At 40.7% G+C, this 121,328-nt stretch overlaps 2 protein-coding genes across 4 annotated transcripts; both read right to left on the reverse strand.

Moving 5' to 3' along the window:
• Window positions 1-974: 974 nt before the first annotated feature.
• FAM124B (family with sequence similarity 124 member B) lies at window positions 975-12,316 on the reverse strand. 2 transcript variants are annotated; one of them, XM_063440990.1, is made up of 3 exons: window positions 12,294-12,316; window positions 3,923-4,663; window positions 975-1,685 (listed from the first exon to the last, which is right to left on the reverse strand). In XM_063440990.1, the coding sequence occupies exons 2-3, from the start codon at window positions 4,649-4,651 to the stop codon at window positions 1,149-1,151; spliced, it is 1,266 nt and encodes a 421-aa protein (XP_063297060.1). In that variant the 5' UTR covers window positions 4,652-4,663; window positions 12,294-12,316; the 3' UTR covers window positions 975-1,148. The 2 variants fall into 2 exon arrangements, with proteins under 2 accessions (XP_063297060.1, XP_063297059.1); XM_063440989.1 differs by lacking the exon at window positions 12,294-12,316 and adding an exon at window positions 7,427-7,715.
• Window positions 12,317-42,542: 30,226 nt separating this feature from the next.
• On the reverse strand, window positions 42,543-118,271 carry CUL3 (cullin 3). 2 transcript variants are annotated; one of them, XM_063442463.1, is made up of 16 exons: window positions 117,897-118,271; window positions 85,891-86,088; window positions 69,115-69,228; window positions 66,534-66,694; window positions 63,898-64,012; window positions 62,569-62,797; window positions 56,230-56,375; window positions 53,865-54,041; window positions 52,497-52,667; window positions 49,610-49,717; window positions 49,342-49,466; window positions 48,880-48,976; window positions 47,046-47,180; window positions 46,528-46,714; window positions 43,616-43,761; window positions 42,543-43,034 (listed from the first exon to the last, which is right to left on the reverse strand). In XM_063442463.1, exons 1-16 carry the CDS (start codon window positions 117,957-117,959, stop codon window positions 42,903-42,905), a joined length of 2,304 nt encoding a protein of 767 aa, XP_063298533.1. In that variant the 5' UTR covers window positions 117,960-118,271; the 3' UTR covers window positions 42,543-42,902. The 2 variants fall into 2 exon arrangements, with proteins under 2 accessions (XP_063298533.1, XP_063298532.1); XM_063442462.1 differs by having other exon boundaries at window positions 47,046-47,186.
• Between the last annotated feature and the right edge of the window lie 3,057 nt (window positions 118,272-121,328).

The following is a 121,328-nucleotide window of genomic DNA, read 5'->3' on the forward strand; positions in this document are numbered from 1 at the left end:
TCAGTGCCCCCATGTGTCTCAGTGTCCCCGGGTCTCTGTGTCCCCATGTCTCATTGTGTCCACTAATATCTAGTGACACGAGACACACTGAGACATGGGGACACTGGGAGAAATGGGGACACTGAGACACCGGAAGACTAGGGGACTTGGCGACATGGGGACACTGACACTGTGATACATAGGGACACTGATGCCAGGCTGGCCTTCCAATTCTTTGGACAGACATGCCCCCTTTTAGGGAATGTTCACTCCTTTTGGCAGTTCTGGTCACGTGATTCACGTCAGTGACCCACCCTTTGACTTCCTGCTTCACTGGACACTGCTATTAGGGCGTATGGATTTACTTGAAAGATCCTTTGAGTTTCCCTCCAACACCATCTCCATCAGATACATGACGCTTGAGAGGTATGATTGTTTCAGTGTTTTTGGTCTATACGATTCTGTAATTAGGCCCCATCATAATTGTCAGCACCAGACCCACTGGGCTCTTAATCTGGCCCTGGCTACAGTGTCACACAGAGCAATATCAGCAGCAATGCTAAATTGAGCAATTTTCCTTTAAAAAAAATACAATCAATATACATTAATAAAAAATCTAATCAAGTTTCATTAAATGTAATACACTTTTAAAAAACTAAAAGTGAAAAATTGATGACAGTTGTCTATTAAATGCTCTAAAATTCCTAAAAAAGTGCAGTGTAAGCACATTTAAGCATACACTCTCTATCTGGTGGTCAGAAGGACAGTGTGAAAATTGTGTGACTTGACTGGTCTGTCTTTTTGAACTCCATTACTATAGTGGTCCCTAAAAGCACAACTTCAAAAAGGGGGACATTAGGACTGTGCTGCAACATTTGGGACTGTTGGATCATACATTGCAGGGGTAGGCAACCTTCGGCACTCCAGATCTGCAGGGACAGGGTCTTGGCACCCTAACTACCAGTGACCTTTTAACCACTATTTTGCGTTTTTCCCCAGTTTATTCTACAACTCTCTCTAGAACTCCAGACATATACAGAAAATCAGATTTATTTAAAAAGCGAAGCAATAAAGGATAGCTCTCCTAAATGATAAACCTGTCCAATACATGCAATTACCAGTACATACTATAAATATTTATTAAACGACTAGTGCTCCACTGGCACATTTTAAATGAAAAATTCTTCTTCTTGTTCTTTGGAGTTGCTATGGAGTTCTTGTGACTTTTCCAAATTAAAAAATGACTTCCCTTTGTCCAAGCATATTTTTCTGGTGAGAACTTCAGGACATCCAGCTTCTACTTTTTGAGATACTATCTTTTGACAGTCAGTTCGAACAAGCGTGTTAATATCACAATCCTCAGAAATTGTTAGTTTGGTAAAACTTCTAGAAAATCCAGGGACCAAAGACTGATGACCTCTCCGTTTTATAACTGTATATCCAGTGTCCACATTGGTCTCTGTTTCTCTCATGTATAGACTCTGTTTTGGGTAATTTTTCTTTCTGCACCCACAGCTATTTTCAATATGCTCTAAAGATTTTGATTGGGTAAAACATGTTTCGAGTTTGGCTTTATCTGTGTGTGTTTCACTCTCCAGTCTTTTGTTAGGTGTCTTGAATTCTGACAAATTTGAAGTACAAGAAGTCACTACTTGGCCCTTCATGCAATCGTACTGGCCTTCTGTAAACTTGGTATTTTCTGTAACCTGGGCACAAGACAAATGATTTTAAAATTACGGTAAATCAGCTTCAAAAATGGCCACTTATTTCTCACCTCAATTCAAAAGAAAAAGCAGTTATAAATAATTTAAAAGGGCGGCAATAATGTGAATAATTTAATATGTCGCAAGATAAAAAAAGGGTTACACACACACACACACTTTAGGGAACTCTAAATCCTGTTTTTAAAACCCTGTCCCAACCTTCATCTGTTCAATAATGCTGTAAAATTCAATCAATTTCATGATTTAAATTAAGACTTACAGTTTTTCAACAGTAAAAAAAATACATAGCGCTGATATAGTGCTTTATCAGTTTCAATAAAGGAGCAGAATGTCTGTGCACATGAGATAACAGACCTAACTTTCCTGTTCCCACTCACATAGAAACATAGAATGTGACGGCAGATAAGAACCATTCGGCCCATCTAGTCTGCCCAATATTTTTAAATACTTTTTAATTAGTCCCTGGCCTTATCCTAACCCCTTAAGTACACAACTTGTGGAATAAAAGGAAATTTTGAAGTAATATTTCCGTTGTGTGTCATTAAGGGGTTAAGTCTAGGATAGCCTTATGCCTATCCCACGCATGCTTAAACTCAATCACTGTGTTAACCTCTGCCACTTCAGATGGCAGGCTATTCCATGCATCCACTACCCTCTCAATAAAGTAATACTTCCTGAAATTCTTTTTAAACCTTTGCCCCTCTAATTTAAGTCTATGTCCTCTTGTTGTGTTAGTTTTTCTTCTTTTAAATATAGTCTCCTCCTTTACTGTGTTGATTCCCTTTATGTATTTAAATGTTTCTATCATATCCCCACTGTAGTGTCTTTCCTCCAAGCTATACATGTTAAGATCATTTAACCTTTCCTGGTAAGTTTTATCCTGCAATCCATGAACCAGTCTAGTAGCCTCTCTCTAAAGTATCAATATCCTTCTGAAGATACGGTCTCCAGTACTGCGTACAATACTCCAAGTGAGGTCTCACCGTGTTCTGTACAATGGCATGAGCACTTCTCTCTTTCTACTGCTAATACCTGTCCCTATACAACCAAGTATTCTGCTAGCATTTCCTGCTGCTCTATTACATTGTCTTCCTACCTTTAAGTCATCTGAAATAATTACTTCTTAATACCTTTCCTCAGATGTTGAGGTTAGGACTCTATCAAATATTCTGTACTCTGCCCTTGGGTTTTTATGTCCAAGATGCATTATCTTGCACTTATCCACATTAAATGTCAGTTGCCACAGCTCTGACCATTTTTCTAGTTTACCTTAATCATTTGCCATTTGGCTTATCCCTCCTGGAACATCAACCCTGTTACATATTTTAGTATCATCAGCAAAAAGACATACCTTACCATCAAGACCTTCTGCAATATCACTAATAAAATTATTAAAGAGAATGGGTCCAAGTACAGATCCCTGAGGTACCCCACTGGTAACAATACCTTGCTTCGAATATACTCCATTGACTACAACCCTCTGTTGCCTGTCACTCAGCCACTGCCTTACCTATTCAACAATATTAGAATCCAAACTTAAAGATTGCAGTTTATTGATAAGCCTTCTATGTGGAACAGTGTCAAAAGCCTTACTGAAATCTAGGTACGCAATGCCTACTGCACTACCCTGATCTATTATTCTAGTTACCCAATCCAAAAAAATCAAGATTAGTTTGGCATGATCTCCCTGACGTAAACCCATGTTGTCTCAGATCTTGAAATCCATGTGGTTTTAGATGTTCAACAATCCTATCTTTTTACATGGTTTCCATCACTTTCCCCACTACTGAAGTAAGGCTTACTGGCCTATAGTTGCCCAACTCCTCCCTACTACCTTTCTTGTGAATAGGTAAAACATTCGCTAACTTCCAATCTTCTGGGACTACTCCTGTTTACAATGATTGGTTAAATAAATTCATTAATGGTTTTGCTACTTCACTATTACATACAGGAGTTGTTCTAAAACGTCATGTACTGAGAAGTAGAATAAAGTAGACATTAGTGCTGCCTGTTGCACAGATCTCTTGCCCCTCACTCATGGAAGTGTGGAACTCAGGCGACTGGTTACAGTTGCTGTAAACTGGATGGTTTTGATCTACTGCCAGTAATATACTCTTCCCAGGCCTGGTCTATAGTGTTCTTTACCTTTGTGCACATATAACTTAATGAGCTTTATCTGTTTTTGAGATATCCCATATTTTATAAACACAATTCATTACCAGAAGTAAGATTTTGTTTCCATCATAATCTTGGGTTTGCCATCTCGTATCACTAATTGGCATGCAAGGATAGGGGAGTAAAGGAACCAATTGTCCTATTGCTTCCACCACGAACTGAAGTGCACATGCTTCTTTCACCTGCACAAATACCCCAGGGGGTAGCTGCTTTAACGAGAGCTGAATGGATGCATACTTTGCACCATGCAGTGCAAAGAAACAGAATCCAGGTTTCTGGGCAATTGCCTCCATTTGTAGGATCAGTTCGTAAAGTTTCACAGCATCCTCATAATTATCAAAGTTACAATACAGGGTGAGTCTTACAATCTCCATTCCATAGTGCACCTGTCTTATCCCCCACACCGGCATGTCCACATCCAGACAGTAATAATCGCATGTCGATTGGCTAATGGGACAGGATCTTACATGCTTAAGTTCTGTGTTAACTTCATTCCATGGTGGCAACTGAAAGAAGCCATGCAGTAGTGATATCCTTTCTTCGCCTAGGTCCTCACGTAGAAAGATTGTGACAGAGATGCCGGGGAAGGCCAACCTTTTCCTATGGGACTCATTTTGATTGTTTGGAGCCATTCTTTCGGATACCAGGAAGAGTCTCACATCTGGACATATTCTGCACAGGAATTTGTCTACAGCTTGTTGTAATATTGATGATTGGTCGGAGCTGGCGAGTAGATGAACAGTGAGAGGCAAAACCGTTGTATTTTCATCCATTTAAAAAAATACCTGGAAATAATAGAACATATATGTGTTTAGAATTGTTAACCCTGACTGCTCACCTTATTACATCTGCTTTCACTAGTTTATGTGCTGTGTATTCTATTAGCTTACGTAGCAGTTTAATTCATGTCTTTTCATGCTAATCTGCTTTTTTTTCCCCGAGCTTCTTTTTCTTGAAGTTTTTAACTATTTATTAAGGGATTAGGTCAGGTTTAGGCAACCTTTGGCACTCCAGATGTTAATGGCTACATCTCCCCTGATTCTCTACCAGCATAATTGCAATTAGAGCATTATGGGAGATGGAGTGCACCATATCTGGAGTTCCAAAGGTTGCCTACCCCTGGAGTAGGAAGACAGAAAAGTAAAAGATTATATTTAAAAGAATAGTAAAATGTTATCATACAAACCTTCTTTGTCAGAGATGATTCACAAAAATATGGAACTGTGCAAGACTGACATCACTGTGTGAATTAAGTATGTAGCAATACAGAGCACATTGGTAATTGAAGGGGCACTTAAGGCACCTTAGCCACTGCAGTGTTTAAGAATTAATTTACATATAGCCACCTGTTGTCCTTCCAGTCTGTGCTTGCCAAATGATCATACTAACGCATATCAGGTTTAAATAGTATTCACTGGCAGAGATACATGGTAGTTTTGCATGTTTGGAGTGTAAAACGTTCAGTAACTACAGTAAATGCCATGCCCCCCATACACGCCATAAAAGAAAGCTTACTCACCTTTTTATCCAGTAGCAAGTCCTTTCTCATCACAGGGAGTTTGTTATTGACAATAGTTTCCTTTTTCTCTTTAAATTAAATTGGTGCATGCATGACTCTTGCTGCAAATGTGCCACACACAATGCTTCCTATAAGGTATCACTAGAGAGTGAACCAGAAAGCACTCCTCACTGTCAGCTCAACTGGCTGGAGGTGTTCTTAACCCTTTGTGGTCCTATGTCAAAATATATCCAACAAAATATTTTCACTTTTGCGGTCCAATGTCAGAATTTCCCTGGAGAGTACCGCCGATCCTCCATGCCCTGACACTTACCCGATTCCAGCACTGAACTCCCTCGGCGCCGATCCTCCATGCCGTGACACTTAACCTACTCCAGCCCTGAACTACCTCGGCGCCGGGTTGCCGCTTCACCTCCTCTGGCATCATCCTACGTTGTGAGGAGGCTAATGCGCACGTGCAGGCTCTCCCCATATGAAAGCATTGCTTCAATGTTTTCTATGGGGATTCACTGACGCTGGATGTCCTCATGCAGAGCGTGAGGACGTCTAGCATCAGTTAGGCGACCAAAAGTCAACTAGCCACTGATTGACAGGCTAGAGAGGCAGTCTTAGTTCTGCAATGTAATTATTGAAGTTTCTAAAAAACTGCAATGATTTACATTGCAGGACTAAGTGGGACTGGGACACTGCACCCAGACCACTTCAATGAGCTTAAGTGATCTGGGTTACTATAGTGTCCCTTTATGTCTGAAGGGGTAGGTCCATGTAGAGATCACTGTATTACGTGTGAGAGAAGGGAGGCATTAAAGAGATCTTGCAATCTTAATACAGTGATCAAATATCTAAAAACAGTTTACAAAAGCTGCAGACCAGACTGTTTGTGACTGTCCAATCACAGACTTCCAAATGCAACTCAGTGAGAACTCTTTGCAAGGCAGGTGCTCTGAGCAATTGATGCCTCTTGAGTTTAGCCCCACTGAGCTAAATAACCAGGAAGTAATAGAACCTGTGACTTACTGGCAGCCAGGGAGTTGAACATGGCTCATTCATAAATGTGCCAATTTCTACTGACATCTGCACTTTTTGTAAAATCAAAAAAGAGGACACAGTCTTCACACATAAAGCATTTCAGCGAGCACACCCGTTAGTGGTCCGGAGTGTCCATATAACTTTATTTTCCTCCTGTAACAGCTTTGTTAATATGGAGACACATGGGTCTTCATGCACTAAGCATCCAATTGCTGTGAGATGAAAACTAACTGGGTTATTTACTAAACTGGAAATTGTAGAGAATTGTTAATAAAACTGCAAATTGTAGCCAAAATAACCAGACTAAATATAAATGCCTGTGTTGGTAAATGGTCGCAATTTGCCTATTTTAGTCTGAAATGTACAATTCTCTGATACGTTTTTCACAATTTCCAGATTAGTGACGAACCTAGTCAATTTAGTCATTTAAATCAAAGCAGCCAAGGTGGAGTTGCAGATTCATTCAGTCACAGCTATTGTGGCCTGAAGCATTAGTGTCACTTATATGGAAATTACCACAAAAAATAAAACACACACACACACACACACTATTTTCATGTGTTGCTCTGTTTTCTTCTGAAATGTATACTATTGATTTAGCAAAATATTCCACGATGCAGTTCAGGCACAGCTAGAGCACAACAAACAAATGAAGAGAACAGACACATTGCTTAGGTTCCTCGTCTTCTATCTACAATGGCCGAAAAGGGCACCATTTATGACAATGATTGACAGGGAGCCAAAATGGAGGCGCCCAGTTCTAGGACAGATGTGTGGATTTCTACATGTAATTTTATTTTTTTCAGACCTCACAAACACATATTTGCTAAATATAGAGATAAACATATATATAACATTAAAAAAATTATGTTAAATGACAGTTCCCCTTTAAATTTTAAAATTGGGATTTTTTTTCAGTTCCCCACAATTCAGTACTGAGTGAATAAACCCCCCGCCCCCCCCCCCCCCCCCCCCAAGGCAGAATAAATAAGTTACTAACTTGCTCTCATGTCTCAAGCATTGCCAGCTGATCACTTTTCACAAGAGCTGCACTGGTAAGATCTTTTCGAATTGCTACGCTGTGCTGCTACTCTCCTTGTCGCAGTCTTTTTCCTTCCATGTCCAGAGCTGGATAAAGGGTGGTCTCGTCCACTCCTCTGTAGTGCTTCTCTGCAGGGAGAGCCTGTATTTGCTGCCACAGGAAGAGTGGCGTCTGAGCCTCCTTTGTCAGACAGTAATTAATACCCCAAGCTGCCAGTTTCCAGCCCTCCTGCTGATATACATAATAGAAAGTTGTGTAAAATGACATTTAAATACAATGCTTACCGTTTACAAACTGTTGCTGTCTTAGCAACATTTAATATTTAAGAGGCAAAAAAATTACATTTACTGAAATAATGAATAAATAAAATAATCTACCAAAAACAACGTGCAAAATGTTTCATAATAGCATTCAACAAGAAGCAGAAAAACTGTCACATTCTCAGCTCCCAACAAACTTAGCATTTTATCTGTCTATTGCGTCGCATTGTGTTAATGAATGATCTGCCAGATATAAAATATTAATCTAAAAAGACAAACAACTGTGTGTTTATTTTTCTGGAATACTGGAGATGGAGGGGAACAGGCTGGACATGACATCACCCATTGACTTTGCCCTTGGCCACCAGACCCTGTACGTCCTAAAAGACATCTGTGTATTGTCCTGTCTTCTAATGCTGTCAGTGTTTCTCGCGTATATGTATATATAGGCTTATGGTGTTGAACAGGGCATGATGTCTCATTAGGTCATAAGGTGGATACATGTGGTTAAGTTGCCAGAGATCAACAAGTCAGGGGCAGAGACAAATTCTAAGGGTAAAGTCTCATTATCCTGCAACGTCCCCGGCCCCTTCTGCAAATTAGCTCTGTTTGCCTTAATTTTGCAATCTGGTGTTTAGTAAATAAATCCCTACAATTTGTGCAACACCCATCTTTGATGAAAATCCTAGGATTTACCAGTGGTGAAAATATTTCAAATGAAAAGCAGAGATGCAATTTTTTCCCAATTCACATATTTTGACCTAAAATTTTAAATTTCCTGATGAAATCCCAACAATTAAAGGAACACCCCGGGCATGATAACAGCTTCATCAAATTAAGTTGTTATGGTGCCAGGAGTCCCTCGTACTGGCTTTAACGAACAGTTTAATCCTAAAATGTTCAATCCAGCACCGGTTAGCGCTGCCCTTCTCCTTCCACTTTTGTCCGAAGCTGGAATCAGGAATCCTCAGACAGCTTCGAACAGGAATTCTGCGAATCGCTAGATGCCCATTAACAATAGGGCTTGAGAAACATACATATTTTTCTTAAACCGTGAGCTACTGATTTGCTTAGTGTCAGTTGATGCTCTTTAAAGGAAAGCTGGTGCCATGGACCTCATGGCACCATAACTCATTCTGATAAAGTTGTCATTGTGCCCGGAGTGTCCATTTAACCGTTTAGTCAATAGCACTGCCATTTCTTTGACTTTTGCAGTTTCTCTTTTTTTCAAAAATATTTTTGATACATATACAGTCAGGTCCATAAATATTGGGACATCAACACAATTCTAATCTTTTTGGCTCTACACACCACCACAATGGATTTCAAATGAAATTAACAAGATGTGCTTTAACTGCAGACTTTCAGCTTTAAAAACTGTTGTAATTCCTACACCATTCACCTTATTTGGATGTTAATACCCTCAAAATAAAGTTGAAAGTCTGCAGTTAAAGCACATATTGTTTGTTTCATTTCAAACCCATTGTGTTGGTGTATAGAGCCAAAAAGATTAGAATTGTGTCGATGTGCCAATATTTATGGACCTGACTGTATTAACCCCTAAAGGACACAACTTCAGAAATAAAAGGGAACCATGATGGAATATTTCCGTCATGTGTACCTTATTTTCTATCTTCTCCTTGCTAGCAAATATATTGAATAAGAATAAAATCCTATTATATTGTATACTTATGTATACTTATGCTAGTGTTATATTATGTTAGTATTTATTTGTCAGACAGACTCTGGATCTCTGAACACTATGGTGTGTGTTAAACAAGACATCTCATAATAGTTGTTGCTGTGAAACATTTAACTTTGTATCTGTCAGCTCACAGAAAGGTTTATTAGATCAGCTAACCCCCCACTAAAAAATTCCAACGGGCAGTATAACATCACCATGGGAGACGTGTTTCTCTTCAAGACAGGAGGGCAGAAAAAAAACGATACTTTCTCTGTCTGTAATATATCTCTTTCGCACAATGACTGTCACACGGAGAGTGCAAGGAGAGACCAGGTTCATGGAACTGAAATAGTCACTACTTTAACAATGATTATCAGTTATTCAATAAACTCAGATATACCACAAATTAAATCACATGCAAAAATAGCTGATGTAAAAAAAAAAGTTATCCGGCTCAGCTATAATCACAACATGGCTATTTTTACCTCAATTTTGCCATTTGGATTAAGAAGTTGAATAATATGATGTTTAGTAAATAGCCCTTGTATGACCGAAGGACTTTAGGAGATGTATATATTTATATACCTCTCGTCTGTGTTAATATTTTCTAGGTCAACTACCTGTTGTCAGTTATCCCCATTCTACGACTGTAAATTGCTGCTGAAGTTTTTGGCATTATATAAATAATAATAATAATATATAAATAAAAGTGTAAAAGTGGTTTTATATATATACTACCAACTACTAAGAAACACAAACATGTTTCAACTAGCTTTGCAACAAGACTCCAAAGGTGTCTGTAATCCTTAAACCCCTATACCCCCATGGGTATGTCCAACCCACCCCATTCCGCTTCTGCTGTCCTCTTTTTTTAAGTTTTTTTTTAAAACAATTCATATTTTCAAAGTTATACATCGGGAGAAGTAGGGACTATTTTTTCCTTGTCATAATCTACTATTAAAGAAACACTAACAAGCCCCTTTGCTATGCCCCCTCTCTGCATAAAATAACCATTTATTCATTTACCTGATTCCGGTGCTAATGTCTTGCTGCTGGTTCGCAGCCTGGCTCCTCCAACATCATCCAAATGAGGAGGCCTAATGCACATAAGTGGGGAGCCTCCATGCTTTCGTATGGGGTTTTCCCTGATACTGGACATCCTCATGCAGAACATGAAAACGTCCAGCGTCGTTTCACGCAGCCTTAGTACTGCAATGCAAACATTTACATTGCCAGGTTAAGGGGACAGGGACACTGCAACCAATGAAATGAAGTGGTCTGGGTGTCAATAGTGTCTCTTTAACAAAAGTTGACAAAGGGTGGAGCTTTAGTCAAGTTTCATGGTCTTTGTCAACATTGCCACTGACTGGTCAGACTGTACTCACTTCCTTCCAGCCTAGCTTCACATCTGGCGGGTCCCACGTCACATGGGAGTGTGCATAATGGATCTTCTGTGATGACTCTTGCGCACTCCCAAGAGTCATCAGAGGTTCATTGGAAGCCTGGGCGAGCACATAATTTGGCACACAAGTCCAAAGAAGGGCAGAACATGGTGGCACTGTGAAAGAAGACCCAGCGGGACTGGCACAACTGGAAATTGTAAGTTGCACTGCTCACAGATCCTTAAATGGTTGTAGGGAATAGGCAGGGTATAGGGAGGGATCCATTGGCTAGTGGAAGGGCTGCTATGTGAATGACAGAGCTGTTTTAATAAATACCTCCTTAAAGAGGCACTTTTAGCACCACAGAAATTTTACAAAAATCTCTCCAGCTATAATTCACCCCACACCACCGTGCCCCTTAAATCTAAAAAAACAGAGAGCAGAGCTGCAGACAGCATTCCAGCGCCCATTAGTGCACATAGCCCAGTTTAGTAAACAGTGAATCAGGCTGTGTATAAGTCAATAACATGAGTTTAGAGAACAGTTCCACTCATCCTGTGTGATAACTGGAACTGCTACTGAAGATTTATTTATTTCATAAAATATTTTACCACATTGAGATTTCTCTCATTTTCAAGTGTCCTGGGTCTACACTAATTAGCTTGTAGGATAAGTTTCTTTGGGCAGCTGTAATGAAGCTTTGCCCTGTCTTGAAATAAAAGTAATATAAAAATTTACTTTTTCCTAACACTATTGAGCAAGTTAAGTACCGTAATTTAACATTTCTCCAGGTTATATCTATATAATGCAATATAAAATAGGTGGTAATTTTCCCTTTAGATTCACTTTATGGTGCTTTGTGATAAAAAAGGGAACAGGTCTTAACGATGATTAATGTGACAGGTTTTAGGAAATGTTAAAGAATATTCACATAGGTGAATTTGAAATGTTAGGCCTAAATAGACAATCTGCTAGCAAGGTTGGCAGGGATTTTTTTTTCCAGTTAGTTAATTGCAGCGTTTATATTGAAATGCACTTTGAATTCTCACTTTAGTGCATAACTTTGAAAGAAGTATAGGAAGCAGTGAAAAGGGAAAACATGAAGTTTAAAAGTTTAAGGAGATCTTGTAGCAAGCAATATTTTTTTTTTTTATATTTTTCTTCCAAACTCATATAACAAACCTTAGCTTGGTCAGTGGAGACTCGTTATATATATCTATTATTATTATTATTATTATTATTGCCATTTATATAGCGTCAACAGATTCCGTAGCGCCTTACAATATTATGAGAGGGGAGATGTACAAGAAAACTTACAGGAACAATAGGTTGAAGAGGACCCTGCTCAAAGGAGCTTACAGTCTATATATATATATATATGGCTTGTGAAGATGTTCTTATCTGTCTGTCCCTAATCTAAGCAGTGTAATAATGTGAGATGAGACCCAGGAGGGTGGCAGGGAGGGGTGGCACACTACCCCCAGGGATTCAGTAATTACCTACTTATGTGCTCACACTGCTCATGTGTCCTGCAGTCAGGCAGTTCCTAGTCTGTGCAGTGAGGGTTCCACCATCTCTCTCCCAGGAGCATGCTGTGCAGTAGGAAGTTAACAGGGAGAGGAAACGTAAGAAGAAGAGGCTTCCCTGGTCGGGCAGTGACGTCATTGCTGTGGGTATTGCCTAGCAACGAGAGGTCTGTGCTGGGTGAGATAAGAGCAGGTTGGTGCCAGGCTATCAGGCTGCTCTCACCATTCACTGTCTGGTATAGTGCTCACAGAATGGGCTCTGGCACTGGCTAAAGTGCAGGACAAAGCAACAAACACTGTGAAGTGATTTAACTCCTTGTCTCCTGGAGTTCTGCTGGGTAGAGCAGTGTTTTTCTCTCTCTCCCCACCCTCCCAAACACAAACAAGATTTTCCAGCCATGTAATTCAAATATTTATATATGACTCTGTAGATATTTTGTGGATGGAATTTTAAGTTTAACATCCTTGTGTTTTTTTTTTATATTTATATATTTATTTATTTGCCAATAAAGATGCTTTCACGTTTTTATTCTCAATTTATCAGATATTTCAAATGTTTGGACAAGATGAGACTGGAGAGGTGGGATGTGTTTACATTTGTTGTTTTGCCACAGAAGGGATATTATAGCAGCACTATACGTATTAACCCCTTGATGCAAAGTTCACTGTGTCTTGAAAGGTAGCACTCAAGAAAACACAGTTTTCATATATTTTAGACCAGACATGGCCAAACGGCGGCTCGCAAGCCATAGGCGGCTTGAGAAAAATTTCAGGGCCAGCGCTACCATAAGTGGCACAGGCCGACCTCTTAAGGTGCATCGGCCCGGAGAGCAGGATCCGATTGACCCGCAGGAGGGGAGCGCCGAGCCACAGACCGCGGTAGAGGAGCTTATTTGTTTGCCTTTACCCAGGCCTAACAAAGTGCACACACTGACAGCGTCAAACTGCTTCCGGTCAGACTGGATGGAAGGAAACAAGATCCTCTATCGCAGTCAGGCCACGCTGAGACACATGTGGGAGGCTGGGGGAATAAGACACATGGTGGGGAGGGGAGGAAACACATGAATAGAGGTGCTGGGGGAACGAGACACATGAGGAGCTGGGGGAGTAAAACACATGCATGGAGGTGCTGGGGGTGTGTGACACATGCGCGGTTGGGGGAACAAGACACATGAGGAGCTGAGGGAATGAGACGCATTAATGGATGGGCTCCAAGAAAAACATGGCGGGGCTGGGGGAATGAGACACATGGGTCAATTGTAGGCATGAGACAATATTTGGTTCTGTCGAATATTCCAATAAATGTAATTGCGGCTCTTCAGTATTTCTAAATTTAAACATGAGGCCCTTACAGACATGAAGTCTGTTGGCTATCCCTGTTATAGACTGGGAATGTTACGGTCATGTTATTAGGTAGCCCTGCTTTTTGCAATCAGCAAATCATAAGGCATCAAGTCATTACATAAAAGCATGCAGTCATGGTGAAGAGGTTCAGCTGTCAAACTTAATATCAGAATGGGAAAACACATAACTGTGAAATGATTGTTGGTTTGAATATCTCAGAAACTGATGATTTTCTGGGACTTTAATGGAAAAAGTTTCTAGAATTAAAGCGGCACTAGCTACTTTGCATAATTTGCAAATATCCCAGATGGTGACATGGTCACTGTGATCCGGTGGCCTTGGGGGGTGTGGCAGGGCAGGGCAGGCAAAGGTGAGTTCTACTTACCTGGATCTGTCCCTTGCAGGAATCCCAAATTCATTTCCAGCTGGTCCTCTTCTGCTCCCAGCACTTCAGCTGCCAGGAGTCAACGTCACTGCTATAGTCTCGCGCATGTACAGCAGAGTTGTATGGAGGATCCCATGAGACTGTGGGATCCTCCATAGATAGATCTAACTTACTTGCAGCTTTCACTGGTGACGTTTGAGAGATTGACAATTCTTAAAGGGACACTATAGTCAACTGAACAACTTTAGCTTAATGAAGCAGTTTTGGTGTATAGAACATGCCCCTGCAGCCTCACTGCTCAATCCTCTGCCATTTAGGAGTTAAATCCCTTTGTTTATGAACCCTAGTCACACCTCCCTGCATGTGACTTGCACAGCCTTCCATAAACACTTCCTGTAAAGAGAGCCCTATTTAGGCTTTCTTTATTGCAAGTTCTGTTTAATTACGATCTTCTTATCCCCTGCTATGTTAATAGCTTGCTAGACCCTGCAAGAGCCTCCTGTATGTGATTAAAGTTCAATTTAGAGATTGAGATACAATTATTTAAGGTAAATTACATCTGTTTGAAAGTGAAAGCAGTTTTTTTTTTCATGCAGGCTCTGTCAATCATAGCCAGGGGAGGTGTGGCTAGGGCTGCATAAACAGAAACAAAGTGATTTAACTCCTAAATGACAGTGAACTGAGCAGTGACATTGCAGGGGAATGATCTATACACTAAAACTGCTTTATTTAGCTAAAGTAATTTAGGTGACTATAGTGTTCCTTTAATGGCTCCAGCCAGTGTCGAGGTGTGTCAGCCGTAGAAAATTTACTGCGACAAAGTAGTCCCTACATTTCAGTGAAATCCCAACACCGTCAATTTGAGTATTTCATACAAATTCTGTCTTTATGAAATATTAATTTTACTAAGGGGCAGGGGGAAATATTAATTTTACTATGTCTTCTATCTGACTCAATGCTTTCTATTTTGTAACACTGTCTGGGTTATTTACTAAACACAGATTTTCCTCCAGATGAACCGAATGGCAATATTTTTCACAAATGGTCAAAATTCGGTCTCCCCAACAAATCTGCAGCAATCACATAGATGCATTCAGTAACCGGATTAAAATCTGTATTTTCACATTAGAATCCGACACAAATAGGGGCCGAATGCACCCAGCAAGCAAACCTTCATTTTAAGTACTATTTTCCTACTTACATGGCTAGCAGCCAAATAAACCTTGGTATGTTAAATAACCCTTGGCAATACAAGTAAATAAATAAATACAAATTATTAAGGGAGGTTTAACAACTCCCTATGCTACTAGCGGCCATGCAGCAGGTTGGGGTATATCTACTTCAAGCATGTCAAACTCGCGGCCCACAATGGACATCTTTGCGGCCCAGCGAGCCGTGAGTACATGCCTAGTGTTCCAAGCAGAGTAGGCACCTGCTTTTCCCACATTGCAGGTGCCTGCTCTGCTATAACTTACCCGTCCAGGAAGGAGGGGAAGGTGGATGCAGCGAGGGAGCTCAGTGTTCCTGCTCCTCACTCACTGAAGGCATATTCCAGCGCCCGGCATCACTAAACTGTGCGTGAGGGAGCAGTGAGGAGCAGGAAGGAGATCTCCAGACAGATGATCCCCACTGAACCCCAGGAAAATTTACAATAATGGGAGTGTGTGCAAGTGTGTGTTTGTGTGTGTGTGTGTCTGTGAATGAGACTGTCAGTGAGTGTGTGTCTGTCAGTAAGTGTGTCCGTCAGTGTTGTGATGGCCACGGCTGGACAGTGGAGGACCTGGAGGTGCACAGAGACACGCAACGCCATGTCACATTCCAACGTGTTGTCGACGTGCTCCACCTTCACAGGGTGTCAAGAAGTAGCGGGAGGATCCGCTTTGGCACAGGGTGCGGATGGCGCCATTTGGGATATACCAGAGGTCAGGCTCCGGAGTCGCATACTGGCAGCGGCAATGTGAGTGGAGTCTGCTTGTTGGCTAGAGGGGGGTGCTGGGATTTAGTAGAGGGGGGGTCTGGGATTTAGTATATGGGGGGTGCTGTGGTTTAGTAGAGGGGGATGCTGTTTTTTTTTTTTAATTTTTTTTTTTATTGCAGCCCACATAAACTTAAACCTTGTTAATTTGGCCCTTGCTAGACTTTGAGTTTGACATGCTTGATCTACTAGACATGTGCAATTCGTTTCGGTCAGAATTTAATTGCTTCCGAATTGCCGAACCGAATTGCTGAAGTGCCGAAGTGCTTCGGATTTCTGAAAAGTGGCAAAACAGGAAAGAGGGGGAAAATTAATGGAATGATGACAGGAAACTAACCCTACTCCTAACCCTTACCCCAACCTTCCTCTAACCCTACTCCTAACCCTTACCCCAACCTTCCTCTAATCCTACCCCTAACCCTTACCCCAACCTTCCTCTAATCCTACCCCTAACCCTTACCCCAACCTTCCTCTAATCCTACCCCTAACCCTTACCCCAACCTTCCTCTAATCCTACCCCTAACCCTTACCCCAACCTTCCTCTAATCCTACCCCTAACCCTTACACCAACCTTCCTTTAACCCTAGTAGGGGTAGGGTTTGGGAAGTGCCGAGCCAAAGTTTTTGCCCATGCACATCTCTAATATCTACAAATGTTTAAAACTAAAGACTGGGCAGCCACTGGCCAGCAGATGGGGCTGTTGTAGAATTATTAAATTACCTATTATTGATTGACTATTATTCATTTTCCTAACAGTATTTAGAATATTAGAAGGAAATGCTTTTCTAGAAGGTTATGAGCAGCACCGGAACAGTCAAGTTCCTGTAGTATGAAACATTGTATGCCATAGTTAGATCATGTACTAATAAAATGTCTATTCACTAAAGCCTGAGAAACTAACCTTGAAGCAAAATGGTGCCAAGTACTCAAAATGGCTGGCTGCCAGATCCCCCCTCCCATCGAGCGAGCCTCGTGCTAAACAACAATGGCGCTTGTATCTTATGTCCACTCCCGTGTCAAAGATGACGACATCCCATGATGGGAGGATGCCCAACTAACCACTTAACACCTAGACCAATTAATAATATTGATGGGAGGGTATTGACTTAACCACTTAACACCTAATCCAATTAATAATGTTTATTTGTTGTTATCTTGATATTCTATGATGATGTAATATTGCTTTTATAAGGGTCTGCGAGCCCGCTTTTAAACCAGATGCCATTAAATTTTCTCGAAGTTCTTTTAACCTGAACCCCGTGTGTCAGTGTGAATTTACTTCTGCGTATACGCAATTTTAATCATCTCTAATTTGGACAGGAACAGATAGTCATTCAAACTTATTGGTTTGCTTAAAAGAATCTATATCAATTTGGCGCGCCAACGTGGGGATCTGGGTTATGACCTATCTGGCAGCCGTCCAAGAAGACGCTGGGTGGATGAATCCTGGGGGAAGGAAGGAGATTGATCACCTCTGAATAGTGATGTACCGAACTGTCCGCCGGCGAACAGTTCCCGGCGAACTTAGCGTGTTCGCGTTCGCCGCGGCGGGCGGACACATGCGCAGTTCGATCCGCCCCCTATTCGTCATCATTGGGCAAACTTTGACCCTGTGCCACTCGGTCAGCAGACACATTCCAGCCAATCAGCAGCACTCCCTCCCTTCCACACCCTCCAACCTCCCTCCCAGCATCCATTTTCGATTCATTCTGAAGCTGCATGCTTAGTGAGAGGAGGGAAAGTTTAGCTGCTGCTGATTAGATAGGGAAATTGATAGCTAGGCTAGGGTATTCAGTGTCCACTACAATCCTGAAGGACTCATCTGATCTCTGCTGTAAGGACAACACCCCAAAAAGCCCTTTTTAGGGCTATAACATCAGGCTGCTTTTTTTTTTTTTTCCTGTGTAATGTAATTGCAGGTGCCTGCCTGCCAGCTTCTGTGTGAGGTTCACATTGGATACTGTGCCTACTTGCCCAGTGCCACCACTCATATCTGTTTTAACAATTGGTTAAGCTTTAGATTTTAAATAAATAATTTGTTTTCACTGTAATAGAAGAGCAGTTGCCTGCCTGCCAGCTTCTGTGTCAGGTTGGATGCCTTGCCCATTTGCACAGTCAGTGCCACCACTCATATCTGTTTTAACAATTGGTTAAGCTTTAGATTTTAAATAAATAATTTTTTTCACTGTAATAGAAGAGCAGTTGCCTGCCTGCTTCTGTGTCAGGTTGGATGCCTTGCCCATTTGCACAGTCAGTGCCACCACTCATATCTGTTTTAACAATAGCTTAAGCTTTAGATTTTAAAGAAATCATTTTTTTTTTCACTGTAATAGAAGAGCAGTTGCCTGCCTGCCAGCTTCTGTGTCAGGTTGGATGCCTTGCCCATTTGCACAGTCAGTGCCACCACTCATATCTGTTTTAACAATAGCTTAAGCTTTAGATTTTAAAGAAATCATTTTTTTTCACTGTAATAGAAGATCAGTTAGTTGTCTGCAAGCGTCTGGGTGTTAGGCCTACTTCAGCGTGTGCTCTGCAGACCTGTGCCAGCGTGCTTTGACAGTTGCCAATCATATCTGGTGTCTCTTTAGCGTGCTTTTACAAAGAAAAAAGGTTTCCAGTGTAAGCTAATAGCAGCCAGTCAGTGTCCTTCAAGCGGCTCTGTCAGGCCTTCCTTCAGCGTGTGCCCTGCACAACCCTGCCAGCGTACTTTGACAGTTGCCACTCATATCTGGTGTCTCTATAGCGTGCTTTTACAACCAAAATTTTGTTTCCACTGTAATAGAAGAGCAGTTGCCTGCCTGCCAGCTTCTGTGTGAGGTTCACATTGGATACTGTGCCTATTTGCCCAGTGCCACCACTCATATCTGTTTTAACAATTGGTTAAGCTTTCGATTTAAAAGAAATAATTTTTTTTCACTGTAATAGAAGAGCAGTTAGTTGTCTGCAAGCGTCTGTGTTTCAGGCCTACTTCAGCGTGTGCTCTGCAGACCTGTGCCAGCGTGCTTTGACAGTTGCCAATCATATCTGGTGTCTCTTTAGCGTGCTTTTACAAAGAAAAAAGGTTTCCAGTGTAAGCTAATAGCAGCCAGTCAGTGTCCTTCAAGCGGCTCTGTCAGGCCTTCCTTCAGCGTGTGCCCTGCACAACCCTGCCAGCGTACTTTGACAGTTGCCACTCATATCTGGTGTCTCTATAGCGTGCTTTTACAACCAAAATTTTGTTTCCACTGTAATAGAAGAGCAGTTGCCTGCCTGCCAGCTTCTGTGTGAGGTTCACATTGGATACTGTGCCTACTTGCCCAGTGCCACCACTCATATCTGTTTTAACAATTGGTTAAGCTTTAGATTTAAAATAAATAATTTGTTTTCACTGTAATAGAAGAGCAGTTGCCTGCCTGCCAGCTTCTGTGTCAGGTTGGATGCCTTGCCCATTTGCACAGTCAGTGCCACCACTCATATCTGTTTTAACAATTGGTTAAGCTTTAGATTTTAAATAAATAATTAGTTTTCATTGTAATAGAAGAGCAGTTGCCTGCCTGCCAGCTTCTGTGTGAGGTTCACATTGGATACTGTGCCTACTTGCCCAGTGCCACCACTCATATCTGTTTTAACAATAGCTTAAGCTTTAGATTTTAAAGAAATCATTTTTTTTCACTGTAATAGAAGATCAGTTAGTTGTCTGCAAGCGTCTGGGTGTCAGGCCTACTTCAGCGTGTGCTCTGCTTTGAGGACAGGTGTCAATCCATACCTGCCAAGTGACCCTATGTAGGGGGGACAGTCTCTATTCTGCTCTGTGTCAGTGTGTATCATGGTCTCTGTGGACGGGGAACAGTCTCTATTCTGCTCTGTGTCAGTGTGTATCATGGTCTCTGTGGACGGTGAACAGTCTCTATTCTGCTCTGTGTCAGTGTGTATCATGGTCTCTGTGGACAGGGAACAGTCTCTATTCTGCTCTGTGTCAGTGTGTATCAGGGGTTTTGAGGACAGGTGTCAATCCATATCTGCCAAGTGACCCTATGTAGGGGGAACAGTCTCTATTCTGCTCTGTGTCAGTGTGTATCAGGGATCATTAGGATAGGTGTCAATCCATATCTGCCAAGTGACCCTATGTAGGGGGAACAGTCCCTATTCTGCTCTGTGTCAGTGTGTATCAGGGGTTTTGAGGACAGGTGTCAATCCATATCTGCCAAGTGACCCTATGTAGGAGGAACAGTCCCTATTCTGCTCTGTGTCAGTGTGTATCAGGGGTTTTGAGGACAGGTGTCAATCCATATCTGCCAAGTGACCCTATGTAGGGGGAACAGTCCCTATTCTGCTCTGTGTCAGTGTGTATCATGGTCTCTGTGGACGGTGAACAGTCTCTATTCTGCTCTGTGTCAGTGTGTATCATGGTCTCTGTGGACAGGGAACAGTCTCTATTCTGCTCTGTGTCAGTGTGTATCAGGGGTTTTGAGGACAGGTGTCAATCCATATCTGCCAAGTGACCCTATGTAGGGGGAACAGTCTCTATTCTGCTCTGTGTCAGTGTGTATCAGGGATCATTAGGATAGGTGTCAATCCATATCTTGCAAGTGACCCTATGTAGGGGGAACAGTCCCTATTCTGCTCTGTGTCAGTGTGTATCAGGGGTTTTGAGGACAGGTGTCAATCCATATCTGCCAAGTGACCCTATGTAGGAGGAACAGTCCCTATTCTGCTCTGTGTCAGTGTGTATCAGGGGTTTTGAGGACAGGTGTCAATCCATATCTGCCAAGTGACCCTATGTAGGAGGAACAGTCCCTATTCTGCTCTGTGTCAGTGTGTATCAGGGGTTTTGAGGACAGGTGTCAATCCATATCTGCCAAGTGACCCTATGTAGGGGGAACAGTCCCTATTCTGCTCTGTGTCAGTGTGTATCATGGTCTCTGTGGACGGTGAACAGTCTCTATTCTGCTCTGTGTCAGTGTGTATCATGGTCTCTGTGGACAGGGAACAGTCTCTATTCTGCTCTGTGTCAGTGTGTATCAGGGGTTTTGAGGACAGGTGTCAATCCATATCTGCCAAGTGACCCTATGTAGGGGGAACAGTCTCTATTCTGCTCTGTGTCAGTGTGTATCAGGGATCATTAGGATAGGTGTCAATCCATATCTGCCAAGTGACCCTATGTAGGGGGAACAGTCCCTATTCTGCTCTGTGTCAGTGTGTATCAGGGATTTGACTATCTTTATTCAGATTGAATTACAATTCCAGGAAAAATTTAACAAACATTTACAAGAACATGTTATGCACATCATAGAAACAACGTAAACCTCTTTAAAGCCACAAACTTAAGACAAAAAATACGTACACACAATGTGTAAGGGTTTGAAAGAATATTCTGAATCCTTACACGTTTACTTTATCGTTTGTTTGATTTTTGTGAACCATATATAAACTACAAGCAGCGTGAAAACTATAAAAACTCAAGTGGCCATGCTGATCAAATTAAATAGTATGCTTTACACAGCGTATAAGGGTGATGTCACAGCACAACGGGAATCTAACAGGGGAAGAGGTGAAAGTCATCCTCCCCCTCCCACGACCCCGCCATATCTGCCAAGTGACCCTATGTAGGGGTAACAGTCTCTATTCTGCTCTGTGTCAGTGTGTTTCATGGTCTCTGAGGACGGGGAACAGTCTCTATTCTGCTCTGTGTCAGTGTGTATCAGGGCAGGGCTTTGAGGACAGGTGTCAATGTTAGGTGATTTCTGCCCTTTATGGATTAAAAGCAGACTCTGCATCAACTGTGCAATTTTCCATGGGAGTTTTGCCATGGATCCCCCTCCGGCATGCCACAGTCCAGGTGTTAGTCCCCTTGAAACAACTTTTCCATCACTTTTGTGGCCAGAAAGAGTCCCTGTTGGTTTTAAAATTCGCCTGCCCATTGAAGTCAATGGCGGTTCGCGCGGTTTGCCGGTTCGCGAACATTTGCGGAAGTTCGCGTTCGCCGTTCGCGAACCGAAAATTTCGGGTTCGCGACAACACTACCTCTGAATACACGGTAGAGTTTGCTGCAGCACCTGGCCGGTATGTTCCTTTTCCCTGTGATTTACCTGTCCCAGTGTCTGTGACTGCTACCGAGAGGACATCAAAGTTAGGTAATAACTTGCCCAGAGTCCTTGTATTGTTACTGTTACCCACTTTTTACCTGCATTTTTTTGACTATCTGTTGCCTGGGTGTGTTTGCATTGTTTTGTTTTTAGCTTAGTGCCTGGGTAGAGTGCGTGCCTGTTTACCCCTTTTAGGAGCCATGTGGCTGTGGCTGTAAGGAAAGAGGGGGGTGGACCTGTGGAAGTTTTCCTGGGGGTCTTCTTTTGCCTGTTTACCTCTTTTAGGTGCCGGGTAGCTACGGCAGTAAGGAAAAAGAGGGGGGGATCTGTGGAGGTCGGTGTAGACTCTCTGCTTCCTGGGGATTCCCCTTAGTGTCGCTTTGACAGCTTAGCTAGCCTCATTGGGCACTTATTTTCTCTGCTTGCAGAGGACAGGACACTTCAGTCTCGAGCGCTTTATTTTTGTGGCGGGTGGATTCAAGCAGGCATTGCTGTCTCCAGCACCACGTGGTAGTGGGACTTACGGGTGGGTCCGTAGGGGCACTATGGGAGTGAGGGAAGAGGTGGTTGCGGACCACTGTACCTAGGGAGGCTACACAGGATTCGGGTCGGAGTTGGTTGCTGTTTCCTGTGGCCGCTGGTGAGTGAGATTTACAAAAATCGTTCTCCGAGCAGGGACACTACGAGGTTGAGGGAGGTGGCTTTGGCCACATGAGTAAAGGAAAGGGATTACTGTTGAATTTCATTTGAACTGTGATGCATGCACTGTATTTACACTGAAATGTTGTCTTAATTGTCTGTCACACAGATTTCTGTGTTTACCTTTATCTTACTCTCTGTACTATTTGCACTTTCCCCTCCTATTTCTCTTTTTCTGTTGAGAGAAGTGATTGGTCACACACTTCTCACCACGCTCCAATCCGCGGCTACCTCGGGTAGGCGGAATCAGTGACTAGTCTACGTTTTGGGAAGACGTACGTAGGGACCCACCCCTACGTAGCAGTCGAGCATTGTAGACATTCTGTTCCTTTTTTTTTTCTCTATATTTGGGACGCCTTATATAGGGGATATGGGACAGAAGTTAGAAAAACCCAGTAAGGGTTGGATAGCGTATGATTTGGTAGAAGATAGAGAGGGTGAAGAAATTATTAAGAAAGTTGAAAAGATTGCTAAGGTATGCGGAATTGCCGTGTCTTCATGTGGCAGATTGCAGCCAGAGAGCTGGCGTAGATTGTTGACAGAAAAGAAGGGCAAGCTGTTAGACCATGATTTACTTCGTACAGCAGAAGCCTGGTACAGAGTAGCAAGAGCTATTCAGCAGGAAGGTTGGGTTGAGGAAGATATTGATCACAAAGGTTTAAGATTGTATGTTTATCATAATAATTGTGTTAATGGGAAGTTCTCCCAGCCAGCGCCCTGTCATGGCGTCCAGGAGGTGACCACTCCCATCATCCCGTCAGTAATGACCGAAATGTAGCTGACCACGGTCACCATCCCAGGTCCCCACCCTACCCCAATCTTAAATGCTGTGGGTTTTTTGTATTTTGTGTTAGCCATTAGATGGCAGAGGACAACCCTAGTAGAGGGTTGGGGTTTTGTATTGAGTTTCACTGAGATTATTACTGTGTTATGATTGACCTGACTGGATCAGGAGTTATTTGCTGTGTTTTACTGTTTATATGCGCATTATTCTAATGTGTACATGGCCATATTACTTTCTGCTATAGTATGGGTAAATGTTGTGTTTTTGTGTCTCTTTGCTTGCAATAACTGTAACGTAACTGTCCTTCCAGCGCTGACATGGTTAAAAATTCTTGCTTGCAGTCTCTCTCTTGTTCCTCCCCCCCTTTTCCCCCCACCCCTCCCCCCTATTCTAATTGTGTATTTTGTTATTTACATAGGAGTTGATAGGATGGTTAAGGAGTGATGTGTCGTATAAGAGGTTTCTAGGGTTTGTATATTGTTATTGTTGTTGCCATTTATATGACGCCAACAGATTCCGTAGCGCTTTATATATATATATTGTGTTTTGTGATAAGGCAGTGAGGATCGTGGGGGAGACTAGCTCACAAGAATGCATTCCACCTTTCTGAGGCTGTATTTTCTTTCGCGATGCAAAGTAAAGACTGGTGTATATGATTACGGAGGTTAGGAAAATTAATCTGCTACAAGGATAGAGGGAATATGCAGAAGTTGTTAAGTTAGTATGTGAAGTGATTAATGGCTGGTGAATGATGGGGAAGATTGGTTGCATTCCGTGAGTTTATTTTGCATCATGTTATTTTAAAGTATAGAGACAGCTTTACGGGCTGTTAGATGCATGTTGTTTTCAACTGTCTTATTTAACCTGCCAGGTTTGTTTATAGTTTAGTATTCCATTTTTGCAGAACAGAATGTTGCTTCTCTGATTTATTTTATTAGCCTAGTACAAAAGGAGGTTGGCACAGCCAGTCCCGTGACTTCCACCTAATTACCATACCACTGATGTCACTTCTGCCCTTACCATATCAGTGATGTCATTTCCGCCTTTATATCCTGTCACTTCCTTCCCTGCCCCTGTCATGGCTGCCTCGATCATAAGACCTACTCCTATCATGCTCATCCTATCTTAAGACATGCTGTTCTCCTTGAATCCCACATATTATGGACAGGAAAGTTATAATTACTAATGGTAATACAATTAAAGATTGGTCTCAAAATGTTTTGATCTAATTGAAAAGGAACCAGAAAACATTATAAGCCTAACTATTAACAAATGGAATAAGGACTTAGATACTAGCATACACTATGGAGGTGGGAGTGTGCTCCAATCTGTCTTTATTGGAAAATGATAGCCTCCAAGATTCAATAACTGACTAACATAATTTTTGATGTAAGCCCAGATATTTTATTATTGCATATACATATAAGTCGAGACTTTGGGCATTATAATGTATTGATTCCAGATCTGTTACTAACAGCAAGTACATTAGCAGCCAGAAACTGGAAACCAAAAAGGATAAATTAATGTATAGCTAAATGTAAAGCTTAACAAAATCTCCATTATCTTTTTAATTTATCTCGCAGAAAAACAATGTTATTTGTCTATTTTGTAGGTTTTAATACGTTATCAGTGAGGAGTAAAATAAATTTTATCCCTTTTGCGAGACATAAAATTGTGATAATGTATATTTGTGATGTATGTAAGAATTATATTTTGTGATAGGTTATTAAAAAAAAAAAAAAAAGAAAGAAGGAAAGAGTCAGGGATAGCGTCTGTCTCTACGGGCAAAAGTCTGGTGTGGGAGAAGTAGTGGATTAGCCACTGCGGGATACCCACGGAGTGAAGCGTTCGAGGCCTGTTCAGACAGATGTGCTTGTTAGCCTTTTATTATTTTTCTCTAGGGAAAGCATAGGGTCAGTTAATAGTTGTTGTACATGGGCTATTTGCGGCCTCCATAGCGGAAGAGAATCCTACCTGCCTCCTCATTTCTACCTGGTCTTGAATGCTGATGTATCCTTATTCTCCCCCCCCCCCATCCGTCCTATAGATCTCGTCACCCTCATCCTCTCCTTTACCACCCTCCCCCTCCAATCCATTTCTCCCGTCTGCTCTTCCTCCCTTCAAACCCATCCACAACCCTGCTCACCTCCACTGCTACATCACCTGTCTGCTCCCTTACCTGCCCACCTCCTCTTACTCCTTCCACCGATCCCTCCCCTTCATCTGCCGTCCTTCCTACTCCACCTTCTCCTCCTTCTGCTCCACCTTCTCCTCTTCTCCTCCTCCTACTCCTCTCTCTACTCCACCTTCTCCTCCTCCTACTCCACCTTCTCCTCTTCCTACTCCTCCCTACTCCACCTTCTCCTCCTCCTCCCTCATCTCCTGTCCTTCCTACTCCACCTTCTCCTCTTCCTACTTCTCCTGTCCTTCCTACTCCACCTTCTCCCCCTCCCACTCCATCCGCTACTCATTACTCCATCTCCCCACCACCATATCTATATCCTTTATATGCTTCCTCCCTTCTTAATCCTTACCCATCTCCTCCGCCCTACCCGCGCCCCGCCCTGGCACCTGCCCCACCCGCGACCTTGGTGTTATCAGCACCAATGGCCTGACCATTCTCCTACCCTTACCTGCCCTATTCAGCCACTTCCCATGCACCTCCCATTGCCACACCCCCTACCCCGATCATGCCTACCCTGCCTCAACCTGCTCAAGTCGTGCCCACATCCAATATGGCAGCCCCCAGTGGTGTGGCACCTCTAGTGCCGGTCCTAATAATTCTTGCTCCTCATGATATTAATTATATTCTCTATTGTATCCAGCCAAAGCACCTTACTTCTCTAAGACATTTCCGTCCACAGACTACCCTGCCTCTACCTGACAACATCATATTTTGAAGAAGAGTTGCTCCGGCCACTCTTCTGCCACTTCCCAGGGGGGAATACCACACTACGAATAAATCAGACTGGTGGAGGTACACTTCATCATGAAAGACCTGTTTTGGGCACTCTCAAGGAAATAGTGCGGTCCTGATCCAGATACCCATGGAAGTAAGACACATGCATCATCACTGGGAGGTGGCTGTCCCTCATGTTTCCTTCACTAAGTCCCCAGAAATCTCATGAAAGGAACCTGGCTCATTAGAAACATGAAACACTAAAAACCGATATCAGCTCTCTACAGAGGGAGGGGGGGGGGGGGGGGTCAGCAAGAGAACGGTAAATAGAAAGACAAATACCCCCAATCTCACACAGAAATAGGTGAGGATACCTCTTCTACTGCTCCTCATGGTTGCTTTGAACAGATGAAAGAAGAAACAAGACACCTCTCAACAGGGCATGCAGTAGCTTTGCCAGATCCTGACTCCACTCTGTTTGCGGATGAAGAGGAAAGGTACCATACTGGATTTGCTGTTGCCACAGAAGATCAGGTACGTCAAACATCTTCACTTTCCTCACCCACATCTGCTCAAGACGCTGAATTGACAGCCTTCTCAGTGGCATGCAAAATGTCTGAAGGAAGACGTGCTAATACCTACACTGACTCAAGACATGCCCTGGGTGTGGCACATGATTTTGGATCAATCTGGAAGACAAGAAGATTTCACACAGCGACTGGCACGCCAGTTAAGCATAGCACGGCTATTAAGAAGTTGGTGGATGCCCTACTCCTGCTGAAGAAGTGGCCATACTGAAGGTGAAGGCCCACGGAAAACTGAATTTAGAAGAAACACCACTCAGCTGACCAAGCTGCCAACCAAGCCACAAGTGCACCAAGGGAAGTGGACAGAAGAATATCCGCTGAAGAAACTTCTATACTCACCATGTAGATCCTATCCACAGATCTCAAGCTCCTGAAAGAATGACAAGCAGCTGCTGACCCTGAAGAAATACAAAGCTGGAAAACAGAAAGGGGCAACCCTTGAAGACGGGCTGTACTCCAACACTCTCAAGTTCTGTTTACCCAAAAACATGTACTGGGCAGTGGGCCCATGGAGTTTTATACCTATCCAAGACCCTCATGAACTCTTTGATCTCTAAATACTCTGAAGCACCTAGAATTACTCCTCTAATCAACAGTTACTGCCGATCCTGTGTCATTTGTGCCAAGGACAGCTCAGGCAGAAGAGGAGGAGAATCCTAAGCATCTAGCTAACTCTCACTATCCCTTTCAAGAATCCAAGTGACTATATCCAGGTGCCAGAGAGTTGCCGGTTCAAATATGCTATATTTATAATAGACATTTTGTCAGGATGACCAGAGGCCTAGCCGGTCATCAATGTGACAACCAAGACCATATACCCAGTAATGCATCGTGAAAGTTGCAGAGATCACTCAGTGGATCCACCATTCCAGATTCAAGACTCTCTCTCTGCAACATGGGAAGTAACATTTGTTGATCTTGACAAACCTTTGACTCTAAAGGAAAAATTACTTGTTAGAAGACAAAAAGATATCAACAAGTAGGTGTTTGATGGCCATAATAATGCCTGACCACCTGCCATCGATGGAAAGCCGAGGACCCCAAAAGGAGACCTCGTGAAGCTAAAGAGATTCAAACGCCAAGCTTCTTCAGGATTATCTGCCCATCCTGAGTTTGTGGTGATATTAATATTAACTAAATGATCCGAGTCCACCTACACTGATGTAGCGTGGGACAGGTTTAATACTATGATGAATAAGTAAATGTGCCCTAGCCAAGGTTATTATGTCCATACACATAATACATGACAAGGTACTCTTGACACACCACATTCATGCTTCAGAACAAAAAAACAAAACAAAAAAAAAGGAGCACCCCTCTAAAGGGAAGTTTGACACATATATACATATATATTGATGCCATAGGTGTGCCAAGGGGGGTACCAGATGATTTTGCAGTTAAAGAAAAGTTTGAGTCCATTTTCCCAACCGTCACTGCTAATAATATTTTGATTTGCATTTATTATATCTATTGCAACCAACAACGTTTTGTTAACTACACCAGAGATGCCCTCCAGGGCTTGGCCGAACAGTTGCAGGCCACATCCCAGATGACCTTCCAGAACAGAATGGCCTTAGACATGATTCTAGCTGAGAAGGGGGGTGTATGTAAAATACTACCTGTCACCATGACTTGTTGTGCCTATATTCCAGTTAACACAGGTCCATATGGTAATGTAAGCTTGCCTATTTTATGATGTCCCTCTGAAGAACTAAAAAGACTTTAGGAACCGTTACTTCATAGGGTTTTGTGCCTTTGGGCTAACATGTCTTCTGGAACTAACATATATAGTTTATCTTTTAGTGACTAACATTTTATAGGGGGGACTGTTGTAGAATTATTAAATTACCTATTATTGATTGACTATTATTCATTTTCCTAACAGTATTTAGAATATTAGAAGGAAATGCTTTTCTAGAAGGTTATGAGCAGCACCGGAACAGTCAAGTTCCTGTAGTATGAAACATTGTATGCCATAGTTAGATCATGAGAACTGTACTAATAAAATGTCTATTCACTAAAGCCTGAGAAACTAACCTTGAAGCAAAATGGTGCCAAGTACTCAAAATGGCTGGCTGCCAGATCCCCCCTCCCATCGAGCGAGCCTCGTGCTAAACAACAATGGCGCTTGTATCTTATGTCCACTCCCGTGTCAAAGATGACGACATCCCATGATGGGAGGATGCCCAACTAACCACTTAACACCTAGACCAATTAATAATATTGATGGGAGGGTATTGACTTAACCACTTAACACCTAATCCAATTAATAATGTTTATTTGTTGTTATCTTGATATTCTATGATGATGTAATATTGCTTTTATAAGGGTCTGCGAGCCCGCTTTTTAACCAGATGCCATTACATTTTCTCGAAGTTCTTTTAACCTGAACCCCGTGTGTCAGTGTGAATTTACTTCTGCGTATACGCAATTTTAATCATCTCTAATTTGGACAGGAACAGATAGTCATTCAAACTTTTGCTTAAAAGAATCTATATCAATTTGGCGCGCCAAAGTGGGGATCTGGGTTATGACCTATCTGGCAGCCGTCCAAGAAGACGCTGGGTGGATGAATCCTGGGGGAAGGAAGGAGATTGATCACCTCTGAATAGTGATGTACCGAACTGTCCGCCGGCGAACAGTTCCCGGCGAACTTAGCATGTTCGCGTTCGCCACGGCGGGCGGACACATGCGCAGTTCGATCCGCCCCCTATTCGTCATCATTGGGCAAACTTTGACCCTGTGCCACTCGGTCAGCAGACACATTCCAGCCAATCAGCAGCACTCCCTCCCTTCCACACCCTCCAACCTCCCTCCCAGCATCCATTTTCAATTCATTCTGAAGCTGCATGCTTAGTGAGAGGAGGGAAAGTTTAGCTGCTGCTGATTAGATAGGGAAATTAATAGCTAGGCTAGGGTATTCAGTGTCCACTACAATCCTGAAGGACTCATCTGATCTCTGCTGTAAGGACAACACCCCAAAAAGCCCTTTTTAGGGCTATAACATCAGGCTGCTTTTTTTTTTTTTTTCCTGTGAAATGTAATTGCAGGTGCCTGCCTGCCAGCTTCTGTGTGAGGTTCACATTGGATACTGTGCCTACTTGCCCAGTGCCACCACTCATATCTGTTTTAACAATAGGTTAAGCTTTACATTTAAAATAAATTTTTTTTTTTCACTATGATGATGTAATATTGCTTTTATAAGGGTCTGCGAGCCCGCTTTTTAACCAGATGCCATTAAATTTTCTCGAAGTTCTTTTAACCTGAACCCCGTGTGTCAGTGTGAATTTACTTCTGCGTATGCGCAATTTTAATCATCTCTAATTTGGACAGGAACAGATAGTCATTCAAACTTATTGGTTTGCTTAAAAGAATCTTTATCAGGGCTGTTTATAAAAACTAAATAAGGTCAGCGGGTGGGGCTTTTAAAATATTTAGTAGGATGGTGGGGCCATAATAAGGCCCAAATTTGAAGCATTCAGTCCAGCTTTCAATGGGAAAGGTAGGCAATTATTGAAAGAAAAAGAGTAATATTGTACTTAGAAAATATATGTATATTTTTTTTACGGCAATGGTCCAGAGAATGGCGTGAAAAAACATCCAGTGAGCAGTAGTTCTGTGGATGAAAATGCCTTGTATACACCGGTTACCAACAACATTAAAACTACCTGCTTAATATCGGGTAAATCCCCCCTCATAACAAAACCGCTCTGAAGCATCGAGGCATGGATTCCACAAGACCTCTGGATGTGTCCGGTAGCATCTGGCACCAAGACATTAGCAACAGCTCCTTTAAGTTCAGAAAATTGTAAGACAGGACCTCCATGGATCGGTTTTGTTGTGCAGCACATCCCACAGATTATTAAGTGGATTGAGGTCTGACGAATTTAAAGGCCAAGGCAACACCTTGAAGGCTTTGTCGTGCTCTTCAAACCATTCCTGAACATTTTTTGCAGTGTGGCAGAGTGCATTATCCTGCTGAAAGGGGCCACTGTCATCAGGGAATAACATTGCCATGAAGGTGTGTATGTGGTCTGCAACTATCTTTAGATAAGTGGTATGTGTAAAAGTAACATTCACATGAATTCCAGGACCCAATATTTCCCAGCAGAACATTGCCAGAGCATAACACTGACTTTGCTGATCTGCTGTCTTCCCATAGTTTACCTTGCTCCCATTTCTTCCCTATGTAAACAACACACACGCATGTGACCGCACACTGGTTCTAAAATAAAACGTGATTTATTAAACCAGGCAACCTTCTTCCATTGCTCCATAGTCCAGTTCAAAAGCTCATGTCCCAACTAAAAGGTACTTTCGCCACTGGACATGTGTCATCATGGGCACTTTGACCGCTCTGTGGGTATGCAGCCCCAAACTCAGCAAACTGCAATGCACCATTTGTTCTAACACCTTTCTATCATGGTCAGGATCAAGTTTTTCTACAAATTGAGCTACAGTAGCTCTTCTGTTTGCTTGGACTAGACTGGTTAGACTTCGCTCCCCATGTGCATCAATCATGAGCATCCATGACCTTGATACTGGTTCACCAGTTGTCCTTCCTTGCACTATTTTTTGGTAGGTACTAACGGCTGCATACTGGTAACACAAGACTTGCGGTTTTGGCCTTTGTCAAAGTCACTCATCTTTTCACTGGACCATTTATATTGCTTCCAAAACATGAAATTCAAGAACTGTCATTATTATTATGATGATATTTATATAGTGCCATCAAATTCCGCAGCACTTTACAATGGGTGGACGAACAGACATGTAGTTGGAACTAGACAAATTGGACACACAGGGACAGAGAGGTTGAGGGCCATGCTCAATGAGCTTACATTCTAGAGGGAGTGGGGTAAAATGACACAAAAAGGTAAGGATAGTATTAGACTAGTGACCGTTGCAGAAGAGGAATCAGTCAGGAGCTCTTAACAGTTTAATTGATACGCTTTTATGAAGAAGTGGGTTTTTAACGATTTTTTTGAAGGAGTGGAGACTGGGTGAGCATCTAACAGAGGAGAGAATCGAGTTCCAAAGGAACGGTGCAGCCCTCGAGATCTTGAAGGCGAGCATCAGAGGTGGGAGTACGGACAGAAGATAGATGTAAGTCTTCAGCAGATCGTAAGGGCCAAGACAAGGACATACTTGTGTATAAGGGAGGATAGGCAGGTGGGAGCAGCATTATGTAGAGATTTGAAAACAAGAACCAGAATTTTAAATTGAGCTCTATATTTTATAGGAAGCCAATGTAGGGACTGACAGAAGGGTGAGGGCATGGGAGGTGCGGGCGGACCAGAAGATGAGCCTCGCTAACGCATTCATTATGGACTGTAACGGCGCAAGTTGGGAGCACGTAAGACCACTGAGAAGCGGATTACAGTAGTCAAGGCGAGAAAGGACAGTGGAATGGACCAATGCCTTAGTCGCATCTGGCGTTAAGTAGGGGCGGATGCGCGCAATGTTTTTCAGATGGAAATAACATGATTTGGCGATAGATTAACATGAGGCTTGAAGGAGAGGTCGGAATCAAAGAGAACCTCTTGGCAGCAAGCCTGCGTGGTGGAGCTGATGGTAGCACCGTTGACTTGGAGGGAGACAGACACAGGAGTAACAACACTTGAAGGAGGAAAGATCAGAATTTCGGTTTTGGTCAAGTTTAAGGAAGTGGGCAGCCATCCAGTTAGAAATAACAGATATTGGAAGCCAAAGGAGCTAATGAGTTTACCAAGGGAGGCAGTATAAATAGAGAACAATAGGGGACCAAGGACTGAACCTTGGGGGACACCAACAGAGAGGAGTTGGGGAGAAGAAGCAAAGCCAGAGAAAAACACAGAGCGCTGGGAGAGGTAGGAGGAGCACCAGGAGAGAGCAATATCTTGTAGACCAATATTGCGGAGGATGAGAAGAAGCTGTTGATGATCAAGTGTCAAATGACGCAGACAGGTCAAGGAGAATTAGGATAGAGTAGTGACTGTTTACTTACTGCTGTTATACATCCCACCCCGTAACAAGTGCCATTGTAACAATCAATTTCATTCACCTGTTTGTAGTTTTATTGTGGCTAATCAGTGTATGAGTGAGGTGTTAATAGCAAGACTGACTGTAGCGGACAGTAAGTGAAACAACCGCATGGTACAGTGTTATACAGAAACAGATCCCTGAGAGCAAACATGTTGAAACTTTAAGTAGGAAAGCTACAGCAGTAGACTACACCATTTTCCAGTTATCTAAAAATAGGAACCTGCAGCTACAATGTGCACAGACACGCTGAAAAACAGTTCCTGGTCTGATGAATTTCCATTTGTCCTGTGACATGGAGATGGGTTAAAATTTGGGGTAAACATGAACCCATGTATCAATCCTGCCTTGTATCAGCAGTTTAGGCTGGTGGTGTGATAACCTGATAAATATTTTATTGGTACACATTTAGGCTGTTGATCCTTGACTACCAATTTGTTTGAAAAAAATATTAGTATAACACTTATTTGAAACACGGGATGATGCATAGCTAGCACATAAACATGTTAAAACAGCAATTTTGTGTATAGGTAGATCGATGTCCAATTATTTAAAAATAAATAAAAAAAATACAACTATACAATTTCATTTGTTCAGTTCCAATATACAGTGTCCCTTATCTTTTACAAGATATTCATATAAGGTCTAATATAGGAGTATGAAGGCATAAATATAATTTTTTCTTTTATATAAAAATGGTCAAATACTCTGCTACAGGCAGGGCCGGTTCTCCCATGAGTTAGAGCAGGCAGGCAAGAGAGGCCTATAACCACCACCACGGACACAGACTTATATACAGCAATAAACAACTAGGATAAAATAACACGTAAATTCCATTTGATAACACCCTATAACCTCTTACCTCCATACTCAGAAACTATTTCCTCCAGGTATGATACCACACCACTTTGTTAGGTTTTTAGACAATGACATACAGATTTTTCCCACTTTTTTCTGACAAAACCAACCTATATCCTTTCCACAACTACCCCCCAAGAGACTTCCTTCAATACATTCAGCTTTCTTTCATCATCTATTAATGAGGATGCAGGTATTAAAATACCGACATGGTTTGAAAAAGGAGTCTAACTTCTCCAGTGCAAGGGGGCCACATATTTAGCATATCAACCTTGAGTTGAGTCTAAGGTGTTTTTTTACCCTTTTTCTAAACACCTTAGACACACCCAGGTAATCCCCAAATCCTGGACTGGTAGGGGGTCCTGAGGGCTGGGTTGAGAACCCTTAATCTACAAGAAGAGCTATTAAATGGAGGTTAGCGCAGATTCCAGACCTAAAAACAGTGATTTGTAAAAATAAAAAAGCAATGGAAATGGACAAACTCACAGCTTTAGTTCATGATACCTCTATGCAATTTTATAAAATCTGGGAACCATGGCTGATGAATGCGCACGGATAACCATAACAAATCCGGTCTTCCCTAGTAACTCCCCCTCCCTTTTGAGTCAATATGCTCTCATTATTATTATTATTTATATAGCGACAGATTCCGTAGCGCTGTACAATCCATTTTATTTTGCCTTTGCTTCTAATTACTTTTTTCATGTTATGCCCTACTTATATCCAAACAGAAAAACCTTGATCACTAATGGAATGAGGCCAGATAGCCTAGCGATAATGCTTTATGTATATCTCAAAACTTGAATGAGTGATTTTGAATTGTATATTCTGTTTTGATTTGTACAGTTTCATTTTACATTGACAACTCATAATATCGCCTTGTTTACTACTACTGTGGGATATTACATCATATTTCAAATAAGTATGGAAATATAGTTTCCATTTAAAGGAATGAGATTCTAGCCATACCTTGGGAACTAACAAAGCCTCCTTTAAATATGCGTTATTGAACAGTGAACAAAACTAATTAGCCACTAACTGAATGGTTTCAAGTTTGTACAACAAGCATGTCAAGCTCAAAGGCTAGCACAGGCCAAATAAACAACGTTTATGTGGGTGAAGAAAAAAAAAAAATTACATCATAGAAACATAAGTTTATTTTGAAAAGTACAGTATAAAAAAAAAAAATGACGTCATATCCCAGCACCCATTCGCCGTTCGCCTCTGTACAAAGAACAAAGTGAGCTCCCTTGCGGCCACCAGCATCCTCTTCCCCCAGCCGGGTAAATTTTAGCAGAGTAGGCACCTGCAACATGGGGAGAACAAGTGCCTACACTGCCTTAACAATAAAGGATGTCAAACTTGCGGCTCGCTGGGCTGCAAAGATATTCATTGTGGGCCACGAGTTTGACATGTTTGTTATATAACTTTTGTTGTTGTTATACGTTATATGTATGGGACTACATTGGATTTCTATAGACCTTGTTGTTCTATGTATTTTATTTTAGTAAAACCTTGTATTTGAAAAATCTGCTTTTTAATAAATTGGAGGCCAGATCTTAAAAAGGACTAATGGTTGAACCTTAAGAGAGGAAGCAATCCTTTCCTACAACTTTCTTGTACAATTTTTAAAATCAGAGGAATGAAAAGTAAAATGGTATTAAAATTCTTTACCATTTTACCAAGCGATGAATGGAGAACCCTCAAAAATATATAAATCTTGCTAATCCTTTATGCACACAATTTCAAATGTCTGCACTTTCCTGTTGTGTCACCATGAGATCTATTACTGGTATTCCAAATATGGCTGACCTGGCATCAGTCCCTGGGGTTGCCCAAACTCATATGGATTTCTTGCGAACAAATCTTTATCCCCCTGTTCGAGAAACAAACAGAACATGTGTGGTTTCTCCCAGTTATTGACATAAAACACACTGACCACCCCTGGTTGTTAACCGCAATTAAGGAGTACATGACTGCTTTTTCCGAGTGGTCGCTGTTTGTATTAACCGAACACACGTGGTTCAGTGCACCATTTTGTCTCCTAAACGCAGGCAGCGATACTAGGTCATCGAGTGCGTGGAACTAATTTTGGCTACACTTTCTCGTGAACCCTGGTCAAGATGGTACTGCTGCCTGTATACTTTCCCAAACAACTACACGGACCACGTTAGCGAGATCTGATCTACCGGCTCGGGGGGAGCATTCGCTAGGTAAGAGCCAGGGGGAGCGTACGTCAGTGTTCGTGCAGAAACTCCTGAACCAAGAGGCAACAACCCTGAATTCTATGGAACTCCTTTTAGGGCATCACCTCGTGGCCGGCCAGTGAAATCTTCTCCCGAATATCGATCTTGTTCCACCAAACCAATCTGAGCGCTTTTCAGATATGTTGTGCGCTCCGATTCAGGCTATTTGGGGATATAAGAATAGTGGGGCTTCTGTACGTTTTTATTATGTTTTTGGGGTGCTTTATAAAAAGTATATATTTTCTCTAACAGAGAGAGTTATCTAAAATTTCTAGCTCAATTATCTCTCAGACCTAGTGCATCTTAGGAAATTTCAGTGTCATGGAGACCCCATACTATGGAGCTGTGCATAAAAAGCCGTATGTGAGCTAATGAAAATCAGTTGACTCCCAGAACTGTGCCGTCCAGTTACTAGAGGAATGAGCTATATTCACTAACCAGCGCTTCCCTTCCAGCTCCAGAGGATTCCAGCTGAGACATTCAATCTCAGCATTGCAGCTCCGCTACACCAAGCTTTTCTAATAATCTCAAAAGCAAAACACAAAAACAAAAAAAATATTGTGCAACTCCCAGTTTCACTTCCTCCATTGTGCACTGCTTAGCTTGTCTGTATCAGGATAGGTCATCACCTAAAAAGCTGAATCAGTAAGGAAACGGATAGGTACAAATTACTAAACCTTAGAGTGCCCGGTCTACAGAGGAATGGCAAGGTCAGTATACAGCCAATATTCAGGGATAACCGAGGTATACGTAATCAAACAACCTAAGGTCAGGGATACAGGAATCATTGACAAGACAAAGGATATAAAAAATAAATGAAAAAAAAGACCATTTAATGCACTTTTTGATAACCAGTATGGAAACCATGACAGAGCAAGGACTGGATCAAGAGGAGGGATTTTTTTTTTTATAGGCCAATATGTCGCACCAACTTCACATACATGAAATGCATCTTATAACATTGTATAAAATTATACATCTGAGAGAACCTTCCTTCAGAGGAGCACTACAATCTTCATGGACACTAAGCTGTTAAGACAGGTGTAAAAAATAGCAATTTCTAGCATGTCGGTAGTATAGTGAATGCTTTAAATGGCTGAATGTTTGGATGCATTTAAGGCAGCCATGACCCAGGAAGGATCTCTAACAGCTGAGGAGTGGCCAGTGAAGTTATCACTAGGCTGTAATGTAAACACTGCATTTTCTCTGAAAAGACTGTGTTTACAGCAAAAAGCCTGAATGTAATGATTCTACTCACCAGAACAAATTCAATAAGCTGTAGTTGTTCTGGTGACTATAGTGTCCCATTATTACAGTTAAGAAGTATCCATTATTACGTTACCACAGTATTAGAGGAGATGTTAATTATATGCTAGAGTTTGCAACTAACCAAGTGCATAAAATCCTGAGGAAAAACAAATTATATGGAGGGCATGACTAAACACATTTCTTAAAATCAAACAATGTGCCATCAAAATGTTTGTTGTTGTTGCTCCTTTGGTAAACCAATGCAGAGAAGGGGTAGATCCAGCAAATGTGTGTACATCTACTACTACTACACAGGTTGTGTTATACAAATGAAAACAATCTAGAATGATTTCTGTTATTTATCATCGTCACTCAATCTTTTTCTAAAGTATGTCAACTACATACAAAACTAAGCATTTTTGTTTACCAAGATTAAATGTTGTAAACTCACATTTGAGTGCTGAGAAGTTCAGGAATCTCGTACAAAGTGCTCATTTATATTTAAGGTTGCATATCGGCCTGATTGGGCTCTGCTTCTGTGCTTTTGCCTTCAGAGTGTCCACATTGGTATATATGAAGAATCCTTTTACTGTCTCACACACAAATGCAATACATTTTTTTTTTACCATTGTAACAAAGTTGGGTGTTCAGAAACAAATACAAAAGGGTAAAGGAAACTCCACAAAGGGAAGCTATTTGACTTTAGGGATATATATGCATCTGCACCACAAATGCATCTCCGTGAAATAAGCAGACTGTATTGATCAGTTTGTAGGTCAATTATTATACTACCAATCATAACAGAACTAAAATGGGCTAGCGATTAAACTCAGATGTTCACTTCATTAACGCCCGGTCAATAGTAACTTCTTTGTAAGCAGAACACTTCCAACATCATACTCTCCTTTCTCACTATAACAAATAAATGGGTCATACGGCTTCCTGTGAAATCTACAAGAAAATAGTCTTCTATAAGCCAGTGATATCCAACTCCTATTAAACCAAACTTGTAATTGATATAGGTACGGAAAAACAAAACAAAACACAAGATTGAGGTGGCATGGTGCCTATATGTTCTCTTAACCATTATCATATGCTCCCAGGTATTAGTGTCTCCCTCTCCTCCTCTGGGCTAATGTGGAAGCATTCGAGACTCGGCTGACAATTTCAGCCCATTGCCATAAAATATACTTATTTATGCTTTATCACAGATTGGCAGCCAGTGAGTCACTCAGGGCATTGGCTGACACTCTAATCCAAGCCCTCCCTGCTCACTCTAAAACGTCCACATTAGACAAGAGCAGAAAATGAGAGCTGCAGACTTGTGCCTGGGGACACATTTTAATTGTTAAACCAAATAATTTACACGGATAAGATGGGAAACTACAACATGAATTTGTTATGGTGTCTGGAGGACTCATTTAAGTACATGACTTTGAAATTGAAACCGACTTAAATTAAATTAAAGTGAGAAATTAGTAAGTTTCTAGTGAAAAATAAACTTAAAATCTGTTCACAGTTCACATAGTGTAACTTTATTATCACGTTTATTTTTCCAATTTTTTAAGGCTATATAAAAACCTGATCCATGACAAAATAAAGGTAGCTGGATTTAAATGAGAAAAGTAACATTATTAATGACAAAACATTTTCCAAAGAGAGACTAGAACAGAAGTAATTACAATCCGCGTTCTGAACAATAGATGTATGTTCAGCTAAAAAAAAGCCACATTCTGCCAATTGATGACCACTGGGTCCAATAACTTATACCTGAATTCTATATTTGGCATTAATTCTATTCACTTACAGTGCACAACAGTTGCATAAAGCACAAATTGTTTACATGATTTTGTACTTCACATATTTGTCAATGCTGAAAGAAAGACCATGGGGACGTTAGAGGATCACCAAGACAAAACTGTTCGAAGAACCCATGGTTATCACTGAAGAGCAAATCAGACTACTAGAAGGGAAAGCAGATGAAATGTCCTCTGTATTATACAAATTTTAGCATGCATTTGTTTGCGTTTCAGTGTTTAGGACCATAAAAGAGGAAGAACAAGCTTTCGAGAGGAAAAATTCATTTAAATGCTATGATGGGTGCGGCTTTCAGTTAATATTCCCATGCAGTGGTACTGATTTGAGAAGTTTTCTTTGGAGAATAGAATTAATTTGCAAGACAATAGTAGCTCAACCACCACCCAACAGGAAGCAAAAACTTTGTGATGTACTGTAAATGTATAATTGTGCTTCATGAATAACTAACAATATGGAGTAGACCAATTGTCTGCTAAAGATGACTTGCATTGTAGTCTTGTTTGAGGGGAGGTGATGAATACAAATCCTTTTCAGCATTTAATTTTCATTATTGAGAGTTTAAAAAAAAAAAAAAAAAAGTTACAAAATTCAGTGACCGATATTTACTCTGTCAAACATGGAAACCCAACCCTAGCTTCCACCTATTGTTTGACTGCATTTCGCTATCTGCTACTTTGTAGAAAATTATGGGAACTATAGTCCAACAACAGCTGGAGAACCAAGACTGGGCACCACAGTGAAAACAAAATACCAGTATACCTTGGTTATGCAAGAACAGATTACACTAAAGTACATATCTAGTGAAATAAATCTGTACTTGAATATGTTCCAACATTATGTAAACATGGAAGATAAAAGATCTTATTTATTGCAATTGTTCAGCATAAATGCATAAGCATACAGGGAAGTCCACACATATATTAACAAGGAAGATATTTACAAAATGCTAACAGAAATAAAATGACTTTTTGCCTCTCCCAAACTTTTAGAGGACAATCTCCCGAGAAATTGAACTTCATTGGCATTAATGGTCTGCTGACAAATCTTCCTAAGACCCTTGTTGAGGTAATATGCCTATTTAACAGTAAACTGGTATAGTATTGTACATTAAACTTTAATCTGAAAGAAAATTGCAATTAATGAGTACGCTAGTTAAAATTAGGATTTTCACTTAAATATAAAAAGGGAAAGAAAAATATATTTTTATATACATATATTACTTTTTATTTCACGTAAGAGATCAACATGCATGACTGCAGATTAAAAAAAAAAAAAAAAGTATGGTTATACCATAGTACCAAATGATGGAACAAACAAAAACCTGGATCACATGATGGAAAGGAAGGGGGGAGGGAGGGAGGCAGAGAGAAAAAAAAAAAAGCAAAAGTAGGAAAATATGACTTTATAAAAGCGGCTTGGCTCTGTCACTTTAGTATTTCATAACAGCATAATCTTTGCAAAATACTTATGCTGACCATGTTGTAATTTTAATTAAAGTCCAACACAATACAAAGATACCATAAGACAAAGTAAAGACTACTTTGCCTTTTGTCAACCTAAGGCTTGCCCATACGACAGAGTGGGATCCAGGCATTGTCTCATTCATTGTGAGACATTACATATTGAGGCTTCCGCAGCCTCAAGGCATCCTACACAGACCTCAGTGTTGTGATCTTGCGCATGCTCAAAGATGCAGCTCTTGGCAGATGAGTTGCCAGGAGCCAAGAAAGGTTTGCAGGAAGAAAATGGTGGTCATTAGGGATTGCTTCAGGCAAGTAAACCTACTTTTCCACTGCACCCCACGGCCACCATACCCTGATCTGAGAAGTTACCCTCAGGGATGCCAAATATGTAAAGACCCCCAAAGTATGACTGATCCACTATAAGTATATTCCCTAAATTCACCTCAATTTGGTAACTAAACCGAAAAGACAGGCTGGCATCATGAGGGAAGCACTGTATTTCACAGCACTGATGTGGTTAAAGGACCACTCTAGGCACCCAGACCACTTCAGCTTAATGAAGTGGTCTGGGTGCCAGGTCCAGCTAGCTTTTACCCTTTTTTTATAAACATAGCAGTTTCAGAGAAACTGCTATGTTTATTCTGAGGGTTAAGCCAGCCTCCAGAGCCTCTAGTGGCTGTCTCACCGACAGCCGCTAGAGGCGCTTGCGTGCTTCTCACAGTGAAAATCACAGTGAGAGCACGCAAGCGTCCATAGGAAAGCATTATGAATGCTTTCCTATGCGACCGGCTGAATGCGAGCGCGGCTCCTGCCGCGCATGCGCATTCAGCCGATGACGTCGCGAGGAAGAAGAGGAGGAGGAGTAGAGCTCCCCGCCCGGCGCTGGAGAAAGAGGTAAGTTTAACCCCTTCCTCCCCCCAGAGCCCGGCGGGAGTGGGTCCCTGAGGGTGGGGGCACCCTCAGGGCACTCTAGTGCCAGGAAAACGAGTATGTTTTCCTGGCACTAGAGTGGTCCTTTAACCATAAACATTTAATATTACAGGGTTGATCATGACTTTTTTCTCTGCACAACTGGCTTATCAATCATAATATTTTGTTTAATTAGGGATTTAAAACCAAGATAATTTAGGTCTCTGAGGGACACATATTTGCCAACTTTTTAAAGACTCAACTGGATCAGCAATACATGCAGCAATGCTAGTAGCTTAAAACAATGGCAAAAACAAATTTGTGGACCAAGTTGGAAAAACACAATTCGATTTAACATTTGTGTGTTTGGGAAAAATAAAAAAATATCAGTCTTAATAACAGAGATCAGATATCTGTGATATCTGTGTAGTAGTATCTGGGAGTAAAACTAACACAGCAAAGTTTTAACAGATTATGGAACACACCCACTTTAGCAGGTCCCAGGAGGAGTGTGGAGACGTTCTCTTCCTTCTGAATTGGTTGGATTTATTTGTTTAACAAACTGAAGTCTGTAATTATATTTACTATCAAACTATACCCTTTAACACTGGCAGGTCCATTATAAGCATGACAGCCACAGCAAGATACAATGCATCATTGAACTGTATTCTTTCTTCGTAACAAGTCACTTACTGAACCATTTCTGCAAGAATCCCAAACAATGGTAGACCAATCTGGCATAGTATGGATGATACTGTAGTTTTAAATCTTTAATTGCCGCAAGATAAGCAATATTTATTAAAAAAAAAAAAAAAAAAAAAAAAAAGGGGGTACTTTCCCGCCCCACCCCCCCACAAAAAAATGTTTTCTCAAATAAAATAAATCTCTATCATATCTACATAAATAGACGTACACCATCACTAAAATTTGGGAGTAGGGAGTAAAATCCCAACAATTTTATTGACTTGACATTTTTCTAAATTTTTTATTTTTTTGGTGTTTGTTCTTTCAGTACAGTATTGAGAGAGGAGAAAAAAAACCTGCATGTTAACAATTCCCCCATAAGAACTGTGTAAATGATATCTACAAAAGTAATGGTTGAAAGGCCCCAAGCAATACCAATGTTGAAATTTCTTGTAGGCTTGTTGTGCACGTTCTAGAACACGTACTGTAATTTAGTAGGAGATGGCGTTCGCAAACGCATAATGATTTAAAAGAACTTCCCAGTTCATGCGAAGGGGTATGAAGTCCAAGAATAAATCAATTAGCAGGACGCAATTTCTATGCTACATAGGTGTATACTTTGCGATCTTCAGGTGTTCTCGCTAAATATTCTCGCTCAATAAGTCCTTCAATACGCTTTTTAATAACAACTGGACTTGGAAGGAATCGGGCTTTCAGCTGCTGTGTTACCTAAAATAACAAAACAAAGACAAATCATTTTAAACCACTGTTATAAATGCCATTGCCACAACAAAACAACTACAATTATAATAATGTTATATTGTAATAAAACTACGGTAAATAAATAAAGTAAAATTCAACTGTCGAAGGTATATTGGACAAGTTTTTTTTTTTTTTTTAAACTAATTTGAGAACAGAATTAAAAAGAATATAATAGAAAAAGCCAATTATTTCCTCCAAGATCTTCTAATCATGGGGAGGAAGCTTGTCTCTCAAACATCTAGGGTGCCACTGTACTAAAAAAAAATACAAAACCTAAAGATTGTATTGGGTGCATACTGGTTGGCTTCAAGAAAAGATGGATTTTAATATATTCTACATTAACTTTTGTGATTAAAAATACTTTGCATAAGGACTTCTGTGTAGGCTAGCAGACATTGAACATGAAAGGAGTGTATATGTCCAACATATAATGCACATTATAAATGGACACATTTTCTTCTCTCAGTTGATCCAGAGACTAAAACAAGCATTTGAATTTAAAACATTTGTCAAAGTCATTCAAGTTGAGGTTAATGCAAGTCCATTACCTCTGCTACTAGTACGTTGTGCTGCATTTTCTTTCTAGACTTCATAATCCGAACAATGGCAGCTTCTATTTCATGCTTTCGGTCATCATCCACTTTCTGTCGGGTCTCTTTTCGCTCAGGGTCAGATTCTCCTTGTTTGGCAGCCACTGCAAAATGACCATGTAACCCAAATAAGCAAAATGGCAATACAATTATGGAATAATTACATTTCATCACTTTTAATGACCTTATTATGTATATAATGACTAATATCAGCTGCGAATAGCACTGATTTCAATAAATGATGAAACATTCATATTTCTGAGTCAGTTCTGTAAAAAGACTATTCTTAATATATTAATGATAAACATGATATTAATGCACTTAAGAATAAAAATCTTTATCTGAGTCCTGATGAAAGTCTGTGTTTAACAGACTGAAATGTTGATTTTTTTTTTTTACAAGCTCATTAAAAGCCAAGTTTTATTTGATTTAACAGTCCTGAGAGTACAAGCACCGGGCATGTATATCTAAATCTTATGGAGTGGGTTAGTGGACATTGGCGTTGTGGCAGACTTCTACAATGTATGATCATACTGTAACTAAACCGCATTCGTCCTTAGAATAGGTTAACCCTACTACAGGGTGCAAATTTTAAATTAGCTAAGGGATGAGAAAGCGGACACCAACTTTGTTACCTCATGGTCCAACTTCACAGACATGAGCAAAAAGGCAAAGTCTTTTAAAGTCGGCAATGGAGGCTGGGTACGTTTCAGAACAATGAAATAATTTCCTATGTCTAGTACTCTACACACTACTGAAAATTCATAAGAACGCCACACACACTCGCGGTCATCCAATAGTCTCGGTGAAAAACTGATTATTTGATCCAATTGCAAAATGGTTTGATTAATCAGAGTGTTATGACAACCCCTATATGTGTAAAATAACACTGGCAGGGATAGAAAAGCTGAAAAAGTTAAATCCTCCATTTTAGATTTTGTTCTGGTTTCCATAGGTGTAAAAATTCTCTATACCATTATTCCTTGAATTTAGGGGATTGAGGCTATTATATCTGGGTTATACAATTCACAATGTTACGAGTGCCCACCAACTGAATTTGTATTTGAGTTATTACATCTGTGTTTGACATCCAATTTCTTTTCACTTTGTTCTGGGGTGGCGTCACCCTCATTTTCATGGTGAGATGTTCTACTATGAAATCATGGTGAACAGTGTCTTGAGAAAAGTCCTTATGGAATGAAATATTAATATTTTAATTAAGTTTACTAAAAAAAAAAAGGCTAAATTGTATTTACTTACACAAGACCAGTGAGTGCTCTCTTTTTTGAAACACTGTGTGTGAGCTGGACCAGCACAGAGGCTGGAGATTATTATATTTGTATATTGTATGTTATATTTTTAGATATATTATGCAAGATACAAGTTGGGTCGCTTCATAGAATATTTGTATCCCACATAAGGAAAGCTTAAAACAGACTGAGATCCCCGCACCGATCAAGAGGCCCACATCCTCCCTGAAGACACCCTCTAACTACCAGACTCACAGTTTGGAAACGCATACCCCCTAACAGGGTGGCTATCGGACTGTGACTACAACCCCTTTTTTCTTCTCTCTTTTTCTTTTTTCTTATGTATATATTGGTTTTGATCTTATTAGTTGTTGCTTGTATGATGGCTACAAGTCACTGTATACCTCTACACACCATCACAGGCGGTAAATTGCATACTAAGTTCAATTAAGCATAACCTAGTCCAATGTTAAGCGAGCGCCATACTTTTATGTTACTTTTCTATTGTTATTCATCTTAATTTACCTTACTTTGAGGTCCTCCTAATAACATGTTACTTAGCAGTTAGGCTTCACGAGCTATACTTATTCATTTACCCAATCGGGCTCAAAGTAGAGTCTCACTTTATATTAGGGTAGGAGATTGTCTGAATTAATAGAAGTTACACGCAGCTCTCCTCCTCTTGTTTAGTTCAGAGTTGACATAAAACGCTAATTGATTGTAAAATGGTATGCTACTGTCATTAACCTTATATATTACTTACATTTAAATTGAGTAAAACTAGACAGCTGGTGATTACATTACCTACAACCAGCTACACTATACTACGGAACTGTCTGCAGGTTTACATTGCGTTAAAATAATGTTAAAGTACTTAGTATTTTACATCCCATAGAGTTGCATGGTCTAATTACTCCGCTAAAGTCATGAATAGCGGACAAACTTCAGCAGAAGGCAACCACCTTTCTTGTTAATGGGGCCCCGATCAATCATCAGCATTCCCTAGTTTACAGTAAGGGAATGCAGCAATGCATGACACGGGGTGTTTAGCCTACAGCTGCTATCCATTGGAAGCTCCCACTTGTTCTGTATGCGTTTACCCTTACAATATAGTGCCCTAGACTAGTAAAGTTTAACCCCTTAAGGACACATGACATGTGTGACATGTCATGATTCCCTTTTATTTCAGAAGTTTGGTCCTTAAGGGGTTAAAGAAGATGTGTGAATTCCCATCCCCTTACTGCATAGGCGAACAAGCGAGGTTTTTCACTAGACTGCCAACAGTTTGAATACTATTGTATGTACGTTCTCTGCACGAGCCATGTTTCTCACCCTTTGTCCCTCCTCTACCTACTTCCACATGGCATGTGCTATATGTTGACATATTGAATGCTAAACGTAAATCTAAACTATTGTAATCCTATAAAAACTATAAAATTGTGCTTGTTTTCGTAAGCCATGACCTGTACTATCAATGTTTATCATCTTTACTGGATGTCGCTGTTGTGGCGCATACCGGCTACCTGTTTATTCTGTGCACACCCAAAATAAAGAATTTAAAAAAAAAAACACCAGACTGAGATGGTCAAGAAAGTATTAGGATATTCTGTCATTACATACCTGTCTGAATCTTAACTCTGTGTAATTTGGAAGTGAACTGATCATTGACTGTGAACATGTGACCGCTCTCTATTTCTTTTGACTTGGGCTCCTTTGTGAGAACCCGCTGAGTGGGTTTACCACAGGCCAGAGACTGCAAAGCTCTCACAAGTTCTCGTTCTGGTATGTCTGTCTCTTGTTGTATTTCCTGCAGACAAATCAAAATTATAACGAATTTTACTTCGCAGCACATTTATTTATTTAATTTCCCCTGGAGATAGACACACAATGCTAGAATAGAAAGAGTTACAGCCTAGAGATTTCCCATCATAGCTAGCAAGTTTATGAAACCTTAAATTCACAGCAGTTAAAAGAAGAGGAAAACCAAAATGTTAATGATCCAATTCTACAGTAAAACACACAAACACAAGCCCCGATTTTTAAATACACACAGATTTAGTCAGTGCTCATCTTTAAAAAAGTATGCTTTCAAAATCACAATTATGGAGGGACATCAAAAATGACCTGACCCACCATACCTCAAAAGTATATTTTTCTCTGTTGTTGAAGAGCATTAATATCGTCATCTGGAAGGTTGACACTTGCAAGATGTGTTTCCGTGTGTTCGAGCCAGTGACCTGAGCTCCTCCAACACCAACTTCCGAGCCATCCTCCTGGTACAACAAGATGTAAGAGTAAAATATAACCTGAACTTGTTGCACATTTTTTCAAAGCTGTGGTTCAACATGGGCCATAGCTCCCAAATGAAACTTTTTTATTTTTTACATAAACCACTATAATTGATACAACCAGAAGATTCAAGGATGCAATAGTAATATATGGGATAACAGTTGCCTAATCAAAGGAGAAAAAGTATTTCCACCCTTAATTTGCGAAAAAAATGTAACCAAAAACCAACCAAAACAAAAAAAACTGCAGTAATATGGATTTCTGAAAGGCTGAACCTGATGGACTGGAGTCATTTTCATCCTACTATGTAAATATACAACAAATGATAGCAGAAGAAATCAGTAAATAAATAGTGCATAAGATATGCTCACTTTCTTTGAAGAGAATAAAAGCTTCAATACAGACTATCATGAAAAATGGCTGTTTTCCCAATGTTTTGCTAAATATATCTGAATATATCCAGTATATATATATATTGGTAGCATACCCAAGAAAAAAAAAAGTAACTGCAAAATCATTTACAGTTTGTAAACAAATGTCGATATTAAATTTACTGTGAACATAAGTTAGGTTTGGTAGATGCATTGGAAAGATTTCCTACATTCACACATTTAAATTTGAATGCCAAAGAGAGGTTCTAATTATGTTACTGCTTGGGTTTTTGCTCTTCAAGCATGGATTTCCACTCTAAGAAAAAGGGACAGATTGGGAGGCTCCAGTATAACGTCATTAGTATTTGCAGAAGAAGAAAATATGATCCTGATAATTGACTTCCCATTGAGGAGGTGGGGCGAAAGATGCATAGGGTACTTGAACAACTGGTCACCATACTACTAATTAATAATTATATCAACAGCATTTCTTTATATATTTTTGATTTATATATTGTTTATGCATATTGAATGGTACAGAAAAAGGTTTGCTTACTACATCTATGCTCACTACTGGTGTGATTTGTGAGTAGGAATACTATTGTACTATTATGGCTGAAGTAGGCCTCCTGTCCGGTTACCATTTCATTTTATTGTCAAAAAACACTTTAAATAAAGATTGTAAAAATAAAAATAAAAAATGTTTGCTGCATTTAGAGTGATATTTGTGTTAAAGAACCACTAAAGTGCCAGGAAAATAAACTTGCTTTCCTGGCACTATATAGTCCTTAGGTCCCCCAACCCAATGGGCTGAAAGGTGCAGCGCCAGGCTCCCTAGGCGCTGGTGACCTCTCCTCCCCCTCCGACTGGAGCTGAATGCGCAGCCAGAGCCGCGCGCGCATAAAAACCGACCATAGGAAAGCATTACTCAATGCTTTCCTATGGACGTTCGGCGTGCTCAGTGCGATTTACGCATTGAGTGTTGCGGAAGCGCCTCTAGCGGCTGTCAGGAAGACAGCCACTAGAATCTGGATTAACCCTGCAATGTAAACATATGTTTACAGCTGCAGGGTTAAAACCTGGGAGACCTGGCACCCAGACCACTTCGTTGAGCTGAAGTGGTTTGGGTGACTATAGTGGTCCTTTAACATAGCACACAACCTTTTATTGTTTTATGAACCTTGCGTTTATTTTACATTGTTAGATTTGAACAATAACAGACAGCCAGTCTCACGAGAAACATTCTGTATTCCCCTCAACTGAACTAATAATGATTAAAGACTAATCAAAAGAACATGTAGCACATATTTACTTTTTTTACAGGTCCATAAAATGTGGCATTAAGATCTGCAGAGCCCATATGATGCTGCAATGTGAGCTGTCGACCACTGTGTTTAGCAAGATAAAACCTGGAGAAAAAAAATACATTAAAATTTTTTAATAATTCACTTCTGGATAATTTGCAATTAGGTGTATTTGTATGCTCTGAAGTTAAAGTGTCCACAGGAGATGTAATCCACATATATGTTATATAGTTCCCATTTTACCCTTTATTTATTAATTTATCTTTCGTGTCCATCTGTTGGATGTCATAATATTGGCAACTGGAGCCATGACAAAACAAAAACAGAGTTTTGTTTTTTTTTTTAAAAGAAGAAAGTTTGGATCATGCAACTCAACTAAAAATTAAAACCAAGGTAAACACACGTCTATTTATAAAAAAAATAAAAAATAAAATAAAATAAAATGAAAAAAAACACAATCAAGATTTTACCTTCTAAATATTTCAAAAGCATGTCTGGGAGCTGGTGGGATATTGCACTTTGGTGTGGCTGATTGTGTAGGCCAATAGCCAGTGGTAAGAACTCTGACTGTGAGATCAACTCCGCCTAAAGACACCTGGAATGCAAGTCAGAGAAACAGGTATGAGTGACAAGCTGCAAAGAGTTTGCAAGAGGAACATGACAATTTAAGGAGTTAGCACTTTAAACTTCAGTCACAATTGCATGAAGCAAAAGTCCAAACATTGAAATAAAGCTCACCCCTGTAGTTTGTAAATGTTGCCTGAATTCATCCATAGTGGTGTTTGAGATGCTCATATCTCTGAACATTCCTTCCAGCTTTGATGTGAACTGACACCCACACTCTGTCTGCAAAAAAAAAAAAAAAAAAAAAAATCACCAACATGAAACCTGCACCAATTTCCACATACTTTAATAAGACACACATAAACGGATTCCCCAAACTAATATTTTCTATGATTTTCCATAATTACATGAAGTATTTTCAACAAACAAATAAAACTTAAATGCCAATTTCGAAACTGCAGATATAAAAATGGCATTTGATCACTTAAAATTCTACAGATATGGGGGCATGGCCGACCGTGAAACCGACAAGACACATTCTGTGGGGCTCCGTTCCGACCCCACACACCAGAGGCAATTTGGCCAAAAATAACCCAGAGACCACTGTCAAGAAGCACCCCACAGAGGACAATATGGGGCGCTAGCACAAGCGACACCCAGAGATGGTCAAGCTTCCCGACATCAGGCTCTTTGGGGGGGCCTGCACCGACACCACATTCCAAAAGGGCACCCAAGGCTCAGAGCACCCCGGAGATCTCAGAAGAATCCAATGAGGAGGAGAAATCTTTTAACTCTCCCTGTCCAGGTGAAGCATGCAATTCTTCTGAGTCAGAGGATGACTCCTTACCTTCCACAAAGGGGATATATAAAAAGAGGCTGCTCGTTGATCTGCGACAGGTCTGGAAGTCAGGCTTTAAGACCCAGGCCGAAATTGGCACTTTGCATAAGAAGGAGAAGGAGGCCTCCAGAGACCAGCAAATATGTGAGACCAAAAGCCAACTGGAAAGCCTCACAGATTAGGTACAACTATTGACAAAAACAGTGGTGTCTCTGGAAACACGGCCAAAACATTAGATTCAGAGGGGTGCCCGAGACTGTGGGTGAAGGTGACATTTGTGCTGAGGGTGGTAGCCTCAATGGGCCTTAGAGAGCTCTGTACCGCCATGCATAACCTCTGTGTTCCCCGTGCGGAAATCTGCCACTGCGGCAGCACCAAGAGACGCAATAGCGGTCACAAGAGAAAACGGCAAAAACTGCCATCTTAAATTGTTCCAGAGAGTTGGGCACTGTAACCCTGGATGACCATCGGATCACGCTATACCGAGATCTTCCCTTCTCCATCCTTGCGGAGAAGATGAGGCTGGCCCCCATCGTCAAGAGATTACGAGACAACTCCATAAAATACCGATGAGGAGCAGAGGGATCTTTGCTGGTCTCGAGTGGAGACACATCACATACACTCACCTCTACTGATGACACACATTCCTCCGCACACTCAGGCTGTCGGAGGGAGCACAACCGTCACCAACAGCGCAAACCACAGAGCAGCCGACAGATGTCGGACCAGGAGGTAGCAGACTGAAACACAGCAGGGGGACCAAGTGCAACCTCAATTCGCAGGGTATCCTCCACCCCAGCGATCAAGAGTTCCTACCAGAGCCCAAATCTGAATTCTTTAACCCGTACAGACTTTCCCAGTGGTCTGACCGTACCACCACTGGGGACTCACTGGAGCTCTATGGATGATCTTCACTGTGCATAATGGCAAACACCATGCTGGTTTCCCTATATGTTTCACACCACGATATACCACTTGGCGCAAGTACCCATACCAGTATCCAATGTAATGCCCTGTTTTTCTTATGCAAATCCCAGAAAATTTAAAAGTTTTATAATTTCTATACAAAGCTAATATAATATAAATTGAAAAAAGGACAGAGGGAGAGATGCATTGGCCCAAATATTTCGGTTGGGTTACATGACTTTATTTATTTATTTATTTATTTTATTCCACATTCCTTAACGTACACATTTACATCAAAACCCTGGCCTCATTTTATTACAGGAACTATGGGCACCCAGAACACTTAAGCTCAGTGAAGTGGTCTCGGTGCTATGTACCTTGCAAGTGAAAACATTGTTATTCTGCAGAAACATAATCCAATTTATCTCCACAATCATCTACACTGAAGAATAAATTAAAGGAACACTACATAATGTTATAAACACAAACATGTATTTCTAACACAGTAATCCTGGAATAGATTTTTCGGTGACTGGCCCCCTCTACATGGGTAAAAAGTATTTTAAACTTATGCTTTCCTCCACCACCACACCGGTCTCACCTCGGCAGGCCTAACCTTCATGGCTGAGATCAATCTTTATGATCTTAGCCAATCCAATGCTTTCCCAACACTGAACATACGTTTTGCACACAGTGCAGCAAAGAGATAAGAAGGAACTCTAGTGGCAGCCTGAGTGACTGCCACTAGAGGAGTTAACAGGCAGCAATGAAAAGCCTGCAGGGACATGCTATATAGAAACCAGAACCATTACATTAAGCTGTAGTGGTTCTGGTGACTATAGTGTCCCTTTAAATAAGAATCTAGAAGTATGGATTTTGAAATTACAGCACATACTGCAGAGTCAAAATATAGTTTTGACTTGGTATGTTTCACAATCACAGTGTATATAAAATAGCCCTAAAAAAGTTTATTAATGGACCATACATACACTTGCCGCAAATTTTTTTTTTTTTTAAATTCTCTTCGAAAGGCAGCACAGCTTTCTTAAGTCAGTTAATGAGAACACATCCAGAAGAGAATACACGTTTTCAACCTCCCATTGGTTTTATGACCTTAAATGCTGCTGTATGACCAAATCATATAATGCCTGAGACACAAGAATGAATAAAAGGTATGATATATTTGCCGATTATTCATCTTTTACATGTAGTTAGCAGTCAAAAAGAGGATCCGATCCTAAATCACGAATAAAATATATTTTTGACACTGGAATAAAAAAGTAAGCATTTTATGAAAATGGTTTATTCGGATCTTACCTTCAACTTTGAGATCATATTTTTTTCAGAGTCATCAGAGACACTTTTATTTGTGAGCAGCCTTCTAGCCAAATGTTGCTTGTAATATCGTTCAAAAACATCTTTTTCTTGCATGAATCTGAAAAGGACCATTGCCTTATCCAGAATAGACTCTACCTCTTGTTCCGTCAACTTAAAAAAAAAACAAAAAAAACCATGAAATTTACAACAGAAAACCGTGCTGCCCTGTAGATTAAAGAATTCACTGAATGGTAGTTGTGAATACAAGAAAACCAAATTACACGTTTGATAAAAGGAGGAGAGCGACATAGTTAGAATATATGCGTCTTCTCTATTTTGGCTCAACTTGCAGGATTTGATTGTCAATACACAGTTTTGAAAATAATGCGCTATAGTTCCTTTGCACACTTTACTTGCTAGACATTTGGTATAAGGTCTAAACAATTGGTTTAACCTGGTTCAGTTATAAGCCTGGAAAGCGGTTGGGCTACCTAGAAGACAGAACTGCTTAATTAAAATATCTCTGTCACCAAAAATGAACTTTCTAACTTCTGCTTCTATCTAGATCCCTATCCCTTAATCCCACTTATAGTATTTTTTTTTTTATTCCCAAGAGCTATAAATTTCATAAAATACAAAGAAAAAAAAAAAGAAGAGACCACTTTTCCTGTAGCAGTTTGACAAAACTTAACAATGGGCAGAGCTTAAGTCTCTTGCAGTTGTCAATCAAAATTATCTGCAATCCTCCTTGAAGACATTTTAAAAATGCTAGATTTAACATTAATAAATAATTTTCTTAGCTGTTCATATATGCCAGATAAATGATATTCTAACCTTTAACATTTATGGTTCCACATCAATTACTATTTACATGTATTTTACAGTCCCGGCAAAATAAGTTAACAAATCTGCTCAGCCTTCGTGTGCCAGCCACAACTGGGGACTTCAGTCTACACGCACAGAGCTCATTTGAAGATGGCTAAGTGGTGAAATAAACACAAAAGGATACTTCTGAACTAATGAAAGGTGTAGGAATGTAGATTCTGTTAAATATATCTAGAAAACTGTATAAAACTAAGAACTATGTTAATTTGAAAGGCTGTAAGTTATGCAAGCAAAAGTAAAATAAACATAGGCAAATTGGGTCTTGCTGCTTCTGTCTGATGTACTGGTAAGGGGCACTCAATGTACCACTACTTGCAACTAGCGTAACCCCTTTAAAATTATGGCGGCTCTGCACTATACATCATCAAACCCACAGAGAACACAATATTTTAAGGTAAAACTTTAGCATTTCACAGTTGCTCCTTTAAAGAAAAATAAAAGATTCAGATGGTACCTAAACCTGACCCTGGCTGTAATACTTACTCCTTTGACTCCCTTTTTAAGCTTGTCATCGATAAATAGGGAAAGGTACTCGGGAGACCTGGAATTTAGATTTAGGAAATACTCAAAATCGCCAGCAATGGTTTGCTTAAAAAGACGGTCATTGTTGAAGGATTCTTGGAGAAAACGGTCAAAGCGGCTTTTCAGATCGAGCAGTCCCTTGGGATTGAGTAAATAGTGAAAGTCAAATATAAGCATTCTAATACAGATAAAAATAACTCGCATAACAAAAAGGTATAAACATATACACACACAGACACAATGAAAATCACTGGACGTCTACTTGAAGCGGCTTTGCCCTATGTATTTCCCTATGCTTGACAAAGAAAGGCAGAGCTACCGCTTACAAACACACTCAGCCGGACACTCTTGCAGGATCCTCCATTTACATCAGTGCTATACTTGAGAGCATGGCCATCGGCTCCTGGCAGATAAACTACCAGGAGCTTAAGGACTTTGCAGAAGAAGATGGCAGTGTCTTCAAGGGACAGGTCCAGGTTAAAAAAAAAAAAAAAAAAAACCTTCTCCTGCTACCCAAGCTCCTGCAAGCTAAGCAGTACCCAACTGATCTTTACAAGATTTATAACGACTGTCACCTTTTGGAATCTTTGCATATTTTGCAATTTGTTTACATTAAAAAAAAAATAACATTCACTTTGCCACACAGGATTGGATAATAAAATTAAAAGATTTTCACCTATTTGATGTTTGTTACATAAGCTCTTGCAATGAATAAACAAACAAATAATTGAACACATCCCAAGTAGCACAGGAATGGTATACACAGTTTTCTTTACATATGCTATCCGCATAAAATCTACTAAGGAAGGGGGGTGGGAGTGCATGCTCAATGCATAAAATCAGAAAGGGGACAAACAGATATTCTAGTAATATGGCCAACATACAGAAAAATCAGAATCTGTCATTTATGTCTGAATGCTAGGTTCACTTAAAACAGTTTCCCCACCTTTTAAAAAGCACCAATAAATATCCTAATTAAATTGTAAAGCTCCACTACTTCAAATTTACCATGATGATATACCTACACAGCATGTTTGAAGTTAATATATAATTTGACCGATCTTAAGATATAGACAAATACAATTCCTATATCTCTGAACCTTGCAGTTCTTCAGCAATTACCATACACACTTCTAGAACAGTCTTGGGAAAATCACTCAGCCTACGCACATCAACCAGAATCAATGATATCCTTAAATATACATGGAAGGAGAGCTGGTCTGCTGATTACAAAGTAGTGAAATAAACCTGGTTACTTCTGGAATAAAAGGCACAGGAATGTAACTTCAGTTTTTGCGTTTATGTAACCATTAGCTCATTACCTCTGGAAAGCTGTGAAATGTTAATATGAAAGGCTAAGAACATGCAAGCAGGTGGAATAAACCCTTTATGAAAGTAAACATTCTACAAGCACAGGAAGATTCTGTCCTGTTCTAGACGTACTGTGGGAAACACTTCAAGAACAATGACCAGCACTTGCATAGCTACATCCTATTTATCACATCTTCTCTGCATTTATACACCCACTACACCTGGCCTAACCTATGCAAGACTTTGCAATGCATGCACATGGCATACAACTAAGTGGAATTGTACGGGTTCCTAATTTCTTGAGAGCAGCAGACATAAGAATAAAAAAAAAAAATACTATTATATTATCATAATGGCTTAATTTTATATCCAATTACTCCCATTGAAGATTGGGATTGGATGATTAAATTCAGCCATTCATGATCACTGCAGGCCTTAAATAGAAGATGATGGTTAAGTAATTGTGACAGACTAGACCCTGGAGTATCATCTGGTCTGATATATTTTTATAAATTAAGAGCTTTATTTTTTTTTATTATATATATATATATCCAAGCACTCAATGTTCCCAGTCTTTCATATCTCAGGTGAAAAATCTCCAAACCGTTAAATATATTCAAAAAAGTAGAGAGCACTCACAAGACTTTAGACATTGTTTTCCAAGATTCCAAACATTGTTGCTTTATTTGCAAGAAGTGATAGACGACGTTTCAGTCTCTAAAGACTTATCAAGACTTGATAAAAGTCTTTAGACTGAAACGTCGACGATCACTTCTTGCAAATAAAGCAAAATTTTTTGGAATTTTGTAAAACAATGTCTAAAGTCTCGTGAGTGTTCTCTACTTTCTTGAATATAGATATAGATATAGATATAGAATATATATTCAAGAAAGTAGAGAACAGTAGAGAACACTCACGAGACTTTAGACATTGTTTTACAAAATTCCAAAAAATGTTGCTTTATTATATATATTAAAAATAAGAGTAATCTGAAATGATATATTCTTATAAATACCTGAATATAATCGACTGGGTTCTTCCCTTCTCCCTCTTCAGAAACGAGAGCTTTGCCTTGTTCTCTAAGATACAAACTCATACACTCACACATAGTCTTCAAACCATTTGGAACTCTGCTAAACAACTTGTACATGCAAGCCAGATCTGTGAAGACAAACATAGAATTGAAAAAAATGAATACAAATAAAAGTCTTAAAGAATGTGACTTATAAAACATACATGTAAGAATCTAGTCAACCCTTTTATCCCTTCCAAAAGAAACTGCCATATACCCGTGGCAACAAAAAATGTGCTAAAAAACTCGGCTTATACTCGAGTATATACGGTAATTTGTATTTCATTGCTCGTATAAAGATCTGGAACTCTCTTTATTTACTAAGAGTAAGAAGTAATGGGGCGGTTGAACAACAGGGTGTAGAAGAATATTTATTAAATGGAATAACTGCTAACATTTGTCATCTCAAATTCCCAAGGTGTGGAAGTGTTGGGTGGGTTTCAGTGACAACCTGTAGAACTACTGAATGTACCTAAATTGCTTTTTGTTGGAGCAATCAATCCTTAAGAGCAGCCCCCCTCCCCTCCCACTATAAGTAGTTTAAACCCCTTTAGGACCAAACTTCTGGAATAAAAGGGAATCATGACATGTCACGTGTCCTTAAGGGGTTAAAGAAAATCAAAAAGTTATAATTCAGTGCTTACTACCACATCCTCAATGTTTCCTTTACATAGTTATGGAAGTTACATTTGTAATGAATATAACAGGCGGCATTTTTAATCCCTTAAGAAACAGTAATTGTCAATGTCATCATAACAATCAGGATCTTTAACCCCTTAACACCGCAGCCAAATGTACAAGTTGTGAACAGAACAAAACGTAAACAAAACCTGGCATTTGCGCTATATGTCTGTCCAACCGTAATTCACCTTTCATATTAAATGCACCCCCCCTTATTATATATCATTTTATTCAGGGGAAACAGGGCTTTCATTTAACATCAAATATTTAGGTATTGAACATAATTTAATATAAAAAATAAAAATGGGAGAAAAAAAGAATTTTTTAATTTTTTTTAGTTCTATGTGACATTTTAACTGTGGATGTCAAAATACTGTTTGCTTTTACTGCAATACAATACACATTTGTATTCAGCAATGTCTCACGTGTAAAACAGTACCCCCTATGTACAGGTTTTATGGTGTTTTGGGAAGTTACAGGGTCAAATATAGCACATTACATTTGAAATTGAAATTCGCCAGATTGGTTACGTTGCCTTTGAGACTGTATAGTAGCCCAGGAATTAAATTTACACCCATAATGGCATACCATTTGCAATAGTAGACAACCCAAGGTATTGCAAATGGGGTATGTCCAGTCTTTTTTAGTAGCCATTTGGTCACAAACACTGGCCAAAGTTAGCGTTAGTATTTGTTTGTGTGTGAAAAATGCAAAAAACGCCAATTTTGGCCAGTGTTTGTGACTAAGTGGCTACTAAAAAAGTCTGGACAAACCCCATTTGCAATACCTTGGGTTGTCTACTATTGCAAATGGTATGCCATCATAGGGGTAATTTTCATTCTTGGGCTACCATAGGGTCACAAAGGCAACGTAAGCAATCTGGCGAATTTTAATGTGAAAAAAATGAAACAAGCCTTATATTTGACACTGTAACTTTTGAAAACACCATAAAACCTGTACATGTGGGGTACTGTTGTACTCGGGAGACTTCGCTCAACACAAATATTTGTATTTCAAAACAGTAAAAAGTATTGCAGCAATAATATCGTCCGTGTAAGTGCTTTTTGTGCGTGAAAAATGCAGAAAACGTCACTTTTACTGGTGATATCATCGTTGTAATACATTTTACTGTTTTGAAACACTAATATCTGTGTTCAGCAAAGTCTCCCGAGTAAAACAGTACCCCCCATGTATAGGTTTTATGGTGTCTTGGAAAGTTATAGGGTTAAATATAGTGCTAGCAAATTAAATTCCCTATACTTTCGGCATGGGTTGTCAGGCAGGTCCCGCTAATTGTAATTAATTAGGATACCTAATTATGTAAAATTATTACATAAATATATGTGTAGAATTAATATATGTATATACATTATATATATATAATTTTTTTAAAATATTTTTATTTATATATAGGTATATATATATATATATATATATATATATATATATAGTGATATATACGTATATATTTATGTATATAGATATATATATTATGATATATATTATTTTGTTCTACGTGTATTTTGATATACCGTATATACTCGAGTATAAGCCGATCCGAATATAAGCCGAGGCCCCTAATTTTACCCCAAAAAACTGGGAAAACTTATTGACTCGAGTATAAGACTAGGGTGGGAAATGCAGCAGCTGCTGGTAAATTTCAAAATAAAATTAGATCCTTAAAAAATTATATTAATTGAATATTTATTTACAGTGTGTGTATATAATGAATGCAGTGTGTGTATGAGAATGCAGTGTGTGTGTGTATGAGAATGCAGTGTGTGTATGAGAATGCAGTGTGTGTATGAGTCCAGTGTGTGTATGAGTACAGTGTGTATATGAGTGCAGTGTGTATATGAGTGCAGTGTGTATATGAATGCAGTGTGTATATATGAATGCAGTGTGTGTGTATGAGAATGCTGTGTGTATGAGTGCAGTGTGTGTGTGTATGAGAATGCTGTGTATGAGTGCAGTGTGTGTATGAGTGCAGTGTGTGTGTATGAATGCAGTGTGTGTGTATGAATGCAGTGTGTGTGTATGAATGCAGTGTGTATGTATGAATGCTGTGTGTGTGTATGAATGCTGTGTGTGTATGAATGCTGTGTGTATGAGTGCAGTGTGTGTGTATGAGAATGCTGTGTGTATGAGTGCAGTGTGTGTGTATGAGAATGCTGTGTGTATGAGTGCAGTGTGTGTGCATGAATGCAGTGTGTGTGTATGAATGCAGTGTGTGTATGTGTGTGTGTAATGCAGAGTGTGATGCAGAGCCTTGGTGGGGGGTGGGCATTTTTATTTTGTAATTATTATTTTAATATTTTTTTGTTTCATTAAATTTTTTTATTATTATTATTTTTTATTTTATTATTATTTTTTATTTTATTATTTTTTTATTTTTATTTTTTTTATTATTATTAATATATATACACATTTTTTCGTCCCCCCTCCCTGCTTGCTAGCTGGCCAGGGAGGGGGGCTCTCCTTCCCTGGTGGTCCAGTGGATGGGAACTGTGTAGGAGGGGGCTGTGGGGGCTGCAGAGAGATGTTACTTACCTTTCCTGCAGCTCCTGTCAGCTCTCTCCTCCTCCGCCAGTCCGTTCAGCACCTCGGTCAGCTCCCAGTGTAAATCTCGCGAGATTTACACTGTGAGCTGACAGAAGAGCTGAACGGACCAGCGGAGAAGGAGAGAGCTGACAGGAGCTGCAGGAAAGGTAAGTAACATCTCTCTGCAGCCCCCCTCTCCCCCCAGTCTGTATTATGGCAATGCAAATTGCCATAATACAGACACTGACTCGAGTATAAGCCGAGTTGGGGTTTTTCAGCACAAAAAATGTGCTGAAAAACTCGGCTTATACTCGAGTATATACGGTAAATATATATATTAATATCACAATACAGTTAGAACGAAATAACATCTATATATTTTTTAATTATTTATTTTTAAATATTTTTTTAATGTTATTTTTTTACGTATTTACATATATATTTTTTTATATTATATATAAATATATATATATATCACAATAATTATATATATTTAATCAGTATCAGTCTACATGTAATTTGATAATATATATTAATATTTAAATACACGTCGTGTATGTGTGTGTGTGTATATATATATATATACTTAGATCATATATATATATAATATATATGATCTAAGTATATTTTATTTGTAACTGTAATTTTTTTTATTTCTTTTTTTAACTAATATTTTTTTTTTTTCACAGGACAGGGGGCAATGACAGTGTCAGCCAGTGATTTCACATCACTGGCTGACACACAGGATCAGTGATCACAGTGACTGCCTGTCACTGTGATCACCTCCTGCAGATTGGGTAATTGGCCACAGGGGGGAGTGCCTGGGTGGTACAAGCACTCCCCCCTTCCAATCTGCAGGGGGATCACTGTGCCAGTTACATGTGTCAGCCAATAGGCTGACACATGTAACACTGATCGCAGTGACAGGCTGTCACTGCGATCAGAGCGCTCTGAGATCGCAGTGACAGCCTGTCACTGCGATCTCAGACTTAGCAGATCGCGGTCACTGACCCCAGGGGGACTGCCTGGGGGGCCAGGTAAGTCCCCCGACCGCGATCTGCAGAAGGGGAAAGCCGCCGGCCGCATGTGTCAGCCGATTTGAAATCGGCTGACACATGCTGAATACTGGTCGCAGTGACAGCCTGTCACTGCGATCAGAGACTGCAGATCACGGTCACCGGCCACAGGGGGGGTTGCCTGGGGGGCCAGGCATCCCCCCGACCGCGATCTGCAGCGGGAGAATACCGCCGGCCACGTGGGCGGCAATAAAAGCGAGGACGTAATATTACGCCCGCCGGCGTTTAGAGCCGGTTCCTGCAGGGCGTAATATTACGTCCTCCGGATTTAAGGGGTTAAGGATCATGTTTCAAAAAGATTAAAGCAGCACTGTCATGCCGAACTTACCTTTCCCCAATCACTTCCTCTACTCTTCCTCTCTCATTCTCTGTTCATTTCTTCCTGTCTGCACTAGCTTTCTTTAAAACAGAAGACAAAGTAGGGATTTACTTTGTCTTGTGGAGGTTTCCTACACCTGACCATCTATGACCAACGGAGGAGCAAAGTGTGCTCCATTTCCTGTGGTCAGAGAAATTTCCCCACAATTCTCACCTTTCCTAAGTGTTCTTGTGATGCCTCTTCTCAAACGCTGGCAAAACTACAGAATTTCACCCTAAAAGAATGATAACAGTTCGTCTATACGTTTTCAGACGAATTCTGGACTTTTGTTCGGTTCGAAATTTCATTTGAATGAATGAAATTCCGATCTGACCGCAGCTGCATTTTGCAACCGCTTAGTAGATAGCTCCCTGATCCCGTGGGAATTAGGGAGCCACCTACCAAAAGGCTGAAAGACCAAGATTACTTGGTATTCGTAATTAATCTGCCTCTACTTACTACATCGCGAGTGGGGGCAGGTCTACTAAACAGTGAGCAGCCACAGAGTTATGAGTCAAATTACACAGCATGGTAAAATTCCAAAGAACTTTCCCACGCTGTGTAAAATTACTCAGAACACTCTGGGTGGATTCAAAACCAGAGTACTGTGACAGGTAAATATAGAGACTTACCTGTCAAAGCACTCTGATTGGGGATTTGGGGTGGGGGGCTTGTGGACACCTAGTCACCTGGAGGGGTATTTTCACATTTAGCCCCAAACCGTTGCCAAATTTTCATTCAGGGCCCCCAACCGCCGCTTTTGAGGAATGAATAAATAGATGAAATTCCTGTTCGAATGCCCAAGTGTTTAACTGGTACTTTATCTACCCACACAAAGATGGCAGCGTCCAGAACCTAGGTCCGGGCAGAAATTAAAGATAAAAAATAGGTAATATGGGGAGCTTAGGGGGAGACTAGGGCAATTAGATGTAGTTGAGTCGGGAATGGGGGTTTAAAAAAAAAAAAAAAAAAAAAAAAAACTGGATTCGGCCATGACAGTGACTCTTTAATGTGCAAATTTGTTTGTTTTTTTTGAGCTGCCATTGCTAAATAAGCAGAATCTTTAAGAACCTGATTGTGAGGACAGCAGAAAGTACATGATCCTTAAATGGACACTATAGGCAATCAGAAAACTTCGAGCTCATTGAAGTCATTTGGGTGCAGTGTCCCTTTCCCACTTAGTCCTGCAATGTAAAAACATTGCAGTTTTAGAGAAACTGCAATGATTACGTTGCATGACTAAGACTGCCTCTAGTGGCTGTCAATCAGCCACTAGAGACACTTCCTGGATGCTAATAGACTATGTCCCCTAAATGATGCTGGACGTCCTCACACTCTGAATGAGGACATCCAGAGGAAAGCATTGAGAATGCTTTTCTATGTGGAGGATATAATGTCCTAGCGGCGGCTTGGAGCGCATCGAAGGAGGCGGAGTGCTGAGGGACATCAGCGCTGGAATTGGGTAAGTAAAGGGTTTAACCCTTTACATGCTGGGGGACCAGAGGGCACAATAGTGTTAGGAATACAGATTTGCATTCCTAACACTATAGAAACCCATTAAAACATTAAACGTAAGCAGCCTTCCATACACCGTGCTGTACAAAGTTCCCAAGTTGTGGATTCTACCTTCAGTCTTTCCGTTTTTCAGCATATGGACTAAGCCAGAGTTCTCCATCTCAACTATAGTCTTCATGTGCTTGGATATGAGCTCCCGCTCCACAACTTTCACAATGGGCTCTTCTGTTGATTTGTCTAAACAGTGCATCACACGTTCTATTTCTTCATTTATTCTTGCCTCTACTTTCTTTATATACACAGATGCACTATTTTCAGCTAAAAACTTCTGACTTTCCATCTGTGAGAAATAAAGGATAACTTTGGTTAAGTTTACAGAATCATGAAATGCAACAGCACCCACAAGAACTTCTTTAAACATACCATGGAAATGAATAAGCCAAAAGCAGCACATGATCGAGTACAGGGGTCAGCAACCTATGGCATGTGTGCCATGCATGGCACTCAAGGCTGCCACAGCCAAACAGACTTTGGTCTATGAAGAGTCCCAGTGCGATCTCATATATCGGCTAGTGTAAATGGAGCGGTGATTGCAGGTGGTGAGGGGCAATCTTCAGCTTACGCATTGCAGCATGTACAGGAGGTTATCTCAGAAAACATCCTCCCAGCACTTGTGAAATGAAATCCACACTGGAGTAAAGCAATCCACAGCAACTATCAAATCTACTGTCCGTGACCTGGGTCTGGCCTACCCAGTCCACACTGGACCCCAGAGAAGCAAACCACACTGCTAGATATACACAGAGCTGAAGAAGAAGCCTCCTCCTCATACAAGTAATACAAACAGCCCACATAGAGTCCCCACAAACACCAACACCACAGACAAGCCACATACATACACACAACCTCACAACCAGCCTCTCAGATGCAATAACACAAACAGTCCAACACATACACAAATCACCAAACACACAATGTGACATATAATCCATACAATTCTACAAGCAGCCCCCATACACAGCCCACATTCGTAGGTATGATACACAATGCTGTACCACAAACCACTCATGAACATATAGAACAGCCACATACACACAAATACAATGCTACAAAGCAACTGTAGCACCCATAAATAACGCAATCAATATATGGCAACACACACACCTCAATTTATAAAAAAAAAAAAAAAAAAAAAGGAATGGCACACCAGGGGACAAGATCTTGTTTTGGTACAATACTGCTGAAAGGTTGCCTACCCCTGATCTAGTATATTTTAAAAAAATATTTAGTATATAGATAAAAAAATAAATAAAAATAATTTAAAAAAGTTGTTTTATACTATATCTACCTGTAACAAAAACATATACTACTATATTACTTCGCTACTAGTGAAATGACACTTTCAATATAAAACAAAATAGTATGACCGTATCTTAATACCTGGAAGAATTCTGCAGACATCTCCAAAAACGGAGCTTCAAAATCTTCTTCATAGACTGACCTCCCTTCAAGGCCAAGAATCATTAGCATCTGGCAAGCATTTCTTATGGCACCTCTGTCATCCATAGTGTCACACAACACAAACAAAGGGAATAGAATCAAATAAATACAAGTTTAGTAAACTAGTATTGCAGTTTTTAAAGGTCAATGAGAAATTGCAGATAAGTAAATAATTTTACAAATAACCAAAGTGATCTTTCCAATGACCCGATAGGACAAATAAATCTGTATTGTTTTGCTAGTGTTAAAGGTTAATGTATTTGTTCTGGTCTAGTCAAAAACTTTTTTCAAAGAAATTACAGCCTAGAGACACCTCCAGTGCCACATTCAGTGTCTCCACCCTCTGCATGAAGACACAGAACTTCCCTCATATAAATGCATCTCTAAGAGGAGATGCAGATTGGCAGATTGGCCCAGATTGTGTTTGGCTCCGCCCCTGACAGAGAAAGCATTGTGATTGGGTGAGATCATCACTTCCAAGGTGGCAGATCAGGGGCAGAGCCAGAAACAGTAGACTGTAAATAAAGGTAAGATTTTACTATACTTAGGGGGGTAAGGTGGGCTAGAATAGAGGTTTGTGTTCTTGACGCTATAGTGTTCCTTTAAAGGGAAACTCCAGTGCCAGAAAAACGATCCGTTTTTCTGGCACTGGAGGGTCCCTCTCCCACATCCCAATCCCCGGTTACTGAAGGGGTGAAAACCCCTTCAGTCACTTACCTGGGACAGCGGCGATGTCCCTCGCCGCTGTCTCCGCCTCCGCGACGCTCCTCCTTCTACTTACGTCGGCCGGTGGGCGAGACTGATCTCGCCCGCCGGCCGAGGAGACCTAATGCGCATGCGCGGCAATGCCGTGCATGCGCATTAGCGCACCCCATAGGAAAGCATTGAAAATGAATTTCAATGCTTCCCTATGGGGAATAGAGCGACGCTGGAGGTCCTCACACAGCGTGAGGACGTCCAGCGACGCTCTAGCACAGGAAACCTGTGCTAGGGACCAGGAAGTTCCCTCTAGTGGCTGTCTAATAGACAGCCACTAGGGGAGGACTTAACCCTGCAAGGTAATTATTGCAGTTTAAGAAAAACTGCAATAATTACACTGGCAGGGTTAAGGGTAGTGGGAGTTGGCACCCAGACCACTCCAATGGGCAGAAGTGGTCTGGGTGCCTAGAGTGTCCCTTTAAGGATCATACGATATGGAGTACTAGTGTAATCAAAAAGAATAAAGAAAAACCTTAAAATTGAGAGGGCAAGAAAAGCTAGTGTGAGGGCATCGAGATGAAGCTTACCGAGAGCAATAACCAAAGGGAGGGAGAGATAAAAGGACTGTAGGTCTACTAGAAAGTTTAACCCCTTAAGGACACATGACGTGTGTGACATGTCATGATTCCCTTTTATTCACGAAGTTTGGTCCTTAAGGGGTTAAAACAGACAGGGGCATGGAGTTTAAAGCATCCTTAAAAGTGGACAGTTTGGCACTGTAACAACTTCATATAAATTATTTTATGTGCCAGGGTGCCCCTGGGCTCCCTTTTACCTCAAGGGGAAAACCTTTTTCAAACAGTTTAACCCCAAAGTTGCCTCCAATACCGATCTCAGGTCAAACAGGCCGCGTCCGGCTTCTGAAATGTCAGTTTCAGTAAGCGTGGAGTGCCGCCGGGCAGGGGCATCCCTGATTGGCTGAGAGTGGTCAGCTCGCGCACTCAGCCAGTGACTCTGCATTCAAGCCAGTTTTGTGAAGAAAAAAAAAAATGTTTTGTAAATGTATAGAGGCTGCTTGACTCCTGGGATTTGCCAAGCATTGTGATATGATCAATTAATGTACATGATGACAAAGAGCGAAGCTATAAATGCTTTTTATGTCTCAACTTTTTTTTTTTTTAATGAAAGTTAAAGTGAACCTGTCATGACAAGTTTACTTTAACATAAATCTCCCCCACCCCCCAAATTGCATTGAATACAGAGATGCATGATGTATTCAATGTAAAATTTTGAGATATTCACTCACAAAATCTCCTTTCCAGCATCGCCATGTGCTCACCTATGTGGGAATTATCATTTCATAACATCCACCTCCAGACAACCCTGCTCCTCCCAAGATCTCCTGTCATTTGTCCTGCCTGGGAATGCTTTGTCTCAAAACATTCCAAATGCAGAGATATTTTAATGTATTTGCCATATTGTAGCACTAACTCCAGAAACAGGCATTAGTAGGCATAAAACCAAAGGGCTGACTATGCAGAATTTGTGCTATCATAGCATCCGTTGTTTGTGCCCACAGTATACTGATAGGAAAAACACACAGCCTTTACACTCGCAGATATTGGCTGATCCCTGCCCGGCTTGCCTACTGCTAATTGATATCCAATGTCGTGCTTGATTAGTTGCTCAGCACACAGATGTTCAAGTGAATGCTTCTCTTTAAAAAAACATTTAATTGAACACTGCCCAGCATGGACAAAGACATTTGTGTTATACAGCAAAGCGAAGGATAGGTTAACTTAAATATGTGGCTTCAGTTAAATCCTGGAATTTGATGTGAATAACCCTAGAACAACAATGAAAAATAAAACACTCACCTATCCACCACTTCCCCTTTGCGCTCTCTTGCAATCATATCCAACAAGGTCTGTCGCAAGTGGTCCCTTATGCAGCCATAACGCACAACCTGATCACGGAATATGATCAACCCCAGATTGTAGACATTTTCAACATTGTTTTGCTGAACGTAAACTCTATCCTGGAAAAAGGAAAAAGAAAAGTGGTCAGATGCATAATTCCACATTCCTTTTTAAACTGAATCATCATACCGGTTAGTCGTTAATACCCCAAATAAATATTAAATTCACAATTAATTGCACACCTCCGACAGGAGAACTGCAAATTTGAAGTCAACACAGTTAAGCTAGAAAGAGAGAGGAAAGTGTTCAAACTTGGCTATTTTGACCTAAAACGTTGATTTCCCTTGTTAAGTCATTTTAACCCCTTAAGGACCAAACTTCTGGAATAAAATGGAATCATGACATGTCATACATGTCATGTGTCCTTAAGGGGTTAAAGAAGGGATTTTGTACACAGCTGCTGCCACTTCAGCCTTTTAGATGACAACAGTTTTTGTTTTTCAAGACAGGCACTAGGTGCTTTGGAATAATAAGTTCTGTAACACAATTTTATTAATACATTGACAGTGTTCCTTTAAAATGGACACTAGTCACCAGAACAACTACAGCTTAATGTAGTTCTGGTGTGTATAGGATATCCATGTAGGCATTTTCACGTACAGACTGCATTTTCAGGAAAAAGGCAGTGTTTACATTGCTGCTTAGGGATATTGCTGCACAATGTGTAGGACTGACATTCAGCGTCTCCACGCTCTGCATTGAGACGCTGAACTTTCTGCATAAAGATGCATTATTTAAATGCATCTGTATGAAGTGATGCGGATTGGCCAACAGGGCATTTAGCTCCCCGCCCTGCCTCCTTTTTTGAGGTCATCAGAATTTACTATTTTAGCCAATCCAATGCTTTACCATAAAAAAAAGCATTTGATTGGCTGAGGTCATCAATTCTGATGTCAGCCAAGAAGGTGGATCGGGTGGGGCCAGCACCAGCAGACCTGCACGGCAGTATAATAAAAGTAAGTAAACTACTTATTTAATGTGGGGCAAGAGGTTGCTAAAATGTGTTTTTAACACAATAGGGTCAGTAATACACATTTTACTGACCACATAGTGTCCCTTTAAGAATTAAGTTATTTTTGTTTAAAAAATACTCTCTAGAATAAGGAAAGCCATAATCAAGTAACTAACCCTTCAAATGCCATTTTACTCTGACAAGTTTTTAAGGTTTTAAATACTAAAATAGTCACTTCCTAAAACCAAGTGTGCAAAGCAAACAATATTATGGGATACTTTCATAGAGAGGTTAACTCTGAAATATATATAGTTTTGGTGACAGTATTACTAATCCCCATATTTTATCTCACTTCAACAGAGCAATGTGTAGGGTTTTAAAATGTTTACAATGTGTAATTGGATTCTAAAAAAGGTAGTCCTAAAATAATCAAAATTGCTTTGTCATATAGAAACCTTACACCCAGCAATCGCATAGCTATGTTGAGAAAAGTTACAATGATTTGACGAAAACCATTTTACAGCAATTTGGCCTGTAAAGTTATGGCTCATTTAAGTTGTTATGAACACAGGAGTGTGAGGGCGTCTTTTTACAGTCAGGAGTTAACATTTGGCAACTGTTTAATAGAGACAATTTAATGGTATTACCTTAGTATGGCTGCAAGAGGATCCCGTACAAAAAAAAGTTAGGACATCTCAAAGAGAAAGCCTTTTTAGTGCTTTCATTTTTAGGTTTTTAAAAATTTCCCAAGCATAACACATATCATGCACATGTTTACACCACTCAATTTTTCAGCACCAGTCAAGTGACTAGGGATAGACTAATTACTGGTTCTGCTGATTATCAGTGCCAATACTCCACATATTTCAGATAAATCTGTATCAGCCTTGTAATTTACCAATATTACCGATGAAATCTAAAACTCCATCTGCCGGCCAATGAGGAGCCACATCACAACCTTACGTCACCACTCCCTGCATGCAGAGTGTGATTGCTGTCAGCATGCTCAATTAATGCCAGATTTAGAAGAAATTGTGTTGCTTTTTTTTTTTTTTTTTTTAAGTTAAATGTACAGAATATCGGCACCAGCTATCGGTAACTGGCATGAAAGGCGATTATTAATCTGTATCGGCACTGGGGGGGAAAAAAAAATAAATAAAAAAAAATATCTGTTGATTCCCAACTCTCATACAACTAGCCACTTTGACAAATGATTAACTTGCCAGACACTGATTTGTCTTTACATACAAGTATTTATGAAGAATCAGTTTGGGAGAGCATTTAAGCCCCTCCTCATTTGCAGCCATTCGTAGTTCTTTATAAAATGAATAAATCACTGAAGCCAAGTCTACCACTTTCTCTGTGACAATCGAGGGACAATCTATAAGTCTTCCTTGACTGTGCGAATATTTACAGGTCATGCACACACTGCATGTTTGCAACTGCCAGAGCACCGGCTGCACCATGCAGATACAGGTTTTAGCTCAGAATACATGCTATAAAGCATGTATACCAAAAAAAACTTACCATGTACATCAAAATGTCTCTAATCATTACCATGGCCGTTTGGTGGTCATTCCAAGCCTGATTAAGGGTTTGTAAAAAGTTGTTGTTAAGAGAGTTTAAAACATCTTCTCGAACCTGTATAGATAAAGAACACCAATGAGCTTCAATAGCAGAAAACATACAAGTTACAATGGGTTGTTCACTGCACAAGACAGCCTAAGAATAAACCTGATCAACACAAAATTTAGCTAAAATACTTTGTTCACAGAATAGTGAAGGTGTTAACTAGGAACTTTAGAGGGGTAAAGCAGGTGTGTGCGCGCTTTATAAAGCGCTGTCTGTATCTATATAAAAGCAATGCACCTTTTGCTCAAATTAGATAAAAAACAGAAATTGTAATTTGGGAAAGTTTGTCAATGTTCTTTAACAAACAAAGGAAAAAACATACCAATGTATCAATTATAATTCCAACTAACTGTTCAAAACACAAGGGGGCAGAATTTCCAAGGTTTTTTTATGTTCTAGCAGAGATAAGGAACTGCTAGGAAATGGTCCATTACTAGGTAAGGAAGAGCTGCTACAGTAAACACTTTTTGTGCAGTTGCTTGGGACCCAATACATTCATATACCACCCAGACGGGACCCAGTGAAAAGAAACGTTATGGGGAAGAACTTTTGGGTTCAGACCCAGTGGTTGAGACCCAAGTCTCAGTACTTGAACAAAAAAAAAAAAACAAAAAAAAAAAAAATCAAAAAAAAAAAAAATACAAATCACACACAAAATATTTATAGATTATATAAGCCTTCATTTAATTTTCAAATACCATGTACATACTATGAATTGCCGAAATATATAGAGATAAAAAAAAAAAATATTGTCATGGAACAGTGATTCTCTATTGCAATTCTAGAGCATGAAACATTTAATAAATACCTTTAAACAAATAAGACATGGAGTAGTGCAGAGTGGTATATCTTTGGGACGTTTCCATATTTTAAAATGACCTTATATATAATAAATACACATAATCACAAACGAAAGGCCATTTAAGAGCTGCTAAGTAGTTTATTTTATTTTTTTGTAGAAAAATTAGCTGCAACATAGCATTAATATAAAAACATTACATGTGTTATTTTAGCATAAATTTCTACAATTCTATTCACATATTTAATTTATTAAAAGGAACACTAAAGTGTTAGTAATACAAACCTTTAATCCTAACCCCTTAGTGTCCCTGACCATTAGTTTATAAATCACTCCCCCGTTCAGCATAAAATGGTTGAAATGGTTGGGTCTAGAGCTTTATGGAAGGCAGTTGTCATACTGAACATTAAGTCATTTTTTTTTTTAACTTGTATTGCGCTACTCATTCTAGTAAACACTTCAAGTTCCTTGTAATGCCCAATATTTTGATACAGTGAACACCAGAAGAAATCCAGAACAGATGTAAGTATTTTTAATCATACAATCTTTTAATAAAAGATTAATTTAATATACATGTTTGTGTGCACTGCCAATATATTTTCATAGTTTTTCCATTCACTGTCTGCCCTCTTTAAATTGTGGGGGGCATAACATGTAAAATAAATAAATAAAAAAAAAATCTCATTATCTAACCATATGCATATTAATAACACTCACGAACAGTAGCCACACTGGTTAATTAGCATAATGGTCATTACTTGTTCAGAGCACAAGAGGAATTCCTGATGGTAATCTATTGAAGTACCACACTGCTTTCAAACCCACGTGGACCAGGATTAAAATCTAGCTGAGCATGGATTTGCTGGTTAGGCTGAACCATTCACCATTACCCAGTTCTATTTAAAGCTATGAAGTATTAAATATGAAAGAACAAACTGCTGGAAAAATAAAAAGAAACAAAAAAAATATATAAACCATGAAGTCAAAAACAGAATAAGAAAAAAAAAAATGTTTGTGCCATTCTTAGACTTTAACAATAAAGTATGTCCCTTTAATCCCCAATATCGAATTGCTTTTAGAGCAGTATCCTATGACTCAAAGTGAAATATGCAATCATCAGCACATGCAAGATTTCACAGGACAACTGTAGCCTTTTAAATAAATTTAAATAACGAAATGAACCGTATACTCTGTTTGCTGATAAAATAAGCTTCATTACTGAGCCACTTATTTTACAAACACGAAGGCACTTTCTGTAAAACCCAAACTATTGTTATTAAGAGTAGGAAAAAAATTCACAAAAACTTTAGGAAAAAAAATAAATAAAAAGGAGACGTGTCATCTTGAAAAGATCTATGATTTTGCTCGAGTATGTATGAAAATATTCACCAATACAGAGCTCTTCTGGTGAACTAAAAGGTGAACAAATCCTACAACTTCCACAAACGAGGTTTTACTCAGAATTTTGCATCCTTTGTCCACCCATATTTGATTATAAACATAATGTACAATGAGCTGCAAAGTACAATATACTAAATGAAACCGGACAAACTAATAATCAAATTCAAAATGTATAGAGAGCAGAGAGGCTCTGTACCAAACTATCAATGAATGCATTTGGAAATCCCGTCTGAATTTAGCTATATTGAATCTCCATGACAATTTACTCATTCAATCCGCCATTATAACAATGCTACAGCATTTTCTGCTAAAAACACTGGCAGTTTCTGCAACAAAATCAACACAACAAATCATGCTTACTTAGAAGAACACTATAGGATCAGGAACACAATTCCTTACCATATAGTTTTAAAACCACCATCTAGCACCTCTTCTGACCCGCCTAAATATAGTAAAATCTTACTTGTATTCAAGTCTGCTGACATCAGAAGTGGTGGTCTGGACCAATCACAATGCTTCAAGGAGGCAGATCGGGGCAGAGCCGGCACAAGTCAAACACAGCCCTAGCCAATCAGCATCTCCTCATAGAGATTAATTGAATCAATCTCTGAGGAAAGTTCAGTGTCTGCATGCAGAGGGTGGAGACACTGAATTGCAGTGCTGCTTACTCTGCTGCACTGCCCAAGGAGGCACATCTAGCAGCCATCTGAGAAGTGGCCAGTGAAGTTATCACTAGGCTGTAATGTAAACACTGCATTTTCTCTGAGAAAAAAAAAAAGACTGTTTACAGCAAAAAGCCTGAAAGTAATAATTCTACTCACCAGAACAAATGCAATAAGCTGTAGTTATTCTGGTAACTATAGTGTCTAGGGGTGCACCGAAATAAAAATTCTGGTCCGAAACCGAAAATTACTTTTTTCCCCCCAAATGATTTAAAAAAAGTTTTTTCCTATATTTTTTTTATTATTATACTTTAATCTAATGTGAAAAACTTCCCTTCTCTTTTAGTGCCCCCCGCTTAATGCCCCCCCTCCCAGTTTAAAAATAAATAAATTTATATTACATTTTTTTATTAATTTTAGCAAATTTGACCTGTTTTCGGCCTAAACGGGATAGGCCCATTTTCAGCCAAAATTTCGGTGCACCCCTAATAATGTCCCTTTCTATTGCAAAATGGAGCTCAATAGAGGTAAAAAAAAAAAAAATTCTAGACATTGTAGTTTAAATGAACTTGCATTCACTGTAAAAACTTGGAAAAAAGCATTTTATGTAGCAACAATAACCCAGTAATTTTAAAAATGTACTGGTGTGGTAGACTTACAGTTTATATGAGTGATGAATAAAGGGTCAATTTAACCTTATACTAAAAAACTCCTCTATATATTCTATATTCTCTATTTCTCAATTGCATTGGACAGTCTCGGTCTCCCTTTTTATATCAGTCCACGACTGATTGTAAGTATGTGGGTTTTTTTTTGTCTTTGCAACCTCTCCATATGTTCATCTCTTAATGTCAGTTAATGTCCGTTACTTTCACCCACTCTCTTCCTGTCAGTATCAGTTCCTCAAATCTGTCATAATCTCGCTGTTCAACACAGTCTGTCCCTTACATTATGCAGTCTCCTTTATAGGATATTTGTTCTGGGTCTGGGAATGTGGGCAGATGTGTTCCTGACTAAAGAAAAAAGTATGCAGAATTTACAAAACTGGGGCAGTTTGGGGAAACGAGACAAAAAAAATAAAAAAATCTACAAAACTACCATCCAAAAACGTGCCCAAAATATCCGTGAAACTCCAAAAAGCAGTTCCTGACAGATACCGTATATACTCGAGTATAAGCCGACCCGAATATAAGCCGAGGCCCATAATTTTACCCCAAAAAACTGGGAAAACTTATTGACTCGAGTATAAGACTAGGGTGGAAAATGCAGCAGCTACTGGTAAATTTCTAAATAAAATTAGATCCTAAAAAAATTATATTAATTTAATATTTATTTACAGTGCGTGTATATTGAATGCAGTGCAGTGTGTATATTGAGTGCAGTGTGTATATATGAGTGCAGTGTGTATATATGAGTGCAGTGTGTATATATGAGTGCAGTGTGTATATATGAGTGCAGTGTGTATATATGAGTGCAGTGTGTATATATGAGTGCAGTGTGTATATATGAGTGCAGTGTGTATATATGAGTGCAGTGTGTATATATGAGTGCAGTGTGTATATATGAGTGCAGTGTGTATATATGAGTGCAGTGTGTATATATGAGTGCAGTGTGTATATATGAGTGCAGTGTGTATATATGAGTGCAGTGTGTATATATGAGTGCAGTGTGTATATATGAGTGCAGTGTGTATATATGAGTGCAGTGTGTATATATGAGTGCAGTGTGTATATATGAGTGCAGTGTGTATATATGAGTGCAGTGTGTATATATGAGTGCAGTGTGTATATATGAGTGCAGTGTGTATATATGAGTGCAGTGTGTATATATGAGTGCAGTGTGTATATATGAGTGCAGTGTGTATATATGAGTGCAGTGTGTATATATGAGTGCAGTGTGTATATATGAGTGCAGTGTGTATATATGAGTGCAGTGTGTGAGTGCAGTGTGTATATAATGAATGCAGTGCAGTGTGTGTATGTGTGCATGTATGAATGCAGTGTGTATGCAGTGTGTGTATATAATGAGTGCAGTGCGTGTATGAGTGCAGTGTATGAATGCAGTGTGTGTATGAATGCAGTGTGTGTATGAATGCAGTGTGTATATAATGAACGCAGTGCAGTGTGTGTATGAATGCAGTGTGTGTGAGTGCAGTGTGTGTGTGCAGAGCATTGGTGGGGTGGGCATTTTATTAATTATTATTTAATTATTATTGTAATATATTTTTTTAATGTTGTTATTATTATTTTTTTCGTCCCCCCTCCCTGCTTGTTAGCTGGCCAGGGAGGGGGGCTCTCACTCCCTGGTGGTCCAGTGGATGGGCTGAAGGAGGGGGGCTGTCATGAAGCTGTAACTTACCTTCACCGCAGCTCCTGTCAGCTCCCTTCTCTCTCCTCCGTCCGTGCAGCTCCCAGGTCAGCTTCCTCTGCAACTCGCGCGGAGCGTTGCCACGGTAACCCGTGGCAACGCTCTGACCCCGCGGCTCTCGCGAGAGTTGCAGAGGAAGCTGACCTGGGAGCTGCACGGACGGAGGAGAGAGAAGGGAGCTGACAGGAGCTGCGGTGAAGGTAAGTTACAGCTTCCTGACAGCCCCCGGTCCTTGTCTGTATTATGGCAATGAAAATTGCCATAATACAGACAACTGACTCGAGTATAAGACGAGTGAGTGTTTTTCAGCACAAAATATGTGCTGAAAAACTCGTCTTATACTCTAGTATATACGGTAATTAGAAAGACTTTTGAGGCAAGCAAGTTGATTTATAAAGAAAAGGTAAATTAAAAAAACACCAAAGAGACACTGTTGATATTAGATAAAATCGGTTGTATTTTTGCAAACAAAAAGTGCTTAAAATAATAATTTTAATATCAACTTGGTTATGGCAATCTCTCCAAACTTCACAGCTGAGCCACCACTACAAATAATGAGAAGTCAATTTGAAACAATCTGGTAAATCCAGGTCTCTTCATTTCCGTTTTAGACCTCAGAAAAACAGACTTTTCTAAAATAAGAATGCGTGTAAAGGAGTCATTATCAGGCTGGAGCAGTTTAAATGTAGTCCAGGAGAAATGGGATTATTTAAAAGTTGCACCCCTGAAGGGAACATAAAATTGCATTAGGCTTGTCAGTAAAAGCAAAAAAATTTAAGAAACCACTGTGGTACTCCGCAGATGTGGGCAAAATAGTGAAAAACAAAAAAAGTTAGCATTAAGCAATTATAAAAACAAAACAGAGTTAGGAAGATAGACAGATCTATAGGATTAGGCAGAAAGAGGCTAAGCAAGTTATAAGAGCTTCCAAAGCACACACAGAAAAGAAAATAGCACAGTCAGTAAAAAAAAATTAAAAAAATATGGGGGGGGGGACAAAAAACAAAAATTTTTTACTTACCGTAAATTTATTTTTCCAGAAGATTAGAGGCAGTGCTTTACGACTGGGATTTCATCTGGAGGGATAAAACAGGCAGGCAATCTCCAAAACTTTTCAAGGACCTCCCCCAATTAACCTTTGGCCTTATAAATTGCTTCCTATCCAAGACATCCCCAGAAATTACAAAAGCCGAATAACCGTACCACTCAGACTATGAACAATTTTTTTTGGGGGGGAGGGGAGGGGGGGGGGGAGAAGGGGGAGTAAGCACTGCCTCTAATCTTCTGGAAAAAGAAATTTACGGTAAGTAAAACATTTTGTTTTTCCCTTCAGAATAGAGGCAGTGCTTTACGACTGGGATCTCCAAAAGCAATCCCTTAAGGCAGGACTCAAGTCTCACTGCAAAAAATCTGCAACCAAAGTTGTATCTTCCAAGATCAACAGACCAAAGTGAGTGAAGAGATCACCTCGTGGCTGTTATGAAATCGAGAGAATGTATAGCAGAAGCCCTCAGGCAACCGATCTGAACATAACTGATCGAAGGAGCTTCAATGGAGATGGGTGTTAGATGAGAAAACTAACGAATGCAGACCGTAGACGAAAACTAAACGCCCAGGCAGTGGAATTAGAATTCCAAGACCCTAGAACGCTGTTGGGAAAAGTTTTAAAAATAGTGTTAGATGGAAGATTGAGAAGAATTAAAGAATCCAACTTAACTCCACTTTCTCCTGCTGAAAACAGAAACTTGAAGTCCTTTCCAAAAATATTTTGGGCGACTACCCCCAAAGACCTAGACTGAAGACTCAAATCAGCAGAGTAAAAAAACCCCCAAAAAAGATCCCCTGCGGAAAAGATTCCCTGAACATAGGAACTAACCACGAAAGAGCCTAGCAGATACTGGTGATTTGGAGACCATGCTCTGAAAATCAACTGATAACCGAAATTTGACCTTGAGGAGCTCTGGCTTTAAACCATCCGCAAAGCCCATCCGAAGGAAAAAAAAGAAGAGGTTAAAACTTTGAACCAATATCTTGAAAAACAACACCTTCCATATTTGGAATAAATCTTGGAACAAGATCCATTTATAGTAAAAGAAATTGTCAATAATTTCCTGAGACAAAACCTTATCCTTCAGTATCTGGTATACATAAACCAGGTCGTCAGCTTGAATTACAACAATTTTGAGAAGTGGTACCCTTGAGAATTCCAGGATGCCTATTTACAGTTAAGGTCCCCAAAGATTCCTGCGGAACATTTTTGATGAATGGTGAAACAGCTACTTGCCACCAAGGGAGGAAGACTATCATTCTCACCTTTCCCATCCTATAGGATCTTGGGGAATAGGGAACCAGGAGGAAACTATAGGTTAGACTGGAATTCCCAAGAAAGAAAAGGAAACCAAAGCTTACGGCTCTGTCCAAGCTTGTCCAATGAAACACTTCATGCCGTTTGATCCAGAAGTCCCAGTTCCATAACTGGAAAATCAAATTCTTACTATCGTTTGAGTGAAGATCAAGGAGTATGAACCAATCTGCTTTGTATTAAATGTTGACTACTCAATGCTACAGCTAGCATATTAAATATTAAGTTCTATGCATAAGTAAAAAAGATCTAAGAAAAACTAACCCAAGCAAATCCTGGAACAAGATTTTTCAAACAAGATGACCTTGTTTGTACATAATTGCTACCGATGTAGAACTATCTGACCAGATCTGGATAATATAATACCTGGTATTTATCTGAAAGGCAAAGAGCTATCCAGATAGCCTTCGGTCCTATGTAGTCGGATAAGTTTTTACAAATTATCTCAGCTAATTTCCCATCATCCCTATGAGAACCTAGCTGAGACCTGAAGCATCAGTCGTAAAATTCTGAACGATCGATTTGAGAACTAGAACAAAAGTAAGAACCGTCTGGCATCCTTTATTTCTGCCTGGTTCAGAAAGGAATGATCGAAGTATAGGATTTTACTGCAAAATCTTATTAGCAACTGTATCTGGCCACTGAAAGACCTGTAAACAGTGCTATACCTAAAGAAGCTGAAGAGACCAAGCAGGTTCCTACAAGAAGGGAACCGATATTATTTCCCAAGTATCTGTCTACTGAAGTAGCAGAGAGATTTCAGGTGATAATGACAGAGAGAACCACAATTTTTTTCTTCAGGGAATTACCATTCTCCGAGAGTCAAAAACCCTTGTCAAAATATTTACACCTGAACTGTTCCTTGACAAACACCAGAACTGCACACTTCCTGAAAAGGGAATTATTTATCAGAAGATTGATTAACATCCACCTGTATGCTGTAGAAACACCCTAACCTTTAGGGGCTGGTGTACAAAAATTAATTAGATGCCCCTGAGGAAGCAGAATTGTAGAGATTCAACAAATTTATGGATGGCAATATTTTGCATTGTGAGAGAATCTCAAGCGGCAATTGCCATAAGCATTTTCTTAAAAGAAAACTGCAGACAAACCTAGGCAGAAAACCATCTCAGTTATATCGTATCTATTTGCAGGGAACAAATTGAACCTGGTGGAACTACACCATGATCCATAGGTTTGCAGCTGTACTAGAATTTGCTTCAAGCCCAGTAACATGAGGAAGAAATAATTTTCCATGAAGACTAGTTCATACAGGTTACCATCTTTAATGGCGGAAGCGAGACTGATTACATAGATATACAGTCAGAATAAGACAATACCCATGATCCAGGCTTTCCTTAGCCGTAATTGGGAAGCAGAGGCTAGAGCAGAAAGAATATCTGCAAACTGTTCTTCAAAACCTGTTTGATGCAGGCTCTGCAGGAATCAATAGCAGAAGTAATTCTTTAAAATTGGAATACCAACCAACAGCCTTACCTGCTATAGGCTTTCATTAGCCGTATTTGGGAAGCAGAGGCTAGAGCAGACAGAATAGCTGCAACTGAATTTCAAAACCTGTTTGATGCAGACTCTGCCCGGAATCAATAGCCAAAGCAATTCTTTAAAATTGCAATTCCAACCAACAGCCTTACCTGATAGAGGCTTTCCTTAGCTGTATTTGGGAAACAGAGGCTAGAGCAGACAGAATAGCTGCAACTGCATTTGCCTGTTTGATGCAAACCCTGCAGTAACCAAAATTAGGAAGCATTTTCTTGAATTTTCCATTCCAACAATCAGTTAGCTGAAGCCTATCTGACTTGGAATTTAAGATAAAACATAAAATGTGCAACCATGGAGTGAAGCACAGGAAAGTTCTGCCTCAGCTGAAAAACAGACTGCCTTTTTAGAAACTGATATCAGGTGAAACTAGTTGAGGTGGTGAGAATGCTAATTGCAACAGAGCTTTGTCTACAGCAATTGCTAAAAGCCTACTGCATGTTTAAGCAAATAAACACTGCAGCTAGGATCCTGGCATTTAAATAATCCATCTGCTACAACAGTATATTAACTTAACCAAGATTTTAAATATCAGCCTCCTAAGCATAACCTAGCGAGGATAGTCCTCCAATAGTCATCCGGGTCATGCTCTTGTGAATATATACCACTTCACTTTAATTGCTGACCCTGTTGCAGCAATTAGTGATTATTGAAACCCATATTAACTAATCACCGAGCAGCAGCTAATTTGAGCCAGAAAGGAAACTTAAAGTTTCCCAATAGAATTATGTAAAAGTATATGCTAATACCCTTTATAGGCTTTACTCAAAGAATAATCTATTTTGGACCCGATCTACTAAGTGCTTACCCCTGCAAAGCGCTATATGATTGACGACTTTAGTAATAATCCTTAACCCCTTAAGGACACATGACATGTCATTATTCCCCTTTTATTCCAGAAGTTTGGACCTTAGGGGGTTAAATGAAGAGAAGTTAAAAACTCTCCTACTTAGAAACATTATCTACCTTGCAGCACTGATAATTTACTTATTCAGGCTAGAGTCATTTAAGATAAAGCAAAAAGTCTTAACTTAAATGTCCTCAGAGTGTGTTGGAGGTTGGTGAGAACACAATTGCAACAGATTCTGAGTGCACCTGGCAACAGTTAGTTGCTGCTGGGTAAACAGCCTCTCTAAGTCCTGGAAACCAATATCTTGACCCCGGAGAGAAAAACCAAAGATATTGACGCCTGAATTTTAAAATCACATTACGCATGTCCTGCATTTCGCGATTCCACGGTGGAAATAAACACAACCTGTACGAGTGTTCCACCGCCAGGACTTCCCAGCTAGTGCCCAAAAGCGCACCATCGTCTGCCCGGCACCTGGCTCGGTATAGACGGAATTAATACAACCCAGGGAGCTACAGCCATCTGGAGTGTTAACCCTGGCTGATCTCTGAAAATTTTATTTAAAAGAAGTAGAGCCTCCAGAGCCTCTGCCCTCTCACCATACTTCTAGGGAGAAAACCTGGCAAAGAACTGGGAATGTCTTGGATAGGAAGCAATTCATAAGGCCAAAGGTTAATTGGGGGAGGTCCTTGAAAAGTTTTGGAGATTGCCTGCCTGTTTTATCCCTCCAGATGAAATCCCAGTCGTAAAGCACTGCCTCTAATCTGAAGGGAAAAACATTTTAGATACATAAATGAGAAAAGGAAAGTAAAACAAGGATTAGTTAGATTAAAAACAAAAAGGAGGAGACTCATCTAGGGAGCGAGACGAGACAGACGCCATTTCCAACGCCTCCCGATCTGCCGACACTATTTTACAAACTAAGACCTCTCACGGGAGCCCTTCACTCTCCAAACCACCCACATCAACCTCAGGAACCATTGCCGCGTCGATTGATGCCCTTTATGTACGCACCGAAGCAGACCAAAGTGAAACGCAAGCCGGGAGCCTGCACGCCCTCGGCCTTCCCCTGACTGGAGACTTTCCTCCTCGGGTCACGTCTGACCGATCTTCCCGCTGCCACGGGGGAAGAACACAACAACCCCCCACAGCTCTGAAGCAGCGATGGGGAGACGATCGCAAAAATCTCAGCCAGGTACTCCGGCTGATCAGGGGGATATAGGGACACTACTACAGCGCCAAGCGCGCCCCAAGATGGCCCCCACAGAAGGCCCAGTCCCCTCTATTCCCTCTTCACAGCCAGTCCAGGCCAAGCCACCGGAACAGCCTGCACCTCGGAGCTCCTAACTCCCAGTTACTGCCACATCAGATGGTTCTGCTCCTGCTACAAAACAAGAAATGCAGAATATGCTAGCACTTCTCCATACAGGTATACAGCAGGTCACAGACAGGGTGCATACAGCAGAGGGTGCCATCCAGGATATGCAGAATGGAATGGCTAAAATGAACAAGACAATCCTACAACTACAATCCACCCAGCAGGCATTTTCACTGCAGCCGTCAGCCCAAGAAGATAGATATAGACGGAACCACATTAAAATCCGGGGCATACCCGCAATAGTAACTGTTGAAGAAATACCGCACTACATCAGAAGGCTCTTGGCCTCCGTCGGTGGACAAAAAGATCACCCCCTGGCAGGTATATACCGCCTCCCTTCAAGGGCATCACCAACAACACCTGTGGATGGGGATATAATCCCACGCTGCTCCTTACCACAGGAGAAGGCCCAAATCACGGCTTCCCTGAAGGGTCGGACTCCACTCATGTTAGAGGACTCCAACTTATCCTTTTACCAAGACCTAACCAGAGCCACACTTCAGTGGCGCAAATCACTAAGCCAACTTACAGGGCACCTGCGCTCTGCAGGAGTGACATATAGATGGGGGGCACCAAGATCGCTAATAGTCACCCACGACGGGACAACACACAAACTCTCCTCTGAAACGGAGGCTCCTGCACTCCTCTCCACTCTGGGCCTCATGGACTCAACACCCACTAACCCTGCCCAGACGCCTACCCAGACCTGGGACCCAACCCAAGTGGTGCCGTTTGTGCCTAGAAATGGAACCGGAAACACCGCGGCTCCCGACTGAGGAGGCAGACCACGACCCCAGATAGCTATGCCATGGAGCCCATTCGTATAAACGAAAGACTATGTGAAAGACTTTGGCTCCATGGCAATTGAACTGTATTTATGTGATCTGAGCGCCATTCAGTCATAATGTGCACTCAGATCTAAGCTATCTGGGGATATGTTGAATGTATATGTTTTATGCAATAGCTGCACAATTATATATTTTTATGTATTTTATTGTATTTTGCTACCATGTGGCTAATGGAGTTTTGCCTCTGTCCTTGGAGATAATTGGATTACTTCCCAATTATCTCCAGGATAGAAGACTCTGTGGAACTGGTTTTGGGCAGAAAAGCCATGCTTCATTTGGTCAAATAGGACTTTCCCTTAACTTTTTAACCCCTGAACCGATTGCCCTGATTTTTGAGTATGTGTATATTTCAAGCTGATTATGTAAATGTATGTTTTATGTTTGTGGCATGTATATTTTAGAAGTTATAAATATTGTGTAAAAATTGTATTCCTATGCCTGTGATAATGAGATTACCCATTGTGTTCAGTAATCATATCACAGGCAGAGGGGAGGATTTTGTGTGGGAGTGTCTGTGTGTATTGTACGGATTGATTGGTTGTTCTGTAAAACCCTGTGGGCTGTACTGTGTTTGTGGATTGGGAATAAAAGAGGCTGTATGTGCCAGTACAGTTAGTTCTGCTTGACCTCAAAACGAAGTGTCGTCTCGTTATTGGGGGAATTGGATTGTATGCTGATTGCCAGGAGTGTAAGCCGATTCTATGCTTTTCCTGTTCAGCTGTTTACAGCATTCACATGCTTGAGAGCATTTGAATGCTTCTCTAGTTCGGTGGTTGTGGTGTCTGCTAGAGCTTGGAGTCCTCAGGAAGCGCTAGGAGCATACTTCAACGGACGTGCCCAGTCGGGGTGCCCGTCGATCCGTTACAACTGTATCATATGCATAACGAAAATAAAGAATTAAAAAAATTAAAAAAGGAGGAAGGTATGTAGAAGAAGATAAAGGTCTAGCTGACAACCTCAATAAATATTTCTGTTCAGTATTTACAGATGAAAATGAAGGAAAGGAGCCTCAGTTAGAACAAAGTACAAAAAAGTAATTTTGATACATGTGAGTTTATAGAGGAAGAGGTTCTATTTCAACTGTCAAAAGTAAAGACAAATAAGTCAATGGGACCTGATGGAATACACCCCAAGTTATTAAAAGAGCTTAGTGGTGTACTAGCAAAACCATTAACAGATTTATTTAACCAATCATTGTTAACAGGAGTAGTCCCAGAAGATTGGAAGTTAGCAAATGTTGTGCCCATTCACAAGAAAGGTAGTAGGGAGGAGTCGGGCTACTATAGGTCAGTAAGCCTTACTTCAGTAGTGGGGGAAGTGATGGAAACCATGCTAAAGGATAGGATTGTTGAACATCTAAAATCACATGGATTTCAAGTTCAGATACAACATGGGTTTACTTCAGGGAGATCATGCCAAACTAATCTCATTGATTTTTTTTTTTGAAAATCTAAAATAATAGATCAGGGTGGTTGAATGGGTAAGGCAGTGGCTGGGTGACAGGCAACAGAGGGTTGTAGTCAATGGAGTATATTCGAAGCATGGGCTTGTCACTAGTGGGGTACCTCAGGGATCTGTACTTGGACCCATTCTCTTTGGTATTTTTATTAGGGATATTGCAAAAGGTCTTGATGGCAAGGTATGTCTTTTTGCTGATGATACGAAGATATGTAACAGGGTTGATGTTCCAGAAGAGATAAGCCAAATGGGAAATGATTTAGGTAAACTAGAAAAATGGTCAGAGTTGTGGCAACTGACATTTAATGTGGATAAGTGCAAAATGATGCATCTTGGACGTAAAAACCCAAGGGCAGAGTACAGAATATTTGATAGAGTCCTAACCTCAACATCTGATGAAAGGTATTTAGGAGTAATTATTTCAGATGACTTGAAGGTAGCCAGACAATGTAATAGAGCAGCAGGAAATGCTAGCAGAATGCTTGGTTGTATAGGGAGAGGTATTAGCAGTAGAAAGAGGGAAGTGCTCATGCCATTGTACAGAACACTGGTGAGACCTCACTTGGAGTATTGTACGCAGTACTGGAGACCGTATCTTCTGAAGGATATTGATACCTTAGAGAGAGTTCAAAGAAGGGCTACTAAACTGGTTCATGGATTGCAGGATAAAACTTACCAGGAAAGGTTAAAGGATCTTAACATGTATAGCTTGGAGGAAAGATGAGGCAGTGGGGATATGATAGAAACATTTAAACACATAAAGGGAATCAACACAGTAAAGTTGGAGACTATATTTAAAAGAAGAAAAACTACCACATCAAGAGGACAGTCTTAAATTAGAGGGGCAAAGGTTTAAAAATAATATCCGGAAGTATTACATTACTGAGAGGGTAGTGGATGCATGGAATAGCCTTCCAACTGAAGTGGTAGAGGTTAACACACCTATACATAAGGATACATGGCAGCGACCCTTGAATTATGGAAAAAATAATGTTAATAGGTTAACTGTTTGTGTTTAAGTACTGTAGGGGTTCATGTTTAGTGTAGTACAGTAACCAATGTTTAGTGTAGTTTAGATGTTCATATGAAGCCTTTACACTAAAATGGCAGCACTATGACAGATATGTCCCAGTGCTGCCTGAGCTTGGAGAATAGCTCACACTGGTCCCTATTTAGGAGGGACAGAACAGTCCCCCTTTTGGGCCTAAATCCACCTGTCAGACAATCACACTCACAACATGGAGCTCCTTGAAAAGAATAACAGAGCTTCACAGCAATAATACAGTATTGGGTCTGTAAATAAAGGATTTCTCTTGTTCTAAATTGCATTTCAGTTGCATAAATTGTTATTGGTAAGCAACTTAACATTTTCCAACACAGCTCTGCAACTGGCCACAGCCCCAAAATGAAAGTGTCCCTCTTTGTCCATTTGAAAGTTGAGACTTACAGTACTGATCAGCAGCTGTTTCAGCTGCTGGCAATACAACAACAGCAAGTGCTGCTTGAGATGGTAACTCCCACCAATCTCAGACAGACAGCATATCTGTTCTACCAGTGTTTAGGGTCCCCAGCTACATGGAAGGAATCTGTAACATGACCTATTCTGTATTTATACTTTGAGACAGGGCTTTAGCTGGACATTTGTCAAAACAAGGGGGTAAGGGAGAGCCACTGGGTGCTTTGCAAAGGAAACTTTCCACAATTTAAAAGGAACTCTATAGGTTAATTATTAAAAAAAAAAAAAAAAAGCATAACGACCCCCCCCAGATTTTCTGCTCATCATTTGATTGCATCTCATTTCTCCCTTTGCTATCTCCCTGCTTGCTGTATTTCAGCCAGTCTGTCCACCAGTGGCCATGCTCCAGTGATACTCTATGAGAATCAGTAATGCCTTAGTGGGTGTGCCTGACCTTCACTCAGCTCAACACATGCCCACAATGCCTGCCCAAGCCTACTCAGAGTCCACAGCATTCAGACTCTAGAATTTACAAACAAACCACGTCTCAAACATGCTTTTACTCAACACATTAGGTAGTCTAGTGTCATATGTTTATTATAAATATAAAGCGACCTATAGAGCTTTGTGTTCTCTCTGTCAAGGTTGAATAACAGGGGCTGGAGGGGGAAGGGGTTAACAGTGGGTAGTGAGGTTGGCTGACAGGGGAGGGGTGTGGGTAGTGAGGTTGGCTGACAGGGGAGAGATTAACAGTGGGTAGGAAAGTTGACTGACAGGGGCTGGCAGGAAAGGAGTCAACAATAGGTAGCGCGGGAGACGGCAGTGCAGTCTGCTTTCAGCATTCTTTACACTACAGAACAGTTACACCACTGAAAACAGCTAAACATGTTACAGCACTGATGGAAAACTACACATAATTGAAAGCAAAGAATCTAATCAAATGTATTTTTATATTACCTATAATTCAAGCTTAACTAGTTTAGCTGCCTGGAGTGCCCCTTTAAAAGGAAAATAAAAATGTTTGTATACATAAATTAGGGCAGAAAGTGTAGAGATGGCAGTTTAATACACTAAACTTAAAACGCAAAACGTGATCAGGAAACCTTTTTTCTTTTTTTTTATCTGATATTCATCGATGGACGTTCCCAAGCTTGTGTGCATCTGGTGTCATTTACTCTGAAAGTTCTTCACGGAGAGAAAGTATTTTCTCTCTGGTAGTGAAAGGATAGCCACATATCCATTTAAAATCTTCTGTGAGAACATTTGCTTCCAAAAAGTTCTAAATTGCTTATTGCATAGTTGTAGCAGTAGCAGGAGGTGTAGCTGAAAGTATTTAACATTAACATACCAGGTTTACCTAACTCAGCAGTAATATTTGTTCTTGGCAACAGACAATTTTCTTTTCTCTCTCTCTCTTTTTTTTTTTTTTTAAACCGGTGTACATTAATGGGCTGTTTCAAGCAAGTCAATGACTGAGCACCGATGGTTCATGCAGCAATGTTTTTATGCAGTCCACAGTTGGAGTGCAATTACCTTGTTTATAAGATGTTCTGTCACCACTTCTCGCAAACCTGTATAGAGTTTCTCCCCATGCTTGTGCAACACCATAGTATATGCATTTCTATACAGTTCTTCAAAACTTAGCCCACTGTTGTTCTTCCGCTGAATTTCTTGTATTGCATTTTTGAGGAGATCCCAAATGCTATTTACGTATTTCTCATCCATGGTCATCTAAAAGACAGAAGAAATTGAGAAACAAAACTTCAAAATCTCATAACATTCAACATATAAACAATATATATTTAAAATCTTATTTTGCTTTAGGAGGCCAGTGTTTGTGACTAAGTGGCTACTAAAAAAAACTGAACATACCCTATTTGCAATACCCTGGGTTGTCTACTATTGCAAATGGTATGCCATCATGGGGGTAATTTTCATTCCTGGGCTACCGAACGGTCTCAAAGGCAACCTGGCGAATTTTAATGTGAAAAAAACTGAAACGCCAGCTTTATATTTGACTCTATAACTTTTGAAAGCACCATAAAACCTGTACATGAGGGGTACTGTTATACTTGGGAGACTTCGCTGAACACAAATATTAGGGTTTCAAAACAGTAAAACGTATCACAACAATTATATCGTCAGTGTAAGTGCCATTTGTGTGTGAAAAACGCAAAAAATTTCACTGTCACTGACGACATCGTCGTAATACATTTTACTGTTTTGAAACACTAATATTTGTGTTCAGCGAAGTCTTCCGAGTAAAACAGTATCCCCCCTGTACCGGTTTTATGGTGTTTTGGAAAGTTAGAGGGTTAAATATAGTGCTAGAAAATTAAATTCCCTGAACTTTCGGCCTGGGTTGTCAGGCAGGTCCTGCAAATTGTAATTAATAAAATGACCTAATTATGTAAAATTATTACATAAATAAAGGTAGAATTAATATATATTATTTTTTTACATTATTTTTATTGATATATAGTGATCTATACGTATATACATATATAGAAATATATTATTTCATTGTACATGTATTTTTATTTCAATTTCAATTAATTTTAAAATACAGTTAGAACGAAATTACGCATGTATATATTTATCTATTTATTTTTGATTATTTTTTTATTTTTTTTAGCGTAGTTATATATTTATTTTTATTATACATAAATATATATCTAATGGATTATATATATTTAATCAATATCCTTGTATGTGTATTTGAGATATAGATATATAATTATGTATATATTAATATTAAAATACACAGACAGTGTGTGTATATATATATATATATATATATATATATATATATATATATAATCTAAGTATATATTTAATTTTACACTGTTTTAACATGTTTTATTTTATTTTCAGGCAGCAGGGATAGTACCTGTCATTACAGGCACTCCCCCTGCTGGCAATGCTTTGGACGGCTATGCCGTCCATGTGATCGTGGACCTCGTGATCACATGGCCCAGGGGGACCGAAGAGGACAGAGGGGGACTCCCAGGTAAGTCCCCATACCGCGAATGCCGGCGACGGGGTAAGTACAAAAGATCGCAGGGTGTTCTATGCCGCCCTGCGGCATTTAGAGCCATTTAAATAAGGGCGGCATAGAATGCCCTGCAGTCTTAAGGGGTTAAATATAAATTAAAACAATACCATGGCTCAGTAACAAACAGATGAAGGGAAACAAGACGACTAGCTGCGTTTGGCAGCACAGGAAAAACAAGATCGCAAATCTGCTTCTTCCAAGTACTGCTAATAGGTAACTTCGACAACTCATTCTAACAGATGGCTGATTTCTATTCAATCTGAGGCTGTGTTAGACCTGAATATACAAATCTAAGCTGGCTACATGCACTGCATTTCCCTCTGAATTATTGGGCATTGAAACATAATCATAACAAAGAACAAATCCCTCCAGCAATATTGGCATTTAGAGAAAGAATCTGATTAGAAAGCATTGTGTCTTTTTGCCGTCTTCATCAAGCTTCAGCATGGCTACTATTAGGGATCACACAGATAAATGCAAACAGCTTTTAACCCCTTAAGGACACATGACATGTATGACATGTCATGATTCCCTTTTATTCCAGAAGTTTGGTCCTTAAGGGGTTAAAGGAATACAACTTTACATTACTTGCTGTTTAACAGCATGAAAAAGAGCAAAAAGCGCAATGCTTGGCAAATTGAGGATTTAATGTTTATTAAAAAAAACATTATAGGCACCCAGTGACCCTGTAAAACATTACCGTTTCAGAGAAATTGCAATAATTATATAACAGGGTTAAGCGTTTTCTGCATTTACATGCAGTTTAACTTGGTGAAACGCTGGACATCCAGCATCTTCTAAATTCCCATTGGAAAGCACAGAGTCAGAGAGACACTTTAGTTTTAGGAATACAGAACTATTTCTAACACTATATAGTGCTCTTTTAAAAGGGGCACACTAAGCACTGTAACCATGACAACGCAATAGAGTGGTTATAGTGCCATCTCTTGTGATGAAGGGAATCGTTTCATACACCAGACTCCTTCCCTTCTCCCAGTATTGTCGATACAGCTTAAGTTGAAGATCTCATAACGCTTTACAAATGAACAGTGCAACCTTTTACAGCATTTATAACCTGTACTCTAGCGCACCTATTAACAATATGAGGTTATCAGAATGTCCCATATATCTGTGTGTTTGCTACTTATGTGCATTGTGGCAATTTGACTTTAATTTACCCAAAATTCAGCTCTGTATTTTATTGATGTAGATCTTGTAAATTCCTTTTGAACATTTGGTTATAATTTCCTGAAATGCAGCATATTAATTTCGCAGCAACCGAACGACGAAGATGTCAAACGCATCGTATCATGTGACCACACCGGACAATGGTGGTGGTGGACTCAAACGTAATCTCATCTAATACAATAGTTTCCCATTTGAAAGCACTGGGAGGATATTGCGCATGCAAGACAAAACGCCATGCTGCGCCAAATCAGTTGCAAATTGAATCAATGCATCTCTATGGGGAGCATTTAGCATCTCCATGTACACTCTGAAGAGGCAGTGTTTACGATAAAAAGCCTGCAAATACAGGCTATGAACACCAGAACCACTAAATTGAGCTGTAGATGTTCTGGTGACTAGAGAGAGTATCCCTTTAAACAGGAAGCAGAAATTTAAAAATTAAACACACACACTTTATATTTAATTTATTTTTTTCATATTATATTCAGTGACACACAGGCACCTTCTATATAAAGCAAGGCGTTTAGAAAGCGTATGTTAGATTTTCTAAAACATTCTGTTAAAGGAAAACTACAAGCAGTCAGAACAGTTTGGCAGGATGCACACAAGCTACATCCAGTTTTCTCCTAAAGATGTTCCTACAGAGTAAAAAGCAGGACAGGACCCAGAAATTGGGACCAAACCTGCTGAAAGCTAGACATAAGTAGTAGCCAATATTGTCTACACAATTTCAAAGTGAAATGTGAATTTCTAAAACTTACATATTTTGAAATAAGCACTTTAAAAAAAAAAGAAAAAAAAAAAAAAAAAGAGCCCAACATTGGGGGCCGGGGCCTGACAGCCGACCAAGGCAGCCACATGCAACAGGGGCTCCTCAATAGAATCCCAAATTAGGGCAATTTCAAGAGTCCCTTACCCAGTTCATCGGCAGCAAACCGGCTTTTTGAGCTTCCATTAGCCAGTATTACGGACTGGCCAAGTTTGGGAGGCCTAGCTTTGTACAGCCGCTACTGTAAGCCTCGGCGGCCTACCACTGCATGTGAGCCGGAGGGGACAGCCATGCCTCCAACTCTTACAGATCAACTCATTTCTGAGCCCTGTCCCCCCTCCATTTGGACCGGCAGGGGTCATCCCGGTCCCAACTGGGGAGTTAACCTGCTCCTAGCTAAGAGTCACATAGTTACAGTTGAACAGCGGATCCAAGCTGAGCACACTGAGCACTTGAGGCCTGCATTCCAAGATGGCCATCGAAGCAGATTTGCAACTCAGGCCCTCCATGAGGAACGGACAGAACGGGCCTTTGAGCAGTTCTGGGAGCAATTCTGGGCCAAGGTGCATCGAAGGGCAGAAGAATCAGCAGGGACTGATGGTCCTCGGCAAGCGTTTCTTGGAAGAGTTCCCAAGCGGGGCATATCTTGGTCCACACTACCGCAATGCTGAAATTGAAGGGGCAGAGAAAGAGGCAGAGAGGGCCTCGACAAAGAAGACGCAGATCAGCAACGAGCCTACACTCAGTCCATCAGGGGACGAATCTCTAGACAAAGCTCACACAGTTGCGGCACCAACTCCCATCCCCCCCCAGCTGTCCTCGCTGCCAAGTTCCTATCTTGCTGAACTCCTACCTCCACACTGCTTCTGAGTTCCGTTTCCTCGGTCAAGAACCGTGAGTTTTTCCCCCCAAAAGGGAACCGCATTCGGCTGGCGCACGGCGTTCATTCACACGAATCGACTCATTCATACCATTCATTCATACATACTTGCCTCTTTGTTCAGTGCTACGCATAGTGGTCGGCTTTAATCCGAATCACTATACCCTACATTACTACCATTCTGTCCCCTAGCAGTCATATTCATGATGAGACTATTATACAGTACTGTTTGATGTGAGACAATTATACAGTAATGTTACAGGTTATGTTACCATATTCGCTTCCACTTATTCTTAGATTCTACTGCTCCCAAATCTGCCGTTACATTACGATGTTTTAGTAGTTACTATGAATATGTTGCGTGGTGCGTTCTTACTACTTAGTAAGAACAACAACATGTTAGAGGGAAAATAACTATCACTTTTACGTAGTGTACTACTCTAGGCCGGCAGCTCGTATGTATATGATAAGTAAGAATTTTTTATGTGCAGTTGTTTTCACGTTGGGTCAAATTACAGCCCGTATTGGTCCCCCTCACTGTACTGGCAATACAGTTGCTTAAAACTAAAATGTCATATTGTTCTCCCCATACTCAGGGTACGTACGGACAAGTTCCTTGCACACAATTAAGCATGCAGATCCATTCCATATCAAACTTCTAAAACCTCTGCGCCCAAATATAATACATTTTCTGATTTATTCATTTATTTTGCAGTTACATTATACTCCCACTAGTATGTTCATCCGGCCTGTCCATCATAACATAGTAACAGTAGTCTCCTCGTCAGTCATCATCGCTGGGTCAAACATGCTACCACATAACTATGCAAGTAACGCACCTCCCCTGCAAGCCTCACTCCCAGGGAACCTTAATTTCCCCTCACTGCTTTCTCATATACCATGGCCTAGCTAGGCAAACTGGACCATATTTAGTGATAAATAGTATATATATATATATATATATATATATATATCTCAATCAAAGAATCTGTAGAACCAAAATTGCAGTCACCCATTCATGTCTATACCAAATCATAGGTTACGATCTCCATTACAGTCCTCCCCATAATTCTGTAGAACTCAAGGATCCTTACGCTACTCAATTGTACAGGTAGATATACATTTAGTTTCCTTGCTTTGTTCCTTGTACATATTCTTAGTTGGCTAGGAGTTAATTCTCACTTGCCCTCAGGTTACATATTAAGTATCCACATGACTACTGACCACATTACTACAGGCGAGTTTTACTCACAGTACATTACCCACCCAAGCCAGATCTTACCTCACCCTCCCATATTCTTTCATTAGATTCTCCAATATTTCATTCCTCTGTCTGAGAAACCATGGTACGTTTCAACCAATTCGTGCTGATCTTAAAACCCATCCTGTTCTCTGTTAGGGTAATGTCAACTGGCTGTTCTTTTGCTACTATGTCCATAACTAGCTGTAATATAATCAATTCCTGTGAGGCCAACACCAATCCTCACACGGAGGTAGTTGCGCCTCAGCCCAACGCATAGATAGCGCCCCACATCCAACTCTATTGGTTAACAGTTAGGGCCTCACTTCACATGTCCACTCATTTTGTTCCCACAACATTTTCGGTGGCTCCTGCCCACTCTGCCCTCATCATAGGCAGAGCAGGGCCTCATTTAACAGGTACAACAGTTGTCAGCTGACATTGATTCACAACTGCTGTCCATCCCTTCCCTCTCCTGTCCTTCACAGGCCATCTCCATATATAACTCTACTCTTACATCTGCCTTGAACACTGCAGCGCCACTCCAAACAAGCACCTCGAGGAGGACCCGCCCCCAACCATGGCATACTAAATCAACGCGCTACCTGCAAAGATGCTCCCGTTGTGCTGAACGCTCCTGGAGGAAGTCTCGTACACAATCAGACTTTCTCCATTATAGATTCATATTGTGTTCATACAGTGCAGCCCTTGCCCTTGCCAAACAGTCCTATTTTTCCGCTCTCATTAGTTCATGTTCCCGCAACCCCAGGCGTCTCTTTGACACCTTTAATTCTCTTCTTCGCCCTGCTGTGGCCACCCCCAAAACTAACCTTACTGCTGATAACTTTGCATGTTACTTCACTGACAAGATTGAACAGCTAAGGAAAGAATTCTCCCCTCCTTGCCTTTCTGTTTCTCAATCACACATAGATCATGCCTTTCCTACCCTTCAGACATTCTCCCCAGCTACTGACCAAGAGGTGGCTGCTCTTCTTTGCTCCTCTCGCCCCACCACTTGCCCGCTCGATCCTGTCCCATCTCACCTTATTAGATCTCTCTCCACTTGTCTCGTGCCTTCTCTAACACACATCTTCAACTGCTCGCTCTCTTCTGGCATCGTCCCTGCTGACCTTAAACATGCCACTGTAGTACCTATACTAAAAAAACCATCCCTCGACCCATCCACCCCCTCTAACTACCGTCCCATATCCCTGCTCCCTTTTTCCTCAAAAGCTTCTGGAAAGACATGTCTTTACCCGTGTGTCTCATTTCCTCCATTCCAACTCTCTCCTTGACCCCCTTCAATCTGGCTTCCGCCCTCTCCACTCTACAGAGACTGCCCTTATCAAAGTTACTAACGACCTAATCACAGCTAAATACAAAGGCCACTACTCCATACTAATTCTTCTTGACCTCTCAGCGGCCTTTGACACCGTTGATCATGCCCTCCTTCTTCAAACTCTTCAATCACTTAGTCTCTGTGACTCTGTCCTCTCATGGTTTTCCTCTTATCTCTCCCAACGCTCATTCAGTGTCTCCTTTTCTAATGATACCTCCTCCCCTTGCCCTGTCTCGGTTGGAGTTCCCCAAGGCTCCGTCCTTGGTCCCCTTCTATTTTCTCTTTATACTGCCTCTCTTGGCAAACTTATCACCTCTTTTGGATTTCACTACCACCTGTACGCTGATGACACCCAGCTATATCTCTCCTCCCCGGACCTCTCCCCTGCCGTCCTGCAACGTGTCACTGCTTGCCTTTCTTCCATCTCTGACTGGATGTCCTCCCGCTTTTTGAAACTCAATCTCTCAAAAACTGAGCTCCTTGTCTTTCCTCCTCCTAATACTGATCCTCCTCTTTCGCTCTCCCTCCAAGTTTGTGGTACCAACATCAGTCCATCCTTGCAAGCGCGCTGTCTTGGCGTCATACTTGACTCTGGTCTCACCTTTGAGCCTCACATCCAGCATGTTGCCAAATCCTGTAGATTCCATCTTAAAAACATAGCCCGCATCCGCCCCTTTCTTGCACCAGATACTACCAAGGAGCTTGTCCATGCTCTAGTAATTTCCCACATGGATTATTGTAACCCTCTCCTGATTGGTCTTCCCAATAGCCGTACTGCACCTTTACAGTCCGTAATGAATGCTGCTGCTAGATTGATTTTCCTCTCTAGTCGTTTCTCTCACACCTCACCCCTCTGCCAGTCCTTACATTGGCTTCCTGTATGCTATAGGAGTCAATTCAAGGTACTAACTCACACCTATAAAGCACTGAACAACTCTAGCCCCTCTTATATCTCCTCACAGATCCATAGGTATGTCCCTTCTCGGTCTCTCCGTTCTGCCCGTGACCACCTCCTGTCCGTTGTCCGCACTCGTACGGCCAACTCGCGCTTGCAGGACTTCTCACGGGCGGCTCCCTTCCTATGGAATAGCCTGCCTACCGCCATCAGACTCTCCCCTAGTCTTGCATCTTTTAAGAAGTGCCTTAAAACCCATCTCTTTAGGAAAGCTTATGGCCTCCAAGACTAACCCTTACCTCACATACCTGTCTCTTGCCCTCTCCTAAAGGGCAGCCCACCTTATTTGATTGTAAATTCCTGTCCTAATGTGTTTTACACCCCACCTCCTATAGAATGTAAGCTCGTTTGAGCAGGGTCCTCTTCAACCTATTGTTCCTGTAAGTTTATTTGTAATTGTCCTATTTATAGTTAAATCCCCTCTCATAATATTGTAAAGCGCTACGGAATCTGTTGGCGCTATATAAATGGCAATAATAAATAAATAATAAATAAAATAAATTTGCCATGTTCAGATAATTTCTTCACCTCTGGCCTTAGCTAGAGCCAGTTGACACAGGTGCATGCGCTGATCACAATTACTCATACTCCAATTTATGTTCTTAGCATGTCTCGGAACTAGACAAGGACTTTTCTATGCCAGATACCCCAGCCAGACCTTTCTTCCCCATCTGGTCCTAGCACCCCAACAGAGAATCTGGAATCAACTAGCCCTTGTTCCCTATGTTTCTAGACAATCCCAATTCTCACAGCTGAATTGCGGCACACTTAGGGATTCCATTCCTGGTCACAGCTTGCAAAGCCGAACTTTACAGACTTTTCATTGCTCATACCTGTACACCCTAGCCAGGTGTTAACTTACAACCCGACAAATACACTGAAATCAAGAGTTGATGTCATCCCTTCACCTCATCGTAGGGAAGAGCTAGATTTATACGTGAACAAGTTGGTGGAATAGGGGCGAAAGTACGGTAGTTTCTCGTTCAACTACCACAAGTCATTTCCGGCAAAGGCTGCGGCATCCCTTGCACAATTTAATAACCACACTGACTGGAGTAGGCTTGACACAGAATTGTTCTGTCATAATCTTGCCAGTCAAAAAATCCGTCTTGTGCCATATGCGCTTCTATCTCCCATTCCCCCAGCGTATGCCCAATGGATCCGAGCCCCCCTACCACTAGTCGTGCTTCCTCCGGTTCTTCCACTGCGGAATACAGAGGCTTTAAAGACAAATTGGGTAGACTTATAGTGTACCTGGGCAAAGCTCAAGTCTGCAACAATTTTAATTCAGGCAGTTGTGGATTTAGTGTGTGCAGCTTGCTGCACATCTGCTCCATTTGTTATAGGGCACACACCATAACTATGTGTACTAATAGTCTGTACCCAGTGGTGTATTTAGGATTTGTGCTGCTCTAGGCAGGACAGTGCTCGGTGGCGCCCCTCCCCCCCCTTAATTTAACATTTTCCCCACCCCTTCCAGTCCAGGCCGCACTTTGACTGACAGATGCACAAACTCACACACACAGACAGACATTACCACCACCACTCACCTTTTTTTTTATCCACCAAGCCTCCCTGGGAGAGCTGGAGTGGATTACTTACCTGTCCAGTGGGGCTGTTGCACGGACAGGCAGAGTAGGCGGCAAAGGAGCTTGGGTTTTCCTGCTCAGTTCCATCGCGCGCTGTTTAGTGATGCCGGGAGCCGGTCTGACTTCATATTCCGGCTCCCAACTTCATTAAGCGGCGTAGAGAGAGCTGAGCAGGAAGAGCTCAGGTGAGCATGCTTCCTCGCTGCGTGCCGCCAGCCTCTGGGGGGGGGGGGGGAGAAGAAGAGGAGGCTCAAAAGACCCCCAGCTCGAGACCCCCAGGACACGAGGCAAGCAAGGGATCTGCCTGAGCTTTTGCCACCTCCTGCAAAGTACCGCCCAAAGCAGATGCCTTGTTTGCCTCGTGTAAGTACCCTGTCTGTACCCAAAACAATTAACCGAAGTTTGCATTAACAACCTGGCATATTACCTACAGCACACCCTTCCCCCCACTTAGTTGACTTCCTGGTTAAAGGTTTCACTGACTGTTTCCACACTGGACTTGTAACACTCCCCACTGGTATTCACGAGTGTGGCGAAACCAACCTCGCCACTGGGCCCTGGAGAAGCCTGTTTGCTAGCCTCCTACCTACTGACTATGGCCCCTGTGTTATTTGGGGCATATTGTACTGTATATTGCTGCTACTAGCCCTTTTAACAGCATCTATGGACATATTGGGACTTTTGGGACTACTGTCCCTTTAAGACTGTGCTACATATTCTAGTGTACTGCCTGTAATATTATATGTGTATTTGTGTGTTAAGTTTAACCTGGGATATGTATGCAGCATTCATCTGATTGTTCGGTAGAATCACTCCATTCATTATATTGAGTGAAACTACCGAACAACCAGACCACCCAGGAATAAGTGTGCCTCCAATTACAGTTTGCAACAATGTTGCAAACGGGTAATTGGCAATCAGTGTAATGTATTCTTTGTCCTCTGGGTGGCCGCCATTCGGGAAACAAACACGTGGCGGCGGCCATCTTAAACTACCGAACAGCGGTGTTTTGCCGTCGAGTGTCTGGAACTAAAATCGGACACTTGACTAGGCAAACACCGCTGAGACCTCCATACTTCCAGAAATTCGTATAGAAACTACCGAATGACCCGCCGTTCGGTAGAAAGAACCCCACAAACAAGGGAATTAATTCAAACCCTCTCCAGGCTCTATAACACAGGCAATTCGCCTGTTTTCATTCCCTTGTTTGTGACCGACCGCAGGGCCAAAATGCATGGAACTGTTTTCGGATACTTTACCCATGCGGTCGGTCAAATCTTTGGAACCCCATATCTCACGAACCGTTCATCCGAATGACTTGAATTTTGAATATGTTGTCCCTCTGAATAAGGGCTATCCAGCGATGCTGGATTTAAAGGTGTACCCCCTGTTTTTGGGGTACATCCAGAACTTGGCTGGAAAAGTGTACCGGATAATTGGGTTTAATGTTATCTGAGGGGAGGGGATGTGTGGGCTGAACCATGTATGTGATTGGGTATTTTATGCCTCCCCCTGGGTGTGGACTGTATGTGTATTATTGTAATAAAAGCCAGGCTGGATGCGCCAGTCCAGAGTTCCTGTTTTACCCTCAAAGTGATGTGTCGTCTCATTATTGGGGGAAGGATTTATTGCCTGCTGTTCCAGTTGACTGCTAGGAGTACAAGCCTATTCGTATGGTTCCTATTCAATGGTCTACAGCATTCATATGCTTGGGAGAATTTAAAAGGTTTCTCGGATTCAGTGATTGTGGTGTCTGCCAGAGTGCTTGGAGTCCTCAGGAAGCACTAGGAGCATCCATTAACGGAGGTACTCAGTCGGGGTGCCAGGTGATCCGTTACAACGAGTGTCCAAACTAACAATCTGCCCTACTTGACCCCATCAGCACAGATGCATTACTCACAAAGGAGTTAGATAACAGGTTCATCATAGGCCCTTTCTCACAACCCCCCTTTTTTCATGCTGGCATACCAATCACATAGATATAGCCACAGGAAAGGTTAATAATAAGAGGCTAATTATCTATTTATTGGCTCCACATTCATTGTCTACCCCAAGCATCAACTCATTAATTCTCTCTGAGGAATGTTCCTTGCAATAGGTCACAGTGGATGATGCCATTCATGCCATACTGAAGGCAGTCGGAGCCTGGTCGTGGAAAACGGACATTTCCAACGCCTTCAAACTTTTACCTATACATCCATCCCTGTGGCACGTGCATGGCATGCTATGGACGAACAGGTATTCCTTGGCCACACGTTGGAGCCGAGAGTTGTCTAAAATTATTCAACGTGTTTTCCTACACGTCACGTTGGTTACTCCATTGCAAATGTCCATAAGTCTTACATTACCACATGACTGTCACAATAAAAAAAACTCAGTCCTTTCTACATTCACAAGACAACTGGTCACTTTTTAGCAATAAGGGTTCCGCTCTCAGGACAAAACAGTAGGCCATTCCACAAACCTTTTCCTAGGTATTCAAATAAACACAGTCATGTTACAAGCCAGTTACCATGGAGAAGGTACAGCATATCTGAGAGTCTGTGGAATTTTTCCTAACTAGGGGCACGTGTACTAGGGTGGAACTACAATCCTTACCAGGCCCGCTGACCTTTGAGATGAGAATTATTCCACAGGGTAGAGCTTTTATTTCCAGACCGCTGTGCCTTCTTCCTCTTATGGACAAGGGTACCATGTCCCTAGATACACATGCCAAGGCAGATATGAGCATATTGCTCAGATTTCTGTCTATTGGAATGAAAAGGCCCCTACCCCCCATCTCTGAATTTCCCTCATAGTATGGACCAATGCTGCAGCCCATACAGGGTTTGCAACTATCTTCGGTAACTCCTGGTTCAGAGATTCTTGGCCAGTCGAGACCCTTGGTCTACCCTCTTTCCACAATGCATCTGCACTATTTGAAGTCTACCCTATCGCGGATGCCTCTGAAGCCTGAGGGTATATATGGAAGAGGAAAGCAGTCAAATGCTTCTCCAACAATAAAGCAGCTTGCGACATTATCTAGAAAGGCAGTTCTTTATCTTTCACCATCACGAGACTAATTAGATAACAGCAGCTACATTACAACTACACATCACTTGCATACACATTCCAGGTGGCATCAATACAGCCGCTGACACATCTTCTCGCTCTATTTTTTTAGGATTTCTTCTAAACCCACCCAACAGCCAACATCAGTCCGGTCCACACTCCCTCATACCAAGACTTAATCCTGGACTAAAGTAGCCTCATGGCACACAGCAGGTATCTGGCCAGCTCTGCCCTCTCTACCAATACGTCACGGGCATACAATAGAGCATTCACTCTCTATTCTAAATACACTTCTGATTACTAGATCAGCAACACACACTCACTAGACTCCATAGCGGAGTTTCTCTCTTTTTGCCACCCTAGCACTAATTCTTTCATGTCAGCCTATCCGGTCAAAAATATACTCAAGGTAAAAAAACATTGGGACGAACCAACTACCACTACTAGACAATGATCACATCAAGACAAACCAGTTAGGTCCACCTACTGAAGTATGCTACTACCCCACGGGTAATCATTGATTGCCATTTAAATTACTGGTTCATATTGCGTATCACTTAGCAGGCTAAACCCAAATACGCCGCTACTCCTTCTACATGGCAAACCTCTCATCACTACCAAATTCATATTATACATTAGAACACCTTTCATAAGACTCGCTCTTAACCCCGTGGACTTTTCAGGTCACTCCTTGAGAATTGGAGCCGCTTCTTTGGCATCAAGTCACAATGTAACTGCTTATATCATAAAAGATTAGGGCAACTATTATATACTATATTTATAAGATTTAGCGTTGTAACGTTTATGTAATAAAGCTTACATATGTATATATCAACTTTTTGTCCTCTTATTACAGCCCTACCCCATACGTCGGTTCTAGCACACCACAAACTTGACTTGTGCGTACTACTACTTCTTGTTCATTATTATGGCTTATGTCCCCGACTACAAATATTAAGACGCAGCCTGTAATTGTGGGAGGGGATACCCAGCAATAAAAATTCAGGCCCCCTCCATTAAAGGGCAGTCACCGCTGGGTTCATCCCTTCCACCTCTCCCCTTTATTACAATTTAATTGGTGGGCCCTCTTATTCCAGGCCCACCCCATAGGTAGGTTCTGGCACACCACAACAGACTTGTGCTTACTACTACTTGCTCATTATTATGGCTTATGTCCCCAACTACAAATATAATTTATGACAAGAAATACTTGTTCATGTATGAATAAACACGATAAGTTTGTAGAGTTTCATTTACCCATTATACAGTGCTGTGGAATTTGTTACAGCTTGATAAAATCATATCGTATCCCAAACTCACTGCAGAATGAAATTCGCAAAACAGTTTTTTTAAAGGAACGCTACAGTTACCAGAACAACTACGACTCATTGTAGTTGTTCTCGTGAGTGTAGTCAGTCCCTGCAGGAATTTTATGTAAACACTATTTTCAGAGAAAAGGCAGTGTTTAAATTACTGCCCAAGGACACCTCCATTGGCCACTCATCTGAACTTTCCTCAGAGATGCATTGATTCAATGCATCTCTATGATGAGATGCTGACTGGCTTACCTGGTGTTTGGCCCTGTCCAAACTCGTTGCCTATGGGAAAGCATTGGCTAAGATCATTAATTCTGATGTCAGCCAAAGAGGCAAAATCAGAGGCGGGGCCAGGGCTGGCAGACCTCTGTGGTTCTGGAAAAAGTGTATGTTTTAACCCTTCCTAAAGGGGTATCAACCCAACTAAATAATGGTTTTAACACTATTGGGTCAGAATACATGTTTGTGTCCCTGACCCTATAATGTTCCTTTAAGTAACTGATCCAAGGACAAGCAATTTGTAAAGGCAACAAAAAAAAATAAAAAATAAAAGAATAGTATGTCCAAAATCATTCACAGCCATTTAATGTTTACACAATTAAAGTTTGATGAGAAAAAATAAATAAAAAAAATATGTGATCACTATTCAATCTTGGTAAAGAATAAAAAAAGGTTTATTATATATTGTTCCATGGGTCAATAAAAAGGTAACTAAACATATTAAGTGTTGAGCTAACAGGGATTAAATATTTTTAGGAGTTATTTTTTTCCTCTGAGAAACAACTTGCGTTGGTTAATTTCCCAAATGGATAAAAGGCTTAAGCACTAGGGTCTGGACAAGATTGTAAAGATTAAAGGGACACTATAGGCACCCAGGCTAGTTCATCTCATTGAAGAGGGCTGTGTATAGGGTCAAACAAGTTTTAGAGAAACAAATGTTTATATTGCAGGGTTAAGACTTCCTGCAGTTTCACAGATTTTGACTGCGTGAAATGGCGCTGACTTCTTCATTCTGTGCAACGGCAAGGCCTAAGGAGCACAAGGTGCTTTCTGCGCTTTAGGCTGCTCCCATCGTCTGACATCAGTGGAGGAGGCGCCCAAACCAGCACAAAGGATATTGATGCTGAAATCAGGTGTTTAAAGGAAGGGGTGGGGGGGGGGGGGTGTCCTGTGGGGCAGTGGGACACTATAGTGTTGGGGATACAGCTTTGTATTCCTAACACCATAGTGTTCTTTTAACATAACACATTTTCTTTTTAGTTTTTTAAATTAACAAAATTGTGAAGTTGCCATGGAATCTGGCATGGCTGATCAACAGGTGGTATTGTATTAAAACACTATTCATATAAACATAGAATGTGACGGCAGATAAGAACCATTTGGCCCATCTAGTCTGCCCAATTTTCTAAATACTTTCATTAGTCTCTGGCCTTATCTTATAGTTAGGGTAGCCTTATACCTATCCCACGCATGCTTAAACTCCTTTACTGTGTTAACCTCTATCACTTCAGCTAGAAGGCTATTCCATGCATCCACTACCCTCTCAGTAAAGTAACACTTCCTGATATTATATCCCTCCTTACTCAGTATGTCTGACAGAGTCTGCCGCTGTAGTCCCAAACAGCAATTGCTCACTACTGGGATAGTCAGAACCACCTGAAAATTGTCTGAAGAGTAATAACCTCAAGCTGGCTATTCTCTGGAGGTCTACTCCCACATGGCTAGTTAGATTCTGTCCCTTCCAACAGCCAACCATTATTCGCTGTGATACTGTAATCAGGCAACCAGTCTGTTCATAAGAAATTTCCCTACACTGGCAAAGATCAATGGGAGTTGTAACATTGCTCAACACCAATATCCAACTTCTAAAACTATCAACTGCATTACTATCAAGAGGTACACACAGAAGCATAACACCCACCTGTGTGAGGAGACTATAGCTGAGGAGCAGAGGATCAGGTGCCAGACAGATTCCCTTTGAGACTCAAAAATCAATTATAGCCATTGTGAGAAATCACATCAAGGAACACCAACATTTCCAGTTTTGTTAGTGGAGTTGTACAGATGTAATAAGCACCATCTCATGTCACCCTTTGATCACTTGTACACGTCTCCAAGGACATTATATATCTTCCACATAGTGTGGGAGCTAGGTCCGCATCAAATGCTACCCCTCCATAGAAATCCCTAGTGGGCCAGTCCAGGCCTGGTGAACAGAGATTTTGGACCACCAGCTCAAGTACAAATCCATACTGTGCTGAAGTAACAAAAGGCCCTGCACAATTCCTACAGTAATCTTCTAGCAAACGCAAATCCTGCTATTTTAAGCAGTATAGGGATGCATTACTGCAGGCTGCAGTCCCCACATATCAGTGTCCCAGTGCACAATTGCCCAACTTGCCAAGCCCTCCCATGGTGATGTGTTTAGGGCTAGGGCAGGAAACGTTTTGAACTCCAAATGTTGTGGACTAGATTTACCCTGATATTTTTCCAGCATTATGGCTGCAATAGCATTATAGGAGATGTAGTCCACAACATTCATAATCTGCCCCAGATTAGAGCCACCAGACGGTACGGAGGTGATCCATGCATTATTCCCGGTCTATTAAAATGCCATGCAGTTATTATTCCACAACACAATCTGCCCATTGACACAACAGGCAGATAACAAACCATGTGTGTTATTTGAGACAGATTTATGTCTCCAGTACCCCTTAAAGGCATTGTTTCCAATTACTATTATGTATGGTGGTACATACATTTCTCAGATTTTTGCGCAATTGTCTGTAACCGACAGTGCCACTTTATATAGCATAAATGGTCTTGTAAATACACTGTTCAATGTGTAAAAGCATCAGTGTCACTTGAGTTTTTTGGGGGTGTATTTTTATGGCACAAGGAGGATCTTTAATGAGCTTCCAATTATCTTACTTTTGCCATCAGCTTTAAAGAAAAAAATCATCATCACATTACACTTTATCTGTAGAGAATTCAACACTCTCTTTGGCAGACTCCAGTTTTGTGCTTGCAAACATACTTAAGAACATTCATAAGACACTCCTAGTAGCGGCAACTAAAATATGAAGATAACAGCACAGAGGGATGGCTTTCTGTAGGTGTATCACAATACTCTTTACCTGTAGTGGAAATTGTGCCAGGGGAAACTTAATATAATAAAACAAACAGAAATGAAGAGAGAGGGGGGGGATAAAAAAACAAAAACACACAACACAAACAAAACCCCACACTTTGTATTCAGCAGTTGGGATTAATAAGCAAGATAATGTTTTCAAGCAGCCTACAGCAGAGGCTGCTAAAAACGTCAAGCACTATTTAAAGGAGCACTTCATTTCAATTAAGTGATCTAGGTGCAGTGGCTCAGTAGTTTTGTAGAAACTGACATGTTTATATTGCAGGGATAAACACTCCATTACAGCCACTGGAGGTACTTCTGCAATAATAACATAGTGCAGCGTTTCCAAATTGGTGTTCCTTGAGAACAAAATTGGGGTTCTGAGGCAATTTGCCGATCGGGTGACCCATTAACTTAGGTCCACCTGATCGGTTTTGCTGAAATATAGGGGCCCAGTCATGGTCTTAAAATGGCCGTGGCGTCTGACCTGGCCCCTGTATTATTGGATGCTGGGAGGAGCCGACAGCGTGTCACTTCCTCCCAGACTTAGAACGCGCCAAGCAGGACAGAGAGAAGGCAGGAGAAGGGAGAGAGCAGTAGCCAGCAGCACTCCAACACCCAGTGCTTCAACAGCAGCACTCCAAGCAAATTACGCTCCTGCAGATGAAAGGTAATTTAAAGGAGGGTGACTGCAAATATAAATATTGTGACGTGTGTGTGTATCTGTGTCAATGTGCATATCTGAGTATCAATGTCTGTATCTGTGTCAATCTGTCAGTGTGAGTGTATGTGCCAGTGTGTGTAGCTGTTTGTGTATGTCAGTGTATTGGAGTATGTGTGCATCTTTGTGCCACTGTGTTTAAGTGTATACACACGTGTGTGTGTGTGTGTTTTTAATGTGCATGTATATCTATGTAAATGTACATACATCCCAGCAATCAAACACCAACAAAACATGCAAACACAAACATGACATACAAAGACACCCCTGAACTCCAACTCTAAAATTATATACCAACACTGCACACAAATGTACATCTGCATTAAAATCCAACACTACATCCAAACACCACTGCACGTGATTGTAAGCATAACAAACTCACCAGTGTATTAAAATGCTAAAATGATATACAAAACACCAACTCACACAGAAGCACATCTGCTCCCAAGTACTACAATCCGTTTATGTCCGTAGAAATTTGACAAATATATGAAACATTACGCTCTATTTAAAAAAGGTTTGTTCTACGGCGCTAGATTTTTTCTGGGGTTCCACAATGTTGGTACACTATGTCACTATGATTCAAGGATAAATCTGACTGCCATTCTGGGGTCAAGAAGGAATTTTTTGTCCTAGCTTGTTGCAAAATTGTGCTTCAAACTGGGGTTTTTTTTTTGTTTGTTTGGTTTTTTTTTTTATGCCTTTTGGATCAACAGCAAAAAACAGGTGTGAGGAAGGCTGAACTTGATGGACGCAAGTCTCTTTTCAGCTATCTAACTATGTAACTATGTAACTATGTAAAGTTCCATGTGAAAAATTTATTGGTAACCCCTGACCTAGTGAAACCCTCATGTGACCAAATGTTTCTCATAGGAAATGTGATAAGGATTCGATTAATAGCAGGGCACCCACCGCGCACAAGCACCTCATTCCGAATGCTCCTTTATGACGAGGGTTGGATAGGACATAAATCGTGGAAACAGCACCTTCACAATGACAGTGTAAAGCACAGCAAAAAAAAGGGTTTTTAAAAAAATAATTTCAACTTTTTAAAAAAGATGAGAGGGCATGAATCTAAATAGGAACTATGGCACTGTAGCGTTAGAAATACGGGTTTGTATTGCCAACGCTACAGTGTTCCTTTAAATACATTTGCTGCAAATTCCATAAGCATAATATATGGATTAAAAAGATAAAAAAACAAAAACAACAAAAAAACATTCAAATTAGAAGGCCAATGGGCTTCCACATTTTTGAATGTTAGGTCCACTTTAAAATGTAAATCTAAAAAATTAAATGCAAGGTAAGGGCATACAGTTTACCAACTTTTAATTGGAATACCTCAATGGAAAATCCCCTTAACTCAAGTTAGTTTAATTAAATTTATTATGATAATCTTCCAACTAAATTATACCCGGATAAAAATAAAGGCAGGTGTGAACCCAGTGTTTATTTTGCTTTAGGAACACTGTTCAACCATAATTTACCCATTTCGTATTAAGTGCACCCACACTTATTGTATATCATTATGTTCAGGGGCAATAGGACTTTCATTTTACATCAAATATATATGAAACATAATTAAATATAAATAATTAAAAAAAAAAAAAAAAAAATGTCTCCCTTTTTATACACTAAAGATCTATAAAAAAAACGTATAGCTGAAAGTAATCCCAGGTGTACTTCACAACCACCTATAAAAAAAAATATACAACCAAACAAAAAGATTGGAAAACACCCAGAATACGTTAAATATGTATAAAATAGGACAACCTGAAGTCAGGTGAAATATCCGTGGATATGTCTGTATGAAAAAAAGAAAGAAAAAAAAAAATCAGACAACTAACCTAGCGTAAAATAGTATGGAATAAGATAATAGTAAGTGAAATATTAGATACACTCACAAACAAACGTGAAATCAGGCTTTTCACCCACTCAGGGGTAGTATGATGAATATGAGCTTGTATGTCTTCCAGTAAGATATATGGAAATAAAGGAAATCGAATATAGTGAAGTTTGTTATAAAATCACATTTATTGGTTGCACTTACACATAGAAGAATTAAAAAAGCATGTCTCCATATAAACATGGAACTCCTGGCTGATGTTGTCAAACATCCACAGTGGAAATCCAGGGGTAATAGACCTTGTGTATTTTGATTTTATTTGTATTTATTGTTGGTTTGGTTTTGCTGCCTCTACACTACTACCCCTGGATTTCCACGTTTATATGGAGACATGCTTTTTTAATTCTTTTATGTGTAAGTGCAACCAATAAATGTGATTTTGTAATTTTATAACAAACTTCACTATATTCGATTTCCTTTATTTCCATGAACTCAGTAGAAAAATTTTTTTTATATATATATATATATATATATATATATATATCTTACCGTGTCTCCTGTAATTGTTCTACACCATCCCAATGGTGGTTCCTATGGAGTTTTTTCCCCAATCGCTAAATACTGCAATCAATTCGTGAAAAAGCAAGTAGCGGTGTGGTTTGGGAGGTCTCCCAGCCATGCTCACTTAAACAGCTTTCTTACTCAAAGTTGCTGACTGGCATGTCTGCTCTTCTCAAAAGCTCTGGGTGAGTCTAGAGCTGAAGCAGGCAGGTGGAAAGGTCCCATCTCTGCTCTGGTATGGTGGATCCACACTCAGTACGCTGTACACTGGTAACCCATTGATAGACACCACCCTGAGGGTCTGGTGCTCCCAGCGTTTCCAGTTACATCTAAATACCAACCCTAACCCTTTGACGCCCATAACAAACAACACTGATCTGGTGAGTGGGAGGGAGGGCTGGATCTGGCAAACATACGAGTTGCCCAGGTCTCAGACTGGACATATGTTCGACAGTAGTGCTCTGGTGGTCAGCTTAAAACACTAACCGAGCTACACCATAATGGAGCTCCAACTGGTCTTGACCAATTACTTTCAACTGAAAACCTACTATGCCTCTATCAAAGGTAGACCCCTCCTACAGAGGGATCTAACACAGTTTAAAGTGAATTGCGCCTCTTGTAAACATATCACCAGGGAGCTCTCTGTCCTAAATGTAAAGCTGATTACATGAGGTGGTAGAGTGCCTCCTTGATTTATCGCTAGGTGGGAAAGGGAGAATGGGGTGATTCACGGAGCAGGATTTAAAAAAAAAAAAAAAAGTATATCCAGATGCATACCTATTCGATTACTAAATTCCAAGAGATTAAACTCCTACCCCAGACTTTATGGACACCACTCCGTAACTACCCCTCCTTTACCTATATGAGTCACTTGTCCCTGTTGGGTCGGTTGGTGGGAAAAAGTCCCACACTCTTTTTTTCCCCCTCTCCTAGCCTACAATGCCTTATGCATTTGCGATACCCACTTTGAAAACACAGTTTCTCTGGTTCAAAAGGTTGGTTACAAGAAACACTAGATGGCAGGTTTTGGTAACTGTTTACATGCCAGTTCAATGTGTTCCATTTGCTTCTTCTAGATGATATGCTTTGCTAACAGTATATGACTAATGTGCACTCATTTGAATGCTCAAGTATTTTGTGTCGTTTCAGCCTTATATTTGTCCATCTCTACTTCTGTCTTGAAAGTAAAACTGAAAACCAAGAGCAAATAAAGATTGCCAACCTTCTGGCTCCTACATTCCAAACAAATTTGTCAAGCCCAGACTTAGAATATAGATATATGATCCAAGTATTATTTCATTAATAATATGCTTTAAAATTTGTTTTCACATTAGCTACCACTTTGGGGGACTGAACGACAACCTAGGCAGTCCCCCTGCAGGCATTTCTGCAGACTGATATCGTGAGCACATGGTCTGGAAAGGTGACACTGACCGCAGGGCGACTGCAATATATTTGTAGCTACAATTTGTGTAAAAAAATAAAAAATATTGATTTAAGTGCCATGGAGAACTTTATAAAATAACAAAACATTTGGTGCCAGCAACATATTTTTACAAGTCTTAGCCATCAGGTTTCTGTCCAGAAATAACTTAAATAAAAGAAAATGTATTTATCAGTTGAATCAGCGAAATCCATCACAACAGATTATATTGGTATTCATACACACAACACAAGTGGCAGTGTTAAATTTCAGGCATTTAAATATCAGTGTGGCAGTTTTAAATAGTGGAGGCCAGATAAAAGAGTTCTTAAAATCTAAATAGACTATAACTTATATAGCGCCAGCAAGTTCCATAGCGCTGTACAATGGGACTATATTGTATACCTACTTTTGGGCAACCCTGGTTATCTCACACATTAAGTCTTGGTTGTTGGATTACAAATAATTTTAATTCAAGAATGGGTCACTGTGAAATCAAAAAATATTTTATATTTTGAGTTTAATGTATGCTCTAGGTACCTGGTAAGCTTTGATGTATATTCAACTAGTAGAAAAATAAAGACACTGACAAGAACATGTTCTGCATTTCGCAGAGATCCCTGCTTAGCGCTTTCCAAGGATTGAAATGGGTTACTTGCTCAGCAAGTACTTGCAATTTCGCCTTCAGAAACTAAAAAAGGTACACCATGGTTTGGATGGGAATTCTCAAGGACTTGAGGGATAAAGTGAACTTCAGAGAATGTGGAAAATCAGTAAAAGCAACACAGAAATGTTCTTTTAAATGCTATAGAGATATACACACACACAAAATAAAAAGGGAACATTTAAACAACACAATGTAACTCCAAGTCAATCACACTTCTGTGAAATCAAACTGTCCACTTAGGAAGCAACACTGAGTGACAATCAATTTCACATGCTGTTGTGCAAATGGGATAGACAACAGGTGGAAATTATAGGCAATTAGCAAGACACCCTCAAAGGAGTGGTTCTGCAGGTGGTGACCACAGACCACTTCTCAGTTCCTATGCTTCTTGACTGATGTTTTGGTCACTTTTGAATGCTGGCGGTGCTTTCACTCTAGTGGTAGCATGAGACGGAGTCTACAACCCACACAAGTGGCTCAGGTAGTGTAGCTCATCCAAGAGGGCACATCAATGAGCTGTGTCCAGAAGGTTTGCTGTGTGTCAGCGTACTGTCCAGAGCATGGAGGCGCTACCAGGAGACAGGCCAGTACATCAGGAGACAGGCCAGTACATCAGGAGACAGGCCAGTACATCAGGAGACAGGCCAGTACATCAGGAGACAGGCCAGTACATCAGGAGACAGGCCAGTACATCAGGAGACAGGCCAGTACATCAGGAGACGTGGAGGAGGCCGTAGGAGGGCAACAACCCAGCAGCAGGACCGCTACCTCCGCCTTTGTGCAAGGAGGAACAGGAGGAGCACTGCCAGAGCCATGCAAAATGACCTCCAGCAGGCCACAAATGTGCATGTGTCTGCTCAAACGGTCAGAAACAGACTCCATGAGGGTGGTATGAGGGCCCGACGTCCACAGGTGGGGGTTGTGCTTACAACCCAACACCGTGCAGGACGTTTGGCATTTGCCAGAGAACGCCAAGATTGGCAAATTCGCCACTGGCGCCCTGTGCTCTTCACAGATGAAAGCAGGTACACACTGAGCACATGTGACAGACGTGACAGAGTCTGGAGACGCCATGGAGAACTTTCTGCTGCCTGCAACATCCTCCAGCATGACCGGTTTGGCAGTGGGTCGGCATTTCTTTGGGGGGGCCACACAGCCCTCTATGTGCTCGCCAGAGGTAGCCTGACTGCCATTTGGTACAGAGATGAGATCCTCAGACCCCTTGTGAGACCATATGCTGGTGCAGTTGGCCCTGGGTTCCTCCTAATGCAAGACAATGCTAGACCTCATGTGGCTGGAGTGTGTCAGCAGTTCCTGCAAGACAAAGGCATTGATGCTATGGACTGGCCCGACCGTTCCCCAGACCTGAATCCAATTGAGTACATCATGTCTCGCTCCATCCACCAACGTCACATTGCACCACAGACTGTCCAGGAGTTGGCAGATGTTTTAGTCTAGGTCTGGGAGGAGATCCCATAGGAGACCACCCGCCACCTCATCAGGAGCATGCACAGGCGTTGTAGGGAGGTCATACAGGCACGTGGAGGCCACACACACTACTGAGCCTCATTTTGTAGGACATTACATCAACGTTGGATCAGCCTGTAGAGTGTTTTTCCACTTTAATTTTGAGTGGGACTCCAAATCCAGACCTCCATGGGTTGAAAAATTTGATTTCCATTTTTGTGTGATTTTGTTGTCAGCACATTCAACTATGTAAAGAACAAAGTATTTCAGAAAAATATTTAAATCATTCAGATCTAGGATGTTTTATTTTTGTGTGCTCTTTATTTATTTTTTTGAGCAGTATATATATATATATATATATATATATATATATATATATATATATATATATATATATATATATATATATATATATATATATATATATATATATATATATATATATATATATATAGTAAGCTTTCAAATTACTATAACAAAAAGTACTTTCACAATCTGAAGAAGTGATACATTACTCTTCAGCTTTAAAAGATACGTTTTTTGGTTTTTAACAACTTGCTGCTCTGTGAAGAAGTCCAGTCATTAAAGGGGAGAAAGAACAAAAAGCCCAAGTATAGTTAATGAATTAGTTTTAGACGGTCTTGCTTGCTGTATAGCGTTAAAGAGCAGGCCTAGATATTTCTGCAGCAATCATGCATTAGCGGAGAGCCTATGCACACCTGGTGTTAAAATCGTAGAGAGAGGGATCCAAGGACAAAGAGTAATTTACCACAACTGCCATTCACTATTAATCACTTTACGAATTAGTCAAGTGTTTAAAGGGGAAGTTACATACCAAATAGGCAGACTTTAGAATCTTAATGTGAGCTATGGATTCACTCTTCGTGTAACAAAATTAATATGGCCAACAACCTGGCAATGTATACATATAGCTCAGTGCTAGCCAAATAACTGTTTAAGAAATCCATGGTAACCTAGAAAAACCTGGTGCTCAGATCAAAATCTGTTTGCCTATCACATCACTATAAAAGAAAGTGACACTCTGGTCTGGAACTCTACCATGCTATAGAATGTGAGCTCTTCTTCAAGGAATGCTGCTCTCTTCGTGGTAGTGATGGACTGAAATTAAACTTTAGCAGGAGAATAGAAGAGATACCTCCTCTCAGTGGTGTTCATTTATTACCACTGTAAGGGGGAGCTTGCTTGTTGTCAGCAATTACAGCTGTCACCTCACACACTAGCAAGACATTATATGCTGGTCTCACATGCCTTTAAAAATGAAGCTGTTGTCTGTTCCATGCGTATGTAGTGTGTGAACGTGTGCAGTGTACTAGTTCATTGTAGCTCTAGCACAGACCTCTAGAACAAAAACAAATAAATAGAATTTTAATATAAGATAGGTGAACATACGTATATGATAAAGTTGTGTGTTGTTGTGCGCTGCCATGTTTACTTGTGTATATATAGTTGTACTGGTGATTAATACATGCATAAGGGTTAAATGTGTGCTTGCACATATAAGGAATGATGATAAACACTAGCATGAAAGTAAGTTTAAACCAGCACATAAAGTGGATGGCATGCATTATGTAAATAATAATATCATAGCATAATAACCCTACATTGTTGTACGTGTGCATATTGAACTATTAAAAAATGTTCAAGCATCACACTCCCCATGTTACAGTTCTGTTGCCAGATTGCGGTAACAAACATGAACATAAAACTGCCACTGGCTCCTCATCGTTTAGTAGACATGTCCCTACTCGCTGTATAGTGACTAGGGAGATTTTATTCTCCCTTAATTACCAATACTAAGTAATCTTTACTTTGTTTTAGTACATTTGGCTGAAAGACCAATTTTGGTCATTCAGCCTTTAAGTAGATGGCTCCTCAATGCTGTGGGAATTAGGGAGCCATCTAGTAAGCGGCTGCAAGACACAGCCATGGCAAGAATTGGATTGGAATTTATTCATTTGAATGAAATTGCGAAACGAACAAAAAGTACAAAATTGTGTCCCAACAAGAATGGTCAAACTATTCTCATTCCGTTAGGACGACATTCAGGAGTTTCGCCAGCGTTTGAACGGAATGAAGCAGCAGGAGGAGAGTTTTGTGGGAAAATGTCTTTGTCCACAAAAAAATGGAGGGGGCATAGCTCCTCCTCTAGGTCAAAGCTGTCTAAGCGTAGGTAAAATACATAAGACAACATAGACCTTACTTTTTTTCTTAAGTTTTAAAGAAAACTAAATCAAAAGGAAGAAAAGAAGAACAGACTCAGAGAAGAAGAGGAAGCGATTAGGTAAAGGTAAGTTCGGCATGACAGTGCCGCTTTAAGGACAATAGCTGAACTGGAAAAAGTTTCAATAATAATAATAATAATAATAATAATAATAATAATAATAATAATACATTCTGGGGATGTTACTTTTGCCCAACATCCAAGGGATGTTATGACCCAATTTAATGGTAATCATTTTATCTACCGGGATTTGAACCTGTGACTCCCTAGTGCATTAGCTCACAACGCTATCTCACCGGCTTCACTTAAAGGACCACTCTAGGCACCCAGACCACTTCAGCTTAATGAAGTGGTCTGGGTGCCAGGTCCAGCTAGCTTTTACCCTTTTTTTTATAAACATAGCAGTTTCAGAGAAACTGCTATGTTTATTCTGAGGGTTAAGCCAGCCTCCAGAGCCTCTAGTGGCTGTCTCACTGACAGCCGCTAGAGGCGCTTGCGTGCTTCTCACTGTGAAAATCACAGTGAGAGCACGCAAGCGTCCATAGGAAAGCATTATGAATGCTTTCCTATGCGACCGGCTGAATGCGAGCGCGGCTCCTGCCGCGCATGCGCATTCAGCCGATGACGTGGCGAGGAAGAAGAGGAGGAGGAGTAGAGCTCCCCACCCGGCGCTGGAGAAAGAGGTAAGTTTAACCCCTTCCTCCCCCCAGAGCCCGGCGGGAGTGGGTCCCTGAGGGTGGGGGCACCCTCAGGGCACTCTAGTGCCAGGAAAACGAGTATGTTTTCCTGGCACTAGAGTGGTCCTTTAATGCATTAAAGTCGAGAAACTACTAAAGTATGATTTTTACAGTAAGGCACTTTCTGCAATGTGCAATAATTGCAAACACTTTAGGGATTTCCAAAATTATTTATATTTTTATTATAAATGTGTGGGTGTGTTTATTTAGTATCTTTAGTGGTCTACAAAATAAGCAAAACTGATTTGTTTTTATTTTTTGTAAACTGTACCTTTTAACCCCTTAAGAACACATGACATGTGTGACATGTCATGATTCCCTTTTATTCCCGAAGTTTGGTCCTTAAGGGGTTAATGTATTATGAAAAAAGTAAACAAAATGTGCCAATTGGATTTCAAATTTGCAGTGCACACAAAGTTCCACTGCATAGTTGCAGGAAGAAAGTATTCCAATTTGTTTCTTTATCATGTAAATATCAACACATTACACAGTAAAGGGACACTCCAGGCACCCAGACCACTTCTGGTCTGGGTGCCAACTCCCACTACCCTTAACCCTGCAACTGTAAATATTGCAGTTTTCATAACTCCTCCTCTAGTGGCTTTCTAGCAACTAGAGGGCACTTCCTGGTTTATAGCACAGATTTGCTATAGCGTCGCTGGACGTCCTCACGCTATGCGAGGACCTCCAGCGTCGCTAAATTCCCCATAGGAAAGCATCTTTCAATGCTTTCCTATGGGAAGGTCTAATGCGCATGCCGCGCATTAGGTCTCCCCCGCCACCGGCCACGCATGCGCAACAGGTCTACCCCGCCGGCAGGGGAGGAGTGTGGGCAGACCCTGAACCAGCGCCGAGGGACATGGGAGGAAGAGGGGACCTGCAGTGCCAGGAAAACCGATTGTTTTCCTGGCACTGGAGAGTCCCTTTAACCCCTTAAGGACCAAACTTCTGGAATAAAAGGGAGCCATGACATGTCACATGTCATGTGTCCTTAAGGGGTTAATAGAACATAACATTGTCAGCTGCTACCTGCCATGCCAGGAATTTAACCCCATAAGTACCAAACTTCTCGAATAAAGGGAATCATGACATGTCACACATGTCATGTGTCCTTAAGGGGTTAACATTTAGTACATTAAGACACGATGAGGTCTCATTGAAGAGATATTTAGCAAGTATTGTAAAATTACTACAATTTAAAAAAGCTGTTTAGAAGCAAGGCTAAATGCAGGCAAAGCAACTTTGAAATGTAGGTTACCAAAAGAGACCACAAACATGCAAGGACAAAAGCAAACTATAAATTGCTAGACTGGTTAACCATTTACCAATAAGTGACTGACTACATTAGAAAGAAACACTCTTCCTTACAAAAAATCCACAATGCCCTTTAAAATAAGCACAGGAGGCAATTTGAATGAATTAAGTTGTTATGGTGCCTGGCATCAGCTTACGATTAGAAGCTAAACCATTCATGAGGGTTTAACCACAGTCTTCTTTCTGAAAAAAGGTTTGAGAAAGAAAATATTTTCTAACAGTTTTGTGAATGGGCAGCTGATAAGATTAGACTCATAGCATGAGCTGACGCTCTTGGCCAATCAGCGGTGTCCCTGTCAGCGGCACTCTGAAGCATCCAGTTTGAAGAATAGCAGCAGAGGACTGGAAAGACGACTTTGGAGTTAAAGTACCACTATAGGCACCCAGACCACTTCAGCTAAATAAAGTGGTCTGGGTGCCAGGTCCCCCAGGTTTTAACACTTCAGATGTTAACATAGCAGACAGCCGCTAGAGGCGCTTACACACTTCTCACTGATCTGGACGTCCATAGGAAACCATTGAGAAATGCTTTCCTATGGACTGTTTGAATGCGCGCGCGGCTCTTGTCGCACAGCACATGCAGCGCGGTCGGCTGAGGGAGGAGAGTTCCCCCGCGCCGAGGGAGCCCGACGCCGGAGAAAGGAAAGTGTTTAACCTCCTTCAGCCTGGCGGGAGTGGGACACAGAGTGGGGGGACCTAAAGACCCTATAGTACCAGGAAAACAAGTTTGTCCTTTAAAATCGTTCATGAACCATTTCATGGAGCCAGAGACCTCTTTGCACCACAACAACTTAATTCCGATTAAGTTGTTATGGTGCCTGGAGGTACCCAAACCACTTCAGCTCATTGAAGCGGTCTGGGTGCAGTGTAAATCATTGCCATTGGCTGAAAGCAGTCATGTAACACTCAGCCAATGAATGGCGACTGGGTCGGTATCTGCAAAGAACGGAAGCGTGTCAGCCAACAAAAAAGGCGCCTCGTAGCCCAGCAGGGACCAGGTAAGAGGCAAAATCGTTACTAAACAGACTGCCCCATTACCAGGGAACCAGGCCAGCATACTTCTGGCATCCTAATCACTACAGCAGACCTTTAACTGAATATTCTATAGATCAGTGGCAGCCAAGAGGCAGTTCTCAAGTGCTGTTTAGTGACCCCTCTGCTGACATCAGAATTTACCATTTTCCGTCAATCCAATGCTTTACCATAGCGAAAGCTTTGGATTGGCTGAAATTGACAAGGAAGCAGGGCCAAACACTAGGTTGGCCAATCAGCATCCCCTCAGATATGCAGTGCATTAATGCAGCTCTATGAGGAAAATTATGTGTCTCCATGCAGCAGTGTCCCTAGGGGGCAATGTAAACACTGCCTTAAGCTGCAGTTCTGGCGTCCCTTTAATTATAAAAAAAAAAAAAAAAATGAATATTTCCCCATCTGCTTGTAAAAGCTTGTCCACCTCACTTTGACAGCAAATTAACCAGAAGTGTTAGCAGGCATAACTATCTATTCTTCTAAACTTTCTTATTACACCACTCTGTAAAAATCAGTGACTGAACAAGTCTCACTTGAGCCTATAGGGACCGGGACCATAACATCTAGAATACACAATCACATCATGGTCCAAGTCTCTTAAAATTACCCATCTTCCCCAATTTGATGTTCAAAGTAACAAAAAAACATTTTCATGGTAATGTCAACAACCTTTATATTTAGAGTTGCAGGTACGCAATATACTTTTTAGTAGTTGCACTAAAGACTAGGATAACTGAACAAAGACCCCAGAAGAATATTTTTGTAAATATATGGATGCTTATTCACACATCTCATAAAACACTCATGAAGACATTTACGAAGACAGGAATTGCCGAGCATTCGAGAAGAACTTCAAAATGTAGTACTAAAAATTGCAGATTCAACTGCGGAAATAGACCAACTATAAAGCTCCAACTCCACTATTTTAGCCTAACAATTGCAGACTCATTCTCAGTTCAATTTATTGAAGAGCCCTGAAAAACACTGAACTGAAATCTTAATAAGCAGGAATGGAATGTTATATATACCCACGCTGAACCAAGCACAACTTCAGCAAATTAGTTGAGGTTCCTGATTCTCTCTTGATAGATATAAAGTATAAGAGACCTGGTTGAGATCTCCTTTAAAAATCAATAAACATTTCCTGATAACTGAAGACAGTTTTTTCAACTTATTTGACCCTATAGAAGAAGCAGTTTTTTTTGTTTGTTTTTATAATGTTTAGCATCTGCTTTTATTTTATTTTTAAACACATAAATGGGAAGTTACACCAAAGTGAAATAGGATTACCATTAAAAAAAAATGCACTTTCATTAATAATATTGCTGTTTTCAGGCACTACCAAAAATAGATCTGGGAAGGCATCTAAAAAATTAATTTCCCACAATCATACAGAGAGATTTTTACATACACATATGCTCTTCCTGGCACCTGTAGAACTTATTTAAGAGAAACAGAAAATCCACAGCTAGCTTAGACTAAATAACTTTTTTTTTTTTTTTTTAAATAAAAAAGTTTTGCATTCCACCTTTGACACTTCCAACTGCAAAACAAATTAAGTTTGTTTAAAACATTTTATGGAAAGAAAAGCTAGCATATTTACAATGAGTGCATGTACCTCAGTCCTATGGCTAAACAGACACCTATGGTGACCATATACATTTGATACGCTTTGTTACTTGCCCAGATGTTTGCATTTCTACTTCTCAATTGGCATGCTTGGTTGAACACAGAGTAGCTGCAACCACAAGTTAACACAGGAGACATAGCTCTTGAATTGTAAAACTTATGATGTAATGAATGACATGACAGAAGTCAGTTTTATAGAGCTGCTGATTTTATCCAGTGTAATTAAAACAACCAAAGTGAATTACTGTACCTATCAAAACATTTCTAGTGACCAACTATGGTGTGACTTCAGTGGCACAATGAACACCCACCTTAATCTGACTGTCACCCCTATATTTTGTTGATGATAGAACCCGAGAACAACTAGTCGAGTATACCATAAGCCAGCATTATTTACCACGTATTTAGGAAGCAGAATTATGATCCTGAAGCTAAGCTAAAGGGATCCAACTGCCATTAGCAGAATTATACAATATGAAAGTTGGACACCAAAGCTTTAAAATCACTGCTCAAATCATGATTGGGTGGGGTGGCAAAAAAATAAAAAATCGTGACTGAATTTGTTTTCCATTACAGTATATCTCTGAAAAACATTTTGACCCTGTAAATTATATACTTCTATATTGTTAATATGTGTTGGTTTCTATTAGTCGTCAAGGCGGAGTCTGTAGTATCCTTTACAAGCTGAATAAAAAGGTAAAGTTAAAGTTCAGTGGTATTCCTGGGAGACAGTAAACCCTTCACCTCATCAAGACCAGGGGTACAATTCACCTCCTTTTATTAGTTTGCAGCCAAGTCTAGTCATTGTCAAGGAAGTAGAGCAGGATATAAAGAAAAGATAAACATGGATGCACACATGACATGGGACAGCTCTAGTATACAATGGATAGCAAGGGCTGGCAAAGCATCATGGGAGTTGTAGTTCTATAAATGCTGGGCAATTTATCTGTTGGCCACCCATGATCTAATCCAGGGGGTAATAAACCTTCAGCACTCCAGATTTGGTGGACTACAACTTCCTTGATGCTTTTTTTTATGGCATAATGAGTGTGCGAGCATTATGGGAGATGTAGTCCACAACGCATTAGGTGAGGTGTAGTCCACAACATCTGGAGAGCAGAAGGCTGCCTAACACCCTGATCCAATAAGCTGTCATTGCAGCAGCTGTGAACTACATTTCCCAGGATGCCCGGCTCGGTGGTCACAGCTGCAGCGTTTAAGGATGGCCACTGCGGGTCTGCTATCACCATGTCACCGCTAGGCATCCCCCCACAGCCTTAATACCCCGGCCTGTGGCGAGCTGGGCCCCCTCCCTGGCCATTACCCCGCCTCACTGGTTATTACCCCCGCCCTCCCATGCCCCCAGCCCCCCAGGCTGTGCCGCTTACCGGGAATGCCCGGATCCTCATCTTGGTGTCCTTCTTCCCGGGGGCTTTGTGGAGGTTCGACATGTCGGCGGCTGCTTGTCGTGTCTCGGCCCCGGGGCCCCTCCTTGTGTCCCCCCTCCTCCTCCTCCCTCTCCTCCCTGGCGGGTTTCGGTGTGAGGAGGCCCCGGGCCCGGCCTGTCAGCGAGCTGGGGGGCTGCTCCGCCTGACCGGTCACCCTCTCGCGTCCTCCGCAGGCTCCGCCGGCTGTGTGTGCAGCGCAGTGCCGGGGGGGCCCGGGGGGGCTGTCTGCTCAGGCACTGACTAAAACTCCTCCGCGATGGCGGACAAACATCCCCCAGAGCTCACAGGGCCGGTGGGTGGAGCACGGCGGGTATCGCGAGACTTCTGACAGCCAGAGCTTCTTTCCTTTTTCCCCTGTCAGAGCTGCCTTCAACAAGCTTTATTGAACGCGCGCTGAAATGGACAAAAAGAGCGTCCCCTTCTGCCGCTGTGACGTCACACCTGCCAAACTGCCCAAGGCTTGCAGTGCTCAGTCCAAGGCTGAGTTCATTGTCTCTCAGTCATTGTCTGGGCACCACACCACAGGGTGATGATTCCTTTACAGTCTGTAGGCCCATTTAGCAAAATAAATGAATGAAGAAATATCAAAATAAATAAATAAATACATTTTTAAAAATAATATATATATATATATATATATATGAAATGTTTTATTCAAATCACTATAGTTATTTATTTTAAAAAAATGCAAATCACTTTTTGAAATTTGATTTTATTACAATTTGATGTTTAGTAAACAAACTATTTAATATACATTTCAGCTTAATGAAGTGGTCTGGGTGCCAGGTCCAGCTAGGTTTAACCCTTTCTTCTAAAAACATAGCAGTTTCAGAGAAACTGCTATGTTTACAATAGGGTTAATCCAGCCTCTAGTGGCTGTCTCATTGACAGCCGCTAGAGGCGCTTACGCGCTTCTCACTGAGATTTTCACAGTGAGAAGACGCCAGCTTCCATAGGAAAGCATTGAGAATGCTTTCCTATGAGACTGGCTGAATGCGCACGCGGCTCCTGCCGCGCATGCGCATTCAGCCGATGACGGCGATATGGAGGAGGAGAGTTCCCCGCCTGGCGCTGGAGAAAGAGGTAAATTTAACCCCTTCCTCCCCCCAGAGCCCGGCGGGAGTGGGTCCCTGAGGGTGGGGGCACCCTCAGGGCACTATAGTGCCAGGAAAACGAGTATGTTTTCTTGGCACTACAGGGAGTGCAGAATTATTAGGCAAATGAGTATTTTGACCACATCATCCTCTTTATGCATGTTGTCTTACTCCAAGCTGTATAGGCTCGAAAGCCTACTACCAATTAAGCATATTAGGTGATGTGCATCTCTGTAATGAGAAGGGGTGTGGTCTAATGACATCAACACCCTATATAAGGTGTGCATAATTATTAGGCAACTTCCTTTCCTTTGGCAAAATGGGTCAAAAGAAGGACTTGACAGGCTCAGAAAAGTAAAAAAAATAGTGAGATATCTTGCAGAGGGATGCAGCACTCTTAAAATTGCAAAGCTTCTGAAGCGTGATCATCGAACAATCAAGCGTTTCATTCAAAATAGTCAACAGGGTCGCAAGAAGCGTGTGGAAAAACCAAGGAGCAAAATAACTGCCCATGAACTGAGAAAAGTCAAGCGTGCAGCTGCCAAGATGCCACTTGCCACCAGTTTGGCCATATTTTCAGAGACATGGCCAAGGTAAGAAAGGCTGAAAGACGACCACCACTGAACAAGACACACAAGCTGAAACGTCAAGACTGGGCCAAGAAATATCTCAAGACTGATTTTTCTAAGGTTTTATGGACTGATGAAATGAGAGTGAGTCTTGATGGGCCCGTGGCTGGATTGGTAAAGGGCAGAGAGCTCCAGTCCGACTCAGACGCCAGCAAGGTGGAGGTGGAGTACTGGTTTGGGCTGGTATCATCAAAGATGAGCTTGTGGGGCCTTTTCAGGTTGAGGATGGAGTCAAGCTCAACTCCCAGTCCTACTGCCAGTTTCTGGAAGACACCTTCTTCAAGCAGTGGTACAGGAAGAAGTCTGCATCCTTCAAGAAAAACATGATTTTCATGCGGGACAATGCTCCATCACACGCGTCCAAGTACTCCACAGCGTGGCTGGCAAGAAAGGGTATAAAAGAAGAAAATCTAATGACATGGCCTCCTTGTTCACCTGATCTGAACCCCATTGAGAACCTGTGGTCCATCATCAAATGTGAGATTTACAAGGAGGAGGGAAAACATTACACCTCTCTGAACAGTGTCTGGGAGGCTGTGGTTGCTTCTGCACGCAATGTTGATGGTGAACAGATCAAAACACTGACAGAATCCATGGATGGCAGGCTTTTGAGTGTCCTTGCAAAGAAAGGTGGCTATATTGGTCACTGATTTGTTTTTGTTTTGTTTTTGAATGTCAGAAATGTATATTTGTTAATGTTGAGATGTTATATTGGTTTCACTGGTAAAAATAAATAATTGAAATGGGTATATATTTGTTTTTTGTTAAGTTGCCTAATAATTATGCACAGTAATAGTCACCTGCACACACAGATATCCCCCTAAAATAGCTCAAACTAAAAACAAACTAAAAACTACTTCCAAAAATATTCAGCTTTGATATTAATGAGTTTTTGGGGTTCATTGAGAACATGGTTGTTGTTCAATAATAAAATTAATCCTCAAAAATACAACTTGCCTAATAATTCTGCACTCCCTGTATAGTGGTCCTTTAACACTATAGAGAATACATATGTAAATGCTGAAGTTCATGCTAAAAGTGTGAGGTTTGAGAAGGAGCCCCTCCTATCTGATTGTGGGTTTTACATGGATGCTGCTGCACTGCAGCAACTGCAATTCATAAGCTGAAGAAGGGAAATCCAGTATCAATCAACACTACTCTGGGGTCCTGCATGTTTGATTTATTAGATTGCTCTACTGTAACAATGGATTTTACATAATGCAGGGCAGGACTTTTCATGCACATCTCATTCTCCATTATTTAAGGTAGAACGTTTCATGTTCTGTCATGCATCATGCAGAATAGCCCAGGAAAATAAGGTGCATCTGGAAATTCTCAGTGTGGTTGATGAAAACAGTTCATGAACACTTATCTGATTACTTCGCTGGATTATGCAACACGTTCTCTCTCTAAATTAGAAGTGTGTAAAAAAACAAAACAAAATGCAAAACATATTTTCCTAGATTTAATATGTTTTTGTCAAATTTCAGCACTATTTACCTGCTTTTTACCACCATAACCTTGGCTGTGTGATAGAGACACACTTAAAGGGACACTACAGTCTCCAGAACAACTACAGCTTATTGAATGTGTTCTGGTGAGTAGAATCATTACCTTTAGGCTTTTTGCTGTAAACACTGTCTTTTCAG

The sequence above is a fragment of the Pelobates fuscus genome, chromosome 2 (assembly GCF_036172605.1).
Source record: "Pelobates fuscus isolate aPelFus1 chromosome 2, aPelFus1.pri, whole genome shotgun sequence".
Classification (NCBI taxonomy): domain Eukaryota; kingdom Metazoa; phylum Chordata; class Amphibia; order Anura; family Pelobatidae; genus Pelobates; species Pelobates fuscus.

What these genes read in the sequence shown, in the direction of transcription:
- CUL3 (XM_063442462.1), bottom strand. Translation starts at nt 117,959, where the DNA reads ATGTCGAACCTCCACAAAGCCCCCGGGAAGAAGGACACCAAGATGAGG. An exon ending in GAAAAACGGAAAGACTGAAG is followed by an intron (nt 56,376 to 62,568) that starts GTAGAATCCACA and finishes TTGTCTTCACAG; the next exon opens with ATCTGGCTTGCATGTACAAG. An exon ending in ATATGATCTCAAAGTTGAAG is followed by an intron (nt 49,718 to 52,496) that starts GTAAGATCCGAA and finishes TTTTTTTTGCAG; the next exon opens with ACAGAGTGTGGGTGTCAGTT.
- FAM124B (XM_063440990.1), bottom strand. Translation starts at nt 4,651, where the DNA reads ATGGATGAAAATACAACGGTTTTGCCTCTCACTGTTCATCTACTCGCC. An exon ending in GAAACAAAATCTTACTTCTG is followed by an intron (nt 1,686 to 3,922) that starts GTAATGAATTGT and finishes TCTTGTGCCCAG; the next exon opens with GTTACAGAAAATACCAAGTT.